Source organism: Rhinoraja longicauda, chromosome 5 (genome assembly GCF_053455715.1).
Source record: "Rhinoraja longicauda isolate Sanriku21f chromosome 5, sRhiLon1.1, whole genome shotgun sequence".
In the NCBI taxonomy this organism is placed as follows: Eukaryota; Metazoa; Chordata; class Chondrichthyes; order Rajiformes; family Arhynchobatidae; genus Rhinoraja; species Rhinoraja longicauda.
The window spans coordinates 30,486,082-30,607,977 of record NC_135957.1 but is presented as its reverse complement, the minus strand read 5'-3'; the positions used below and the strand labels follow the sequence as shown (position 1 = coordinate 30,607,977).

Below are 121,896 nucleotides of genomic sequence, written 5' to 3'. Positions count from 1 at the left end.
TTTACAGCACATACACAGACACAAACATATTGATACAAATGTTAAACCACAGAAGTAATTCATCCATCAGAAACAATTTCAGGCTTTCCTCTGCACTTTTTATGTTCGTCAATTTCTTATCTAAGACATTTCTGCTTCAGAGTAAAATCATAAATCAGAACTGTTTTTTGAGTAAGACATAATTTATTTTCTTTCTAAATTAGTTCTGGCAATGCAGTCTCAGACACGCAGAATCCTGAGTGACTATTGTTGCTGTGAGGATTATGGAACTTCTTTCATTCCAGGAGATGTCCTTATTTAACCTGCGCTTGGGGCTCGTGTTGTCGACCTCCCCGTGGTGAACCCTGTCAACTGACCTCAGTCAGGCGAACGACAACAAACAGAGACAGCAGAAGCAGAAGCAGCTTCATAACTTCTGCTGCCTCAAACGTAAGAAGAAGAAGACCTGTGCTTGATGAATGGTGCAAAACATCCTCAGGATTTTCTGAGCTTCTGTTTCTCAGGGATGTTTTCAAAGGAGAGCACATTTTTTATTCAAAGTACATTGCTAAGAGTTAGGCTTATCAAAATATGGTTTCAAGATTTTCAGCTAAAATGTAAATGTTGTTATCCCACTGGGAATGGCATGAGATTAGATTCTCAGCCCTGTTTGATTACTTTGCATTAAGCCCAATATGCTCCACTGAACCTCTGTCAATTGTAACGTGGCAGGGATTTGGAGAGCTGATCTGAAGTCAAGGGAGCCCAGTAAACATCGTCCATTGGTTGCACGAGTGATATTAGTGGCTGTTGAGAGTTTTTATGCAGTGGCATGGTGGCGCAGCGGTAGAGCTGCTGCCTTATAACACCAGAGACCCAGGTTCGATCCTGACGACAAGTGCTATCAGTAAGGAGTTTGTATGTTCTCCCCAGTGTTAGTGGGTGGGGATCGTTGGTCAGTGTGGACTCGGTGGGCCGAAAAGCCTTTTTCCGAGCTATATCTCTAAATTAAACTAAACTAAACTAGACTTGCCTATGGGTAGTTAATATGTAGTCCCACTCACAGACCAGGGTGGCCACAAATAATAATGGTAAACACACAAAGTGCAGGAGTAACGCAGACTCTATCACTGGAGGGTGTAGGAAGGAACTGCAGATGCTGGTTTATTTTTATGAAGGAAGTATTTGCTGTACAGTCTTAAAAGCAAATTAGCAAAACTTAACTGCAAAAAAACTGCCGAAGCTGGACGTCTGAAACACAAATAAAAATGCTGGAAATTCTTAGAGCATCTGCCAGCAACTGTGGAAGAATTGATGTTTCAGATAAATTAACCTTCATTTAACCAGGACAAAGAGTGAGAGGATGTTAAGTATACAAGGTGTGGCGCCATCTGGGCGATAGAACCATAGAAGCCTGGATAGAGTGGATGTGGAGAGGATGTTTCCACTAGTGAGAGAGTCTAGGATCAGATGCCATAGCCTCAGAACAAAAGGCTGTACCATTAGGAAAGAGATGTGGAGGAATTTCTTTAAGATAGACACAAAATGCTGGAGAAACACAGCAGGACAGGCGGCATCTCTGGAGAGAAGGAATGGGTGATGTTTCGGGTTGAGACCCTTGAATTTCTTTAGTCACAGGGTGGTGAATCTGTGGAATTCATTGGCACAGAAGGCTGTGGAGGCCAATTGACATTTTTAAGGTGGAGATTGATAGATGCTTGATTAGTACGGGAGTTAGGGGTTATGGGAGAAGGTAGGAGAATGGGTTGAGAGGGAAAGAAAGATCTACCATGACTGAATGGCAGAGTAGACTTGATGGGCCGAATGGCCTAATTCTACTCCTATAATTTATGAACTTATGAACATGAATTTTCATGGGAAGAAGAAGTGGGGAGAGTAGTTGAGGGTCAGAATAAAGTGTATATGGTCAGAGCAAGGCATTATGGGGAACATTGAACGGTTATGAGGGGATGCAAGGAAGAGGAAATGGAATAAATGGTAAAGGGCAATAAGTTATAAATGACCACATTTAGTCCCAGGCCCAAATAAAACAATCAAACTTAGAGAGAAAAAAAAGAATATTTTGATTCTAAAAATTAGCTGACATGAAATGGAAGTTGAATTTTGGCCACTGGGAGGTGCTTTCCATTGGCTGGATAGAGTTGGCATGTTGAAGTATTCTATTTCAACAAATCTCTCAAAGCTGTTAAATTATTCCGTGTAAAATTTCCAGGAAGCAAAACTCAGCAAATATGTTCCTAATCACCGAACCAAATCCAACAATACTCTAAAATGCCGGCCTAATGTTACACCTTTAGCTAAATCATGTAACAGATTCATGGTCCAAAGCAGCACGGGGTGATAGTGCTGAGCAGGCATTTCAACATTTCTACTTATTCTTACCCATGGATGTTTCATTTCAAAATATAAGGCATGTAAGTGAAGATAGCTGGGATGAAAGGGAAGGGTCCACTGTGCAGCTTGGTGTGGAAGCTCTCAATTTATTGTGCTGTTGTCAGTGTTAAAAGCATTTTTGTTTTTTCTGTAGTCTCTCCCTACTTTCTATTCATCATACTGTGACAGCATGATGAGAGTAAGTTAGAGTTCACTTGATCAACATTCCATCCACTAACCTAAACATCCACCGCTTTGCAGTTGATATACTGCGGCTGTGGCTTGCATTAACCATGGCGTGCCCACCATTAACTCACCAAACCTCTTCTACAGCAACCTTCACCAGCTCCACCAGGATGGATCAGGGCAGACCGTGTGGCAGGTGAAGGTCACATCACCCAACATGATTGGGATGTTTAACATTTTTCCTTTAGTTTAGTGCAGTTTATTGTCATGTGTACCGAGGTACAGTGAAAAGCTTTATTAGGTTTTTTGTTTTGTTTTTAAAGATACAAAGAGGAAACAGGCCATTCTGCCCACCGAATCTTGCTGACCAGTGATCCCCGTACACGAGCACTATCCTACACACTAGGGACAATTTACAATTTTTGCCAAAGTCAATTAACCTACAAACCTGTACGTCTTTGGAGTGTGGGAGGAAACCGGAGATCCCGGGGAAAACCCACGCGGTTACGGGGAGAAAGTGCACACTCTGTACAGATAGCATCTGTAGTCAGGATTGAACTCGGGTCTCTGGTCCTGTAAGGCAGCAACTCTACCGCTGCACCACTGTGCCACCCTTTTGATGCGTGTTGTCCTGTCTGCGGAAAGACCATACATGAGGCAGGAGGATGGCGTAAAGAGGGAAAGATAGATCAGCCATGATTGCATGGTGGAGTAGACTTGATGGGCCAAATGGCCTAATTCTGCTACTATCACTCATGAACTTATTGCAATTGAGCTGTCCACACTGTACAGATACAAAATAAAGGTAATAAAGTATAGTGCAAGATAAATTCCAGTAAAGTCCAATTAAAGATAGTCCAAGGGTCTCCAATTAATTATTATTATTGTGACAGAATAATACACAAGTGCTTGGGTTGATCCTGACCTAAAAAGATGAAGCCAATTATGAATTTAACGGGTGATACCCACTTAATTAAGCAAAATACTAAATATCCCGTTGAAATACTTGCCTTCTAATTATGACTTTGGTGACTTATGGGTTATTCTGATCTGCTTTTCTTTCCCGTTGTTACATGGCTAATTGCAGCAGTGCTAAATGACGTTAGCAAAGACTTAGAGGTGTGTAGGGAGGAATTGCAGATGCTGGTTTAAACCGAAGGCAGACACAAAAAGCTGGAATAACTCAGCGGGTCAGGCAGCATCTCTGGAGAACTGGAAGTCTGTCCTTAAATGTTTCTGCCTCATTTCTTATCCGTCCAATATTCAAAGTGAAAGGAATGAGAGCACGTTCTTCTCTATAGCTGCTCCAACTCAGTGTGGTCACTGAATTAGCCACTCAATTGCCTGCAAAGATATATTGCAAAGAAAGACCTTAGTGACAAATATGGATAAATGCTTTAAAGGTCAACGCAAAAGCCAACAGACAATAAAATGGATATTTCTTTCTAAACATTTGTCAGTGTTATACTAATTCATGTTCCTTGAGAACGACCTGGCGTGGATACTTTGTAACTTTGTCAGCGACCTTTATGTTTGACTATTTGCATACCTTGGGTATGCAAGCAAAGAATTTCACTCTGACTTGTCACAGGTGACAATAAAATATTAATTCTTTCATTCATTCATTCATTCATTCATTCATTCATTCATTCATTCATTCATTCATTCAAATAATCTGACCAGTGTGAAAATCTTCAACTGCAACAATCAGCTAAGTTTTTTCCTTTGAATTTGTAAAGATGGCCTTTGTCAGAAGAACTCTGCGTCCAGGGTCATCAACTCTACTTCAGCTACTTCAGCAAGACCCTTGATGCGACCATGACATTCGGCCAAACACGCCACTTTTACCATGAATGTCTCTTGTGTAGGAAAGAACTGCAGATGCTGGTTTAAATCGTAAGTAGATACAAATTGCTGGAGTAACTCAGCGGGACAGGCAGCATCTCTGGAGAGAAGGAATGGGTGATGTTTTGGGGCGAGACCCTGAACATCTCTTGTGTTTTGCAAGGGTTTTAAGGATGGAGTCTATACTCAATCATCAGACTGTGGCGGTACCCGGGGATTAGGCCACTCCCTGGATCATCTCCCTCGGCACGGGTTGGACAGGGCTGGGGAAGGGACTAGTGCTACGGGGTTTGCCTGAAGGGGCTAGAGAGATAACTCGTGCTTGAGACTGAAGAGATTGTGGATGTTCTGTTGCTGGATTAAATTACTGTTAATACCTACCTGGCATCTTGCCTGATTCCTACTGCGTCCAGACCCACGACAAGCCTATTATTACCCAACTGACTATTAAACAGGCAATGCCTGACAGCCCCACACCCCAGCTAATTCCATGACAGTAGCTCACTGATTGTGGAACCATATACTGAGGCATTGAGATAGAAAGAAACTAAGGTGCATCAATTGGTATCATGATGGGAATAATCTCAGCAGAACCTAAAGTGGAGCATATCTGTCCAAAAAATATAGGCATTCACAAAATGAGAGAATTTGTGTCATTTCTCCTGTTTATTACTTTCCTACTTAATATATCTGCATTGAAAATTCAGAGTGTTATCTTTACATTATGGGGTACTTTTCACATTTTATTTTTTTGCGTGTCAAAATTTGCCATCACTGTTGTAACAATGATCTTTGGTGTAGGTTTATTTTCTATCAGCATGAGTTTGTACCCTCTCTCTATGACTGCATGGGTTTTCTCCAGGTGCACCGGTTTCCTCTCACACTCCAAAGACGTACAAGTTTGTAGATTTATTGGCTTTGTTAATAAATTGTAAATTGTCCGAAGCATGTTGGATAGTGCTAGTGTATGGGGTGATTGATGGTCGACACGGACTCGGTGGGCCGAAGGGCCCCTTTCCCCACTGTCTAAAGTTAAAGCCTGACCCTCCGTTCCACAAACTATCAATGGTTTTTTTTTTTTGGTTTCCAAATCGGAAAAGACCGGATAAGAGAATAAAGCTGCAGAATGCCAACAATGATTCTTTTGCTTTGTATTATCTTGTCCGTTGGTGCAATCAGCCTGAAGAAACACTTAATAGTCACAACCAACTTTGCTTACGGTGAATGCCAAGCTTTAAAGGCATCAGGAATTCAATACGAAATAAACACAACTGCTCTACACATTGAACTGAGAATGACGCAAGTGACATTACGGGATTACAGGGATGTTTTGAAGCATAACAAATTGCAGGATAAGGACCAAGAAAGGGGGATTATGCCCTAATTTACGGACTGCAGGCTACTGAGTCCAGGCTTTCATTCTAAGTAAGAATAATGGGAGGGCATGGGGGCCCGGGCTAGGAAAATCTTCCATTTGTCTCCCTATTCTTGCTGGCTGCCAAAGGACAATTTCTCAAGCACTCAGCGATTGGCCCAGATGGTTCCTACCCACAGCCTCGCGATTTAGAATGAACACATCTGTTCATACTCCAAGAATGAGGGTTTAACGTTGACTGCCAGGCAGTCCAGGTGGAATTCATTGCAACTAAATCTATCTGGCAGCAGTATACCTGGGAGCCCTGGTGTTCTAACACACTATAAAACAATACAGCTGCGTAAAATATTTAACAAGTCGGTAATGTGATGTCTTGAAGCTATTTTCTTAATGCATAGTCTTGTTATTCTTGCCATGCTAAATCTTCTGGCGAGTAAATCATCCCGGAAGCATTTGTTTTATTTCTTACTTACTTAAGGTTTTAATAATTTGAAGCCTAAAATGGGCGAATAATTCTATGTTGCTTTTTTTTTTTGGCCAGAAGTTGAACGCAATTAACTTTCTGCTGCAGGTGCAGCACAATTGGTGCAACGTCATTACCAGCCAGAGATGCACAACCATTACAATAGCAATTCTCATCCAAAGACACCGGTTTCAAACTTGTTTTCATGGAAACAAGTATTTGTTTTCATTGTATAAGACGTTGGTGAGACCGCATTTAGAATATTGTGTTCAGTTCTGGGATCCATGTTATAGAATGTGCTTGTCACACTGTTTGGGTCCATCAGTGTTTCTGCATGGGCTGGAAACATGTACGGTGTCCTCCTTGTCCATCTGCTATGGCAGTGCATTCTGACCAGCAGTGCTCTCTCTATCAGTATCCTTTAATACCTTAATCATTTTGAATTTTCACAAAATATTGAGAGGGTTTACAGGAGGGCTACCTTTGGGTAGCGAAGTTACCATGTCAGCTTCATTCCCAATGCCAAGTAATTTAGTTTAGTTTAGTTTAGAGATACAGCATGGAAACAGGCCTTTCGGCCTTCATGAAGATTTTATGAAAGGCCATTTTTATACATTTTGGTTTCACCACGTAGAAATTACAGGTGTGTTTATAGATAGTCCCCCCATTTCAGGGGGGCACCATAATGTTTGGAACACATGGCTTCATAGGCATTTGTAATTGCTCAGGTGTGTTTAATTTCCTCCTTAATGCAGGTGTAAGAGAGCTCTCAGCACCTAGTCTTTCCTCCAGTCTTTCCATCACCTTTGGAAACTATTATCACTGTTTATCAACATGAGGACCAAAGTTATGCCAATGAAAGTCAAAGAAGCCATGGTGAGACTGAGAAACAACAATAAAATTGTTAGAGACTTCAGTCAAACATTAGGCTTACCAAAATCAACTGTTTGGAACATCATTAAGAAGAAAGAGAGCACTGGTGAGCTTACTAATCGCAAAGGGCCTGACAGGCCAAGGAAGACCACAGCTGATGACAGAAGAATTCTCTCTATAATAAAGAAAAATCCCCAAGCACCTGTCCGACAGATCAGAAACACTCTTCAGGAGTCAGATGTGGATTTGTCAATGACCACTGTCTGCAGAAGACTTCATGAACAGAAATACAGAGGCTACACTGCAAGATGCAAACCATTGGTTAGCCACAAAAATAGGATGGCCAGGTTACAGTTTGTCAAGAAGTACTTATAAGAGCAATCACAGTTCTGGAAAAAAAGGTCTTGTGGACAGGTGAGATGAAGATTAACATATCAGAGTGATGGCAAGAGCAAAGTGTGGAGGAGGGAAGGAACTGCCCAAGATCCAAAGCATACCACCTCATCTGTGAAACACGGTGGTGGGGGTGTTAATGACCTGGGCATGCATGGCTGCTGAAGGTACTGGCTCACTTATCGTCATTGATGATACTACTGATACTACTGATGGTAGTAGCATAATGAATTCTGAAGTTTATAGATACATCCTATCTGCTCAAGTTCAAACAAATGCCTCAAAACACATTGGCCGGCGATTCATTCTACGGTAAGACAATGATCCCAAACATACTGCTGAAGCAACAAAGAAGTTTTTCAAAGCTAAAAAATTGTCAATTCTTGAGTGGCCAAATCAATCACCCAATCTGAACCCGATCTGAGCATGCCTTTTATATGCTGAAGAGAAAACTGAAGGGGAATAGCCCCCAAAACAAGCATAAGCTAAAGATGGCTGCAATACAGGCCTGGTAGAGCATCACCAGAGAAGACACCCAGCAACTAGTGATGTCTATGAATTGCAGACTTCAAGCAGTCATTGCATGCAAAGGATAGGCAACAAAATACCAAACATGACTCCTTTCATTTACATGACATTGCTGTGTCCCAAACATTATGGTGCCCTGAAATGGGGGGACTATGTATAAACACTGCTGTAATTTCTACATGGTGAAACCAAAATGTTTAAAAATGGCCTTTATTAAAATCTGGCAATGTGCACTTTAACCACATGTGATTTTTTCTATTACAAAACTCAAATTGTGGAGTACAGAGGCAAATAAATAAATAATGGATCTTTGTCCCAAACATTAGATGCTGTAGAAAGCAATGTGAACTACTTTCTACCTCTTTGGTGACCCTCGGACTTTCCCTGATTGGACCTTGCACTAAACGTTATTTCCTTATCATGTATCTATACACTTTAAATGGCTGGATTGTAATCATGTATTGTCTTTCAGCTGACTGGATACCACGCAACAAAAGCTTTTCACTGCACCTTGTTACATGTAACAATAAACTAAACTGAACTGAGATATTCCAGATTTGCTCATCTGAAAGAGAGTGGTCTCAAATGGTAATAATAGAGTTATTGTACGGAGTACATTTAAAGTATACATGTCCTTCTGTAATCCATTCCTCTTTCTGCTTTGCTTCTATGTTCAACCCATCATCATTTCTTTTATTTCAATCTTTATGATTGTGCTTTGCATTTGGATCATTCATTTGCATTTTGTTTTGCACTCTGTTAAAGTTTTCTTTGGATTTGAGTTATGTCATATTTACCTCACACCTTCTTGATCGTGTTTTCAACATCTATCTTGTTTCACAACAATGGAGAAATAAAGATGGTTTCGGTTTAATCACAGCACCACCAGATTTTACAGAAGATTCATGTGTTGCCAAACCTACAGTTCAGTTATACGAGATAAATGTTTGGAATTTCACCTGAGACAAATGGTACTGTCTTACGATTTATGGTGCTGTCCATTCCTCTCAGTTTGTTGTGCTCCATACATTGACAGAGCCATCTATTGATACAGTTTCACTCACTGAGACACATGCATGCACACCCACCCACCCACACATGCACACGCACATATACACATACTGGTAGAGATGCTGCCTTTCAGCGCCAGGGACCCGGGTTCGATCCTAACTGTACGGAGTTTGGATGTTCTCCCGGTGACCGCCTGGGTTTTATCCAGGTGCTCCAGTTTCCTCCCACACTCCAAAGACGTGCAGGTTTGAAGGTTAATTGGCTTTGGTAACATTGTAAATTGTCCCTCGTGTGCAGGATAGTGCCGGTATGTGGGAATTGCTGGTCGGCGTGGATGGTGGGCCCAAGGGGTTGTTTCCACGCTGTATCTCTAAACTAATCTAAACTAAACTAAACTAAATGGGCACATAGTATCAATATTTGGAGAACACCAGATAAAACGAGCATCAACGTCAACATATTCTGCTGATTGATGGATTGAAAGATACAGGCGGAAAACATGTCCATCTGCCCACCGAGTCCATGTCGAGCATCGATGACCCATCCATGCTAATTCCACGCTATCGCACTTTTGCATTCACTCTTTACAGGGGCAGTTTACAGAGGGCAATTAAACCTGAAACCCGGACGATGTAGTTTTCCATTGATGCTCTAATGCGATGTTTAAACATAGGTAAGGTGATATTCTTGCTTACTCCACGGTGACTGATTCTTAATTACAGGAACTGAAATGAAGCTGAGAGCAGCAAACTGAAGTTGAACACTGAATTGATAAAACAGCAAGAAGCATTAAACATTTCACTGTCCCTAAAGGTTGATTGCATCATGCAAGATGAAAGGATTTTTCTCCCACTGGGCAAGTAATTATGTTACTAATAAATCTAAAATTGTAGTTTGAAGAGTTTAACAGCAGCCTTGTTCTCAGCTTTCAACACCATGACTCGCCCATCAAATACCAAGGTGTTGAGAAGAGCTCCAAAATACCCATCACTCGTTTCAGAGTTTCATCTGTATTTAAACATTTCAAGTATTTTAGAATACCACAATTTGAATTACATTGCAAGTCTGAGCAATCAATAAACCTGAGAAACCTTTGGGATATTTCAACCTAAAGCAAATGGGTTAGGAAAGGTTATGGTAGGAAAGGTTCAGGTGGACATGGGCCAAATGTGGGCAAATGGGACTAGCTCAGAAGGGGGCATCTTGGTCAGCATGGAAGAGTTGGGCCAAAGGGCCTTTTCCATGCTGTATGATTCTGTGACTTTACGACTCTAAATGGCACGAAATATGGATCAGAAGATCCATTGCTTTATAATGCTGTTTGTGCCATGGAGCATCAGTATGGTGACTATGGAATACACATGGTGATGAATCAAGCCAGGTGCCGGACTGACAATGCTGTTGATGGTGTGGACTGAACACCCACTGGAAACTAGTAGGGGTGTCAGGGGTTATGGGGAGAAGGCAGGAGAATGGAGTTAGGACGGAGAGATAGATCAGCCCTGATTGAATGACGGAGTAGACGATGGGCCAAATTGCCTAATTCTGCTTCTATCACTTACGAACATGAAATGCAAAAGCAGGCAGACCATGATGTGAATCAGAGTATGGTGCAAATAATTCCAGTCCTGGTTCTTTTCAGCTCAACGTTCTACCTAACATGCTTGATTGAACATATTCATCAGCAGGAAGCACTCACCTCTCCCAATTGCATTGGTGCTAACCAGAACTATTAGACTGAAGAAGGGTCTCGACCCGAAACGTCACCCATTCCTTCTCTCCTGAGATGCTGCCTGACCTGCTGAGTTACTCCAGCATTTTGTGAAATAAATACCTTCGATTTGTACCAGCATCTGCAGTTATTTTCTTACAGAACTATTAATCGTGATCTTTACCAAGCTGCAGTTTAAATGCTGGCTGATTTGGTCATGTTCTTCCTGAGATTTTCTAAGCATATAATCATATCATATCATATCATATATATACAGTGCGGAAACAGGCCTTTTCGGCCCACCAAGTCCGCGCCGCCCAGCGATCCCCGTACCTTAACACTATCCTACACCCACTAGGGACAATTTTTACATTTACCCAGCCAATTAACCTACAAACCTGTACGTCTTTGGAGTGTGGGAGGAAACCGAAGATCTCGGAGAAAACCCACGCAGGTCACGGGGAGAACGTACAAACTCCTTACAGTGCAGCACCCGTAGTCAGGATCGAACCTGAGTTCGATCGAACATTATAACCTGAATGCTTATAATGTTATAAGCGATGGCTTCAGGTCTCCAGGGAAGTTGTGGCAAGCGCTGAAGGACTTCATGCAGATTTCAGTACTTCTGGATTCCTAGATCAGGTTGCATCAGGGATATTCTCTTTAGAAAACAACGTGACTGGGAAATTGAGCAAGAGGTAGTAGGAGACACAAGATGCTGCAGATGATGGAGTCTTCAGCAAAAAGCAAACTCGCATTGACTCACAATGATTGTGCCAAATATGATGCCAAATAAACTAGTCTATTTAGCCTGCATGTGATCCATATCACTTCATTACCTGCATATCTAGGTGCCTATCCAAAGGCCTCTGAATGTCACAATTATATCTGTTTCCACTTCCACTCCTGCTACCGGGCATCTACCACTCACTGTGAAGACAAAAACCGGCCTTTAAACCTTGCCCCTCTCACCTTATAGCTATGCCACCTAGCATTAGATATTTCCACCCTTGGAAAAAGACTTAGACCTTGACCCTGTCTATGTCTCTCATAATTTTAGTAACTTCAATCAGGTTGCCCCACAGCCTCCGACGCTCCCGAGAAAATAACTCAGGTGTGTCCAGTCTGTCCAGACAGCTAATTCCATCTAATCCAGGCAGCATTCTAGTAAACCATTTATGTACCCTCTCCAAAGCCTTCACATCCTTCCTGTAATGGGGTGACCGGAATTGCATGCAATGCTCCAAATGGAGACTAACCGATTTTATCTGAAGCTGCAACATGGTTTCCTGACTGCTATACTCAGTGCCCCAACTGATGAAGGCGAACTTACCATATGCCTTCTTTCGCCCTCTATCTATTTGTGTTGCTACTTTCAGGGAGCTATGGACTTGGACCACAAGATCCCTCAGTACTCAATGCTGTTAGGAATCCTGCCATTAACAGTATACTTACTCTTTATATTTGACCTCCCAAAGTGCAACACCTCATACTTGACTGAATGAAACTTTATCTGCCATTCTCTGCACATATCTGTAACTGATCTATATACTGCTGTATCCTTTGTCAACCTTCTTCATTGTTTACAACTCCACCAATTTCTGCAAACTTACTAACCAGCCCACATATATGTTCATCCAAATAATTTTATTACACCACAAAGAAGGGATGGTTCCAGTATGGATCCCTGTGGAACACCACTGATCATAGACCTCCAGCTAGAATAACACCCTTCCACCACTAACCCCTGTCTTTATGGGTAAGTCAGTTCTGAATCCAAACTACCAAGTGGTTTTTAACCTGAAATGTTAATTCTGTTTCTCTTTCCACAGATGCTGGCTGACCTGATGAGTGATTCCAGCATTTTCGGCTTCCATGTGAGATTTCCAGCATCTTCAAGGAAGTGCAGAGCTGATGATTCACCCGGAGGCCGATGCATCAAGGTCACGACACAAGGTCACAGTCTCAAAATAGGGAATTTCTTCATTCAAGACATCCTAGGTTGGCTTTTTAAAAAAATCCTGAGGCTGTGGAGGCAAAATCACTGAGTATATTTGTGACAAGAGGTAAATAGATATTTTGGTATTAAAGGAATTGAGGATCAGTGTAGGAGACTGGCATTGAGGAAAAAGATCAGCCGGGATTTTATTGAATAGTGATGCTGGTGTGAGGGCTGAATGGCCTCCCCTGCTTCCATTTTGCAGATGACACAAAGCTGGGTGGCAGTGTGAGCTGCGATGAGGATGCTATGAGGCTGCAGGGTGACTTGGATAGGTTGGGTGAGTGGGCAGATGCATGGCAGATGCAGTATAATGTGTATAAATGTGAGGTTATCCACTTTGGTGCAAGAACAGGAAGGCAGATTATTACCTGAATGATGTCAGATTAGGAAAAGGGGAGGTGCAACAACGAGACCTGGGTTTGCTTGAGCATCAGTCACTGAAAGTACAGCAGGCAGTGAAAAAAGCTAATGGTGTGTTGGCCTTCATTGCAAGAGGATTTGAGTTTGGGAGCAAGGAGGTCCCACTGCAGTTGTACAGGGCCCCGGTGAGACTGCACCGGGAGTATTGTGTGCAATTTTGGTCTCCTAATTTGAGGAAGGACATTAATGCTATTGAGGGAGTGCAGTGTAGGTTCACCAGATTAATTCTCGGGATGGCGAGACTGACATATGATGAAATAATGGGTTGACTGGGCTTGTTGGCTGGAATTTAGAAGGATCAGCGGGGATCTTACCGAAACATATAAAATTCTTAAAGGGTTGGACAGGCTAGATGCAGGAAAAATGTTCCCGATGTTGGGGGCGTCCAGAACCAGGGGTCACAGTTTAAGAATAAAGGGTAGGCCATTTAGGACTGAGATGAGAAAAACGTATTCACCCAGAGAGTTGTGAATCTGTGGAATTCTCTACCACAGAAGGCAGTGGAGGTCAATTCACTGGATGTTTTCAAAAGAGAGTTAGATTTAGCTCGGTAGACACAAAATGCTGGAGTAACTCAGCCGGTCAGGCAGCATCTCTGGAGAGAAGGAATGGGTGATGTTTCGGGTTGAGACCCTTCTTCAGACTGATGTCAGGGGAGGGGGCGGAACAAAGATAGGATGTAGTCAGAGACAGGAAGATTGGTGGGAGAACTGGGAAGGGGGAGGGGCAATTTAGCTCTTTGGTCTAAAGGAATCAAGGGATATGGGGAAAAAGCAGGAATGGGTTATTGTATGATCAGCCAAGATCATATTGAATGGTGGTGCTGGCTCGAAAGGCCAAATAGCCTATTCCTGCACCTATTTTTCTATGTTTCTATGTTTCTACTTCTTATGTCAGCATGACGGAATGCATTTGATGTGCCATTAATTGAGACATCAAGATTCAGTGTAACCTCGAGCATGATTTCCAGTGAAGAGTGAGGTAACTTGATTTTCAGAAGTTTGACACTTAGATATGAGGTAAAACTGGTTGCAACTTGAACAGTCTGTGTAATTCACACCCAAATGGAGAACAGAAGCACCAAATTGAAAATTAAATCTTAAATAATCTCTGCAACCATTGACAGACAAGTTTCTAATTACCTTAGCTTTGTGCTCGTAAGAAGTATTGTCCAATTTTATATAAAATATTTCAAAAGTAAGACATTGAATTTCTTTGTTGGAAGGGTTTATTGTTTAATTAAGATTGTAGAATCTTCGAGGGAACTGCGTAAATGTTATTGAAGACATTTTACTGAGGTTTCTGCAAATCTTCAGTTAAGGCAGATGTTTGGGAAAACCCCAGCAGAATTCAAAATTGGAAAGGTTTCGGAATAATTTGGAATAATGAGACATGCTTAATTTAATAGTCAGGGATTATCATGTCAAAGTGACAATCATAATCAAAAATCAAGGCAAGTCAAGTCACGTTGAGTTTATTGTACGTATAGGTACAGTGAGGTACAGGCACAAAGAAAATCTTAATTGCCGCAGCATCGTAGGGACATAAACTCGAAAGACACACAAAACATGTTATGCATAAATTGTGTCTATCTTTGGCTTAAACCAGCATCTGCAGTTGCTTCTTACACATAAACTGTACAAGATAGCTTAGGTTAGTTTAGTTCGTTATTGCTACGTGTACAGAGGTACAGTGAAAAGCTTTTTTGTTGCGTGCTATCCAGTCAGCGAAAAGACTATACATGATTACAATCAAGCCGTCCACAGTGTACAGATACAGAATAAAGAGTAAACCATTTGGTGTATGATCTCGCCAGGACTGCCATGTCTGAGGATCATGAGCTATTGATTAGGTGAAAGAAAAACTGTGCAAATCAAGACTTTAGTGGGAAAACACAATTAGCAATAAGCCCGTGTTTGTACAAAATGGTTGGGCATGTCGGTTCAAGAGCCTGATGATTGCAGATGAACGATGCATGTAGGACACAAGCTATTCTAACTCTTGCTGAATGGTATGAGTGGGTTAAGGGCGTGGCTCGGATGATGAGCATTCTTGATGCTAGATGTCATCTTCTTGCAGCAATGCCTCATAGAGTCATAGAGAGTGATACAATGTGGAAACCGGCTCTTCGACCCAACTTGCCCATACTGGCCAACATGTCCCAGCTACACTAGTCCTATCTGCCTACGCTTGGTAAATATCCCTCCAAACCTGTGCTATCCATGTAATGGACAGCCTCATGCATGAATGAATGAATGAATGAATGAATGAATGAATGAATGAATGAATGAATAAGTAAGTTTATTGGCCAAGTATGTACATATACAAGGAACGTGCCTTGGTGTTCCGCTCACAAATGACTACATAAACATACAGTTAACAATTAAGAATAAAGCATAAACACATCAAAACAATAAGGATATAACATTACGGTCTAAACATGTGGGTGAAAATAAACTAGAACAAAAAAGAAGCTACAGACTTTGGTTATTGAGTAGAATTACCACTCGTGGAAAAAAGCTATTTTTATGTCTGGCTGTGGCTGCTTTGACGATAGATGCTTTCGATGGTATGGTGGGCTGTGGCCTTGATGGACCAAGCTGACCACCATTCTCTATGGCCTCTTGCCATCTTGTTCATTGGAATTGCCAAAGCAGGCTTTGATACAACCCATCAGGATACAGTGCATCTGTAGAGGTTTGCTGAGTATTTGGTGACATGCCAAATATCTGCCCAGCGCCATCCTGTAAAACAAAGGTTGATCAATTAAAGGTTTTGACCAGATAACAAAAAAAAGGAACATGTCAGATAAAATAGAAAGAAAATCTGGAATTAAAACAAATACTGTGGCGCCATACGATGGCAGCCTCGCCAACAGTCGGTCTCATCCTTATCTTCTTTTGTTGTTTTTAGTCTGTTGTTAAATGTATGTTTTAGTGTATCTTTAGTTTTGTATTATGTGGGAGGTGCAGGAAACTTTTTATAATCTCTTTCCTCGACGGAGATGCGACTTTTTCCGTATCGTATCTGCGTCCGCACTGCGCCCTAACATCGTGGAGCTGGCGGTCCCTTTGCTGGGGATCGGCTTCGGGAGCTCCAACCGCGGGAGCCTACGGACTTAACATCGTGGTGTTTTATGTCCCGTGGTTCGGGATCGATTTCGTGAGCTCCAACGGCAGGAGCTTTGACCGCCCCAATCGCCCCCACGCGGGAGCTTCGATCGCCGGCTACAGGAGCTTCGATCGCCCCGACTGCGGATGGTTCGACTGCTCCGAGCGCAGGTGAAAAGGAGGGAAGAAGATAATATGTTATTGCCTTCCATCACAGTGCGCTTATGTTAATTTTTATGTCGTTGTGTGTCTTGTTGCTTTTTTGTTATGACTGTATGGCAAATCAAATTCTTTGTATGTTTTTACATACTTGGCTAATAAATGAATTATAGTACAATACAATACAAGCACTGCCACAGACCAATCATGTTCAAATGGCACATTCAATATAATCAACCATCCCTTGATTCCTCATGCAAACTAATCAGACACTATCCATGAGTTAAAGAGATTGACTTTAGAACCAATGATCAAAAGCTTAGTTAAAAAAGATGGATCATCTCCACAACCTTCTCTTTTCAAGAGAAAGGAGACCAGTATGTTTATCCTTACCTAAATAATGCATTTTTATAGCACCACCTTGTTTCAGGTAGGCTGTTTAATCTTTTAATATTATCGCGTACAGAATTGTTCACAACAGTTTTATAAACCAATGTTTAATGCAAATTAGCATAACTTCCAGACTTTTCCATTCTATCCTTGAGAAATAAACTTAGTTTGCTCTCAATTATTGCCTTTTCACCTGCACATCTGCTTTTAAAGATCTGTGAATTTACATTGCACGTGTTCTTTCTTCCTCTGCTCTATTTTAGCTCTGATATTATATGTACTTTTTAATGTATTTATTCATGGAATGTGTATGCCATTGGCAAGGCTAGTGTTTATTTGCTAGTCTTAATTGCCCTTCAAACTGGGAGGTTTCCGAGTTTAAAAGAGTAGTGAGTCAGCGACATTGCTGTGGGTCTAGAATCAGGAATGGAGGCCAGACCACGTGGAGATGGCAGCTTTGCTTCTCAAAAAGACCATTAGTGAACCAGATATGCATTTTGTGACAATCTAGTATTTCATGGTCACCAAAATGAAAGTATATTTTTATTTACTAACTTAAATGTAAATGTAAACATATGAGAATAAACTCAATGCGACTTGCCTTACACATACACTTACACATAATAAGCCCTGACTATTAAATTACGCATGTTTCATTATTCCAAAGTATTCCAAAACCTTTCCAATATTGAATTCTGCTGAGGTTTTCCCCAAATGTGATGGTGGGATTTGAACTCATAAGCAGTTCTTGGATACTAGTCAATGACTTATTTGTTATTTTACTGTATTTGTGACTTCCCGTTTCCCCTATAAACCAGTTATACCTCCCACATATGTATGGTCTAATTAATATATCATTTATTTTGATTCTGCGATCTTATCTACGTGTTCTAATGATTTGCTTTATTATTCCTCAGTTTTGCCTTCATTTTGGGATCAGAAGCACATTTTGAAGATGTGTAATTGAGTCTAAATTGACAAGGTAAATTGTGAACAATGGTGGTAGCACCTATGATCTTTATGCAACCACATTCCATTATCTTCCATCTCCAGATATAACATGGTAGATGACCAAAGCCCAGAGCAGAAGAAGTGAATAGACATAACTAAGTCTCGAAAACCTCCCAACTTCATCCTTTCTCCATTCCTTCAAAGAAAGGTTCCGACCTGAAACGTGACCCATCCTTTTCCTCCAGAGATGCTGCCTGACCCGCTGGGTTACTCCAGCACTTTGTGTCTATCTTCCAATCCTTTCAATTTTTCTTTAGCACAATGTTTCTGCGGTATACTGATCCCTCATTCTAAATACATTTTTACATCCGATTTGTCACTATCATCTTTATGCAATGTGCATACATTATTCACAGGCAAATTAGATTTAGCTCTTAGGGCTCAAGGAATCAAGGGATATGGGGAGAAAGCCAGAACGGGGTACTGATTTTGGACGATCGGCCATGATCATATTAAATGGCGGTGCTGGCTCGAAGGGCCGAATGGCCTACTCCTGCACCTATATTCTTTGTTTCTATGTTTCAAACACACAAAAACATAAAGTATACATAAATTATAAACAAATGACACGTTAATTCTGCAGGACAGTTATAAGAAAAAGACAACACAAAAAAAAAGACATTAGTGCAAAATATAATTCGAACATAAGTCCATGGTAGTGCAACAAGTAGATTAAGCATGGCAAAGTAGACAGAAATTGAGAAGCATGACACTGGAATCAATCACAGCCTTTCGCCCCATGGATGTTTTTAGCTTGCCCACTCCCCTGACATCTGAAGAAGGGTCTCGACCTGAAACATCGCCCATTCCTTCTCTCCAGAAATGCTGCCTGAGTTACTCCAGCATTTTGTGTCTACCTTCAGGTATATTAGGAATGTGCGGGTCGGTTCAAGAACCTGATGGTTGCAGGAAAGTAGCTGATACTGAGCCTGGTAATGTGGGACTACAGGATTGTGTACCACCCACCCATCTGTCATTACGCAGCGAGATGAAGACCTTCGTTGGATGGTAGGGATCCCTTGATGATACCTTCTTGAGGCTGTGCGTCATGTAGATGCTTCCAATGGTGGGGAGGGCTGTTGCCCATGATGGACCGAACAGTGTGCACTTCTCTCTGCAGCCTCTTGTGTTACTATGTGTTGGAATTGCCTTACTAGGCCAGGATGCAACCAGTCAAGATACATTCTACAGTCAATTTGTAGAAGTTTATTGCAGTCTTTGGTGACGTGCCGAATCTCATTTTAAAAAGACGGCGCCAGAGAGAGATGACATTTTGCAGGCAGCATGCAGTCAAACAAGTCCTCAGGAAAGTCTGTGTGCTCTCACCTAAGTGAATTAGACCAGCTTGATGCAGGTTGTTCACATGAAAGATTAAAAGAGCCATCAGTGTTTCATGCCGAAATAGTGTATGAGAACCAATCTTCTTCAAAATGACCCTAGATTGAATATACTTCTCTACCCAGCCTCAAGCTGTTTGAGGAATCTTAATCCCCTGCGAGCCACATTTAACCTAAGAGCCGTATTTGAATATATATAATTCTATAATCCTTCCATGGCAAAGTAGACAGAAATTAAGAGTCATGACACCCAAATCAATCACAACGTTTTGCCCCGTGGATGTTTTTAGGGTGGATACTTTGAAGTATGATGTCCTTTGAGAGGTGATGCCTTTGAAGTGTTACATCCCACGAAAAAGTGCTCGATTCAAGGGGATGAAATCAGCCTTTACAAATTGTGCAAAACTCCCTGATAAGAGCCAATGGCCCATTCTTTCACACAGTGCCTGATTCATGTTTCCATTTCGCTGCACGGGGATGGGTCGGGGATTCACTGTGCACGCATTTTGGGCTGCCGTTGAATTCTACCTTCGTTCCCGAGGATTCTAATAAGCTGAAAAGATTCAACATCACTACATTACCGGTGCCTTGGTAATGCCCGTTTTTAAACGTGGAGGTGGAAGTTCTAGGTATTGTAAGGGGTTTCTGCGCCGAGCTTTCGCCCGACCTAAGGTCCCCGTGCCTTGCTCTGATCCCTTGACCAGGCCGCGCACACTGGTTCCCCGTGAGTGGTTCGACCCACTCACCCCCTACGGTTCTAGACACTGGACTTAGATGCAGGAGCGTTTATAGTGCAGAAAAATTCAACCAGACCAGATTTGAAGACCAGGGTTTAAATGGAAAAGGCTTTTATTGAGCGCTTGGGACTATTGTCCATGAATACATACAGTTCTATAAGACATATCTATAAGACACATACCGAATTACATGAATACTTTTGACTATGAATCATAAAACACACAGTTCTACAAGACATATACATGAATACCTTTTTCTCTGAATTCTCAAACGCACAGTTCTACAGGACATATACACGACTGTAAGATGGGGAACGTACGACACATCGCAAAATTGACCAACACATATTCCTTTACACACCCACGTTTATTCAAACCACCCTCCCATCTACACTAAACTATGTCCAGGATATGCAGGATTGGGGTACATGCTCACCATGGGGCTATTACTGGGGTTACTGGCTGTTCGTGTTGCTTCTCCGCTGCTTTCCGTGAGGGTCGTGCTTGTCCCCTGAGTTTCTTCCTTCCGTTTCTTGCGTTCCTTACAGGTTTTCTTGCAGTATTTCTTCTCGAGTTGCGTGCCGGTTCCTCTCTCTTGCACTTCACTTCTTCTTGCCTGTCTTTTCTTCCTCCTGCATCCGTTTGACTTCTTTTAAAAAAAAAAAAATGTTTAAAAAAATTATATCAAAAAATACTTTATTCAAATAATAAATATCATTCACAAAACATATTCTTAAACAAGCCCATCCAACATTTCCGGAGGTTACATTTGGTACAGACATTCACTTAGACATTTACTTACGTTTAGACATTTACCCAGTATCACTCATTTGGAGGGGCGTCTCTCTCCACCACCCCCTGCCCCCCATGTCCAGCAGCGGAAGGACCCTAGACTGTGCTCCTCCCCCACAGGGCCTTAGCGTTGGCTGCACCGAGCTTCAGTGCATCCCTCAGCACGTACTCCTGCAGTCTGCAGTGGGCCAGTCGGCAACATTCCTTGACGGACAGCTCGCTCCACTGGGAGGTCAACAAGGATCGGGCAGACCAAAGAGCGTCTTTCACCGAGTTGATGACCTTCCAGCAGCACTCGATGTCAGTCTCGGAATGCGTCCCTGGGAACAGTCCGTAGAGCACAGAGTCCTCTGTGACGGAGCTGCTCGGAATGAATCGTGACAGGGACCCCTGCAGACCTCTCCAGACTCTCTTGGCAAATCCACACTCTTTGAAGAGGTGGGCCACCGTCTCCTCTCCGTAGCAGCCGTCCCGAGGGCAGCGTGCGTTTGACTTCTGCCTTGCATCAGTTTGACTTGAGTTTCTTGCATGAGTTTAAAACCCAAAAGTCGTGGCCAGTTATACTAATTCTGGCCCGTCCTATCTCCCGCCAGATCTTGGGATCTCTTTGTTTAAAAGATATGTATGAGTTTTCTCTCTGATCTGCGCTTATGTCCGGGGGTACCGGGGATGGCCAGATGGTGTTAATTGGTATTTCGTTGCGAGGTGATGGGTTTAACTGGTTTCCCATCACCTACCAGGTAGTTTTCTATGGGTTATTGTGCCCCCTTAACGAGATTAACTGTGTAGGTCGGCTTGGGGCATTGTGAGTATGCTGATGTCTGCGCCCCAGTGTCTGGACCTCGACCTGGTTTCGCAGGTTTCTGCATGGCCAATACCCATCCATTGTTCTGGCCGTGGCTTTGCAGAAACCTAGAGACTGGGCTGTAAGGTTTTTACTTTTGTGGCTGGTCACGAGGTCCTGCAGCCATCTTAGGACCCACGGATTGTGACATCCCTTGGTAAACTGACCGCAGCCCCAGTCTCCCGTTTAAAATGTCCAACTGCAGCTCTTTGGTATGGTGTTGCTTTCAGAATAACAATGAGGGAAAACTTCTCAAATCTGTGCACCGGTGTTTGCAGTCAGTACAAAGATCAGGGGAGCTTGCAGAAAAAGTCATCTGCCACGATTGAATGGTGGAGAAAGCACGATGGGCCAAATGGTCTAATTCTGCTCCTATGAGTTATGAGTATGAATACATCTGATCCACTCCTCCCAAGCTGCTGAACAATGCTCCTGACTAACATGGAGAAACACTGAAGAGATGGCTGAGCGATTAAAATGACAACGTGTTGCTTTCCTACCTGCAGTGTCATGGCACCACTGATGCCACAGTACCTATTGCCCACTGTTGCCTGTGAACCCTCCACACCTCCCCTCCTCCTCATACCAATGCCAGCAGTTTCTCGCTGGCCATTGGAATCCCCATACTCCCACCGCTCTGACTTCTAGATGTCCTTTAGACCTGACATCTCTCAGCGAATTCATCCCCACATAACATGGTGAGTTCAGCTCACCTCTGTGTAAGCTTGTGCAACACCTGAACAAGCGCTACTCTCCTCATCCAGAGGGTCATTGACCCGAAATGCTGACTTTGCTTCACATCCCTTGCGTGCTATTTGATCAGTTGAGAGTTTCTGTTAGATTCTGCTTCATAGAAACATAGAAACATAGAAAATAGGTGCAGGAGTAGGCCATTTGGCCCTTCGAGCCAGCACCACCATTCAATATGATTAAGGCTGATCGTCCAGCTCAGTAACCTGTACCTGCCTTCTCTCCATACCCCCTGATCCCTTTAGCCACAAGGGCCACATCTAACTCCCTCTTAAATATAGCCAATGAACTGGCCTCAACTACCTTCTGTGGGAGAGAATTCCACAGACTCACCACTCTCTGTGTGAAGAAATGTTTTCTCATCTCGGTCCTAAAAGACTTCCCCCTTATCCTTAAGCTGTGACCCCTGGTTCTGGACTTCCCCAACATCGGGAACAATCTTCCCGCATCTAGCCTCTCCAACCCCTTAAGAATTTTATAAGTTTCTATAAGATCCCCCCTCAGTCTTCTAAATTCCAGCGAGTATGAGCCTAGTCTATCCAGTCAGATGTCATTAACTGCTTAACATCTGCAAGCCTGTGTGCATTACTAAACAGAGTTGATGATAGCTTGGAGGTGTGGTATATATACACTGTCCATTTAACCGACATTGCTCTGTGATCACGTTTATAGCATTAATTAACCTCTGATGTCCTGAAAGGATACAGATTGTGCCCACTTACTTTTTTTGAGGTGTGCAGTGAGGGGAAGTGTAAAAGTGATGCTGAGGATAATCTGCAACATTAGCAAGTCACATGCTTGGTACTTCAAGTAAGTGCCATCAGCAGTCATGTAAGCTCCTGCACATATTGAAGGTTGTTGCTATGCTGCAGTAACAGGCACGGGCCTAGCACAGAGCCTCAAGGCATCCTGACTAGAACATGTTGGGGAACAGATATAAGGCACATTTCCAATTATAACCTTCCACCGCCAGTCTCCCAGGTGAGATTTCAACCATGTCCCTGCTGCAGGCGACAAGCCAAGTGCTCTGCACTGAATACTTATTGAAAAGTGCAATGCTTTATTTTTTAATGTAAACTTTATAATGGTCAGGATGTGTGTGCCATTTGTTTCCTTGGTCGTTCATTCGTTCTGTAAATGTTTGCAATCTATGCAGGCATCATTCTTGAATTGGATTGTAGAATATACAATAGTGCAGCACAAGAACAGGCCCTTCGGCCCATAATGTCTGTGCCGAACATGATGCCGAGACCATCACTTAACTACTTGCACATAACCCATATCCCTCCATTCCCTGCAGATCAATATGCCTATCCTAAAGTCTTTTAATTGCCACTAATGTATCTGCTTCAACCATCATCCTCTGCAGTGCGTTCCAGGCACTCACCGCCCTCGGTGTTAAAAACTTGCCCCGCACTTCTCCTTTAAACTTTGCCCCTATCACCTTAGAGCTATGTCATTTTCTTGTAATTCCCAGCCTTCCTTAAGTAGATCCTATGATCCGGAATCAAATCAAGCCAGAGCAACTTTACTCTGTGGGGACACAAGGAACTGCAGATGCTGGGAATCTTGAGCAAAGCACAAAGTGCTGGAGTAACTCAGTGGGTCAGGCAGGATCTGTGGAGGGAACAGTGTCTGATAGAGAGTCCTAACCCAAAACATAATGGAGGATTCATTCCCTCCACAGATGCAACCCGACCAGCTGAGTTACTCTGGCACGATCCAATTGGCTTTGAAATATTATCGTACCTGCCTCAACTACTTCCTCTGGCAACTCGTTCCATCTATCCACCACCCACCACCCTTGTCAGTCTTCTTGGTTACTTCTTCAAAAAAACTCAATCAAATCGGTTGAGACATGGTCTCCCACATACAAATCCTTGCTGACTATCCCTAATCAACTCTTGTCTATCCAAATGCATGTATATCTTATCTCTCAGCATCCTCTCCAGTAACTTTCCCTCCACAGATGTTAGAGTTACTGGTCTATATTTCTCAGGTTTCCCTTTGCACCCTTCTTAAAAAGAGGCACAACATAAGCCACCCTCTGGCATCTCATTCATGTCCAAAGATGATTCATATATCTCAGCTTGTGGAATTTCTTCTCTTGTTTTCAAGTGTCTTCGGATATATATGATCAGACTCAGGAGATTTATCTACCTTCATACATCTCAGTACGTCCAGCCATGTTTTACATGATTGCTACCTACTGCATTATTTACTGATAGTCTAGCCATTAGTTTGAGGGTGGCACGGTGCTGTAGCGGTAGAGCTACTGCCTTACAGCGCCAGAGACCCGGGTTCGATCCTGACAACGGGTGCTGTATGTACAGAGTTTGTACGTTCATCCCGTGACCTGCGTGGGTTTTTGTCCGAGATCTTCAATTTCATCCCACACACCAAAGATGTGCAGGTTTGTAGGTTAATTAGTATAACTGTATAAATGCAAAATTGTCCCTAGTATGTGTAGGATCGTGTTAATGTATGGGGATCGCTGGTCGGTGCGGACTCGGTGGGCCGAAGGGCCTGTTTCCATGCTGTATTTCTAAACTAAAATAAACTATGGGTATTCTGCATCATGTATAAAATCACAGCAATCCAATCAGAGGCACCAGGATCCCATCATAAAGGGTACCATTGAGCAACCATTAGAAACATCAAACAGCTTATGTTTGTAACTCCAGACTACATCAAGTATATGCATACTTGGCCAATAAACTTATTCATTCATTCATTCATTCATTCATTCATTCATTCATTCATTCATTCATTCATTCATTCATTTATTCATTCATTCATCTGCCTCCTTAAACCACAAGAAAACGTCTGCAGATGCTGGAGGTATGAAATAAAACCTGAAAAATAGGTGGAAATGATCCACTGGTCAGGCTGCTCCTGTGAAGAGTGAACTTATTTTATCTTGAACTTTTCCCAAATCTCACGGAACTGTTCACTCTGCTTCCCACCATTATCTAACCTATTGAGTACTCCCAGCATTTTCTGTTTTATTTCTGTCATTTTAGAGTTGTTTCCTCACTCCACTCACACTCGTTAGCAACTTGCTTCCACATTTTTGGCAAGAGAGGACTTTCCTAACATTGGGAAAAATCCTTGCCAACCCAGGAAAATTTATAAACAAGGTTTTGGAGTAACCAAACATGTCTGTGTTTTCCACATGCTGAGTTAGTTTAAAGTCACATTCACATATAAATTCAGCCAGCTTGTGTTACATGAAGGACATGGAAGTAGTTAACTAATATGTGTGCGCTGTTGACCATTCTAAAATGATTATGGAGCTCATACATTATGTTAGATAAATATTTTGATTATATACTGCCCTGACCTAAGCAGTAGAAAAAAACATAATTTCAAATTCTTGCAAGTAAACTTCTATTACTTTTGCCCTATTTACTTGTGCAGTCAGAAGGCTCCGTTCAGGTTTCAAATACATCGATGGAACAGCATATTAACTCAAACCAGAATATAACTGGGGTTACAGCTGTTAAGAGGGATAATGTGATAGAAAGTTCAACAACTGTGCAACCGAACAGCTCAAAGTGTTATAAAGACCCACAATTAATCAGAATTCTCCAGAAGAGCAAAATATAAAGGCACACTTCAGAGAAATGCATTAACAATAGGAAAGTGATTTCAGCAGCGACAACACTCTTACAGATAATCAGGCTGATGAATTCAGGTCTTTTAGTATGAATTCGTAAAAAGAGGAGCTGGTTAAGGAATAAGGCTGAGCAGATGGAAGGCTGTCAATGGGAAAGACATGTCGGTATCTGTGACATAAGACAATCCAATTTTGCTTTATTATATCAAATTAAATGTGGACCAAGAACGAAATTTGAGAAAGGCTAATTTTCTTACAAAGCTAGGATGTCATTCAGCAGAAGCAAAGTGGTTGCTGAAGTGAACTGCTATCTACCTCTTTGGCGACCCTCGGACTATCCTAGATCGAACTTTGCTGGCTTTACCTTGCACTAAACGTTATTCCCTTATCACGTATCTAAACGCTGTAAATGGTTTGATTGTAATCATGAGTTATCTTTCTGCGGACTAGGTAGCACGCAACAAAAACTTTTCACTGTACATCGGTGCACGTGACAATAAACTAAACTGAAATGGAAACTACTTGAAGAATGATCACTGTAGAATCATTGTATGGCAGTGGAAGGGATGAAGGGTGGACAGTTCCACATCTAGAATCCCTGGAGGACAGTGAACATGCTGTGCAAGAAAGGCAGGGAAAGTTTATTTTGGGTGTTAATATCTCAATGTTGTTGAAAGCTTAGGTGCATTCAATAAGTGCAAAGAAGAATTGTAAAGGACATTAGGGTAATGAAGAAAGAATGTGGAAAAATACAGCCAAGTAAAATCATGGGAATCCCAAAGGTACATAAAGAACAAGAGGATTATAAAGGGAAGAAATTGGCTTTTGGAGAAAGAGGGGTACAAAGTGTACAGACGAAGAAGAACTGATGCTACTTCCAAATAATAGTTAGTCTTTCTTTAAGTAATGTTATAATCCAGAGATGTATTTCTGAAGGAAATGTCTAAAATATTGGCTGGAATAAATGTGGTGAAAGAAAAATCATTAAGGTCTGTGGCGTAGTAAGTTGCCAAGACTAGATAAAATGTATTGCAGGCTATTAAGAGAAACAATGGAAGAAAAAGTGGGGCCTCTGCCCATGATTTTCCAATTAGTTCTAACTACAGCTGTAGTCCCAGAAGACTGGGGGCTGGCAGTTGTACTATTGTTTAAAAAAAGGAAGAAAGTGTAGAACAAGAAATAAATAATAGACAATAGGTGCAGGAGTAGGCCATTCGGCCCTTCGAGCCAGCACCACCATTCAATGTGATCATGGCTGATCATTGTCAATCAGTACCCCGTTCCTGCCTTGTCCCCATACCCTCTGACTCCGCTATCCTTAAGAGCTCGATCTAGCTCTCTCTTGAATGCAAATGAAAGACTTTGATGATTGTAAAAAATATTAGAAGCATTTCTGAGGGACCTTAGCAATCATCATTCAGATGAGCACCGATTAATCAAAGAGTAAACATGGATTTGTTAAAGGAAAGTCAGGTCCAAGTATTTATCAAGGGTGATCAATGAGGGGAGGGGGGGGGGGGGGGGGGGGCACATTTGATGCAGCTTCCATGAGGTTTAGCAAGGATTGAAAAAGTTTCACATTGCAGACTGATGGCATCCAAAGAGAGTGACCAAATGGATCAAACCTTTGCCCAGTAGAAGAAAGCAAATGGTTAACATGAGTTTTAGTGAGTGGACTGCTGTTTATTGTGGAGTCCTGTAGGGATAATTGCTAGGTTCTTTGCTTCTTGTGGTGAGGATTTGGGGGATTTTTACTTAAATGTAAAGAGCGTGATCAAGTAGTTTGCATAGAAATCAAAAATTAGCAATGCCATGGATTGTGAAAAAGAAAGCTGAAGAGTCCAGGAAAAAAATCAAGTGGGCAGATAAATGGCTAGTCCTACAGTACTTTCACCATTGGACAAGAAGTATGTGATGGTACTACATGTCCCATCTACACCAGCCCCATTTGCCTGGGTTTGGGTCATATTCATCTAACCCTGTCCTATCCATCTACCTGTCTAAATGTTTCTTAAATGTCGTACCAATCATACCAACACCCCACTGTGTGTAATAGAAACATAGAAAATAGGTGCAGGAGTAGGCCATTCGGCCCTATGAGCCAGCATCGCCATTCAATATGATCATGGCTGATCATCCAAAATCAGTACCCCGTTCCAGCTTTTTCCCTATATTCCTTGATTCCGTTAGCCCTAAGAGCTAAATCTAACTAGCCCTAAGAGCTAAATGAAAACAATACTTCCATGTGCTCTCTGTCCCACCCATTCATTCCACATTTGCTTTACTACAAGCGCTGTTGTCTTGTGGGATTTTGCTGACTGTGTCAATCGAGGTGGCTGTGAGAGGAAGGGGAGGAGAGTGGTCGCTAGGTGGGTCGCTGTGTCTCTCTCTGACAGCTGGTCAACGGATTGAACTGAGGTTCAGACATTGCTCTGAGCTGGACAGGGTTAATGAGCGGCCTGGTCCACCAATCTGCTGAGGTACTGCCCTTCTCCATGGTGAGACTGGAGAAGCAGAAATGTCCGCTTGATCAACTGCAGATAAAGCCCAGGGAGAGGCAAGCCCCCAGCCTCCATCTCAGCCTGGAGCACGACTGCTGTATAAACGTGCTGTCCATTAAGTGCCATTTAGGGGATCAAAAAAGAATGAAGTGCATGCAAAACATGAGAAACCATCTTTCTAACCTCTTTGTAAATGACAGTAATAAAGTATGCGGACTAGGATCCTTGGTCAAATGCAAAGCACTAGGCACGCTACTATTGTTTTGTTCGATTCATTTATACTCTTATCATTTTTTTCTGTAGATTGTATATTAAAATCAAAATTTGCTTAAATCACCCCAGTCACTTGAAGCTCCTGACATGATATTGTACTCGAAGATAGCCACAAAATGCTGGAGTAACTCAGTCTGAAGAAGGGTCTCGATCCGAAATGTCACCCATTCCTTCTCTCCAGAGATGCTGCCTGTCCCGATGAGTTACTCCAGCATTTTGTGTCTACCTTTGATTTAAACCAGCGTCTGCAGTTCTTTCCTACACATGATATTGTACTCACTAGGTGACTCTTGCATTCTCCTGAAAATGGCAAGGGCCATCGTAATATTGAAATGTGCAACATTTCAATATGCCAAATAAATTACACTTATTTTCTAACTGAAAAGAAAGTTATTTAAATAGATTTCCATGCATTGCTGTTTCCTTAATCATTTTTTTTAACAGTTTGTCAAAACTGGAATGCCTAAATATAATGGGCAGACAAGGCAAAAGAATAACAGGAATGGAAAGCTGCTGAGCCTGAATTTCAAACTTTCATAAATTGTGTAGATGGAAAATGAAAGCTACAAAGAATGCAAGTGGGCTTTAGTGGCTGAGAGGATATAAGTAGCAAGTTTGAGAAAGGCAGTTGGGATATTTCCTTAAATTGCAACTAAAGAGGGCACCATATGTGAGGATGGATGTACTGGCCCTCAAGAGGGTCCAGAGGAGGTTTACAAGAATGATCCCAGGAATGAGCGGGTTAACATATGATGAGCATTTGACGGCACTGGGCCTATGCTCGCTGGAGTTTAGAAGAATGAGGGGGGATCTCATTGAAACTTACAGAATAGTGAAAGGCTTGGATAGAATGGATGTGGAGAGGATGTTTTCACTAGTGGGAGAGTCTGGGACTAGAGGTCATAGCCTCAGAATGAAAGGATGTTCTTTTAGGAAAGAGATGAGGAGTAATTTCTTTAGTCAGAGGGTGGTGAATCTGTGGAATTCATTGCCACAATAGGCTGTGGAGGCCAAGTCAATGGATATTTTTAAGGCAGAGATAGATATAGTCTTGATTATTATGGGTGTCAGGGCTTATAGGGAGAAGGCAGGAGAATGCGGTTGGGAGAGATAGATCAGCCATGATTGAATGGTGGAATAGACATGATGGACCGGGTAAAATGGGTAATATTGTAGTTAATTACTGGTGTATCACTTGATACAATATCTGAGAGAATGGTGTTCCTTTGGATTTTTCTTCTAAGAGGCTTCCTTTCCCCACCCGTTTGAAACCAATTTCTCTTAATTTTGCCTCATTTGCAGATGCTAGTTCCAGAAACACAAGCGATGACGATTCATGCTACGAATCTAATCAACATGAAGCAATACTAATGGGTGAAGTGAATGAGTGGGGTGAGGTTGGGGGAAGAGGCGATGCATATGAAACTGATGTGTTTAATCTTCTGCCTCTGTAGCATCTCTGCACTTGCATATTCCAGCAGATGTCACTGAAGTAGTGTGACAGAAGTGTCCACTGCATCTGCTGCAGTTAGAGCGTGGGAATCCTGGTTGATTATTTTTCTACAGCTTAGTTCAGGGACACTGGAGAACCCTTATCAATGCTCCAGTTGGAAAGCTTGCTTCAGATCAGAAATCAAACAGGAGTTCGCAGTGTGACCTCGTGCCAAAGCCCAGACCACAAACCATGTTTGTGACGGGCAGCACGGTGGCGCAGCTGTAGAGTTGCTGCCCTACAGCACCAGCGATCTGGATTCGATCCCGACTAAGGGTTCTGTCAGTATGGAGTTTGTACTTTCTCTCCATAACCTGTGTGGGTTTTCTCCGGGTGCTCCGGTTTCCTCCAGCACTCCAAAGATGTGCAGGTTTATAGACTAATTGGCTTGGTAGAAATTGTACATTGTTTCTAGTGTGCTTGTCAGCACGGACTTGTTGGGCCAAAGGGCTTGTTTCCATGCTGTATCTCTAAACAAAACTAAACTAAACTAAACTAAACTAAATATTGCCGAATGTTAAATAATATTCGAATTTTCAATGGAAGATATAAATGTTATGAGGATCTGACCACAGTCCAATGAAGATGAACAGATTATCTAACATCTGGCCTGATTTGAACCCTGTTCATCTTCATTGGACTGTGGTCAGATCCTCATAACATTTATATCTTCCATTGAAAATTCGAATATTATTTAACATTCGGCAATATTTAGTTTAGTTTAGTTTAGTTTACAGCTGAAATGGGTTTTTGTTAGAGTAAATATTAGAGTAAATATTAGAGACTGAATCCATTGGTAGGTTGGTGACCAGAGGCCATGGGGTTAGGATGAATGTAAACAAAAACGTGTAGGGAAATGAAAATGTGATTTTATTGGCACGGTGAGATGGTGTGAACTGGATTGCATTGGTTAAAATATATTGGGAGCAAAGTTACCTTCAACAGGGGTATATATATAGGAGTAGGCTTTTCAAGTTCCCCCCCAGTCAGTTCATTCATATCACAGTTCTAAGTGCTTCACATCAGAGTTATCAAACAGAATTTACCACAATGGCACAGAAAGGAAATGTTAGGACAGGCAATAAAATATTTTTTCAGAAATGTCAGTTTTACAGACACTGTAGTCTAGAATAAGAGAGGCATGGACGAAGATTTCAGCAGGAGATGAATAGTGTCTTGGGTGGAGTCAACTGAGCCTTTGGAGGTGGAAGGTTTTGGTGTTAGTAATGGAGATGGGTCTGAATCTGATTTCAGATTCATATGGCTGCAGACTGGCTGGCTTAGTTTAGGCTTAATCTAGAGAGAGAGAGAGACAGCTTTGATGACCAGCAGGCAAAGTTTTGGTGGGAACTCAAGGCAATGACTTTGGTCTTCCAAAAATAGAATTGGGACAAATCTCTGCTCATCCAACACTGGATGTCAGGCAAGGAGAATAAACCACAAGTTACAGAAAGGGTGAGAGAAGTACTTGGGGGTAGAGTCATCAGCATATGTTATGTTGTCAGATGATGACTCCGAAGGTCAGCATAAAGATGAGAAGCAGAAGAGGGAGAAATAATAACAAGCTCCAAGCTGTGGTGCAGTGACAGATTCGCTACCTTGCAGCGTCAGACACCCGGGCGCAATCCTGACCACGGGTGCTGTCTGTATGGAGTTGGTACGTTCTCCCTCTGACCAGCGTTGGTTTTCTCCGGGATCTCTGGTTTCCTCACAATACACTCAAAATACGCACAGGTTTGTCAGTTAATTGCCTTGGTATAATTGTAAATTGTCCCTCGTGCACGGGGACTGCTGGTTGGCATGGATTCGGTGGGCCAAAGGGCTGTTTCCTCACTGTATCTCTACACTAAACTAAACTAAATCAAAAAATAAACTGAACAGTATTTTTTAGACCTGATTTTGAATTTTCTATGGCCTTTCGTGTGAGGGGGTGTTTCCTGTTATCACTCCTGAATGGTCTGGATCTAATTTTAAGCCGATATTCCTCAGCTGCAATTACCCTAACAAAATAGTTTTGCTGCATACACTATATTGAATCTTTTATCATTTAATACACTTCAGCTAGATTACCTCTCATAGTTCCAGACTCAATGCAATACAAGCCAAACTGAAGCAACTTGTTCTCATAAGTTAACCCATTACGTCTGCTATCACCATGGTGAATCTGTGTTGCACCACTTCTAAGCTAATATAGCAGTGACGGCCACTTATTAGTCTGCAAAGTGATTTCGGGCATCCTGTGTTTATGAAAGATTTTATATATCATCCTTTAAATAACCTGATACAGAATTATAGGAAAAACAATTTTATGCTTCGTTGGTAAAGTATTTATATTGCATAGCTTCCAACACTGCATTACTGGCAGCAGCTTTTCATCTTCCTAAAACATACAGTTATTGCAAAAATTCCACCTTTATTGCACTGGCTCAGTACAATTGGCTGTCTGCAGGCAGGAAAACGCCTGCAATTTGACAATCCCTTAATCACAGAGCTACTGAGGAATATGCTGAACCCTCACATGAACTGAAGGACAGTTCAATAATAAGAAAAGATCAATCTGAAGAAGGGTTCTGACCCGAAACATCACCTATTCCTTTTCTCCAGAGATGCTGAGTTAATCCAGCATTTTGCGCCTTTGTTCATTATAAACCAGCATCTGCAGTGCCTTCCTACATCAATGTGAAATTCTTCTTCTTAACTTTGTTCCAGTGACCAATGTAAATTAGACATGGTTCAATATTCTACTTTCTTATCAACATCAAGCGAATCCGCAAAGAATTGCAGCAAATTGTGGATCACAAACCAACCTCCCTTCTATTGTCTCCATTTACACCTCACGCTGCTTCGGAAAGTCCAGCATCATAGTCAAGGATGAGTCGCACTCTAGCCACTACCTCTTCTCCTCTCTCCCATCCGGCAAAAGGTATAGAAATGTGAAAATGCGCACCTCCAGATTCGGGGACTGTTTCTTCCCAGCTGTTATCAGGCAACTGAATCATCCAACAACAACCAGAGAGCAGTGCTGAACTACTATCTACCTCTTTGGTGACTCTCGGACTATCCTTGATTGGACTTTGCTGGCTTCACCTTGCACTAAACGTTATTCCCTTATCATGTATGAATACACTGTAAATGGCTTGATTGTAATCATGTTTTGTCTTTCTGCTGACTGGTTAGCACACAACAAACGCTTTTCACTGTACCTTGGTACAGGTGACAATAAACTAAACTGAAATGAACTGGACTGAAGGCTGGTGCAGGATATGACTTGATTGTGGTCCTGAACCCCAGGTCAAAGCTAACGATGGGGGGAAGGTGGAACAACCATTTGCAGTGGGAAGTTGAGATAGAAACCTGTGTTGTTCTGATTGCCTCCTTTCAGGAACTGTTTCAACCAGGAGCAACTTCTGTCCCCACCAGACCCGATTTCAATTTCAAGAAAGTGTAACAAGGAGAAATCTCAGTGGTGGTTAAGTTCCAGGACTAAATCTTGATGTCTGGTCTACTTATCCAAAGAGGTTAGTTCAAATTCAGCCCGGGGAATTTAAATTTAGGCAATTAATAAAATCGGAAACTAAAAGCTAATATCAGTAATAGTGTGTAAAAAACTTACAGCTGTTGTAAATCCCCATCCTTCCATCTGGCTTTACATTTCTTTTCGCTTTTATTCCTCTCCTTATCTGACACACTTTTATCTCCTTTTTGTTTCCTTTTGCCCTCTTTTATCACCCTTTTGTCTCCTTTACATCTCTAGCTGTGTGCCAATAAAACCCCCCTCACTTGTGTCCACCAATCACTTGCCAGGCTTTGTCCCACTACCACCTCTTTTCCAGCTTCCCCCCTCCCCTAGTACAATCACTCTGACCCGTAACGTTGCCTATCCATGTCCTCCAGAGTAAAGTAGGCCAATCGAGACGCAGAGGACATAGGTTTAAGGTGGGGAGGGAAGGATTTAATAGGAACCTGAGGGGTAACTTTTTCACACAAAGAGTGGTGGGTGTATGGAACGAGCTGCTGGAGGAGACCATTGAGGCAGGGATTATTGCAACATTTAAGAAACGTTTAGACAGGTACATGGATAGGACGTTTAGGGGGATATGGGTTAAATGCAGGCAGGTGGGGTTCGTGTAGATGGGACATGTTGGCCAGTGTGGGCAAGTTGGGTCGAAGGGCCTGTTTCCACACTGTACGACTCGATGATTCTCTAAAGACAACTGTGTGTGGCTTGTGTGTGTTGCATGTCGCATTTGATTGCTATTTTTGTTTTTGCTTGCACTATCCTTCTCATCAACTGGAGATGACTGGAGGTTACATCACCATTGGCAGGTATCAAAGACGATTTCAATCATCTGACAAGACAAAGAATGCCATGTGGAGATTGGGCAGGGGCTGTTTCCATGCCGTAAGACTCAATGACTGTGACTCCAGAGATGTTGCCTGATCCGTTGAGTTACTCTAGCACTTTGTGTTCTATCCAGGCTTTATTTCTGATACTATTACTACATTCGAGCACATGCTTCATTTTTAAGATTTTGCCGTTTTAGTACGAGTTTGCTAAAACTGTTTGCTGTTTCATTTTATAACCACACTTTGGCTTACTCCTGCAGCGTAAATATGTAAGTATATCCCAGAATGTGCACTTTACTAATGAATTGGTGAAAAGTTTTTGATCAGAACGCAGCCAATGCTTTAGTTGTTGTAAGGCTTAATGTATTTCTGTGACTCATTGGCAAGTGATGGATTTGTCTGTCCAGCTACAGTTTTTGCAACTCTTTAAGTAAATGTTTACCAAAGTAACTAATTCAATGCTAAATTTAAAATTTGACTTAGTCATTTGAAGATCAAAGGGTCATGTAACGTTTTTAAATGGACGACTTCTGCCATCACACGATTTTTCTACATGCTCATTGCAGCTTAAATCACTTTCTTTATCCTCACAGTAGTTCTATAATGGAGCAATTATCGGATAAAATATCCAACATAATGTTAATTATCATCTTAAAAAAAAGATTTGTGTGAGAAATCACCAAGTTTAGGGCTATAACTTTATAATGTAAATGCAAATGAGTCCAGTCAAATGCTGAGCAAAACATGTATTGAGTTACTGAAGACCGACACAAAAAGCTGGAGTAACTCAGCGGGTCAGACAGCATCTCTGGAGAAAAGGAATGGGTGACGTTTCGGGCCGGAACCCTCCTTCAGAGTCTGAACTTATCAGCTTTAAACTAAACTCTGGTCAATGTCAGCACCAAGTTGGCAACCTGACAACATATTCAAAAACAAGAGCAACACCCGGGGAAAATGAGGATTTAGGTAAAGGATGGGACAGTGGGCAAGGCTCAGAAATAACCATGAACAATAAATGGTAGGGAAAGATCAAGGGATTGGATGGCCTTCTGCGGATTCTAATGTCCTTAAGTCAAAGTTTGCTGTTAGCAAATTGATCAGAGACCACACTTCAAAAGTAATCCATTTGCTGTAAACACTGAGGGGTATTCTGAGAATATAAACAGCTGAATGTAACTATCTTATTCACAAAGGGAGAAGTGGTAAACCATGTTTACAATTAAAGTTTACATGAGACACCAATGCTAATGATTCATTAGCACCGAATACTCAAAGGATCAATTTTTATTAGTGTCGAGCTTAGCACTGCTGCTTCCAATCAATGATTGTTGATTGTAAATGCAAGATATAGGAACAATATGCCAGTTCTTAAGAAAATGCATTCCCCATTTGAGTAGTTATGTTAAAACGCGGTGACACGGTGGCGCAGCGGTAGAGTTGCTGCCTTACAGCGAATGCAGCGCCAGAGACTCAGGTTCAATCCTGACTATGGGCGCCGTCTGTACGGAGTTTGTACGTTCTCCCCGTGACCTGCGTGGGTTGTCTCCGAGATCTTTGGTTTCCTCCCACACTCCAAAGACGTACATGTATGTAGGTTAATTGACTGGGTAAATGTAAAAATTGTCCCTAGTGTGTGTAGGATAGTGTTAATGTGCGGGCTGGGCGGCGCGGACTCGGTGGGCCGAAGGGTCTGTTTCCGTGCTGTATCTCTAAATCTAAAATTTAAAATAGTTAAACAGACCTCCATTACAAATAGTTAATGTAGGCAAAAATGCTGGAATCTTGAGTAATAAACAAAATGGTGGAGGAACCCAGCAGGTCAGGCAACATCTGTGATTAATATTGGATTAATTGAAGCATTTGAAGAAGGAACCAAATATTTAGCAAAAATAGTTTAAACTTTCAATTCAACTAACTTGTTTTCCCTTCCATTCCAGAGACTTCTTCGAAAAAAAATGGAATGCTCCGAATTGAGACTGCTGAAAATATATTCTTTAAATTTATTTAGGGAATAGTTTGTGGTAGCGCAGTTTACAAATCGTTTGTTGTGAGGACCTGTTCAATGGGAAGAACAGTCAGAAACGTTGTCGTTTCTGGTCCACTCAATACAAATTGGTCAGAATAAATCATGATCATATCATCATATCATATCATCATATCATATCATCATATCATATCATCATATCATATCATCATATCATATCATCATATCATATCATCATATCATATCATCATATCATATCATCATATCATATCATCATATCATATCATCATATCATATCATCATATCATATCATCATATCATATCATCATATCATATCATCATATCATATCATCATATCATATCATCATATCATATCATCATATCATATCATCATATCATATCATCATATCATATCATCATATCATATCATCATATCATATATCTACAGCCGGAAACAGGCCTTTTCGGCCCTCCAAGTCCGTGCCGCCCAGCGATCCCCGTACATTAACACTATCCTACACCCACTAGGGACAATTTTTACATTTACCCAGCCAATTAACCTACATACCTGTACGTCTTTGGAGTGTGGGAGGAAACCGAAGATCTCGGAGAAAACCCACGCAGGTCACGGGGAGAACGTACAAACTCCTTACAGTGCAGCACCCGTAGTCAGGATCGAACCTGAGTCTCCGGCGCTGCATTCGCTGTAAAGCAGCAACTCTACCACTGTGCTACCGTGCCGCCCTGACCTCCTTTAGTTTTTCATGTAAGTGTGGAGGTAAAACGCTGGTTCTTCCTTCATTCACCACGATGACCTTTTAAGGCAACTTTTGATGCACTTTTAAGGCAAAAATAAACCTAAACTAACCGACATGGCCAAAAGTCGTACTAATGGAATACCTTGCTCCAGGAAAATATGGCACAATGTTTCCAAATCATGTGGGAAGCAGACTTCTAAAAGAAAACAACAGTGATCAATAGAATTTCCTTGCCACTAGAAATGGGTATTTTTTGAAAGACTGTGAATTAAAAATTCTTTTAACACAACATAAGCAAGTTGGCTGGAGATGATTGATTATTGCATAAACAGGAATTTAATTGTCATTAATTATTGCAAATGATAAGTAGATAGTAGATAAAAAAGAAGAAAATGTAGTTGAAAAAATGATATCTAACGTCATTCATGCCCAATTTAAAATAAGCTACAAACATGGCAGCCAAGTTTTTCAGAGCTCTAGTATATTTTACCCATTGTCTGCATTAATCATTCTTTGTATGCGAAGGGAATTAATGACCTTAGTCCTAAAATTCCCTTGGTGTCTTTTGAACTTGTGCCTTATACTCATAATTTGAATTCTACTCTGTCCATATCCAATTTCCATTCCTTTCTTTTGCACCTCTAAAGAGATGTTCTTTTTCAGCTGAAAAGTCCCAAAGTTTGAGTTTCCCAGTCTTGAGCTTTCAGCATAATGCTGAAGGAGTGTTGTCTGGAAAAGATGGGGCTGCATTGCCCGCACTGATTTTATAATAGTATCTGACGAGAAGGGGAGTTCTCTCCAATGTTTGGCTAATAATTGTCTAACAAACATAAAGAAAGTCAAGGCCTTTCCTGCAATCACTGACGTTAGTTGCTGAAAGCTTAGCTTAGATACAGTACCATGCTTAGCATCAATAATAGTTGATTATTGGGCAGTGTGACCAGGTGCTGTCTATGTCCTCTCTATAAAACCAACTATGCCTATTATCCCTTGGTGATCTCCCATTCAAGTACAGTAGATAGATCAGAACTGGCTTTGTTCCTGAGATCTCACGGGATCAGGTATTTCCAGACCAGACAAATACATCACTAAAAGTCATCTTCTTGTTCTTATCATAGTGCTGTTTCTGGGACCTGAATCTGTGAAAATTGGCTGGTGTGTTTTCTACATCACAATTGTGGCACGTCTCGAATGTATTCATTTTCTGTAAAAATCTCTTAGGCACGAAACACACCATAGAAATTCAAGGCTTTTTTATTTCTTCCTCTTTCTTAAGTTCAGGCAGTTGGCACTGGAGATTTAGTTTTTTTTAAAGTTTATTATTGCCCTGTGTACCGAGCGAGGTACAATGAAAAGTTTTGAGTTGCATGTTATCCAATCAAATCATGTAATACATAAATACACTCAAGCCAAACTCAAGTACAATGGGTAGAACAAAGGTAAAGATAGAGTGTAGAATATAGCCCTCAGCAATATTGTTGGGGTCATTCTTGACATGGCCTTTTGAAATTATTTTGTTGCATCTCACAATGTTCAACTTGTGGTTTGAACAGAGAACTGAACAATATGAGCCTGACTTGCCCTAATTTGTCTTCTGATATTTTGGCTATTTAGAATGCATTTAGGGCCTTGCACTCCAGCTAAGTACCTTCCACCTCCAGAAATTCTTCCATTTGTCTCTTGTTAACCTATCTAGGAGAATATAAATAATGGAACAGAATAAATAATTAGGGGAATTGCACGATGAACATTACAAGTATAGGCATGTTTTAATATAGTGACCGTACTGAACAGGGTGATTAATTAAGTACAACTTTACACCAGTGTTTATTCACAAAATGCTGGAGTAACTCAGCAGGTCAGGCAGCATCTCGGGAAAGAAGGAATGGGCGACGTTTCGGGTCGAGACCCTTCTTCAAACGTCGCCCATTCCTTCTCTCCCGAGATGCTGCCTGACCTGCTGAGTTACTCCAGCATTTTGTGAATAAATACCTTCGATTTGTACCAGCATCTGCAGTTATTTTCTTATATTACTTTACACCAGTGGATTCATTACATAATCAGAGGATAGCAACATTTGGTAACTTGGCTCCATTAGCCATATGGGGCAAATGGGGTGATCTAGTTTTACAAGAATAAGCGACATTTGTAGGAGTTTTTGAGTGTGATTATTAATTTTATTGAATACATTAAAATCATATACCTATGGTATAGATAATCATTCATTCTGCGACAGAAGGTTTTATTTTCTCTCAAAGCATCATAAAATTCTTCCCATCCAGATGGGCATTTAAGGAGGCGGTTCACCGCCTGAGTTGAGGGAAAGTGAGTTTTAATTCCATATTATTCTTGTTATTCTTGCAATTCTACCAGCAAGGTATAGTGGCGCAGCGGTAGAGTTGCTGCTTTACAGTGCTAGAGACCAGGGTTCGATCCTGACTATGGCTCCTGTCTATGCAGAGTTTGTACGTTCTCCCTGTGACCGTGTGGGTTTTCTCCAGGCGCTCTCAGGTTTCCTCCCACACTCCAAAGATGTACAGGTTTGTAGGTTAATTGGCTTTGTTAAAACATTGTAAATTGTTCTTAGTGTGTAAATTGTTGTTAGTGCGCTAGTGTTTGGGCTGATCGCTTGGTCGATGTGGACTTGGTGGCCCCAAGAACCTGTTTCCCCGCTCTATCTCCAAAGTCTAAATACTAAAGTCTAAAGTCATGAATCCAATCTAATACAATACAATACAATACAATATATCTTTATTGTCATTGTACCCAGGGGTACAACGAGATTGGGAATGCGCCTCCCATACGATGCAATAATTTAAGTAATTTAGACAGCAGCAACCCAACGAAACGAAACAGTAGTAACAGTTTTGGACAGGGTAAAGTGCAAGTTGATCTATGCGTTGTGGCCATCCGGCTCAGCAGGACCGGTTCATAGCAGCTATGGCCCTGGGGATGAAGCTGTTCCTGAGTCTGGAGGTGCGGGCGTAGAAGGCCTTGTATCGTCTGCCCGATGGAAGGAGTTCGAACAGACTGTTGCAGGGGTGTGAAGAGTCTTTGTGGATGCTGGTGGCTTTTTTGAGGCATCGTGTGTTGTAGATGCCCTCTAAGTCTGGTAGCTGTGTTCCGATGGCCCTCTGAGCTCTATGGACTACCCGCTGTAGAGCTTTCCTTTCTGCCTTCGTGCAGCTGAGGTACCACACAGGGATGCCATGCGTTAGGATGCTCTTGATGGTGCAGCGGTAGAAGGTCGTCAGCAGCTGTTGGGGTAGACCAGACTTTTTCAGTGTTCTTAAGTAGAACAGTCTTTGTTGTGCCTTCTTGACCAGCGCAGCAGTGTTATTGGACCATGTTAGGTCCTCCGAAATGTGAGTGCCCAGAAACTTGAAGCTGGACACTCTCTCCACACTGTCCCCGTTGATAGAGATCGGGGCATATTCCCCGTTATGTGACCTACGGAAGTTGATGATCAGCTCCTTGGTCTTGGTGGTATTTAGGGACAGGTTGTTATCCGAGCACCAATCCGCCAGGTTCTGCACCTCCGCTCTATAGTTTGTTTCATCCCCGTTGGTGATCAGCCCGATCACCATTGTGTCATCTGAAAACTTGACAATGGTGTTGGTGTCGAATGCAGGAACACAGTCGTGTGTGAAGAGGGAGTAGAGCATGGGGCTCAGAACACAGCCCTGTGGTGTGCCGGTACTCAGGGTGATAGTGGAGGACAGGTGCGGGCCCATTCTCACTGCCTGCGGTCGTTCCAGCAGGAAGTCCAGGATCCAGTCACATAATGACGAGCTGAGGCCTAGCTGGTGGAGTTTGGTGATGAGCTTGGTGGGGATGACCGTGTTGAAGGCAGAGCTATAGTCTATGAATAGCATCCTCACGTACGTGCCTTGTCTCTCTAGGTGAGTCAGGACAGTGTGAAGAGCCAGAGAGATGGCGTCCTCTGTGGATCTATTTGCCCTGTATGCAAATTGATGTGGGTCCAGTGAGTCAGGGATGCTGGATTTGATGTGTGAGAGGACCAGCCTCTCAAAGCACTTCATGACTATCGGCGTTAGGGCAACCGGGCGGTAGTCGTTCAGGTTGGAGATCTTTGCTTTTTTCGGCACCGGAACTATGATAGCTGACTTCAGGCACTTGGGGACCGTAGCCAGAGATAATGACAGGTTAAAGATCCTGGTGAATACCTCAGCCAGCTGTTCAGCACAGTCCTTCAGTACCCTTCCTTGAACTCCATCCGGTCCTGCAGCCTTGCGTGGGTTGACCCTTTGCAGAGCGCGTTGTATCTCCTGTGTGCTCAGTTGCAAGACCTGAGACCTATTGGAACAAAATGTTACCTTATGTGCAGAATAATAAGAAGTGCAGGCTGCACAGTAAGCAAAGAGCAGTCACTGATGACAGACAGACTGGAACTATTGAAATTATAGCTGGCACCTGGTTATTCTAAATGATGGCTTAAAACATACTTTTTACAGACTATATGTCTTGGGCCTTAAACTGTGAATTTCACTGTGATAAATCTATTCCTTCTCTTACGAAAGCAAGAGAGGGAATAGATTTTTTTGCTTTCAGATGACATTCATGTTGCAGAGTTTGGATATGAAGATGAACCTGGCCAATTCCTTTATTAACCGCATTTATTGTCTTGGCATATGAGCAAAGGGTTTTACAAACTCGGTGAGGGTTGCTACATTTATCTGCCATTCTATTTCAGACTGCAGACGGTGGCATAGGGAGCCCAGCATCTCAACGTACTGGAGTGAGATAGAACTCTTTGTTGAGTGGTGCAGCAACAACAATCTCTTGCTCAATGACCATAAAACCAAGGAACAGTGGTGCAGCGGTAGAGTGGGTGATTGCTGGCTGGTCGGCCTGGACTCAATGGGCCGAAGGGCCTGTTTCCACACTTTATCTCTAAGCTAAACTAAACTAAATTAAATTAAACTAAATCAAACTACACTAATCATGAAGGAAGGAACTGCAGATGCAGATTTACACAGACGATAGACACAAAATGTTTTAATAACTCAGCGGGACAGGCAGCATCTCTGGAAAGAAGGAGGGGTCTCGACCCGAAACGTCTCCCATTTCTTCTCTCCAGCAATGCTGCCTGTCCCACTGAGTTACCCCAGCATTTTGTGTCTGTCTATAAACTAAACTAATTGTTGACTTCAGTAAATGGAAGTCAGGAGACCGCATGCCAGTTTTCATTAATTGATCAGTGGTGGAGAAAGTCAGCAGCTTCAGATCCCTGGGTACTAACCTCTCAGAGAACCTATGGGGTTATCACATAGATATAATCATGAAGAAGGTCGCAGGTATCTCTAAGTTATGAAAAGTTTAAAGAGATTTGGTATGTTTCTGAATACTCCAGCAAATATTTAATTTTAAGATTCTGTCTTTGATCGTTTGAAATATATGTAATTATTTTGCAGATCCAAAATATATTTTGCCAATATATTTTTACTTGCAGCACATTTGTGTAAAGTGTAGCACAGTGGTGCAGCTAGGAGAGTTGCTGCTGCCTCACAGCGCCAGCGACCCGACTTCCATCCTGACCTCGGGTTCTGTCTTTGTGGAGTTTGCACGTTCTCCCTGTGACCACGTGGGTTTCCTGGGGCTGCTCCACTTTCCTCCCTCATTCCAAAGACATGTGGGTCTGTACGTTAATTTCTCCTCTGTAAATTGCCCTTAGCGTGTCGGGAAAAGATGCAAAAGTGGGAAAAGGCCTGTTTCCGGCTGTATATATATGATATGATATGATATGATATTACATTTCCGCTTTCACCTCAGAGAATTAACCTGCAAACTGCCATCAATGGGCACATGATTACCAGCAGTGATTATTACTGTTACCAAGTCACTTTTGATGAGTTCAGCCAAAGGTCAGCTGCATAATGCTCCTTTCCATTAATTGGCAAATTAGCCCATGTAGAAACAAAGGGTACGAGAAAGTATGATTAAACGAAAAGCTGCAGTTTGCTGGCATCCCTTTATCTTCAAAAAAGTGCATACTATCGATTAGTGTGGGATGCAGAAGTTGTACTTCAATGTTTAGTTTAGTGTAGCGGTACAGTGCGGAAACTGGGCCTTTGGCCCACCGAGTCCGCGCCGACTAGCGATCCCCCCACACTGACACTATCCTACACACACCAGGGACGATTCACCATTTTTTACCAAGCCAATTAGCCTATGAACCTGTATGTCTTTGGAGTGTGGGAGGAAACCGGAGCACCCGGAGAAAACCCACACAGTTCACGGGGAGAACGTACAAACTCCCTACAGACAAGACACTGTAGTCAGGATCGAACTCGGATATCAGGCACTGTAAGGCTCTACCACTGCGCAACCATCTTCAGTTTGAACCCTTCTTCAGAAATCTTGGTGTCCAGCCCTACAGGAAGCGAGCTTCCAGAGTCCTCACTGGTGACTCCTTGAAGTGTTAGCCAACAAGGAATTTAAACATTTTAGGTGTTTGGGGTGAGGGGCAAATATTTACTGATTTTATTGAGTAATTACTGTTACCTGTAGATTTACATGTGCACATTCATGCGTGGGTGTGATGGAGAGTAAATGAAATATTGCATTTTCATTTTGGTGATAAAATTTTGTTTTCCTTTTGCAGCATGAGCTTACTCTCTTTATTTTACGAATACTGATGCATCTATGAGAAATATAACCAGCATTTTGGATAGGTTCCACTCTTACACTGGTACATGCCAGAGTGAACATCGGTGACTGTGGAGAAGTTGGATTGTTATGGTCAGTTAATAAGTGTCCTGGCAAAGTAATGTCACTGAAGACTGTGGCTAGTTTTGTTCAACGAATGGATATGGTCACAAGGTCATAAGCGATAGGAGTAGAATTAGGCCATTCGGCCCATCACGTCTACTCCGCCATTCAATCATGGCTGATCTATCTCTCCCTCCTAAACCCATTCTCCTGCCTTCTCCCCATAACTTCTGACACCTGTACTAATCAAGAATCTATCTATCTCTGCCTTATAAATATCCACTGAAGGCCACCACAGCCTTCTGTGGCAAAGAATTCCACAGATTCACCACCATCTGACTAAAGAAATGTTTCTTCATCTCCTTCCTAAAAGAATGTCCTTTAATTCTGAGGCTATGACCTCTGGTCCTTGACTCCCCCACTAGTGGAAACATCCTCTCCACAGCCACAATATCCAAGCCTTTCACTATTCTGTATGTTTCAGAGGGCCCCCCTCATTCTTCTAAACCAGCAAGTTGAGGCCCAGTGCCGACAGACTCTCATCATAGGTTAACCTACTCATTCCTGGGATCATTCTTGTGAACCTCTCCAGATTCAGCACATCCTTCCTCAGATATGGTGCCCAAAATTGCTCACAATATTCCAAATGCGGCCTTACCAGTGCCTTCTAGCTCCTCAGCATTACATTCCTGTTTTTGGATACAAGCCCTCGTGAAATAAATTCTAACATTTATTAGTGCTTCTGAATGTCTGAGAGATTTGCAGCAATCCAGGTCTCCATCTTGTAAATGGTAATGACAGCAAGTCAGGGAAGCATATCGATATCAGGGGAGCATTCACGTGCAATCTTTGTTGCCCCAGTGATTTAATGAATTCAAAATAATGGATAAAATCCTGTCTGGCCTGTGTCTTTTTCACTTGAGCCATTCTCACATCATATGCATTATTTACAACCTATGTCCATAATTACCCAAAACCATTACATATCATGTCTTATTATATCATTGCTTATTTATGTACATTCATATTCTGATTCTGTTACATTTATTTTCTGTGAACTTAATTAAATATTATTAATGTAGCTGATAAGAAATCCCTAATCTACTATTAAATGGAAAATTACAAATGTTTTCTGGCTCATAAATTGATTTATTTCCACATATTATTCAACCTGGCATGTGATTAATAGTTTAGTTAATCTCATCCTGGACTCTATCAAGCTTCCTTTGAAGTAAAAGCTCTGAGTTAAGATTTGTTTCCTGCGAAAACCACATCGTGTTGTTCAGTAAATTATCGCTTAAGCGGTCAATGTATTAATACAAGTTCATTTGACACCAGAACTCTGAAAACCATTCAGATTAAACAAACAGACAAAATCTTTTAATGAATTTGTGTAGTGTTGCAGACTAAGTCATTTAAAATAAATTGAAAACAAAAGATTGTTGAATCGCTTGCAAAGGCATGAAGAGTTCGTCTACTATTCCTGCTCAAAGGATTTTCATTAGGCTTCAGGTACATATTAAGAAGCGTCTAGAGTCATAGATTCACATGGGTGCTCAGCACAGAAATGGGCCATTCGTCCCTCCATGATCATGCCAACCTTTCTTCTGTCTATCTCACAAATCCCATTTTGCCTCTTTGGCACATAATCATAAATTCAAACATTCTAGGAGCAGAATTAGACCATTCGGCCCATCGAGATCCATCTACGCCTTCCCTGTTTATCCAAATGCCTCTGAAATATAGCAATTGGCTCCAGTTCCATCATGGAAGAAAAGCTTTAAGAATGATCTCATCGATTGAACTCACAAAGGGAACAAAAATTTCAACCAAACATTTGGCCCGTGTGACCAACCAGTTCAATGGAGAATGACATGGTAAAGTGCACCAGGCAAATGCTTTCTTTTGCTCAAAGTGAGATAACTATTTATTTAAATAGGCAGCTTATATCAAGTAAAATTACTGAGGATGTGGATCGATGGTGAAAGTCAATAATAAGCCAATCCCCTGTGTGTGCATTTGTGTGTGTGTGCGTATGCATGTGTATGTGTGTGTATGTGTGTGTGTGTGTATGTGTGCGTGTGTGTTTGTGTCTGTATGTGTGTATTTGTGTGTGTGTGTGCATTTGTGTGTGTGTGTTTGCATGTGCGTGTGTGTGTTTATGTATGTATACATGTGGAAACTTGATTTTACTGATTTTAAAAAATGCAGAAAAAGGTGAAAAAAGGCAAAGTGCACTTTTATTAATAATTCCACTCAGCAGTTATTCTAGGGATGCCTGTAAATGGGCAGCTTCTTGAGCAAAATTATGGATGCACTATATTCACAAGGTTGTGCCAACTGATGATCAAAATGTACAAACAAAGATCCTGGTTTATACCAAAGATAGACATAAAGTGCTGGAGTAACACAGCGGGTCAGGCAGCACCTCTGAAGAAAAAGGATACGTGACGTTTCGGGTCGGGACCCTTTCTCAGAAGAAGGGTTCTGATCCAAAGTGTCACCATGCCTTTTCCTCCGGAGATGTTGCCTGACCCGCTGAGTTACTTCAATACTTTGTGTCTCTCTTACCAATTATCACTCAGGCTATATCTGGCCCATGTTTTATCTCCATTAGCTCTTAACATTAAGACAAAGCTGGCTGAAAAGCGAATTAGCAGGAGCAGCTCCCTGAATTGATGGTGCAATTCATTTATCACCTTGAGGAAAGCTTGAGGAAAATAACACAGATGCAGGCAGGGTCAAAAATCCAGGCTCTGCGTTTCAGCGTGCAAATAACCACCGCTTTTCTTCACCAGGCTAGAAAGCTGTAACCCCCCTGCAGAAGTCAGCGTTGGTGAGCTGTTATGACAATGTAAGTGTTGGTGACAGATGCAGGAGCTGAATGCCGCAACAGTCACTGAGTGGCTTGGTCCTGTTCCTCTCATGGGATGGAGCCACATGCTTGCACGTATTGTGGAATAGCGTGCAGCAGCACATACACTCAACGACTGACACTTCAGAGGCCCAGATCAATAGAGGATCCCAGCAGGCCACCTGCAAGGTGCCTCAAAAAAAATCATACGAGTGAAAAAGCACGTACGAATGTTGCACAGAGAGATCAAAATGAATGGGTTTCCTGCAGTGGTGATGCATTGGAATTCTGCGCTTCCTTTATGGATCACAACATATCTTTCACAGATATTTGCCCCATTAAAGCCTAGGATCTTTGCAAAATTTCTAGCTGTGGAAAAGGGTACAGATCGCTCCAGAGTTAAATCAGCTAATTGGATCAGGGCCAACTTTACTGCCAGGAGATCGGGGTAAATTGAAACCAGAGGGGTTATTGAATAATGGGTGGTCTTTAACATAGAAACATAGAAACATAGAAAATAGGTGCAGGAGTAGGCCATTCGGCCCTTCAAGCTTGCACCGCCATTCAATATGATCATGGCTGATCATCCAACTCAGTATCCCGTACCTGCCTTCTCTCCATACCCCCTGATCCCTTTAGCCACAAGGGCCACATCTAACTCCCTCTTAAATATAACCAATTAAAGGGAAGATATTTCAACTGACATCTCGGCACCTCCTTAAGTTGGATATATGCGGGGAAATTAAAAGCAAGACTCCACAGATAACCAAACAAGATACATTGGAGGAGAAATGGAAGCATGTGACAGATGCTAGCTATCAGCAAGTTCAGAGGAAAAGTTAAAAAGGGAACGGAATAATTAAGGAAGGCTTTGGATCAGACTGATGGCAAACATAAAGGGGAAACCAAAAATACTCAACGGATGCAGTATGTGAACGGTAAAAGGATTGTCAGGTTCCGATCAAATTCCTGAAAAGAAGTTTACACTGAAGAAGTGTTACTGAAATAATAGCATACATTCGCGTTCACAAATGTGAGATGCAGCAAAGGACAATGTAATTGACACTTAGGGTGAGCTAATGATTGGTGAAGAGGAGGTACGAGAAAGGCTAGCTGCATTTAAAGTGGACATGTCACCTGATCCAGATCGGATGCATCTGAGTTTGTGGGAAAGAACAGAAAGGTTTGATCGTAATTTTCGCAAACACCTATAGATTCAGAGATGGAGCCTGAAGACTATAAAGTTGTAAAGTATACACCCTTGTTAAAAATAAGGGTGCATGGGGAAAATGATCAAATATAGTCCAGTCAGTTTCACTATGTTGGGGAGAAAGTTTTAGAATCATTAATTACAGATAGAGCTTGCAGTCTTTAACAAAAGTGTGGATAGATTACAGAGAGGCAGAATGAATTTATCAAAGGCAAATCACGTCTAACAAACTTGGTACTTGTAAAGAAAAAATACCAGAGAAGGTCAATGAATGACATGTGTTTAATGATGAATTTCTGAACTTATGAAAGTAAATTGCTATTTGATAGGGTGCCACAATAGACAATAGACAATAGGTGCAGGAGGAGGCCATTCGGCCCTTCGAGCCAGCACCGCCATTCAATGTGATCATGGCTGATCATTCTCAATCTGTACCCCGTTCCTGCCTTCTCCCCATACCCCCTGACTCCGCTATCCTTAAGAAAGGAGTAGGCTTGGCATCAAGATTGAACCCCTCGGAATAAAGGGAGCCATTGTGGATGGGTGGAGAGAATATCGGCTAAGTAACCTGGAATCTGAACCTGAACTCTAACCTGAAGATCAAGAATGAAAGGTTGTTTCTCAGAAGCAAAGTGTCCCAAAGTCCAAGAACCATTGTGTTTTAAAAATCTATATCTATGATTTGTTTAGGTGTACAAGGCCCAATTTCCAGATTTGCGGATGGCCTCAAAATTGAAAGGTGGAGAACTATGGAAAGAATACTTTCCATAGATGCAGAAAGACTGGTAGAATGGGTGCTCAGTGGTTCTGTGGATAGGGCTACCTCCTCACAGCTCCAGTGGTCTGTGTTTGAGTTTGCCCTCTGTTCCTATCTGTACGGAGTTTGCACGTTCTTCCTGTGACCGCATGGGTTTCCTTGAGGAGCTCCAGTTTCCTCCCACATCTCAAAGCTACGCTGCTTCATTGGTGAACTGATGACTGTATATGATTGAATGAATGAATGAATACATTATTATCACATGTGACAAATCACAGTGAAATTCTTTGCTTGCATACCGAAGGTATACAAATAGTTGCCACATAAATGGCGCTGACAAAGTTACAAAGCATATTACCCCTGGTGTGTGTGAGTGGTGGAAGAATCAGGATGGAATTTATAGCGTCAAATGTATAGAGAATAATTGGGATTGTTCTGAGAACTAGCATAGAAACAAAGGGCCGAATGGATTCTTTCCGTGGCAAGGGAAAAGTAAGAAATCGGAAGGAGATAAAATTTAACGGTGCAGAAGGTGAAGTATTATGTTACACTTTGGAAGAAAGAATAAGTAGAGGCAATATAAAGTAGAGGAAGCAATTCTAAAAGGGCTGAAGGAACAAAGAGATCTCTGGAGGTGGCTGGGCATGAAATTGGAAAGAAATGGGAAAGAAGTAAAAATGCTTTTAGTATCGTCTTAATAAAGTTCCTTAGTGTACAACAGCAAGGACATCATGATGAATGTGTCACGTCACTTTAGAGGGGACAAAATAAATTTAACTCCATGGATTACTGGGATGAGAAATTTCACTTTTAAGGTTTGGGGAAATTGGGGTTGTTTTCTTTCAACTTTACATGAGATGTGAGGAAAGTGACATGTTATACTTTGGTAGGAAGAAAGGGGAAAAGCTATATAAAATAAAGGTATTTTAAACCATGAAGTGAATAGGTAGAAAGAAATCAGGAGAAGCAGTCCCATTGGCAGAGGGGTCAAGAACCAAGAAATATAGGATGTTGTTATTTGGCAAAAGAAGTCAAAGTAGCATGAGCAAAAGTGTTTTAGTCAGTGAAAGACAAAATATGCTGGAGTAACTCAGTGGGTCAGGCAGCAGCTCTGCAGAACATGGATAGGTAATGTTTTGGGACAGGACCCTTCTGTTGTCAGTTATTGGTTGGGAGCTGGAATGCATTGCCGGGGACAATAGTAAAGACAGATTGAATTATAGTGTTCAAAAGGGGAGCTGGATTAGCATCATTTGCAAGGCTTTGGGGAGAAGCCGGCGGAGAGCGGAGTTGCAACATTGCTCTGACATCGATATGAATTTAGGCTCCAGGAGCCAAATAGACCTTTTATTGCTGGAATTCATCTGTGATTCTGTGATACAATTACCCTCTCATCTTTCCCCCTATCACCACCCCCACTTCCATAAACCACCTGGGTCTGGATCTTTGGTGATACTTTATGACTGAATGCCAGAGAGTGAAAGCACGAGGGAGGCTGCATACGTTTCTGTTTGTAACTTTTTCATTAAAAAATGTTCTGAAAATCTTGCTCGGGATGTGAAAACTTCACAATCTGCTTTGCATTCCTCGCATTTCATGGAGGCTTAGCATTCTCATGTACATTCACTGTTATCAATTTGTTTTACCATGCTGTTCCATTTACTTGCAGAGACTTTGCGCTGTTTCATCTCCCATTATCAGCTGGAGGGATTCTTACATGGGGTTTTACTCGCATGTTACTTTGCATGGGGAGGAGCTGGCTCCTACCAGTCCTAAGATATAGTCACAAGAAAGGCAATACCAGTACACACAGAAAGGTGAACGAACACCGTGTAGACTTCTGCTTCACAGAATAGTGTCCATGACCTGACAGCAGGCCAGGCAGAGCCACGTCTTTTATTAGTGTAGGAAGGAACTACAGATGCTGGTTTAAATCGAAGATCGACACAAAAGGCTGGAGCATCTCTGGAGAGAAGGAATGGGTCACGTTTCGGGTCGAGACCCTTCAGACTGGTTAGGGATAAGGGGAATGAGAGATATAGGCGTAGAGAGATAACGAACCATGAATGAAAGATATGCAAAAAAGTAACGATGATAAAGGAAACGGGCATTGTTAGCTGTTTGTTAGGTGAAAACGAGAAGCTAGAGTGACTTGTGGGGGAGGGATAGAGGGAGAGAGAATGTCAGGGCTTTTATTAGTACTGGTCCACCACTGAATATCTGGCAAGGGTGGTTTGGTATCTCCTTTAATCCGTACCAAATGATGAGAGCGTACTTGAAATTCCCCTGGAAGTCCCCCCGAAAACGTTGTGCGGCGGATGATCTTGACCACATCGGCACTTCAGTGCCGATCAGCGAGTCGAATTTGACCCCTGCGGCGGGGACTCTGGAACTCATGCCTGGCCGGAGCCGGCAGATCTGTTCCTGTAGCCAACTTCCGAGGCTGGCTCTGCGAGCCGATATCTAGGCTCCTCGGCTGCCTAGACAGTCTGTTCCGGCACCATTGGACTCCACTCCGTTAGAACAGCAAAACGAATAACCCAGAAAGGCTCTGGAATCAAGGATGTTGGAAAATCGGAGGCTAAATTGTATAAAATGCACCAGAAAGTGATTAGTACAGGTGTCAGAGGTTATGGGCAGAAGGTAGGAGAATGGGGTTGAGAGGGAAAGATAGATCAGCCATAGGCTCCAGAGATGCTGCCTGTCACCCATTACTTCTCTCCAGAGATGCTGCCTGTCACCCATTCCTTCCCTCCAGAGATGCTGCTTGTCCCGCTGAGTTACTCCAGCATTTTATGTCTACCTTCGATTTAAACCAGCATCTGCAGTTCTTTCCTACCGATAGATCAGCCATGATTGAATGGTGGAGTAGACTTGATGGGTCGAATGGCCTAATTCAGCACCTATAGCTTATGAATTTATTAAAGGTTGGGGGACCAATGCGGTCAGAAACTGGACTGACCTTTATATTTCCAATTCAATGCTCCTTGCACTTTTTGAACCTGAAAGCATCTTCAGCACAAATCAACCTGAGGACGGGTCCCATCCTGAAACATCATCTGTCCAATCCCTTTGCAGATGTTGCCGGAGCCGCTGAGTTCCTGCAGCACCTTGTGTTCTGCTCCAGCACAGATTAATTGCCATAACACTGAATCAAACAGCTGCACTGACCAAACAGCAGGTGGAATTGTCCATTTGCCTGAGTGTGCCCTGAGCGATATTCATAACTTGCCATCTTTACAGATGTTCTGGTCAAAAATAACTGTGTGCATGACTGTGTGCTTCTTCAGAAGATTAATTTCTGATATGTTATTCAAAAAGAATGATGATGACAAGTATCACAGTGAACTGGAACACAATACACATAAAACAAGTTGTGGCAAAATTACAGACAAAGAAGTGGAATTTTGAAAACATGTTCCTGTTTTAGCATATGGCTGAGTGACTTCCTCCTATCAATTGTAACAAAGTTCTGATGAAATTATGCACACTCATGTGTTTGTAACACATTAAAAAGCATATTTGACTCTTTTGATTAGTGTACTTCTACTCGTCTGCTCCAAGTTGTACCTCCCTACACCTAGCATTCCTTTGGAGTATGACACACAATGCTGGAGTAACTCAGCGGGACAGGCAGCATCCCTGGATAGAAGGAATGAATGATAGACAATAGACAATAGACAATAGGTGCAGGAGTAGGCCATTCGGCCCTTCGAGCCAGCACTGCCATTCAATGTGATCATGGCTGATCATTCTCAATCAGTACCCCGTTCCTGCTTTCTCCCCATACCCCCTGACTCCGCTATCCTTAAGAGCTCTATCTAGCTCTCTCTTGAATGTATTCAGAGAATTGGCCTCCACTGCCCTCTGAGGCAGAGAATTCCACAGATTCACAACTCTCTGACTAAAAAAGTTTTTCATCATCTCTGTTCTAAATGGCCTACCCCTTATTCTTAAACTGTGGCCCCTGGTTCTGGACTCCCCCAACATTGGGAACATGTTTCCTGCCTCTAACATGTCCAACCCCTTAATAATCTTATACGTTTCGATAAGATCCCCTCTCATCCTTCTAAATTCCAGTGTATACAAACCTAGTCGCTCCAGTCTTTCAACATATGACAGTCCCGCCATTCCGGGAATTAACCTAGTAAACCTACGCTGCACGCCCTCAATAGCAAGAATACCCTTCCTCAAATTTGGAGACCAAAACTGCACACAGTACTCCAGGTCGAGTACTCGGGTTTCGGGTCGAGGCCCTTCTTCAGACTGAGCATATGTCAAAAGATCCAAGGAACCCTATGTCCTTCTCCGGATGATGTGACCAATATGAATTCTTGCTTCAGTGTCAAGCAAAAGGAAATGTTGTAGTGAGGCAAGCAACCACATACGCTTTCAATGTAAAATATAAACATAAAGATACATAGAGATAAAAATCCTCAGCAAGTTGGCATCAATTGTGTTGGAAAGGCTTTGGAGAGGGTGCAGAGCAGATTCACAGGATGATATCAGGGCACGAAAGATTAACCAAAAAGATAAAATGATCTGAACACAGGGTACATACAGAGAAGCAATTCCGCCATGGAATCTAGAATAAATCCAGAAACATTACCGCAAACATAAAGCTAGGATGGACATTAGGAAGCATTTCTGAATTGGGAACATGATTGAAAGCTGTAATGTGCTCTGTTAAAAGACCAGATGGGAGATGGGTCAATTATCATTTTAAGACCGAGACCAATAAGTTTGTGTTGGGTAAGAGTATTAGGCAAAATGAACAAAGCTAGATAAATGTTGAAATACAGATCAGTGTTTGACCTAATTGAATGGTGAACGGTAGCGCAGCGGTAGAGTTGCTGCTTTACAGCGAATGCAGCGCCGGAGACTCAGGTTCGATCCTGACTACGGGTGCTGCACTGTAAGGAGTTTGTACGTTCTCCCCGTGACCTGCGTGGGTTTTCTCCGAGATCTTCGGTTTCCTCCCACACTCCAAAGACGTACAGGTATGTAGGTTAATTGGCTGGGTAAATGTAAAAATTGTCCCTAGTGGGTGTAGGATAGTGTTAATGTACGGGGATCGCTGGGCGGCACGGACTTGGAGGGCCGAAAAGGCCTGTTTCCGGCTGTATATATATGATATGATATGATATGAAGGAGGTACAAGGGCTGAATGGCTTACTCAATGTTAAAATTCCTGAGTTACGATTTATGAGGAAGATCTGGAATCATTTATTGTCTTGAGAAGTGTTGCTTAAAATGTATCACAGCATATCATATACTATGAACAGCAAAAATGTCCTCCTATTAAATAATGACAAGTCTTCTGTATCACATGGAAACTTTATTCCCTCGCTACCAAGCCTGGTTCCTTCTTCCTTCCAACTATCTAAGCTAAACTGGGCAATACTTGAGCTTGGTGTTGGATCTGATCTTGCCGTGTCAACACAACTACTCCATCGCAAGCCGTACTTCTACATCTAAACCATCGTGAGCTCATCTACCACTGAAACATTGCCTTTCGGTTCCACCAGACTGATCTCTTCCAGTTTTGTTCTGGTTAGTCTTATCATACACACATATAAGGCTTATTATATATCACCCCAACACCAAATATTGTTAACCTACCAGTCCTGAGCTTGCTAAACTATAGTGACTTGTGGTCTGGCAACACTTTGGTTTTAATGCTATTTCAAAATTCTCTCTGGACTTACTCCTTCCAATCTCCATAAATACATTCCACTCTTACACTGGATCAAAAACTTCCCAGCTCTGGCCACTTGTCCTTACCTTATTTTAAATGAGCCGCTGTTAGTGGCCATGCCTTTACTTACTGAAGAGCAAAGCTTTGTAATTTCACTCTACAGCTCTTTGCCTTGTAACCATTTTAGTTCCTTGTTTTCAGATGTTCCTTTATATTTATTTATCTCTTCTATCAAGCTTTTGCTCTTCTTTTTTAATATCCCATTTTTGGGTCAAATTTTACTGATTGTGCTGCTGTGGAACAACTTTGGATAAAATACTATTTTATAGGTACTATATGAATATAGATATGTTCATTAGACAATTAGCCCTGATTGAAAGTCTTGAGGAAACAAGCGATGTTTCGGGTCAGGACCCTTATTCTTGTGTGTGTGTGTGTGTGTGTGTGTGTGTGTGTGTGTGTGTGTGTGTGTGTGTGTGTGTGGGTCTGTGTGTGTGTGTGTGTGTGTATGTGTATGTGTATGTGTATGTGTGTGTGTGTGTGTGTGTGTGTGTGTGTGTGTGTGTGTGTGTGTGGATCTGTGTGTGTGTGTGTGTGTGTGTGTGTATGTGTATGTGTGTGTGTGTGTGTGTGTGTATGTGTATGTGTGTGTGTGTGTGTGTGTGTGTGTGTGTGTGTGTGTGTGTATGTGTGTGTGTGTGTGTGTGTGTGTGTGTGTGTGTGTGTGTGTGTGTGTGTGTGTGCGTGGGGGTGGGAGGGTGAAGAAAGCTGGAGGCGAGGAGGGGCTGGATAAAGCCTAGCAAATAACAGGTGGATGGTGTGGTGGGTGTTTTTATAGGCAGATGGTTGGACAAAGGCCAGAGATGAATCGACAGAAGGTGTAGGACAAAAGGACTGAAGAGTTGTGAATTATGAAGCTTGAAGAAGGAATGTAGGTGGAAGAGGAGATATAGGTACATCTGGGTGGGGTACAGGGGAGAGAGGGGGTGGGGTGGAGGGGTGGAAGGGGGGGGAGGGAGAATGGGGAGAGGGGTTGGTTACCTAAAATTGGAGAATTCAATATTCATACCATGGGGTTGGAAGCTACCCAAGTGGAATATGAGGCGCTGCTCCTCAAGTTTGCATTTGGCTTCACTTTGGCAATGGAGGAGTCCCAGGAGGGAAAGAGACTGCTCCCATTGCAACTCCTTGGTTTAGAAATACAGCGCGGAAACAGGCCATTCGGCCAACTGAGTTCGCGCCGACCAGCGATCCCCGTACATTAACACTATCCTGCACACACTAGGGACAATTTACACTTATATCAAGCTACTTAACCTACAAACCTGTATGTTTTTGGAGTATGGAAGGAAACCGATCTTGGAGAAATGCCACGCAGTCACGGTGAGAACGTACAAACTCCATACAGACAGCATCCGTAGTTGGCATCGAACCTGGCTCGCTGGCGCTGCAAGCGCTGTAAAGCAACAACTCGACCACTGCACTACCCTGCCGCCCACCGTAGTTCAATCATCCATTCCCACCCAAACTGCTCCCTCCCCAGGTACTTAACCTTACCCTGCATTCACAGAAGATGTTACACCTGTCCCAGTACCTCCTCCCTCAACTCCATCCAGGGACACCAGCCAGGTGAGACTGTCAGCGGTTCACATGCACCTCCTCTAGCCTCATCTACTGCATCTGGTGTTATCAATGTGGCCTCCTGTACATTGGCGAGACCAAGCGTCGACCCAGCAATCATTTTGCCAAACACTTGCTCTTGCTCCACCAAGGCCGGCTGTACTTCCCAGTTTCCAACTATTTTAACTACTTTTCCCATTCATATACTGATCTTTCTGTCCTGGGCTTTCTCCATTGACAGAGTGGGGCCACACGCAAACTGGAAGAACAGCACCTCTTATTCCGCATGGAATTGTGTCTTATGAAATGGCCAAGCATTGATTTGTTTGTGTCCCTTTGGTAAAGTGAGCACCATTATGTCTGTCTCAGATGTGAATTTTAGAAATATGACTGATACCTTCAGTTCATACTCTGCATCGCCTTAGGGAAATAGCAAAACTGTTAATGAGGGGGAAAGGAAAATGAAGAACGGTCTGGACTTGAAATGTCACCTTTTCCTTTTCTCCAGCCTGACCCACTGATGTTACTCCAGCTTATTGTGTCTAAAATGATTTAAATGTTGTAATCACCATTCATTCAATTATGCAATAAGTGAGTTTCCAGTCCCAAAACTAGCAGGGATAAATATGTATGAACCATGTCTGAAGTTCCTTTTTATTGCATGAGGGATAAGTGTGTTTTATGGGTGCTGTTGGGGTTGTTGGCACTCATACTGCCTTAAGGGTATTCCTGGCATCATTTATTACCTGAACATTTGCAATTCCCAGCAGTTCCTGAGCTTTTAGTTCAGTGGGTGCACAGATGGCTTGGCTTGGCACAGAAGGTGGAACCCAAGACTGTAAACTTAGCAGTGGGAAGGAATATCTCTCTAGTGTGTAGGAAAGAACTGTAGATGCTGGTTTAAATCGAAAGTGGACACAAAATGCTGGAGTAACTCAGCGGCACAGGCAGCATTTCTGGAGAGAAGGAATGGGTGATGTTTCGGGTCGTGACCCTTCTTCAGACTGATGTCAGGGGAGTGGGTGGGACAGAGATAGAATGTAGTCAGAGATAGGAAAACTAGAGGGAGAACTGGCAAGGGGGAGGGGATGGAGAGAGAGGGAAAGCAAGGGCTATTTGAAGTTACAGAAGTCAATGATCATACCGCTGGGGTGTAAGCTGCCCAAGCGAAATATGAGGTGCTGTTTCTCCAATTTGTGCTGGGCCTCACTCTGACAATGGAGAAGGCCCAGGACAGAAAGGTCAGATTGGGAATGGGAGGGGGAGTTAAAGTGCTGAGCAACCGAAAGATCAGGTAGGTTTAGGCGGACTGAGCGGAGGTGTTCAGCGAAATGATCGCCAAACCTGCACTTGGTCTCGCCAATGTACAGGAGTTGTCACCTGGAACAGCGGATACAGTAGATGAGGTTGGAGGAGGTGCAAGTGAACCTCTGCCTCACATGGAAAGACTGTCGGGGTCCTTGGATGGAGTTGAGGGGGGAGGCAAAGGGACAGGTGCTGCATCTCCTGCGGTTGCAGGGGAAGGTACCTGGGGAGGGGGTGGTTTGGGTGGGAAGGGACGAGTGGACCAGGGAGTTGTGGAGGGAACGGTATCTGCGGAAAGCAGAAAGGGGTGGAGATGGGAAGATGTGGCCAGTAGTGGGATCCCGTTGGAGGTGGCGAAAATGTTGGAGGATTATATGCTGTTATCTCTCGGGTATTCTGTTGCTCCTCCGGGAACATCGAGAAGCTGGTGCAACATCGTGTTCTCCGGAGCTAAGAGCAGAAAACACTTGAAACATAAGTGACTGATGCTTGCAGCTGCCGCGGTGGAGTCTGAAAAGAACGGGCATCAAATTGTGTGAAGGCAGCAATTACCGCTGGCACTGGGATGGTGTAATTTAGTCTCCAAATCCTCTCTTCAACTTGTCACACATGTCGTATAGCATTTGGTCACAAAAAATCTAATTCTCTGAAACAGTGGGTTGTCAGAGCAGCCAGTTAGATGAACGCTACGGTCTGTGAGTGTAAACAGGTGCATCTTTTCTCTGTGGGCGATAGCCTGTTCTTGCTTCCACGAGTCATCAGCTACACTGAATTAGGGATGAAGTTGAACCAGATCATTATTACCTCTCCGCGGGAGTAGTGTAAAGTGGTAAGAAACGCAGGAAATTAAGAACCATTGAACCAATTTGAGATCTGCTTTGAAATCTCGCACTGAAATAGACTGAAACACAAATGTACTGATGTGCAAGCTTCACTAACAATAGCAATCATCATAAAGAGCCTCAGAATTCGGCACCGGACACCAAATAAATAAGACAATAAGATATGCGTTTGTCCTTAGCTTCAGCAATGCAGCCTCTGTAAACGCAAAATAAAATAGCTGTGATTCTACATTTTTTTTATTGTTATGTCAAGAAGACACCCTGCATGCAATCAAAAGGCAATGGTATGTGAGGAGGACTTTTTAATTCATTCAAGGGATATAGGCTTGACAGGCTGAGCCAACATGTTATTGAGTTGTGCTCTGGATGCGCTGCAGTCCTTGAGGAAAGGGCATGTCAGCAATGCTGCCATGGAAAGAATTCCAGAATTTTACTTTAGTATAGTTGAGTTTAGTTTATTGTCACGTGAAATAGGTACGGTTGCGTGCTAACCAGCCAGCATGATTACAATCGAGCCATTCGCAGTGTACAGATACAGGGTAAGGTAATTGCATTTAGTGTAAGGTAAAGCCAGTATCGTCTTTAAAGTAAGGAATGTTGCTGTGGGACTAGAGATTTAAAAGTGTGGAGTGATTGTGATATGTGATTGTAGATCTGCTTCTGTGGCTAGCACGCAAATAGTGACCCAGTGACCCACCCAGTCCCATGTTGACCCAGTGACGGTGAAGGAACAATGATATATTTCCAAGTCAGGATGGCGTGTGGCTTAAAGGGTAACTCTCAGGGGATTGTGTTTCCTGGCTTTTCTGGTCCTTGTCGCTCTAGCTGGTAGAGGTTGTGGGTAGGGAAGGTACTGTTTGAGGAGATAAACTCCAGAAATGTATTTGTTGTTTAATGCTCTAGCTCCTGTTCAGACTGTGGAAGGTGCAAAGTTTAATAATGAGTTAGCATTCCAGGGTTAGGCATTATTTGTGATTGAGTAGTGCATTGGTAAATGCATTAGTTATAGTCCCCTATTATAGGGCTAACATTGTTAGGTCTCTGCTTGTATAGTGAGTCTGTGTAATTTCAGCAATCACCATCCTTGCTTTGAAATTCACTATTGTTCTGTCATTGTTGCTGGGTACAAAACCTTGAAATCCTACACGTCCCCACCGAACACTGCTGCAGAATTACTTTTAGGAAGTGGCTCACTTGGGGTGTTCACCATAACATTGAGGCCAACTAGAGATGGACAATGAATGCTGACCTCGCCAGTGATATCTTATGTGCCGTCATAAATAAAATAAAAATATTCCTGTCCTTTACGGGTCAGAGAGAAAGTCCAACAACCAAAATTAAAAGATATTGTCGTATAACTGTTTCTACTTTATTGAAAGTGGGCTGGAGTGTGCTCGATTTTGTAGAGTCATAGAGAGTCGTAGAGTGATACAGTGTGGAAACAGGCCCTTCAGCCCAACTTGCCCACACCGGCCACCATGTCCCAGCTACACTAGTCCCACCTGCCTGCGTTTGGTCCATATCCCTCCAAACTTGTCCTATCCATGTACCTGTCTGACTGTTTCTTAAATGTTGGGATAGTCCCAGCCTCAACTACCTCCTCTGGCAGCTTGTTCCATACACCCATCACCCTTTGTGTGGAAAAAAAAGGTGTAGAAAAAGCAGATTCCACTATCATGTGAGCCAAAGATATGAGGCGATCCTAGTTATCAGAAACAGCTGTGTAATGTGAGAGGGGCATCAGCCACCTTAAGGCACCTGCTGCATGGATGCCCTTGGTCCATGTGAAACAGGGCCTATTGATCACAGCTGGTTTCAAATGGGCACTAGGAGCGTTAGAGATCTTATTCTGAACTGAATAAAGAGGAAAGGACTGGCATGTTTAATGCAAACCAGCTGCAGCCCTGCGCAAATGGCAATTTGCAGCTGTGATCGAAGGAAAGAGCTTTAGGGCTTGATTTTTGAAAATGTTCCACCAAGATTATTTTGATATTTTTTTCAGTGCGTTCTCTGATTCTTACCCAGTTCTCGTTTGAAGTCTCATCTTTGAAGTTTCTTTGACGTTACAGCAGTCGACTTAGACAGCTTTTTTTGAGGATGTGAGAGTGTACACAGATGCAGAGTTGCACACAGGAGATAAAATAATCACAGCCATAGGAACCAAAATACTCAGAGTTCGATCTTGACTTTGAGAGGTGGTGCACAAAGAGTGATAGCTGCGCTTTTCACACATCTTGCATTTGTTCATTTGCATTGACGTCACTGGAAATGAAAATCAGCAGAGATGCAAAATGGGTTACTGATACACTATCACTCTTTTTCAATCAAGTCAAAAGCTACTGAAGATAGACACAAAATGCTGGAGCAACTCAGCGGGTCAGGCAGCATCTATGGAAAAAAGGAATAGGTGATGTTTCGGGTCGAGACCCTTCATCAGATTGAGAGTCAGGGAGCATAAGTCAGGGAGAAAAAAGTCAGGCAAGTCAAAAGCTACCACTAATTGTGAATGGGATAGTATAAAGGTGGGATGCAACAATCTGTTTGTTTTTTGAGAGGCATTCACCATAATACAATGAAAAATTTCAAGGCTTGCTTTATTTTGAAGTTTAAACACAAAAGTGGAAAGCATGTAATTCTCCGCTTTCTTCAGAGAAATATCCTCAATCATGTAAGCACCCTTTTAGCGCAGGGGCTATTTAGTGCCTTGCATCTGTCCACCATTTAATGAGATCATGGTTTATCTGTAACCTAATTCCATATGACTGGCCTTAGTTAACAGAAATCTATCAGTCTTGCATTTTTAATTAACAATAGGACCAGCAACAATTTCCATTTGTAGAAGATACACACAAAAAGCTGGAGTAATTCAACGGGTCAGGCAGCATCTCTGGAGAAAAGGAATAGGTGACGTTTTGGATCGAAACCCTTCTTCAGACTGAATCATAGAAATATTCAGGAGGATAAAGTGGATTAACGTGTAGCTGGAGAAATAGGGCAGGTGGGAATGATACAGTTCTGGGGAAGTGGGACCTATACAGTCTGCATGGGTTGCACCTCAACATAGTAAGGATCAACATTCTTACTGGAAGGTTTGTTCAGGTTGGTTGGAGGAGTGATGGTTTGGGGGTGGTGAGGGTATTGCTTAAAACCTATTGGGCAGTGAAAGGCACCAGGATGTCGCAATGAAAAAAAAGGATCGGTAAAACCAGAGCAGAAAATTGTATTGTCTTACATAGGACCATATTAAAAAAGAGTGTAAGTAGGTCTAAAATAGATCTAAAGTAGGTTTAAGATCATGTATCTAAATGCATGAAGCAAAAATAAGAGTATTGCAGATTCAGCTAACCCAAACCATAACGATGATGTTCTGAGAATAACAAAGACCTGCTAAAAACTGATAAGAGGGATTGGTCACAGTCAAATATAAGCAGGTAATGCTGGAAATACTCAGCAGGCTGGACAACATTAGCAAAGGCAGAAACCAAGTTAATGTTTCAGTAGGACTGAGAAAAGGTAGAAATGAAACATTTTTAAAATTTGCGGAGAGAGGGGGGGAAGGTGGGTAGAATAGCAGAAATGTTTTGGATCCTTGGATGTCGGACACTCAGCAATGATGGCAAGGCTGTTGGTCGGGTGTGTGAGTAGCTGTGGTGTGTGATGGAGGGTGCCAGAACTGATTCAGAACTTTGGAGTGCAGGAGGGAGAGGTGCTGGAGCAGTCAAGGGCAGAATGTATTTAACTGGCATTAGGAAACCATGGGTGGCAACTGGGATGCTGCCAAACAGAGGGAAGATAATAGCAAAACAAATTTACAGGGAAGTTACGGAGTGTGCAAAGGAAAAGGAGTATTGATCATAGCTAACTCAAACTATCCTCATGTGGACTGCGATAGTAATAAAATAAGAGACTCAGAGGAGGAGAAATTTTAATATGTTCAGGAAATCTTTCTTGACCAGTGTGCTACTTGCTCTGCAAGGAGAGAGGTATTGCCTGACTTTGTTCTGAAAATGAGGCATGCCCGATGGAGCAAAGTATCAATGGGGAAAATACAGGGAAGAGCAATCATAGTATAATAAGATTTGGAATTGTTATGTAAAGGGTTGTGGATCAATTTAAGGTTAAGATAGTCAATTGAGGAAGGACCAGTTTCCTGGGATGAAGGTGGACTATGGGAGAACGATGGACAAGCTGGGCTTCTCTTACATGGAGCTGGCAATGGCCTTTCAGGTCGAATAGCCTTTTTCCTCGTTGCGGGTTTTCTGTGATTCTATAATCACCAATGTTGTCATATACCTCCTGCAGGCAATCTGGCATTATGTGTTTATCATTCTTCAATGTCAATAATAACTTTGTTAGTTATTTTTGGTGAATTGGTTTTCTGATACAGTATTACTTTCACAGGCGATATCAGACACGTTATTCTCTTCTTCTGCTTAAAATCTGGCTTATATATATTCCTGTTTTCTTAAGGTTTGCAAATCTAATTCCAGTCCATATGGTTGAGTATAGTAGAATTTCATCCTCTGATTTTAAAAGTTGGATTTCATGCCACCAACAGTTCTTGTTAGCATAATGAAAAGCAAAATGGATATTGACAGACTTCACATGGACATGGACAGGCCAGTGGAATAGGTGAACTTATGTCAGATGGACTTTAAAGCAGAAGCGTAGCATGGTGTGTTTTGGAGAAGCTTGAGAGGAGATGTGATGGAAGCATTCAAAACAATGGAGTGATGGAGAGAAATTGTTCCTGTAAGAAGAAATGTTGGGAAGCTGAGGATACAAATGTGAGGAGCTAGTCAAAACAACTACAAGTAGCATATAACTGGCCTTTTAATGCACCAGGTGGTTAGCATCCCAAATATGTTGCCTGATGGGATGGTGGGGCAGATGGAATAATAGTTTGCAGATTTAGTCGATGTTGGAAAGAAAATAATTGCAGAGATCTGGAGAGAGAGAGGACAGCTGTGTTATTCTCACAGGCTCTGTTACAGTAGCCGCCTTCTGTGGCGTTCCCATTCTATGATTCCATTCTACAATCTATGTTTGATGATAAATCTTATGTTGATCTTACAGAGGTGTGCATAATCATGAGAGGAATAGATTGGGTAGACAGACAGAGTATCTTGCCCAGAGTAGGGGAATTGAGAACCTGGGGACATAGGTTTATGGTCAAGGGGAAAAGATTTTTTAAAGGAATCTGAGGGGTAACCTTTTTCACACAAACGGTGGTGGGTGTATGGAACAAGTTGCTGGAGGAGGTAGTTGACGCAGATACTATTGCAATGTTTAAGAAACATTTAGACAGGTACATGGATCAGACAGGTTTAGAGGGATATGGGCCAAATGCAGGCAGGTGGGACCAGTGTAGATGGGGTATGTTAGTTGGTGTGGGCAAGTTGGGCCAAAGGGCTGTTTCCACATTGTATGACTCTTGAAAGACAACTCTGTGTGGCTTATGTGTGTTGCATGTGGCATTTGATTTCTATTTCCATTTTTGCTTGCTCAGTCCTTCTCATCAACTGGAGATGACTGGAGGTTACATCACCATTGGCAGGTATCAAAGACGATTCCAATCATCTGACTTAAGACAAAGAATGTCATGGGGAGATTCTAATAAATATTAATATTTCCATTACATTTGCAATAATATTCAAAGTAATTACTTTAGGTAGTCACTTTAGCTAATTCAGTATAAGGCACAACTTTTTTATTGATCTGGAATTCATTTTTATTATGAGCTGTTGTGAAATTTATAGTTTTCAGCTCCTTATATATGGTTTCTTCAATTCACTCTGGCAGAAGAGAACTAAATAATGCAAAGCATTTAAAATAATAGTTTGCACCTGAAGGATGAGTATTACATTCATCAATTATTATTATAATGTTTTAAATATATAACAGGCTTATGGTCAATGGCAGCAGGGAGACAGCGATGTAGATATTAATATTAAACGTTGAGATCTGTATAATAGTAGATACTGCAGCATAGGGGGACAATGTATCTCAAACGTTCTGGATGACTGCACGGTTGCACAGCAGTAGAGTTGCTGCCTTACAGCGCTGTAAGGGGTTTCTGCGCCGAGCTTTCGCCCGACCTAAGGTCCCCGTGCCTTGCTCTGATCCCTTGACCAGGCCGCGCACACTGGTTCCCCATGAGTGGTTCGACCCACTCACCCCCTACGGTTCTAGACACTGGACTTAGATGCAGGAGCGTTCATAGTGCAGAAAAATTCAACCATACCAGATTTGAAGACCAGGGTTTAAATGGAAAAGGCTTTTATTGAGCGCTTGGGACTATTGTCCATGAATATTTATACAGTTCTATAAGACATATCTATAAGACACATACCGAATTACATGAATACTTTTGACTATGAATTCTAAAACGCACAGTTCTACGAGACATATACACGACTGTAAGATGGGGAACGTACGACATATCGCAAAATTGACCAACACATATTCCTTTACACACCCACGTTTATTCAAACCACCCTCCCCTCTACACTAAACTATGTCCAGGATATGCAGGATCGGGGTACATGCTCACCATGGGGCTATTACTGGGGTTACTGGCTGTTCGTGCTGCTTCTCCGCTGCTTTCCGTGAGGGTCGTGCTTGTCCCCTGAGTTTCTTCCTTCCGTTTCTTGCGTTCCTTGCAGGTTTTCTTGCAGTATTTCTTCTCGAGTTGCGTGCCGGTTCCTCTCTCTTGCACTTCGCTTCTTCTTGCCTGTCTTTTCTTCCTCCTGCATCCGTTTGACTTGAGTTTAAAACCCAAAAGTCGTGGCCAGTTATACTATTCTGACCCGTCCTATCTCCCGCCAGATCTTGGGATCTCTTTGTTTAAAAGATATGTATGAGTTTTCTCTCTGATCTGCGCTTATGTCCGGGGGTACCGGGGATGGCCAGACGGTGTTAATTGGTATTTCGTTGCGAGGTGATGGGTTTAACTGGTTTCCCATCACCTACCAGGTAGGTTTCTATAGGCTATTGTGCCCCCTTAACGAGATTAACTGTGTAGGTCGGCTTGGGGCATTGTGAGTATGCTGATGTCAGCACCCCAGTGTCTGGACTTCGACCTGGTTTCGCAGGTTTCTGCATGGCCAATACCCATCCATTGTTCTGGCCGTGGCTTTGCAGAAACCTAGAGATTGGGCTGTAAGGTTTTTGCTCTTGTGGCTGGTCACGTGGTCCTGCGGCCATTTTAGGACCCACAGTTTGTGACATCCCTTGGTAAACTGACCGCAGCCTTTCTCCGCTATCAGCCCCAGTCTCCCGTTTAAAATGTCCAAACTGCAGCTCTTTGGTTTGGTGTTGCTTTCAAAATATGGGAAAACTTCTCAAATCTTACAGCTCTTACAGTGCCAGAGGCCCGGGTTCGATCCCGACTAGGGGTGCTGTCTGTACAGAGTTTGTACATTCGCCCTGTGGCCTGTGTGGGTTTTCTCCGAGATCTTTGGTTTCCACCCATTAGCCAAAGACAGGTTTGTAAATTAATTGGCTTGATATAAATGTAAATAATTGTCCCTAGTGTGTATTAATTTGTGAAGATCGCTGGTCGGTGTGGACATGGTGGGCTGAAGAGTCTGTTTCCGTGCTGTATCTCTCAACTAAACTAAAGCAACACAAGAGTATAATCAAGAGAACAAGCTCCTTTATGATTGCAACAAGTATCGCCTACACCACCATTTCCCCCATCAACTACAAGTGTGGATATAATGCATTTGTTGTCCCTTGCTGAGGCTGATGTTAGTCCACTGTGACTTACACCATCCAACACCCAGGCAAGAACTAAAAGTAAGCTTTCCCCATTGCGGCAGATGAGCTTAGGGGTACTCTGGGATTTGATCCCACGGCCATCTGGTTGAGAGGCAGACGTACTCCAGAATGTCCCAGCACGATGCCTCGAATCATATTTATTCAAATGACAAAATGTTGCCATCTGCCTTTTTAAAAAATATTAAGTGTTTACGGTTGGTCTCTTAACCCTTTCACAGCGTTAATTTAGATTTAACAAAGTGGGTTCAGCAACACCATGTCCCGACTTTCTGTTATCTCTGCAATTTATGTCTGTTTAATTCTTTGCAAGGAGAAACTATGAATGTGTTGACTACCTTAAAAAAAATAATCAAAATGAAGTATATTATTACTAGAAATGCCTGACTGTATAAATTGATTAATTAACTGCTGCTAGCTGTACTTCATTTCACTCTGGGAGCTCCCGTGAAGCACCCACTCCACTAAAAGCATCAGTAAAGAATCTTATAAGTGCTTTAAGTGATTAGTTAAAGAGAGAAGTTTGGTTGGTTTTCAAACAATCAGCAGGGTTCCTTTGGAAGGCAGGTGCACTATAATGGATGTAGGTTAATTGTGAATTGTTAATAAATCCTTCTGATTTCTTCCATTATTTTGGCATCATTATTAGTATCTCTCCTCGTAAATCACCAAGTGACAATGCCAAAGTCTCATCCTTTGGCAATGGTATTACTAGAAAGACCTTGAGAGTGTACCTGTTGTTTCTTATTTTCTGTGAGACGTCATCGTGCCTGCTGGGAGTGCCTCTTCCTCAGTTGGTTGGGGGTGGGGAAGCGGCAGTAAAGAGATTCAAAGTGCACGCAAAATGAAGTACGAGTTAACACTTCGTTTTTGGCCGTTACTCTCGTGAAGGAAGGCTTTGACTGTGTGCACGTGGTGGTGTGAAAATGAATTCCAATATTCTGTTTAGTGATCAATGTGTAGTCTGCAGAAGGAATCTTGGCAATTTCATGGAGATCTTCAAAAGGTTCACAATTAATCAAGTGATACAATTGCCATTGAAGCTTTGAAACCTCGCCCTAGGATCTATTCTTCCTGGGGACCACTGGGAGCCATCCATGCAGACGGGCAGTGAAGATTGAAGCTTCATTTGCAATAATAAAGTGACAGCACTCAGACACCATGAATTTCAATTTGAGTCTGAATTTAGTTTATTGTCACGTGCATCGAGGTACAGTGCAAAGCTTTTGTTGCGTGCTAATCAATCGGCAGAAGGACAATACATGATTACATTGGGACATTCACAGTGTACAGATACATGATAAAGGGAATAACATGAATAACGTTCAGCGATCATTGTTAATGTAAGAAATGTTGCTGTAGGTGGAGAGATTTACAAGAGTGGAGCAATTGGAATGCGTGATTGCAGATCCACTTCTGTGACTAGCACTGGGTTGGGCGCCATCTTGGACTGCTGACTCTGCAGCAGTCTGCAGATAAGGGAAGTCTGGGATCATGGTGGGATGGGGTAAAGGCAGCCTTGCACTGCCTGCATGTTACCCTTCTGTGTTTCCTGTGGTGAGATGCCCAGTTTGTTCCGTACATCAATAATTTACACCCCACGTTTAAACGATATTCGATTTTTCTTCCTACCAAAGTGCATAACCTTACAATAATGCCAGGCTGTTTGCAGCTCTACTGGTGTTAATGAAAATAAGGGAGCTTAGACATCCGACACCAGTCAACGGGGAACAGTCGAGAGCGGGAATTCTCTTGGCCTGGGATATTGAAACAGAATGCAGTCATCCCACTTTCCTGACAGCTAATTCTTTGGCAACTGCTGGTAAAATTTATGAACCTTCCTGGTCTATGTGGGTGAAGAGTACTTCCATTGCTGGCTCCACAAGCAGTTTCATTGGAGAGCTGTCCTTAGACTGGAGAGGATTGGCAGGCGCCATGCTGAAATGAATTGCTGACATTCTTCAACATTTTAATTGCACATATGTGTAAAAGCAGGCAGTGAGGTTATGGATTTTGTGCCTAATCTTTCCAGCAATTTCTTCTTTCTACACTCTCAAGAACGTTTAAGAAAAGAGCTTCCAACCCCATCACGCCAAATCTGCTGCCATGATTTTCCTTAAGATGCCGATATACTCTAAATTATTATTTTTAATGTCTGAGGTAAGTGGTATTCTTTACAAGTGAGCCAGCAAACTTTGTGTTGGATTGCCCTCGCTATTGTGGCTGGCATTAGTATCTGAAACAGATTCTACAAGTACCTACTGCAAAAGCACTAGGCTGCCCTGAGGTACTAGAAGTCAGTGCATAAAAAGCAAGTGGGATCAAGGAATCATGACTGACCCCTTTCAATTAATTTCTCAATTTCTCATATTCCACAGCATATAATTTCCATCTCTGGAGTGGTGACCACGCTGAGGAGACAATTCTTTCATTTCATTGAAGGCTGGTATTAATTTACCTGCATCCGAATCCCTATAGTACCTGATGTAGAAAGGAACTGTTGATGTTGGTTTATATCGAAGATAGACACAAAGTGCTGGAGTAACTCAGCGGGTCAGGCAGCATCCCTGGAGAAAAAGGATGGATGATGTTTTGGGTCGGGACCCTTTTGGGTGTCTAATGCTTTTGTAGCTTGATGGTTGAGTTAAAGCATTTGCTGCTTTCTTTATCACAACAGTGAATGGCCCGGTCAGTGCTGGTTAGGTTACTCGTCTAGAGACCCAATTAATAATCTGGAATTAAAAATGCAAACTGGTCTCTAGTAAGGATGTTCACACAAAAAATACTATTTATTATAAAAACCCATCTAATTCAATCTCAAGAGAAAATTATAGGATAACACAGTGGCGTAACGATAGAGCTACTGCCTTACAGCACTGGAGACCCGGGTTCCTGACTATGGGTGCTGTCTTTACGGAGCTTGTACGTTCTCCCCATGACCTGCATGTGTTTTCTCCGAGATCTTTGGTTTCCGCACACGCTCCAAAGAAGTACAGATTTGTAGGTTAATTGGCTTGGTATGAATGTAAAATTGTCCCCATTGTGTGTAGGGTAGTGTTAATGTGTGGGGATTGCTGGTTGGTGCGGACTTGGTGGGCCAAAGGGCCTGTTTCTACATTGTATCTCTAAAAATACAACTAAAAACTAAAGGAAAGGAAATCTTTCATCCGTGCTCACTTGGCCTGTATGTGAACCCAGAGCCACCAATAGCCTTGGCTACCAGGCAGTGGTTATTACGACGGACAATAGATGTTGCTCTTGCTAGCAACACCCAGATCCTGATAAATATTTAAAACAATAAGTATTTTGTTGCCTCTAAACTGCTTTAGGACAACATAAGCCCATGAATGGCAATATGGATGGAAAACACAGGATGAGGCTCAGGCATAGGGTACAGAAGGTTCGTATCACTACTTATAAATATTTCTACCAGGAATTGGAAAATGTCCAAACTGCAGCTCTTTGGTTTGGCTCTTTGGCACAAGAGAGTCAATAGTCAATAGTCAATAGTCGTTTATTTGTCACATACACATAAATGTGTAGTGAAATGAGAGATACACAATCCCACCCACAGCATCTGCTGGATGGTCACTGCCATCAATAACCTTGGAATCATTTCTTATTTCCTTGCTGCCTAAGTAATCTTCCTGTTTTCATGGTGCTCTCTAGGTGTTCCAATTAGACCTATTCCACTTATCTCAATCTTATCCATGAAAATATGTCTACTGCTTTGCCCTTATCATCAACATTGGATTGTGAATAACAATCTCCTCAGCAGAATCGTCATCTATCCCTTTCCTTTGTTTTACCCTGTGCTCAGTGGGTTAGTAGTGATCACATGAAGATGGTAGTGGCATGATTGACTGTAGCCCTACCTAGCCACTAACTCAGGGAATTCAGCCAAGACTTTTAGTTTACTTTGGTTTCAAGATACAGCGTGGAACCAGGTTCTTCAGCCCACTAAATCCGCGCCGACCAACGATCACCCATACACTAGTTCTATCCTGCACACTAGAGACATTTTACTGAAGCCACTTCACGTACAAACCTGTATGTCTTTGGAATATCAGAGGAAACCGATGCGGACACAGGGAGAATGTACAAACTCCGTACAGGCAGCACCCAGAGTCAGGATTGAACCCGGGTCCCTGGTGCAGTAAGGCAGCAGCTGTTGCCTGTCCCACTGAGTTACTCCAACATTTTGTGTCTATCTTCGGTTTAAACCAGCAACTGCAGTTCCTTCCTACAATTCTATTGCTGCGCCACTGTGCCGTTCAGTTATCTGGCTGTTGAAATCTGATCATGGCCCAGCCTAGTTCTCATCTCACCTAATGTTCTGCACACCACTTTAACAGGAGGCATATACTGGATCAGGGTCATTTCTCCCATCTGGGCTGCTGAACCTGATATTACTCTTGAAGCAGCAGGTTCGGCACACAGCAGAAAGTGCATGGAAGAACATAAGAAATAGATGCAGTAGTACGTCACTGGGCCTGCTCTGCCATCCAGTATGATGATTAATCCTTTACCTCAGCACCACTTTCCCTGAGCAACTCCATATCCTTTGTTGCCATTAATTTCTAGAAACAAAATGTATTGACTCCTGTCCTGCACATATTCGGTGTCTGAGCATCCATAAGGATCTTGGTCGCGAATTCAAACGTTTCACTACCCTCTGGGTGAACAACTTTCTTCTCAGATCAGTCCTGAATAGCTGAGCTCTTATTTTAAGACTGGGAGTCCTGGTTCTAGATACTACTGCCAGGAGAAACCTGGTGTAAACCTTGCTGGAAAGCTCCTTTTGAATTTTATAGATTTAATGAGATCATCTCACATTTTATTAGGCTCTAGAGAGTATAGCCGTAGAATGTTTAATCTCTCCTTGTTCAGTGTATTTTCCAACACAGGAGTCAATCAGGTGAATTTTCACTGTGCTTTCTATTGTATTGGTATTGTTTTATTATTGTCACGAGGTATAGTGGAAAATATTGTTTTGTGTGTAGGTAGGTAGACCAGATAAGTGCATCATATATCAGATGTGGTCTCACCGGGGATCAAATCAGGGGTGGCACAGTGCGGCAGCTGATAATGCTGTTGCCTTCTGGCACCAGAGACCCAGATTCGATCCCGACCTTGGGTATTGTTGTCTGTGGAGTTTGCATGTTCTCCCTGCATGGGCTTTCTCCTGGTGCTCCGGTTTCCTCCCACATCCCAAAGATGTGCGATTTGTAGGTTAATTGGCCACTGCAAATTGCCCCTGACGTGCAAGGAGTGAATGCAATAGTGGGATAACATTGAATTAGTCTGAATCGGTGATCGATGGACAGCATGGACTCAGTGGGAAAAAAGGCCTGTTTTCATGCCGTATCTCCAAACTAAACTAAATTTCAATGGAGCAATACACATCTGCTCATATTCCTGAACGCTCTTGTAATGGAGAATAACATGCCATTTGTCTTCCTAATGGATGATGCATTAATGCATGCATTAATTGCATTAATTTTCAGAGATCCATGTATAACGCCACCTTTGAACATCAACACCTTTCAATCTTTCACCAGTTTAAAAAAAATGCTGACTTTCTATTTTCTTCTCCCAAATTGAATGAACTCACATTTTCCACCTTATATTCCATCTCTTCCTTTCCCATTCACGTAGCCTGCCTATAATTCCGTGAATCCTCTCTGCATCCTCTTTACAGGTCACACTATCAATTCCTTTCGTATCAGCAGCAAACAGGATAGCACGCCGCCAAAGCTTTTCACTGTACCTCGGTACACATGACAATAAACTAAACGGAACTGAACTGACAATGACACGGTGAATGGAGGCCTACATTGAATTCCACACTCAACACTGCGTTGTGTACTTGGCTATCGGAACTACTTCAAATCACGTAGTTTTTCAACAAAACATAGTTGCAACGTTTTTGCCATTTTTGTTAAATTACTGTTGCATTAATGATGTTCTGCTTGTACAGCTCTGTTTGAACAAATGCTTGTAACCTTGCCCCCACATCTGTAAAGAGGTCAGGCGCATTCAGTACATAAACTCCATGTCACTGAAGCATAGTCTGTAAACCACCTTGCATTTAATCATCTGAATGATTGTGTTTAGAATGAGTGCTGTAAACCAAACACAGAAGGGTAGGAATTGCTGCTGGTGATAGTAATGGGAAAAATGTTTAGTGCATTCATCTACCTTTCTTTTTGGTACTTCAATGGAGTTGATAACCTGCTTAAAATAAAGAGATTAGGTCGATGCTAAAATGGTAGAGATACTTTAGCATTATTTCCCAATAGGAGTATATTCTGTTGGCAGAAATTGTATTCTAAGCCACTTGCATCATTTCATATATGCCAGCGGTTTTCTGATTTTTACTGGCTGTACAAGGTTCCACCTGTAGTTTAGGATCTCATAAAATCCAGCCTGGAGCAGCAGCAGTACTCTGTGGGCCTAGGAGTCACTTCTTGTTCTGGCTCTCTGCTTTTGTGTGACTCGATATAGTCTGTGATGAACTTTCACCAGCAACGCAGCGGCATGGCGGTGCAACGGTAGAGTTACTGCCCTACAGCGATTGCAGTGCCGGAGAAACGGGTTCCAACCCAACTACGTGTGGTGTCTGTACAAGGTTTGTACGTTCACCCCGTGACCTGCGTGGGTTTTCACCAAGATCTTCGGTTTCCTCCCACACTTCAAAGGCATACAGGTTTGTAGGTTCATTGGCTTGGTATAAATATGCGGGGATCACTTGTCAGTGTGGACTCGGTGGGCCGAAGGGCCTGTTTCCACACTGTATCTCTATACTAAACTAAACTAAACTAACAAAGTGAGAATCGACACTCGAGTTCATTGTCACAGTGACTGCCTGGCCCATATCCTAAAGACGGCAGCCCCGTTTAGAAAGGCACAGACCAGACCCCAGAACAAATGCTTCCAGTGGGATCAACCTTGATAGCAAACAGCAGCCAGTGAACTGATGGTTCAGCTCTAAATTGCCTCTTCAGAATAAACAGCAATGAAATATTGTAGGTTGTGTGGCTTCACTGCTGAGCTGTAATGAAAAGACCAGCGGCTAGAAATTTGTCTTGAATTGCTTTGGTAAATATGTAAGTCACAGCTGCACTTTGTACTTCACCTCCATGGGACCGAGTTTCAGAAGTGAAGTATGGCATATGAGTTACCTGCTCTTTTAGTGCAGGCATCTGAGGATGAATTTCAATTGCCGATGCACCATATGAAACCAAGAAGCTATAATGTTCATAGTTTTGCAGTCATAAAGCTCCGAAACAGCACTGTGCCTCATAGAATTAGCACCACCCATCAGGTACCCATTTATTCAAGATACGGTGAAAAACTTTGTGTGGTGTCCAAGTAAATCATGCCATACATGAGAAGGGTGTTGATCTGAAACACAGTCTGTTTAGGAGCAGGGAGGTTCTGCTGCAGTTGTACAGGGCCTTGGTGAGACCGCACCTGGAGTATTGTGTGCAGTTTTGGTCTCCTAACCTGAGGAAAGACGTTCTTGCCTTAGAGGGAGTACAGAGAAGGTTCACCAGATTGATCCCTGGAATGGCGGGACTTTCATATGAGGAAAGACTGGATAGACTGGGCTTGTACTCGCTGGAATTTAGAAGACTGAGGGGGGATCTTATAGAAACATATAAAATTCTTAAGGGGTTGGAGAGGCTAGATGCGGGAAGATTGTTCCCGATGTTGGGGGAGTCCAGAACCAGGGGTCACAGCTTAAGGATAAGGGGGAAGTCTTTTAGGACCGAGATGAGAAAACATTTCTTCACACAGAGAGTGGTGAGTCTGTGGAATTCTCTGCCACAGAAGGTAGTTGAGGCCAGTTCATTGGCTATATTTAAGAGGGAGTTAGATGTGGCCCTTTTTGCTAAAGGGATCAGGGGGTATGGAGAGAAGGCAGGTACAGGCTACTGAGCTGGATGATCAGCCATGATCATATTGAATGGCGGTGCAGGCTCAAAGGGCCGAATGGCCTACTCCTGCACCTATTTTCTATGTTTCTATGTCCATTCCTTCCTCAGATGCTATCTGACCCATTGAGTTTAGAAATGCAGCGTATAAACGGGCTCTTTGGCCCACCGAGTCCAGGCTGACCATCAATCACCCGTACACGCCAGTTCTATGTTATCCCACTTACACTACTACCTACGCACTGGAGACAATTTACAGAGGGCAATTAACCTACAAACCCGCACATCTTTGGGATGTGGGAGGAAACTGGAGCATCCATAGGAGACCCATGTGGTCACAGGGAGAAGGTCCAAACCCCACACAGACAGCACCCAAGGTCAGGATCGAACCCAGGTCTCTGGAGTTGTGAGGCAGCAACTCTACCAGATGCACCACTGTCAAATTCCTCCAACACGATATTTTGCTTAGGATTCCAGTATCTACAGTTTCTTGTCTCCTTTTGCTATGCCTGGACTAATGTAGAACAAGGTGTTTTTTCAGTTCCATTTGGTCGGGAGTATTGAAGAAATTAAGAGGACCACCTGGTATTGGACTTTGTTTATTATTGTCACATGTACCAAGAAACAGAGAACATCTTTGTTCACATGCTGCCAAGTCAAATCATACCATACACGCGTACATTTAAGCCGTACACAGCAGGTAGTGCACAGAGAAAAGTCACAGACTGCTGATATACAATGCTACGGCATTACAGTGTGTCAACTGTAGAGAAAGTGCAGATGTAAAAAGTGCAAAGGCCATTATGAAGTAGTTTTGTACTTTTATACTTAATACTAAAAAACTTTTGTACTTAATATAATTGTATTTATTTGTTTTTGCATTTATTGCATATATGTTTTTACGCACCGTCAGGATTGGCTATTTTTTAATTTCGTTGTACTCGTTGCAATGACAATAAATGAATATTATTATTATTATTATTATTTGGGAAATCAGAACCACACCCTTAGCTTATGAGAGGTCCATTCAGTAGTTTGATAACATCAGGGAAGTGCCTATAAAAATGTTCCTTTGAGGTAGATGTATGAAGGGCTTAAATATTAGCTGTTTTTCCTTCTCTAAATATTGTCTGACCTGCTGAGAATCTCGAGCATTCTTTGTTTTAATTTAAACTTCTCGTTCCCTCCATTACTGTTTTTGGAATGTGTTTCCTTCTCCCCCGACTACACCCCCCCCCCCCCTCCCACCCTCCCACCATTCCAACATCACACTCCACTCCCCAATACCAGTGAGACGCTGATGGGCCATTATCCGAGTTTGGTGCTTAACTTTGATGAAAGGATATGTATCACAAGGTTGGGAGAATGAACTTTAAGTGGGAGAGACTGTGTCTGTGCACTGGTGAATACATTGAGGTGGCTGATCAATCAAAATAAACAGTGTAGGAATAAAAACTGCAGATGCTGGTTTAAATCGAAGGTAGACGCAAAATGCTCGCGTAATTCAGCGGGACAGGCAGCATCTCGGGAGAGAAGGAATGGGTGACGTTTCTGAAGAAGAAGGGTCTCGACCCGAAACGTCACCCATTCTTTCTCTCCCGAGATGCTGCCTGAGTTACTCCAACATTTTGGGTCTACCTGCAAAAATAAACAACTTGCCTTGTACATCCGCTTTAACCTACTTCCTCTGCTATGCATGTTAGTCTTTGTCCTTTCTATCCTGGGAGAAAGGCTCTGACTATCCACTCTATCTATGCCTCTCACAATTTTATGTACTTCTATCAGGTCTCTCCCCAACGTCTGCTCTCCAGAGAAACCAAACCATGCTTGTCCAACTTCTGCATCTTCCCCAAAGCCTCCATGTCCTTCCTGTAATATGGCGTCCAACACTTGCATATGTCCTCCTGGGAGGCTGAGTTACAACTCATCGTTGATTCATTCATTGACAATAAAAGAGATGGAGGCTAATCACCCACCACCTCTGATCAAGCAACTCCTTCTCCACTTGTGACAGTCCACGGCTCGCACCTCTTCACAGAATCAGAGTAGAAGCAAGTCACCCTCGATCAAAAGTGATGCCCTACAAAGAAGACCACCTTTCATAAATAAATGGTCTTTTGATGTCTATACCTTTATTTATTTACGTACAAAAGTAGTGATGTGAGGAGACCAACAGACACAACACCTACGAATGAAAGCTGAGAGAGGTGCTGGGAATGGTCAGAATGAAACTCTGGCCATGTCCTCTGCTCATACCCTCAAATATTTAGACGTGCCATTCATTTATAGTACAAGTCTGTCCTTCTCCACTCCATATCATCACTGTACAGTTTGCACAGTTCCACTCGATTTCTTATTTTATAAAATAAAAGCAAATTCACTCGCTCTCTTTCAGGTTTTCCTTCCTTGATTGGCAGCGACAAACAAATGATTAAATCAGAGTGAATTTGTGCTAATGAAAAAGACCTAAGGTTCAACTTGCACATTGAGCGATATCCAACATCTGTTTGCCAGTTTCTTGCATTTATATTGTGGTGGCTAGCTTCCTAAAGCAGACAGCAGGACCCATGAAAATGTGCCCTTGGGGCTGGGAGCTTGCTGCACCACTATAAACATGGTGTTGCTGGAGAAGGAATTTCAAGACTTGGATCCTGTGACCACAATGGCACAGCAATATCTTTCCAGGTCAGGATGGTGTGTGACTCGAGAGGGGAACCAGCAGGTGGTGGTGCTCTCATGTGCCTGGAACCCTTCTCGATGGGAGGGGTTGTGAGCTTGGGGGGTACATTGTGACTGCCAGGATCTTGAATTAGTAATCGTAGAACACTGCCATTTCAGGGAGTCCAAAAAAAACCTTTTAAAATCACTATGTGAGAAACTGCTGGACATTTTTCCGCTGGACACACTATAGCCAGGATGCACTATAGTGGTGGAGGGAATTACAACGAGGTCGAGAGATTATCTTTCATGGAGAATGGCCTGTCCTGCTTGGTGTCACGTTTCCTGTAAACGTATTGAAACTGCATGGAACGCCACAGGAGATCCTTTTTCCCTGTGGCGATCAAACTGTACAATTCCTTGCACTTCTGTCGTGAGGTAGACAGACTCCCCTCCCACTTTGTACATCCCTCATCCTGGAGTTGGCCACTCGATAATTTAATTTCATTTTTATGCAATAACACATATGTGCAATATTACATATGTGCTGTGCAATAAATGGTCACTTCAATTTCATTATTATTCATACTCACAATCATAATTGTAATTTATTAGCCAAGTATGGTTTGCAACATACGAGGAATTTGGTTTGCCATACAGTCATACCAAAAAAGCAACAAGAAAAAACAACTACATAAAAATTTGACAAAAACGTCCACCACAGTGGTTCCTCCCATTTCCCCACTGTGATGGAAGGCAATAAAGTCTCATCTTCTTTCCTCCTTTTCTCCCGCGGTCGGGGGAGTCGAACCATCCGCAGTCAGAGCGATTGAAGCTCCTGCAGCTCCCGTGTTGGGGTGATCGAAGCTCCCGTGTCATATCATATCATATATATACAGACGGAAACAGGCCTTTTCGGCCACCAAGTCCGTGCCGCCCAGTGATCCCCGTACATTAACACTATCCTACACCCACTAGGGACAATTTTTACATTTACCCAGCCAATTAACCTACATACCTGTACGTCTTTGGAGTGTGGGAGGAAACCGAAGATCTCGGAGAAAACCCACGCAGGTCACGGGGAGAACGTACAAACTCCTTACAGTGCAGCACCCGTAGTCAGGATCGAACCTGAGTCTCCGGCGCTGCATTCGCTGTAAAGCAGCAACTCTTCCGCTGCGCTACCGTGCCGCCCGTACCGTGTCGGGGCGATCGAAGCTCCAGCGATCGGGATGGTCGAAGCGCCCGTGCCTTGGAGCTCCCGAAGACGGTCTCTAACCAGGGACCGCGTGCTCCACGTTGTTAAAGTCCGCAGGCGCCCGCGGTTGGAGCTCCAAAGTCGATCCCTGACAAAGGGACAGCCAGCTCACGATGTTAAAGTCCGCAGGCTCCCGCGGTTGGAGCTCCGAGGTCACAGCAAGAGGCCGCCAGCTCCACGATGTTAGGCCACAACGCGGACGGAGATACGACACGGAAAAATTCCAAATCTCCGTCGAGGAAAGAGATAAAAAAGGTTTCCCCACCACCCCCCACATAATACAAAAGTAAAGATAAACTAAAACATCCATTTTACAACAAACTAAAAACACAAAGAAGGAGAAAGACGAGACACACCGTTGGCGAGGCCGCCATCGTAGGCGAGGCAGCCATCGTTGGCGAGGCAGCCATCGTTGGCGAGGCAGCCATCATACGACGGCCCCTTATTATATTGCACCTGGCAATAACAATGCCTTGTAACTGAATCTTTTGACTGGTGGCAGACCAATTTTCCTCTGGGATAAAGTTGTATCGTATTGTATTGTTTCATATCATATCGCATTCGCACAGATATGCAGAATGTATCCTGGCTTGAGTTGTGCAGGTGTGCATGGCAGGAGAGGAATCGCGTATATAGAGATTCTGTATGGAAACAGAAGTCAACTGAGTCAGTGCTGGCCATCAACCACCCATTTACATTAATCCCGCACTAATCTAGTCTAATTTAATTCTCTTCATATTAACATCAGCTCCACCTGGATTCTACCACTTACCTACACAATAGGGACAATTTACAGCGGTCAATTTTGATGTAGGGGGAAACTGGAGCACCCGGAGGAAGCCTACATTGTCACGGGGAGATCATGCAAACTGCACCCAGATAGCACCTGTGGTCAGGTTTAAACCCAGGTATCTGGCACTGTGAGGCACAGTCTCTACCATCTGCACTACTGTGCCTGCCAAAAAATACACTGCGATACTACCTGACAGTACGCTTTCTATGGTGCATCTGTAGTGGTTTGCAAGAGTCTTAAGGGATTGGATAGGCTAGATACAGGAAAAATGTTCCCGATGTTGGGGGAGTCCAGAACCAGGGGTTTAAGAATAAGAGGTAGGCCATTTAGGACTGAGATGAGGAAAAGCTTTTTCACCAAGAGAGTTGTGAATCTATGGAATTCTCTGCCACAGAAAGCAGTGGAGGCCAATTCATTGGATGTTTTCAAGAGAGAGTTAGATATAGCTCTTGGGGCCAATGCAATCAAGGAACTTGAAGCTCTCAACCATTTCCACTTTGGCACCATTGGTGCTAATTGGGTCATGTACTCCAATGCACTTTCTGAAGACTATAAACTAACTCCTTCATCTTGCTAACATCGAGAGAGAGCTTGTCCCGACACCATGTTAGCAAGTGCTTTAATCTCCTTCCTGTACTCCGTCTCATCATTGTTTGTGATCCAGCCCACCATGGTGATATCACCTGCCAAATTGTAGATGGAGTTAGAGCAGAATTTAGCTGCACAATTGTGAGTGTTTAGGGAGTACAACTCCTCCCTCTTCTGTCGTGGGGTAGACTGAGACTGAGACTGACTCCCCCCCGCCCCAGTCTTTGCACATCCTCAATCCTTTCCACTCGTCACTTTAATTTCATGTCTCATGTATTTTGTGTTTTTTTGTTTTTATGACTGTTGGCAGATCAATTTCCCTCCAGTGTCGTATAGTAGGAGACTGTGAAGGCATTCTTGCAGAGTACCGATGTTAAGAATTCTTGTGGAGGTGGTGTTATCGCCTATCTGCACTGATCGTGGTGTGGGAGTCAGAAGGTCAAGGATGCGATAACAAGAGCTCTGTGCTGACTCCTATGTCCAGGAGTTTGGTGATGAGTTTGGATTGTATAATGGTAATGGATACTCGTTGGCAGGGTCCAGGCACCCAACATTTTCTGAGTAAAACAAAACTTGCCTCACACATCTCTTTTAAACTTCCCTCTCCCACCTTAAAACGATGTCCTCTAGTATTTGACATTTACACCCTGGGTAAAATACTGGCAACTACACCAGTATATTCCTCGAGAACAGAGCCTCGGCAGCTCTTGCTCTTTGAGTGTAGGAAGTTGGAAATCTTACTGACCACTTCACCACTATAACTATTTGCAAGCATTTGACAAACTGCCTAAAGTTGACTTTATAGTTGCTAATAAAAACTCTCTCTTAATTCCAGTATACTTCGTTGAAATGACTAATCTATCATTTGGTAAATCTACATCGAAGTGAAAAATCTATTATGTGCCCTAGAATTAAACTACATCCATCCAATTACATGCACTGCCACTAACACTACGATAAACTGAATGAAATTTGTCCAGTGTTTTGACCAGAGCTGTTTTATATTGTTCTGGTGCAAGTGAAGCTAATATAAACAGTCGTCAATTCTCTCCCTGACCTGAAACTCATCTCTGGAACACCTAGACAACAAGGACACCTACGTCAGACTCTTGTTTAGTGACGAAAGCTCCACCTGAGTATCCAATACCATTATACAATCCAAATTCATCACCAAAATCCTCGGCATAGGCCAATTCCTTGAAGGGGCATTACTGTCATATGGTTGTGACACCAAGTCACGGATATATAGGCAAAACAGTTGGGATTAGCTTTGGCATATTGGGCAAATAGCTTACAAAGCCAGTACAATAACATTATTTTGGCAAATATGATGTTTTTCTTTGGATGGTCTCAGCCTGAGAAGTTACCTTGTCTACTTTTACTGCTCAATAATATTAAATAGTCCCACGCCAATAAATGATCAAAAAGCTGCAGAACTGGAAATCTGAAGCAATACCAGAAAATGTTGGAAACGCCCGGTCGGACAGGCAGCATCAATGGAAAGAGAAACAGAGTTAACGTTTCAATTCAAAGAACCTGCTTCAGAAATGTCAACTCTGTTTTTCTTTCCATGACCAAAACATTGCTGGCTTAGGCTAACTCCTGGATCAACATTGCGAATTCCACATTGCATCCATTGACTTGCCTCTCCTTATCTCTGCACAATATTTCACCCTTTTAAGATCCCTGCACACTTGGGATTGAGGAAATAAAACAAACATCAATTTCCTGGAAAAAAAATCATATTTCAATTTCACCTCATAATCTCGGGTCTTTACAACCAATGAGGTATTTTTGAAGAATACACTGATAATGTGGGCTATGTTTCAAGCCCCAAAGACAAAGAAACATAGAAAGTATGAGGAAAAGGTCATTTGACCCTGCAAGCCAGCTCTGCCCTTGCAATACGAACATGGCTGTTCATCCACCTGGATAACATAATGCTGCTCTCTTCCTTTAAACCTTGATGCTTTTTCGATTCAGAAGTTTATCAATTTCCTTCTTGATTATATTCAGTAACCTTGTCCCCATTGTGTTTTGCAGTAATGAGTTCTTCAGGTTCACCATCTTTTGTGAAGAAATATCTCATCTCAGTCTGAAACTCTTCCCCTGTAACCTGAGAATGTGACTCCTCATTCTCAACATCCCATCCAGGGGAAACATGTTCTCACATCTAAACTGTCTAGGCCTGTCATAATTTTGCAAATTTCAATTAGATCTCCACTCATTTTTCTTATCTGTAGTGAATACCAACATGATCTCTTGTACCACCAACCAAAGAATTAATCTCATAAATCCTCATGGAGTTTCTTCCAAAGCAGGTATATCCTTTCTTTGGTAAGGAGACTTAAAGTGCAAACGATACTCCAAGTGCAGTCTCAGTAAGCCCTGTATAATTGTAACAAGACATTCTTCTTCTGGTACTTAAAAACTTTCTCTATGAAAACCAAGATGCCAGTTGCTGCCTTAAGTTATTGCAGAACATATATATTTTCACTGAGGAATGATCAAGAACATCCAAGTCTTCCTGTACATCAACATTTATTCATTTAACACCATTTAAATTATTTTGTTTTTTGTACCAAAATGGATGACATTGCATTAGTCTCCACCTTATAATTCATCAACCATGTTTTTTTTTTCTATTTTCTATACTTGTCTAAGTTGCATTGTCTTTTTGGCGCCCAACCCAGGCAGCTGTTTGTGTACTAGTCTCAGAAGCAAATCTTTAATCACACATTACAATCGCTTCACACTTTTAAATCTCTATTCCTACATACATTGTGAATGGCTCAATTGTAATCATGTATTGTCTTTCTCCTGACTGGTTAGCACACAACAAATGATTTTCACTGCATCTTGGTAAACTAACTAACTAACTGGCCGAATAACTAACCAACTAACTAACTAACTAACTAACTAACTAACTAACTAACTAACTAACTAACTAACTAACTAACTAACTAACTAACGAACTAACTAACTAACTAACTAACTAACTAACTAACTAACTAACTAACTAACCAACCAACCAACCAACCAACCAACCAACCAACCAACCAACCAACCAACCAACCAACCAACCAACTAACTAACTAACTAACTAACTAACTAACTAACTAACTAACTAACTAATGGACTGACTCACTGACTGACTAACGAACGAACTAACTAACTAACCAACTAACCAACCAACTAAGCACTCACAATTCACTGTCACACCAAATTTGGTGTGATTAAGAAACTTTAAGACACTACATTCTGTTCCCTTATCAAAATCATTGATATACATTATGAATGGCAAATGCTTAAGCATTGATCCCTACCATACCTCACAAGTTATCAATTACCACTCCAATAATGCTCTTTTTCCGTTTCCCGTTTGTTAACCAATTTTCAGTCCATGCCAATCCATTACCCCAATACTTTGCATTTCAATTTTACCGACCAACCCTATATATTCATGACAAACCAAACCAGATGAGGACATAAATATCAAGGGAAGAAACAGTTGGAGAACAGGACTATAGAGATTGGCTACAGATGATACAAGAGGAACTGTTAATAAAGGAAGTTCAACCACCCGTATAGCTGTGCACATGATGTCCATAAAAGAACAGAGCTGATAATATACAATATGTTGCAAATTAGCAAATATTGAAGGTATTGTGGAGACATAGTTACAGGAAGTTCGGAACTGAGAATTGAACATTATATAGAGTACATTCACAAAAGTTGAAGAAGAAAGAAAGAGGGTCATTAACAACATATCAACGACAACATCAGTTGAAATAAAATTCTAAATTGCATCAGGTTTGGTTTTAGCTTTGGATGATTGTAAAAATAGTTTTATCACGTCTAACACCTGCTGATTGTTCATTTATTTTGACCTGCATTTCGTACAATCAATCAAAATCAAAATTATCTATTGTATGTTGGGTGCATTGCTATATTTATGTAATATCTATGATTTATTACTTTTTTGTTATTTTTAGGTTATAGGCTTCCAATCCAATGAAAAAAAACCCTCAGTGTGTCTGCAGACTATTAGGAGCATTTCACACATATGAAATAGTGATCCTGTGGCCAGCAAATTTACCAACCACTCCCACCAAATAAATCATTGTAATTAGAATGATGAAACCGGCAGGAATACGGCTGCAAAACTGTGGCAGATCAATGACCCCATGCTGTGGCGAATCACTGAACAACAGACTTAACAGCACAAGTAAAAACAGATTAAAGATTATTTAAAAAAAATATGCAGGAAATGCTTTGCAGTTAGCTCAGCCCTCCATCTTTCTATCTAATTTAGCCTAATGAGCAGCAAAGCAGGACGAGCAAGATTCAGCCAAACATCATTTTGCTTTTAGTTTTAGAGACACAGCTCGGAAACAGGCCCTTCGACCCACCGAGCCCGCACCCACCAGTGATCCCCGCATATTAACACTATCCTACAATTTTACATTTTACATTTTACATTTTACATTTATACCAAGAGACAATTTTACATTTTACATTTATACCAAGCCAATCAAGCTGCAAACCTGTACATCTCTGGAGCGTGGGAGGAAAGTGAAGTGGGCGGCACGGTGGCGCAGCGGTAGAGTTGCTGCCTTACAGCGAATGCAGTGCCGGAGACACAGGTTCGATCCTGACTACGGGTGCTGTACTGTACGGAGTTTGTACGTTCTCCCCGTGACCTGCGTGGGTTTTCTCCGAGATCTTCGGTTTCCTCCCACACTCCAAAGACGTACAGGTTTGTAGGTTAATTGGCTGGGCAATTGTAAAAAATTGTCCCTAGTAGGATCGTGTTAATGTGCGGGGATCGCTAGGCGGCATGGACCCGGTGGGCCGAAGGGCCTGTTTCAGCGCTGTATCTCTAATTCTAAAAAAAATAAAAAATCTTGGAGAAAACCCATGCAGGTCACGGGGAGAATGTACAAACTCTGTACAGACAGCACCCGTAGTCAGGATCGAACCCGGGTGTCTGGCGCTGTAATGCAGTAGCTCTACCGCTGCGCCACTGTGCTGCCCCTGCCCCCTAAGTATGCCCGCAGTCTCCCAAACATATTCAGTTCCTCATACCTTAACAATGTGGCTTTTGCTGTTGTCGCCAGCTGTTGTCGCTGGTTTATTCCACGCCTCTGCTTAAAGCTGCATTGTTTGAAATTCATTTAGTATTTGATTCTTCTTTGCATTGTGCTGAATTATAGTGTGCTTGAAATTATGAGGAGTTTTGATACAATAGACAATAGACAATAGGTGCAGGAGTAGGCCATTCGGCCCTTTGAGCCAGCACCACCAATTCAATGTGATCATGGCTGATCATTCTCAATCAGTACCCCGTTCCTGCCTTCTCCCCATACCCCCTGACTCTGCTATCCTTAAGAGCTCTATCTAGCTCTCTCTTGAATGCCTTCAGAGAATTGGCCTCCACTGCCTTCTGAGGCAGAGAATTCCACAGATTTACAACTCTCTGACTGAAAACGTTTTTCCTCATCTTCGTTCTAAATGGCCTACCCCTTATTCTTAAACTGTGGCCCCTGGTTCTGGGGCATTCACCTCGTACACTAGCAATATTCTACACACTGGGGACAATTTACATTTTTTACAGAAACCAATTAACCTACAAACCTATACGTCTTTGGAGTGTGGGAGGACACTGGAGGATTTGGAGAAAACCCTGGTACAGATAAGACCCGTAGTCAGGATCGAACCAGGTCTGGCGCTTTCAGGCAGCAACTCTACCGCTGCGCCACGGTGCAGCCTTAAGTTGTAAAAAAATCAGCAATAATATCATTGAATGGCAGAACAGGCCTAAGAAGCTAAATGCTTACTTCATTTCTCGTATTAATATCATTCTTTTATTTTGTGTTTGAAGTACGTTGATACACTCCATTCAATCAATACTTTATTACTGACTCAAGGTCCAGATAAAAGCCAAGACATTACATATAATAAACATACAGAAGCACAATAAGTTACATACAAAAGCATAGTATTGAACTGGGTAATGTTCAGATAGGATAGGATAAATTAAGAAAAAGATGAGATAAAACAGGTCTGTTAATGAGATTTTTTACACCAATGAAAGCTTCATCCTTATTGCAAAGAGAAAATTAGGGACCAGTATGTGTCCCACCATCCTACCTACTACAGTGACCCAAGACCTCCTCCGTTCAGCATTACTGGGTCTGCACATTGGTGGAAGGAAGAGGGAAATGGGATTTAACCTTCGGAGTTTCCAGATGGAATAGCACCTGAGAAAGCCTGGCAAATGGACTGGATCTGGATCTGGATCTAAGCGTGATCTTACAGATCACAGAAGGAAGAAAATGATTGATAATTTTTAATCACTGGTATTGTGTGTGAGCTAATGCATGGAGCAACCGTTTTCATACAGCCTGATTGTGGGGTGGACCGTGGCAGACAAAGTCTGGCAGGATGGAATTCTTACACTGCCAGTGTAGGAATTTCTACCTTCCTACCTTCCCAATTTATGCCAATTCCTACCTTCCCTGCGGCTCGGGGAAGAGCAGCATCTGCAGAATGTCCTCCAAGTCACACACTGAGCCTACTTGGTAAGACATCACTGTTCCTTCATTGCCACTGCATCTCAATTTTGCAACTCTCACCCCACTCGAAGGATTGGAGTGGTTTAAAGCAGTGGCTCACTGCCAACTTCTCAAAGGAATTAAAGACGGGCAGAAAAAGCTCAGCTTGCCAGTTGCCTGCATCTCAAGTAGTCAGTGAAAAAAACTGGTGTCAAGCCATACAATATGTGTTTTCCATGCACGATGAAAGTTCACTAGTGATCTGTGCAGAAGAATAAGTACGAATAGTCAATTCACAACAGTGTAGTTCCATTTCATTTTTGTAACAACATAACATAAATGTTTTACATAAATAACCTGGATCTAAATTGAAGTTAATTGAAGACGTTATCATTTCTGTATGCGAACAAATTTTTTGGTGAATCTGAATCATACATGGTAGGAATGTTAAGATATTAATTTGGGCCCCCTGAAATGATCTTCCTGATTCTTATGCTGTAGGATGACAGCTGAACTGATCTTCCTGATTCTTATGCTGTAGGATGACAGCTGAAATGATATTCCTGATTCTTATGCTGTAGGATGACAGCTTCTTTTCACAGGCCTCTTTGAAGCACGCCGCTCATGTTTTAACACGCTAGACTGTATCTCTTGAATGATTCCGTACAAAATTTGAAGAATGTTAGAAGTCGAAAATAAGAATAGGAAAATAAGAATAGGAAAACCTTTGAAATCTTGACTCTCATTCAATTCTCAGATCTCTCGAGATTCCAATTGCTCATCATTTCCAGCATCATCAGGTGTTTTTTTTAACCAAAAAAACGATTTAAAAAAAAGAATAGTAATGTGCTTGATTGCTGTAAGCCTTGAGTGCCAGCTGCTTATATTGGATAAAGCTGCCTGTGACTCCCCCCTCTGTTAATCTTAATTAGCTGCCCCGTGGGTTGGGGAAAGATTCATATCCTAGAGCAAAGTCTTGCAAAAAAATCCACGTCTGAGGTGTTTTGATTGTGTTGGCACCGAACGTTTTGTCAATTTTGTTAAAATAGAGTAAAACAAAACTGTTAATAAAAGTTCATCATTTCAACATCTTATCGCTGGAAAACAACCGAGAGAGCAATGCCAGACCATATTACTTGTGAACACCGTGGTGTGGTGAGGTGGTGTATAATGCTGATGAGTGGGCTGAAGGGACTTCAGTTCATTTTTCTTCATCTCAAACAGACTTCCTTCCACCTGAATGCACTCTATAGTGTTTCCAGCTGGACACTGTGCAATATCAGTAAACCTTCCTCCCCAGCTGGCGGGTAATAAAGCTCTGTTTAGTTGGGTCATTCATTAAAGGTGGTTTGGAAAATGCACCCGCTTGGGACTCATGAACTGGAATACTTCAACATAAAACACGCAAAAGGGATTCCGATTTATGGATGAAGTGTTAATGCAATATCAACTGCAAAAGCCTAGGATATCAAAGAATGCAGGCAACCCGACTACCATGCACTTAAAATGGAAAAAAATGAGCCTTGGGTGGATGGAAAAAGGAGTAATAGAGGACAGATGGAGTCAGGTATTTCTAGTGTGCAGTTTCTCGTCGGCAACTGCACAAGCTACCATCCAACCGCACTATTTTGCGGATTAGCCGCGGCAGTCGTGTTCCAGGCTGGGTTGAGCTTTATAAAGGGCAGCTCCTGCCTGTTAGATTGTCCCCTTCCCCCCCACTCCAGATTGCTTCCCATCCCCCCCCTGCCCCTCACCCCTACAGAATCCCATTTACTACAAGCTGTTCTTTAGTATCTGATGCAGCCATCTGAATACATAGACCAGCTGCAGGGCTCTGATTTGACAACTGGCGTGCAGCAGAATGCCTGTCAGAAGCTAATAAAACGTCAAGCCGACTGATAAAGTCTGATAAGTCGGGATTTTGCTTTCAACAACAGCTTGACAAATACACCAGCCTGAGCTGTGCTTCCAGAAATGAAAGAAGCATCACAGAACAAAAAGCCCTCGCCAGCTTTCTTTGATATTGAAAAGAAAAATGGAAATCAAAAGACATCTGCGGAATGGAAATTTGTTGCATAATCTCAGCTACATGGTGTCGATGCAAATCCAACGCTGGAGAAAAACAATTGTGTTTGTGACCTTGCAAAAAACCATAGTCTGTGGCTACACATTCCCCACCAGGAAAAACCATAGTCTGTGGCTACACATTCCCCACCAGGAAAAACCATAGTCTGTGGCTACACATTCCTCACCAGGAAAAGCATCACAAAGAGGCCACTGTGGTTTGTCACTTTCTAGTTACGATTAAACAGAACTCATTAGAAATAAACCAAGTGACTCAAAATTTGCTCAGCGGCTACCAAGTGCTGATGTTTTTGATTTTTGTTTCTAACTAAAGGCACGGTGGTGCAGCGGTAGAGTTGCTGCTTTCCAGCACCAGAGACCCGGGTTGGATCCTGACTACGGGTGCTGTCTGTACGGAGTTTGTACGTTCTCCCCGTGACCTGCGTGGGTTTCCTCCAGGTGCTTCGGTTTCCTCCCACACTCCATAGACGAACAGATTTGTAAGTTAATTGGCATCAGTAAAAATTGTTCCTTGTGTGTGTGTGTAGGATAATGTTAGCGTATGGGGTGATTCCTAGCGTATGGGCTGATTCCAGACTTGGTGGGCCGAAAGGCCTGTTTCCATGCTGTATCTTTAAGCTAAACTAAAGTGTTTATGGCCCGAAATTACCTCACCTATCGGCATAATCATTCCACAGGATGAAGGCTAAATCGCTCTTCGATGCTGGCACACGTAGAAGAAATGTGCAAGAACTGGAAGAGGTCCAACTGAATCATCCTACCACATCCAGAGAGCAATGCTGAACTATCTCCCTCTTTGATGTCTCTCGGACTGTCATTTGCAAAAATCGAACTTTGCTGGCTTTACGTAAACATTATTCCCTTATCATGCATCTATACATTGTAAATGGATTGGTTGTAATCATGTATTATCTTTCTGCTGACTGGTTAGCACACAACAAAAGGCTTTTCACTGTACCTCGGGACACGTGACAATAAAGTGAACTGTATTGCTGCGACCTTATAGGCAATATTGTTGATGGGACAATCTAGGGGGGCACTTCATTTCCATGCCGTATCTCTAAAATCTAAAGTCTAACGGAGACAGTGGGGTAATCTTATTGAGGTGTATATGACTATGAGGGGATTAGATAGGCTGTATGCACAGAATCTTTTTCCCAGAGCAGGGGAATCAAAATGGTTAGTGCTGCTGCTTCCCAGCTCCAGAAATCAAGGATTGATTTCTTGCCTGGGATGCTGCCGATGGACAATTTGCCTATTCTTCTGGCTGTCCCCCGGGTGCTCTAGTTTGGCTTGTGAATGGTATAAACTGCCCTTTATGTAAGATGGAATCTGGGATTAGGGTACTGGGTAGATGGGAGCTTGATAGTTCACAGGGTGTGTAAGGCCAAAGGGCATCTTTCCATGCTGCTTTGGAGCTGTTGAAGTGGGAAGCCAGAATTGTCGGAGATTCTACTCACTTCACAATGAATGGCAGGGCCCTGAGGGGTGTTGCAGAGCAGAGGGATCTAGGCTGGGCAGACTAGGACTTAATTCCTTGGAGTGCAGGAGGCAGCACAGCGGCGCAATGGTAGAGCTGCTGGCTTGTAGCTCCAGAGACCCGGCTTTGATCCTGACTATGGGTGCTGTTTGTATGTTCTCCCTACGACCACGTGGGTTTTATCCAAGTGCTCTGGTTTCCTCCCACTTTCCAAAGATGTACAGATTTGTAGGTTAGTTGGCTTCTGTAAAGTGTAAATCATCACTAGTATGTAGGATACTGCTGGAGAACGGGGTGATCACTGGTCAATGTGGACTTGGTGGGCTGAGGTGGATGCAATGGAGTGATCTTATAAAGGTGTACATGATCACGAGGAGATTAGATAGAGTGAATGCACAGACTCTTTTGCCCAGAGCAGGGGAATCAAACACCTGAGAACATAGGTTTAAAGTGAGAGGGGAAAAATTTAATGTAAATTTGAGGGGCAACTTTTTCAGAGGATGGTAGGTATATGGAACGAGCTGCCACAGGAAGTAGTTGAGGCAGGTACTATAACAACATTTGAAATAAATTTCAGCAGGTACATGGATAGGAAAGGTTTAGAAGGATATGGGCCAAACGTAAAGGAAGGAACTGACTGCAGATCCTGGAGTAACTCAGCGGGCCAGACAGCATCTCTGGAGAAATGGAATAGGTGACATTTCAGGTTGAGGCCCTTCTTCAGACTGAGTCAGGGGAAGGGGAAAGGAGAGACATAGACAGTGACGTAGAGAGATATAGAACAAATGAATGAAAGATATGCAAAAAAGGTAACATTGATAAAAGAACCAGGACATTGTTAGCTGCTTGTTAGGTGAGAACGGGTACAGACAATGACCAAACATAGACTGGGCGATTGTTTCGCTGAACATCTTTGATCAGTCTGCCTGGGCCTACCTGATCTCCTGGTAGCCAAACACTTTAATTCCCCTTCCCATTCCCACACTGACCTTTCTGTCCGAGGCCTCCTCCATTGTCAGAGTGAGGCCAAATGCAAATTGGAAAAACAGCATCTCATAGTTTGCATGGGCATCTTACAACCCAGTGGTATGAATTTTGATTTCTCTAACTTCAAGTAACCCCTGCATTCCCTCTCTCCTCCCCACCCTCCCCCCCCCAAGTCGTACCAGCTTCAAAGTCGTCTTGTTGTGTCTCATTGCTGTACTTGTTCTCTCCTAACAAACAGCTAACAATGGCCTGCTTCCTTCATCATCGTTGCTTTTTTGCACATCTTTCATTCATTTGCTCTATATCTCTCTACATCACTATCTATATTTCTCATTTCCCTTTCCCCTGCCTCTTGGGCCAAACGTATGCAGGTTGGCCTGGTATAGATGGGGCATCTTGGTAGACATGGGCAAGTTGGGCTGAAGACCCTGTTTGCATTTTGTATGACTCTATTCTCTTTATGTTTAGCTCTCTTGTACTCCCTGCATGACTAATTAGAGCTGCATCATGTTGCCTTTCATTCCTCTCACCGCATGCAGATAATACAGAGCTGGGTGGCAGTGTGAACTGTGAGGAAGATGCTATGAGGTTGCAGGGTGACTTGGACAGGTTGTGTGAGTGGGCGGATGCATGGCAGATGCAGTTTAATGTGGATAAGTGTGAGGTTATCCACTTTGGTGGTAAGAATAGGAAGGCAGATTATTATCTGAATGGTGTCAAGTTAGGAACAGGGGACGTACAACGAGATCTGGGTGTCCTAGTGCATCAGTCACTGAAAGGAAGCATGCAGGTACAGCAGGCAGTGAAGAAAGCCAATGGAATGTTGGCCTTCATAACAAGAGGGGTTGAGTATAGGAGCAAAGAGGTCCTTCTGCAGTTGTACAGAGCCCTAGTGAGACCGCACCTGGAGTACTGTGTGCAGTTTTGGTCTCCAAATTTGAGGAAGGATATTCTTGGTATTGAGGGCGTGCAGAATAGGTTTACTAGGTTAATTCCCGGAATGGCGGGACTATCATATGTTGAAAGACTGGAGCGACTAGGCTTGTATACACGGGAATTTAGAAGGATGAGAGGAGATCTTATCGAAACGTATAAGATTATTAAGGGGTTGGACACGTTAGAGGCAGGAAACATGTTCCCAATGTTGGGGGAGTCCAGAACAAGGGGCCACAGTTTAAGAGTAAGGGGTAGGCCATTTAGAACTGAGATGAAGAAAAACTTTTTCAGTCAGAGAGTTGTGAATCTGTGGAATTCTCTGCCTCAGAAGGCAGTGGAGGCCAATTCTCTGAATGCATTCAAGAGAGAGCTGGATAGAGCTCTTAAGGATAATGGAGTCAGGGGGTATGGGGAGAAGGCAGGAATGGGGTACTGATTGAGAATGATCAGCCATGATCACATTGAATGGCGGTGCTGGCTCGAAGGGCCGAATGGCCTCCTCCTGCACCTATTGTCTATTGTATATTGTCTATTGTCTATTGCCCTCCTCTTACCTTTTTTTGGTACTTTAAGCAATTCTGACGGGGTGGAATATGGCAGAGTGTAAGGGAACAATTCATCCAAGCATGATTTATCTCCTTTTTAGTTTAGTTTAGAGATACAGCATGGAACAGGCTACCGAATCCACACTGACCAATGATCCCCACACACTAACACTATCCGACACACAGCAGGGATGATATACAATTATACCAAGCCAATTAACTTACAAACCTGTACATCTTTGGAATGTGGGGGAAAGCGGAGTTCCTGGAGAAAACCCACGGAGGTCACGGGGAGAACGTATTAACCTGATACAGACAAAAACTCATAGTCAGGATCGAACCCGGGTCTCTGGCACTGGAAGGCAGCAACTCTACTGCTGCTCCACCGAGCCGCCCTCCTAAGCTTCAGCATTGAAAACAATACAATGTAGAGAGGGTGGACTGGAGTCATGGGCATTGGTTCATTGACTTTACCAGGCAAGTAGGAGGACAGCATGTAGTGTTACAGGGTAGACCGGCTTCAGCAAGCATCTGGCTTAGCAGATGTCCCTGCCTTCCTCATGGCGAGCTGCCCATAAGCAGCATGGTGAATGCTGGCAGCTCATCATTCACAGCCAAATGAGACCCAACAATTGGCACCTGCTCCCTAAATGACACTCCGCTTGAAGATGACCCTCAGCGTTATCAGCTTGGGATGGGAGGTCACCCTAATGGGGCTGTATGCAACAGCAGTTTTCTAACTTTCTCCTTGGCTAAACTGTTCCTTTCGGCGTTTTGTTCTGATGCAATTCATGGCGGTCCTAATGTTCTGCAGATTTTAGAAAGTGGTAACGCACCTCAGTTCAATCATGTCTGTCATTCAGCTGCGACTTGTCACAAATCTTACAGCGCCTATTTTCTTGATCAACCCTGATCTTCAGTAATCTCTGCTTTGAATCCTTGTAATTCCATCGGTGGCGCTGCCAAATGCAGTTTATATTGAAAAGATGTAACATTCATTGTCCTTCTCCCCGGAGACAATTATTCAGTCAGGACCCCAGCCAAACTGCCTGGCATGACTTTAATTTCCCCCCATCAACATTTATCCTGCCCTTAGTTTCTGTTGCCTCGTGTATTATGGTGAAAAAATACATCCATTCTGGGTTAAATTCGTCTTCGATACCTAATCCTGCAAAGATTACTTGGGATGTAGAGTGATATACTATATTACTGGATATCCTGAGTATAGGGATGTATAGGGATGTTGATCATAACAGCATTCCTTTGATGGCTGTTGGGCCTGTCCTATTTTTGCAACTTTCAGCCGGCACACTCTCTTGAACAAAAATGGTAATGATAACATTTTGAGTGTTTGTGGGCTAACCAGTCACCTGCTACTGCAACAATAGTTTTAATCATATAAAATGCTTAAACTATCATTCTGCCTTTCCAATCTGATTGGTCCTCATTCCAGGAGCAAGGAATGTGGGGTAGCACTTTCGGCCCCATCTGTGTGGGTTTTAGGTCATAAGGTCATAAGGAATAGGAGTAGAATTAGGCCATTCGGCCCATCACATCTACACAGCCGTTCAGTCATGGCTGATTTATCTCTTCGAACCTCATTCTCCTGCCTTCTCCCCATAACCTCTCACACCTGTACTTATCAAGAATCTATCTATCTCTGCCTTAAAAATATCCACTGACTTGGCGTCCACAGCCCTCCGTGGCAAAGAATTCCACAGATTCACCACCCTCTGACTAAAGAAATTTTTCCTCATCTCTTTCCTAAAAGAATGGCCTTTAATTCTGAGCCTATGACCTTTAGTCCTAGATACTCCCACTGATGGAAACATCCTCTCCACATTCACTCTATCCAAGCCTTTCATTATTCTGTATGTTTCAATGAGGTCCCCCTTCATTTCTCTAAACTCCAGTGAGCACAGGCCCAGTGCTGACAAGTGCTCATCATAGGTTAACCCACTCATTCCTGGGATCATTCTTGTAAACTTCCTCTGGACCCTCTCCAGAGCCAGCACATCCCATTCTGGGAGAATTGCTCGCATGTAGACACCACTGAAAGAAACGAGTCAGGCAAGCTGAACTTGCCAGTGGGGGGATTCCTCTAGGTTTAGTTTACTTTAGAGATACAGCACAGAACAGGTCCTTCAGCCCACCGAGTCCACACCGACCAGCGATCCCTGCACATTAACACGAGCCTACACACACTAGGGCCAATTTACACTTATACCAAGCCAATTAACCTACAAACCTGTACATCTTTGGAGGTTGGGAGGAAACCGATCTCGGAGAAAACCCATGCGGTCACAGGGAGAATGTACAAACCCCATACAGACAGCCCCCTTAGTCAGGATGGAACCCGGCTCTCCGGGGCTGTAAGGCAGCAACTCTTGCGCTGCGCCACCGTGCCCCCCCAATTGTGCTCTTCATTGTGCTCCAGTGTCTTAACTACCATGCATAATACTGTCTTAAAGAAGAGCCCAAACCCAAAACACCGCCTGTTTATTTCTCTCCACAGATGCTGCCTGACCCATGAGTTCCTCCAGCACTTTGTTTTTTTTGCGCAGGTCATCAATGCAGGCTCTGCTTTGTTCTGTACCTTCCCAGACCTCTAGTTTCCCCTCCCTGATGGAGTCTCGACCCAAATTGTCACCTATTCCTTTTCTCCAGAGATGCTGCCTGACCCCCTGAGCTACTCCAGCGTTTTGTGTCGAACTTTGTTTTTTGGTCCAGGTTCCAGCACTTGCAGTCTCTTCTGTTCCCAATCAATGCTAACAGGCTGGCTGCTGTCACAGGTATCGATGCAGGTAGAGTTCATCACAAAGACTTGACAAAGGCAAAGCAGCATATTCAAAACTGGCTATGTCTGTCGTTTAAAAAATAAAATCTTGGCCCGTTTAATATCCCTCAATAATCCATGCTTTCCCCAGTGGCACAGTTTGTGGGGAACTACAGTGTTAATGTTGTCGACAGATGTTGCAATGTATCAAATTCTCTTAAGCAGCAGTAGTAAGATTCAACTAACATTGATGAAGCATGACCCAAACTGGTGCCAGTGTACAATAGAAGTGCAGTTCTGCTTTGCTGCTTTATAGCTGCACTACTTTGGTCAACTTTTAAGTTGGTTCAGTGCAGTGCCCTTCCCAGGACTTATTAGGAAATAAAACATTTATCTGCAAAATTTCTCATGGTTTTAGTTTTACAATGATAGTTTGTCAAAACTATCTTTAGTTTTGCAATCATAGTTTATAAAAACTAACTGATAACTGGCTACATCTTTAAAACAACCCATTTCATTAATTCATCAGATTCATTCAATCTAATTCATTTACTCTGTCTGATGAAGGGTCTCGGCCCAAAACATGACTTGTTCCTTTTCTCTAGAGATGCTGCCTGACCTGCTGAGCTACTCCAGCAGTTTGTGTCTGTTTTCTAATTAATTTGATGCCAAATTTACTGTTTGTCCAAATACAATAACTTTCTTTTAAAGTTAGAGTAGAGAATTATAAAGCAGATCGCTGTTTCCCTTCTACTCCTCTGGGACTTGCAATGTCGGAATTCCACCCTGCCAGACTTTGTCCTCAACTACGTTCTGCCCACAACCAGGCTGTAAGGAAACGGTTGCTATAATGTGGACATGTTAAACCATGGTCGAATTTTCCATGTGGTTATACTCCACAACATCCAATTAGAAAGGAGGAATGAAAAACAGGCAATATGACTACATACTGTGTTACAAAAAGATCTGAGAATATTAGTAGATGAGACAAAAAATTACCAAAAAACAGGAAGTGCTGCAGTAACTCCATAGGGCAGGCAGCATCTCTGGAGAACATGGATGGGCAGTGTAGCGAGTTGGAACCCTTCTTCAGACTCAACCTGGAATGTCACCTTCCATGTTCTCCAGAGATGTTGGCTGGAGTAGACACAAAATGCTGGAGTAACTCAGCGGGCCAGGCAACATCTTTGGGGAAAAGAAATAGGTGGCATTTCAGGTCGATACCCTTCATCATCAGACTGTTGTCTGGAGTAATAGGCTGAGTTACTCCAGCACTTTATGTCTTTTGCTCAGGATTCCAGTATCTGTAATCCTTGTGTCTACAAAATAATAACCGAGAAGCAAGTAATTAGGAAGGCTGATGAATGTTGCCTTTACTTGCAAGAAGCTGGTAGGAAAAGCTTGACGCAACTTTATAGGTGCTGGGGAGACCACATCTGGATTACTTTGTGCAGTTTTGGTTTCCATTTTTAAAATAAGTATCCGCTTGCAATGGAGGCAACACGTAGAAGATTCACGAGGATGATTCCTGGGATGAACGTTATGAAGAAAGTAAGTTGAGGCGATACTTGATGAAGTGGAGAGTTAGTGAGAGGTGATCTTCATGAAGTATGAAGATGTTGAAATGTTGCCCCAAGTGGGGATAGCGCTAGAAGATCTGTACAAGCTGCACATGGCAGAAGGTCCATGGAAAGAATTGGAGATGGCGGCGGATGCTGGATAAAGGGCTGGTAAGAAGAACCAGGGGTCTCACCTTCCAAACCTTCAAGGTCGGCTGTGGTAGGCGCCCCTGGGGCACAAAGGTTGAAGATAGCCGGGCGAGGACAGGGACGGTGGTTCATGGGACAACGAGATGGAGACGATGGCTAGAACGGACCTTTTAAGGGCAGCTGCAGTTGGGACTTGAAGATGGCGCCAAAACCTGGTGACTCTTGCATATAATAATAATAATAATAATAATGCATTACATTTATATAGCGCTTTTCATACACTCAAAGACGCTTTACAGGGATTTAAAGAACATAGGGAAGTGAATAAATAGATAAATAAGTAAATGAACAGAGAAAGGAGGCAGAAGGTGAGGTGACCTTCAGTGGTTGAAGGCAGTACTGAACAGGTGAGACTTCAGTGATGTTTTGAATGTGGTGAGTGAGGAGGAGTCTCTGACGATTTGGGGTAGTGAGTTCCATAGGGTGGGAGCAGCGATGGAGAAGGCCCTGTCCCCCCAGGATCTGAATTTGGTCCGGATGGGGGGGGATAGGAGATTGGCAGCAGCAGAGCGGAGGGTGCAGGTGGGAGTGTGCCTGTGGAGGAGGTCAGTCAGGTAGGATGGGGCCAGGTTATGGAGGGCTTTGTAGGTCATGAGGAGGATTTTGTACTGGATTCTCTGGGGGATGGGGAGCCAGTGGAGTTTGTAAAGGACGGGGGCGATATGGTCACGGATCGGGGTGTGGGTGAGTAGACGGGCAGCGGAGTTTTGAATGTATTGAAGTTTACTGATATGGACTCAGTGGGCAATTTCCGTACTTAATTGGGGGAGTGTACATATGTATGGCAATAACTTTACTGATCTGTATGCAAAAGAAAGAATTCCACTGTACCTTGGTACACGTGATAATAAAACAACATTGAACCATTGAACCATTGATACCTGAAATTAGGGGGCAGAGTTTCAGAATAAAGGGCCACCCATTTCAGATGGAGAGGAGTAATTTTTACTCTCGATAGGCCACACACCTTTAGGATTCTCCATCCCAAAGAGCTGAGATGGCAAAGTCATTCAATATATGATTTTTTCGGTTTCACACCTCACTCTTCCATATCTCTGCGTCTCTCTCTCTCCTGTGACTCTCAGTCTGAAGAAGGGTCTCCACCCGAAACATCACCCATTCCTTCTATCCGGAGATGCTGCCTGACCCACTGAATTACTGCAGCATTTTGTGTCTATCGCCAGTGTAAACCAGCATCTGCAAATTCTTCCCACACAATATATTCAGGGTGCAGATTATCAGACAAAGGACGCAGTGGAGAGAGAGAGAGAGAGCGGGAAAAATGTTAAGGTCAAGATTAGATCAACCATGATTTTTTCCAAATGATGAAGCAGGCTCGAGGTGCTAACTGGCCTCTTCCTGTTTCTTTTGTTTCTTAAGTTCATGAACTGATACAAGGTTTTGGGAAAAAAACAATTTTTTCTTCACATTCCTGCAAATATGGTATTCCCATTGAGGAATGGATACAGATGAAACTGTTTCAGCAAACTGCAGTTCCTTGGGCAGCAAATCTGTTCCAAAATCAAAGGATTGAAGGTGCCATGCCTCCTTCATTTTCCTGACCATTGTCTCAATTTCTCTTGTCATCAAAGCTGTTTCACTCCCATCTGCCTTGCTCTTCACTCTAATATGAACATGCATGCCTCAACCCTTGCCATCACACTTTTAAAAGCATCCCACTCTCCGGACGTTCTTTTGCCTGCAAGCAACCTACTGTAGATAGGCACAAAATGTTGGAGTAACTCAGTGATACAGGCAGCATCTCTGGAGAGAAGGAATTGGTGACGTTTCAGGTCGAGTCCTTCTTCAGGTAATACTCCAGCATTTTGTTTCTATCTTCAGCTTAAACCAGCATCTGCTGTTTCTTCCCCATTCCTTCTTTCCAGAGATGCTGCCTGTCCCGCTGAGTTACTCCAGCATTTTGTATCCATCTTTGGTATAAAGGCATCTGCAGTTCCTTCCGAAACAAACAACCTACTCTAATCAACTTTAGTAAGTTCCTGTCCAGTACCATCAAAGATGTTGTTGCCCCAATTCAGAATTTTAACACCTGACCCCTCCCTGTCTTTATCCATAACTATGTTCATCTGTTCAGTGCTACCCCGAGTATACTCGGGTCATGGCCAATAGTGAAATAATAAAAACTTGGCAGTGAACAGGTTTTAGCTAATAGAACAATGGTTGCTGGTCCCAAAAGGCTCCTCCTTTAGTGAAGCATTGTAAGGCTTTCAACACTGTTCATTACTTTTAGCAGTGGAGCAAAGGCGAAGAGCAAGATCACTCCTGTTGGTGTATCCAGTCCATTGAGCATCAGGAAACAGAAACAGTCTGGTTTACATGCTGTGGGAAGCACTACTTTCGACTGTCGGAATGTTGTTGAGGATAAGGACCAGCTCTGCTAGGTGGAGGAAGGGTCTCAGCCCGAAACGTCACCCATTGCTTCTCTCCAGAGATGCGGCCTGTCCCGCTGAGTTACTCCAGCATTTTGTGACTACTTTCGACTCATTGATGTCAACCTCTAGTTCTTCAAAATTGTGCTGTAGAACATTAAAAATCCTAACCAATAGGGTAGATGCACAGTCTTTTACCCAGAATAGGGGAATCAAGAACCAGAGGACATAGGTTTAAGGTGAGAGGGGAAAGATTTAATAGGAACCTGAGGAGCAACTTATTCACACAGATGAGTATATGGAATGAGCTGCCGGAAGAGGTAGTTTGAGGCCGAAACTATAGCAACATTTAAAAATATTAGGACATGGATAGAAAAGGTTTAGCGGGATATGGACCAAACGTGGGAAATGGGACTAATCTTGATGAGGCACGTTGGTCGGTATGGGCAAGCTGGGCCGAAGGGCCTATTTCCGTGCTCTATGACGTCAGTCTGTGTGTGGCCTCATTCTGGCCACCCATCTGCCTATGAAAAAACCCACCTCACTTGTATCAACCTATTACCTGACAGACTTTGTCTTGCTCCTTCTTTCTTTCAGCCTTATTTTCCCTCCCCACTCCCCCACAATCAGTGTGAAGAAGGTCCCGACCCGAAATGTCACCTATCCATGTCCTCCAGAGATGCTGCCTGACCTGATGAGTATTCCAGCACTTAGTATCTGATCCAAACTGTGTTCCTGATGCAATGACCTGAAGATGGGTAGTGCACTTTAATATGGAGAACCTCCGGAAACTCCTCCTTCTGATTATGTTTAACTGGAGAAGCTTTATTTAGTTGATTAATGTGTTTACAGCAGTTATTTCCATGTTACTTAAGCTCATTATTATCCCACATGACTCAGGAATTTTGTTTATGGTGCACATTTCAATACTTTTGGAGGAAAATGGTAATTATCAGCAGCATTAGAATACAAAAGTTATTCACAAAATATATTGAAAGGCAATGCAATTATCTTTACACACTTTGGGGCCGAATAGTCATTGCAATCACGAGCAAGCCGAGAGTTCAATTTATTCTGGACCTTGAATGCAAAAACATTAAGAGAAACAGGATGAGCTGAGTCATGATATTTACATTGAAATAAATGTTTGCTAAAATTTTCTCTTCTGTAATAGGGGTACTTGTCCTTTTTTGTTTTTGAGTAATCCAGCCAACTGATGTTTAAATTTAATACATTCCAGCTTATTTTAAGTTTTTGTTTGGAAATGGAGGATTAACTCTTTGCAGGACAGGAGTAAACATACAGAATAGAACCATTGTGGACCTGTTGTTCAGGATCACAGCTGACAAGCCATGGTGAAGCATGCATAAGGAATCAAACTATCGCAGGCAGCCAAATTTCCATCCTACATTCAGGAATATATTGCAATACAATTAAACATCAGAAAAGCTTATGTTCTATTTATTTGTAGTAAGGAACTGCAGATGCTGGTTTATAGACGCAAAGTGCTGGAGTAACTCAGTGGGTCAGGCAGCATCTCTGGAGAAAGAGGATGGGTAATGTTTCGGGTCAGGACCCTTCTTCAGACTATTGACTGGGCTGTACATGGATTTTATTTTACATTTTCAACATACTGTATGCCAATAAAATTTGGCAGGAACTTGCATTATCACCTGACTCTTGTAATCTCAAGCACAATTTTTTGATTATGTTTATGATTATGAGAATGTTATACTCCACCAGATCTTTGTGATTTGATTGTTTAGAATTTGCTCTTGCAGATTTTACAGTGCAATCTCTTCCTATTAACTCAGATTTGAAAATCACTGCTATAAATTTATACCACTTGTGCTGGCAAGTGAAAACAAAACAAAACAAAACAAAACAAAATCATTATTGACCAAGCTCACGTCCCGTTACAAATAGTTTTCAGGCACTGCCATTTGGTGTATTGGGGAAGGCACGTGAAGGGAAATCAGGAGGACAGCAAAGCAAAGCCAGTAAAACAATACAAGAGGAAGTCATGATTAGGCCAATGTTAGCTTTTTGAACGCTAAAAGGTAGTAATAGGAAGAGAAGAGTGGAAGGGTTTCTACGGTTTTTAGATAAACTGACAATTGGCAGACGACATTCTCCGCAGTGATATAACATAAAAGCTGCATCAGGTTATTTTTATCCTCAGTGGCTCCAGACAATGACACAATAGGAAATAACCCCTCTGGGGAACTTGCCTTTGAGGCACTCTCTCTCTCTCTCCGATGGCTTTTGCTTCTTTGCTTTGTCGCTTTAGACCATGAGGAAGTGATAAACAAAACTTCTGTGATTTACAGCAGGAACTTGTAGTGACAGTCAGAACCCAGGCAGGAAAAATTAATCAAGGCCAGCATTTTCATGGTCTCAGTGCTGTCAATTGACAGGGAAAATATAAGTTATTGTTCAGTTCATTTGCTAATGAATTATCTATTTTTTTTGTTAAAATTCATTCATTTGTGGATCATGTCAGGGGGAGCTTTGAGCGTAGCCGCTGCTCAGTAGCGAGAGCTCCAATGAGCACAATGGACGCATACCCAAAGGTTGACTGTATGACTGGGTGTCAGACTTCAAAAGCTGGGCGACAAAGCTCGAGCGCTGTCACAAGTTAACAAAACACACCAACATAGAACAGTACAGCACAGTTGCAAGTCTTTCGACCACAAGGTCTGTGCCAAACATAATGCCAAGCTAAACTAATCTTATTTGCCTGCACATGATCCATGTCCTTCCATTCCCTGCATATCCATGTACCTATGCAAAAGCCTCTTAAACGCAACTATCGCATCTGCCTCCATCACCAACTGCATCTGCCTCCATCACCAAGCTTGGCAGCGAGTTCCATGCACTCACCATTCTCTGTTAAAAACTGGCCCTGCACAAGTCCTCTGAACTTTGCCTCTTTCACCTTAAAGCTGTGGCCTCTAGACTTTGACATTTCCAGCCTGGGAAAAAGGTTCTGACTGTCTACCCTATCGATTAGGCCTCTCACCATTTACACTTTGCAAGTGTCTTTCAGTATTTTGGAACAGTTGTAATGGGCTGAACAGACTGAATGGCTCTAACAATCTGATATTTCTGTTCATGTCGTTATATTTGTACAAAGCCTCACACAGGAAATAATATGCTCCCTTTACTGCACACTTGTCACGTGCAAGATATACTACGCTGACACAAGGGATGAAAGGCTTCTGCCGTGACAAGAGATCAGTGAAGCCACTTAATGTCAATAGAACGGAGAAGATTAAAGAGAGAGTTGATGTGAACTGTTCAAAATTAATGAAGAATTTTTACAAGGCAAATTGAGAAAACCCAAGTGCCTGTTTTCAGTGAAGCAGTAATCACAAGCCATGAGTTGAAGATCAATGCGAAAAATTATTTTATGTACAGGGATTTTAGGATGTGGAGCATTGATCAGGAACAATGATAAACCACAACCTATAATAAGATTCTGTATTTTTTTGGGGGGAATGCGGATAAATATCTTGAAGAAAAATAGGAAAATGTTTTAGGAAAACATGTTAGATATGGTTGATAAGAGTTGATGTTTTTGCATGCGTTAAAAATGCGCATTTGAATACATGATACTGAATGAAAAACATCAATGCACCCCACTTAGTTCCACTCTATCCACAAATGATGAACTGTCCACTTTAGACATTACTTTAAACTCTAGTGACACAGCAGGGAAACAGGCCCTTCGGCCCACTGGGTCCGTGCCGACCAGCGAATACCCCATCCATTAGCATTATCTACACAATAGCAGCAATTTACAATTTTACTAAAGCCAATTAACCTGCAAACCTGTACATCTTTGGAGTGTGAGAGAAAACCAGAGCACCTGGAGAAGGCCCACGCAGTCACAGGGGGAGCATACAAACTCCGTAAGAAATATAAATTTCTCATGCCGCAGTTCATAGATTCAATGATACAATGATACGTTATTGTCACGTCCCAAGAAACAGTGAAATTCTTTGCCTTTTGCATACAATCCAGTAAAATTGTACAGCAGATCTCACCTAGGCAGGACACAAACACGCGCCACGTTTCTGGCACCAACAAAGTTAGAAAACTTAATCGAACAGTCTTATCTTCTTGCAGTGGCGAACCAGGCCTGCCGCTGCACGTTGTTGCAGACAGCCCCCACGCATGGTCTCACTTCGATCTCGGCGGCCCCCCTGCCGGGTCCTCCTGTGTTCTCGGCCGACCACCATCATGTCCCCCTACATTCTCGGCGGCTCCCTGCTAGGTCCCTGTTGTTCACGGTGGCTCCCCGCTGGGTCTAGGCAGCCCCACCTTGGATTGCACTTGGTGGTGCAGGACCCTCCTTGCTCTCAGTGGCGCGGGCCCCTCCTCACTCTCGGCGGCCCTCCCGCAGAGTTGTTGGGCTCTCGAGTGCATCTCGGGCCACTTTGAGAATTTCACTTGAGCATTAACAATAATATATACAGCCATGAGAACAGTAAATGGCTTGTGTGCGATGGGCTATAAAACTTTAAACCCCAACTCTGTTTCCCTTAAGGAAGTGAGTTAAAATGAAGGATCTCTGCCTCTTTTAAATCTATAGAAAAATAAACTTTAGAAGAGCTCCAAAAACACTCAATATAATTCGTGTGCTTGATCATATAATTGTAGAGCATAGGAGAGGTCATTTGGCCCATCCTGTCTGTGTCAGTACTGAAGGAATGAAAGCATTAGTCTCTGTCTTAGCTCGGAACACATTTACTTTCTTATATAATCAAGTATAATATAATTTCCTTTTAAAAGTTCATATTACTTCTATAACTAACAACCCTTTCAGAAATTGTACCAATCATAATTAATTCTTGTGTATTAAAAACAAAACCTCCTCCTCTCCCAGCCAGACTCAAAATGCTGGAGTAACTCAGCGGGACTGGCAGCATCTCTGGACAGAAGGAACTGGTGGCATTTCGGGTCTCTCCAGAGATGCTGCCTGTCCCGCTGAGTTACTCCAGCATTTTGAGTCTATCTTCGGTTTGAACCAGCACCTGCAGCATCTGCAGTTCCTCTCCCAGCTGGTGTTTTCACCAATGTTTAAGTCACCGCTGAAATTCGGATTTCAATATTTAATGGTAAACGGGTCTGCCAGTCAGTTTTATTACATTCAGCAGTGAATTGAGGTGAAAATATACATTTTTAAAAATAAATATTCAATAATTAATTGAGATGCAAAGTAAACAAGTGTGATGTAATTTTTGAAATGCAGTTAATAACAGGAACAATGCAAAAGTATATAAGAAATGTCTCTGCTTTTTTTTAACAAAGGTACTACCTGCTTCAAAGAATGCTTCTGTTAAAGCCTAAAACTATAGAATATTTCATTTTAGCATATTAATTTGTTTGTTATGAATATCATTCGGCAACATTTTAATCCAGATGTTTGGGTGAAACTCATTTCATTCTCCAACATCTAACACAAATCCACTTCTTCATTTCTTTTTGGAACAGAATGTCGTGACCTTTATCAGCAGTTTCAGACACAAGTTTATATTATTAAGATTGTCTTTACAAGTGGGAGCCTTGGGCATCCTGCTTTTCATATTTTTCATCCACGAATAATTATTTATTGATGGAGCTTATGTAAACCAGATAAAACATGAGTGCTGGGGAGATTTTAGAGTGCAGATTACTGGGGCCCACAATCTTTGTTGTCTTCTTCAATCAATGGTCGTGAATGTTCACTTGCAGCCTTGTTCTACGCCGGCCCTGTAGCTTGACTGTTTGCTTTCTTTAGTCATACTGCTTGACATCTTTTTCCTGTTTTTTAGTGGTTTCTGTGTATTTTTGTTTGCATTCTGACATACCTTTAATTACCCTTGGATCAACAAGATGAAATCTGATATGAATAGGGATATGGCAGATAAACCTGTGAGAGAGGGGATGGTCCTAGTTGTAAAACTTCCTTAAATGCTAGTGTGGAGTAGATGGGCCAAATGGCATCCTTCTCTGATCTATGATCATAACATTAAACTGAAAGCTAACTATGTTGGGGAGAATTGTACCTTTCCTTCTGCTCTCCCTTCACTATAACCTGATCAGGACAAACAGGAAGGGGTGTAGTGAAAGAGATCATCGCTCTGAAACCCAGAAAGAACAAAAAAAACACTTGCGCTCAGCCCACCAAGTTCTGCTGGATCTCCCGGTTGTCAACCATTTTAACTCCTCTTCCCATTCCCACACTGACCCTTCTGTCCTGCACCTCCTCCATCGCAAGAGTGAGACCACATGCAAATTGGAGGAACATCTCATGTTCCACTTGGGTAACTTACAACTCAATGGTGTGAACAATGAATTCTCCAATTTTAGATAATTACATAACCCTCCCCTTCTCTCCCCTTCTCCCACATAACCCCCCTTCTTCCCCATCTCTTTCTCCTCCTCCTCCCCTGTGCCCCACCTGCACTTGCACCTATTTCTTCCCAGATCCCCTCCCCTTCTACCTACATTCCTTTGTCTAGCTTCACAATACACAACTCTTCAGTCCTTTTGTCTTACACCTTCTACCTTTTCATCTCTGGCCTTTGTCCAACCATCTGCCTATAACAAAGCCCTCCGCACCCGTAATCAACCTGCTCCATGCCAGGCTTTGTCCTGCCTGTCCTCTCTTACAGCTTTCTTTCCCCCCATCACAATCAGTCTGAAGGAAGATCCCGACCCAAAACGTTACCTATCCATGTTTTGCAGAGATGCCGCCTAACCCGCTGAGTTACTGCAGCACTTTGTGTCTTTTAATTGATCTGAAGCAAAACTTCTTCTCACTTCACATACACTACCAGACCAACTTGGTATCGCCAACATCTTCCGTTTGTTGTTATATAAGGGAATATATTTATTTTACCCTTCAAAATGTGAAGTCATAATCCCACGAACAATTGGAGTGATACTTTGTGATCAAAAACAAGTTTTAGGTTAAATTTGATGTTAAAGATACAGCATGGAAACAGGCCGTTCAGCCCATTGAGTTCAGGCCAACCATCAATCACCCATTCACAGTAATTTCACGTCATCCACTCCCTACATGTTAGGGGCAATTTACAGAGGCCAATTCAGTTACAAACCCACAAGTCTTTGGGTTATAGGAGGAGAACAGAGCATCTGGAGGAAATTCATGCGGTCACAGGCAGAACGTGAAAACTCCACACAGACAGCACCAAGGTCAGAATTGAACCCAGTCTCTAACTCCATGAGGCAACAGCTCTATCAGCTGTGCCACTGTACCAGCCTATTGCATTGTATTAGAACCACAAGCTACCTGGTTTGAAGGTGGAGAAAATGCACCCAATCAATCTGGTTCATGAATCTAACTGATACAGCAAGATCTATGCGAGGTTGTGCAATGTAAGAATACGCAAATCCTGAAGAAAGACTCAAAAATCTTAAACTGCCATCTGCTTATTTAATGATCTGTTCAGAGAGCAGGATGTTCTCTACAAGACACATACTTCTCCTATCACAATAACTCTCACACTGACAGAAATACATAAACATTAGCCACTTAGAGACGGTGTTAATTATACAAGAAGGGAATCTGAATGTTTACTTTCCTTAAGGTTTTGATCTCATGATACCTCGTTTCAACAGAAGCAAGATGAAGATTGCCTGTCGCTGAATATTGAACACCATATAGCTAGTGCGTTTGTAACTTTCCATCTGGATTCCTGATAGAATTAAAAACACTGAAAATATATATATTTCAGTCTGCAGCAAACAGATAATTCTTAAATGTTGGATTAATATTTACTAAACATCATGTGCGGCAAGGTGGCGCAGTGAGAGAGTTGCTGCCTTACAGCGCCATAGACCCAGGTTCAATCCTGACTACGGGTGCTTGTCTGTGCAGAGTTTGTACGTTCTCCCCGGGAGCCGCGTGATTTTTCTCCGGGTGCTCCGGTTTCCTCCAATACTCCAAAGACGTAGAAGTTTGTAGGTTGATTTGCTTCAGTAAATGGTCAATTGTCCCAAGTGCGTGTAGGATAGCATTAGTGTGTGGGGTTCGCTAGTAGGCGCGGACTCGTTGGGCTGAAGGGCCTGTTTCCATGCTGTATCTCTAAACCAAACTAAACTAAATTTTAGAATTACATGAAGATAGACACAAAGAGCTGGAGTAACTCAGCGGGTCAGGCAGCATCTCTGGAGAGAAGGAATGGGTGATGTTTCGGGTCGAGACCCTTCTTCAGATTTTAGAATTACATTAAATGAATTGAACTGATGAATATTCATAGTAGCGTACACTAGCATTTCTAATTTCTGAATTTACTGGCACATTTAGTTCCACATCGTATTTTTGAATAGATAATAACCCAGTGTTGTATTTCAGAGGGTGAATCATTAAGACATTTGCCTTGCTCGACATTGCATCAGAATGATGTAATACACCGAGGATGGGATTAGATGTCAGGTGCAGCTGGTGGCACAGACTTCATTAAAACCGAGAGACAGCATTATTTAATAGAGCTCCTTGGTGAGAGACTTTTGACATTTATTAATTATTACATGGTACCAGGTTAGCAATATTCATGACATTAATGCAGACCATCTAAGGTAAATATGAGTTATGTTGAAACAACACCCCTAATTGGGAATCGGGTGATGGCTGGTGTATTTTTGGGACCAACAGCAGGTTCGTGCAACTTTGCACTCTGGATGCAGAAACCTGCTTCTGGTCTCGGGCATGGAAGAGTGGAAGAGACTTGCTCACTGGATGTGCTCACTTGTCGCCACTCAGTCTCACTGAAGTCAGTTATACCCTTTGAAGCTGGTCACCAGAGACAAATTTCTCCCCGTTGTGTTCTTGGTGCCTCGGGTGTGTTCAGGTGTGCTGAAGGAACAGCCATTCCAAAAGGACTCGCAATTAAATAGAAGAGATGATTAAAATGGCAGACACAAAAATAGAAAAAAAGATGGGAAACACTCAACAGGTCAGGCTGCAGCATCAGGGAGGTAAAGGAATACAGAGAGCCAAAGACATACAGGAATGTCGGTAAATTGGCTTGGTAAATGTAAAAATTGTCCCTGGTGTGTGTAGGATAGTATTAATGTGCGGGGATCGCTGGTCGGCGTGGACCCGGTGGGCTGAACGTAACTCAAATTTCACTGTACCTAATTGATACATGTGACAATAAATTGAATCTTGAATCTTGAATATTGAGAAGCATCGCTGACCTGAAGTATTAACTTGTTTCTCTTTCCACACCTGCCGCTTAACTGAGTTCTTCCAGCATATTATGTTTATATTTCAAATTCCAGCATCTGCAGTTTTATTTGTTTTCCATTGGGAGAATCATACTTTGCTTGGAATTAATACTATCCTACACACACCAGGGACGTACACGCCACTGGAGATAAATGGGTCTATTGTGGATAGGGTGAGCAGTTTCAAATACTTGGGAGTCCGCATCGCAGAGGATCTGACGTGGGCAACGCACATTGCCGCACTGGTGGGTAAGGCTAAGCAGCGCCTTTACCACCTTAGACAACTGAGGAAATTCAGAGTGTCGCTGAGGATCCTTCATTGCTTCTACTCTGGGGCTGTAGAGAGCATCCTGTCCGGCAACATTACAGTCTGGTTTGGGAACAGCTCTGCCCAGGACAGGATGGCCCTGCAGAGAGTAGTGCGTTCGGCAGAACGCACCATGGGAACTACACTCGTCCCCCTGCAGGACCTATACATCAGGAGGTGCAGATCCAGAGCAAGCAAGATCATGAGGGACCCCTGCCACCCCAGTAACGGACTGTTCCAGATGCTACGATCAGGCAAACGCCTCCGCTGTCACGCTGTGAAAACGGAGAGGATGAGACGGAGCTTCTTACCACAGGCCATCAGGACTGTCAACTTTTATAACCCCAGAGACTAAATTTTTGTCGACACTTTTTGTGCTATGTTTAGTAACTTATTAACTTTATTTATATGCTGTAACTGTAATTCTTTTTGTGCACAACCCGCAGGCATTGCCACTTTCATTTCACTGCACATCGAGTATGTGTATGTGACAAATAAATTTGACTTGACTTGACTCGACTTGAATTACAAAAGTATTCCTCGAAGTAATTTTCTGACGTACACCAAGCAATCTCAGGCACAGGGGCAAGTATGAGAAACATGGGTGCATGTGTAATCATGATTTGCTGATCACATGGTTTAATAAATGCTTCCATCAGGCCAAGATATCCATCAGAACACAAGTTTGAAACATTACTTAATTTAAACCGTTTGTTTTCTTTTTCACAGGTTCTTGGCGTATCTTCCACATTTTCTGTTTTTGTTCCAAACTTCCATTTACTTGATTTATTATCCCGTCACCCCACTTACCATCCCATAACTTTAGGATTTGTTCCCTTTTACCGTGCCCAGTTGTAACTTTAAGTATCATTAATTTAACCAATTCCGTTGCACCAGGAGTTTACAGTGGTATAAAAGGGGTATCAGTCTGAAGTTTCTATTGGCTTCATCCAAAGCCATTATCCTTGATGCAAATTGAATGATTTGTACCTATTTATAATACTTTCAAGTAATGTAGGAAAATAACTGCAGATGCTGGTGCAAATCGAAGGTATCACAAAATGCTGGAGTAACTCAGCAGGTCAGGCAGCATCTAGGAGAGAAGGAATGGGCGACGTTTCGGGTCGAGACCCTTCTTCAGACTGAAGAAGAGGTTGAATAAAAGTTTCCCCCAATCCCCACCCCCCATATAAAACAAACCAAGAAACACTAAAACATGCTTTTAACACATACTTAAAATAACAAAAACAGAAGAAAGGACAGGCAGACTGTTGGCGAGGCAGCCGGTGCTGGTGGGCTACCCGCCACCCAGAGCTGGGGGAAGAGCAGAGGACATAGAGTCTTCAACACAGAGCTGGGGGGATGAGTGATGTGAGACAAAATATTCAGGAGATAGGTTCAGACAATTCAGGTGATACGAAGCAATAATATTAATAATACTAGTAGGGAGGCATTTAATAGAAATGTGCTAAGAAAGGGATATTATCATGATAAGATGTGATAACGCAACAAAAGCTTTTCACTGTACCTCGGTACACATGTCAATAAACTAAACTGAAACTAATGGGAAGCAAGATAGAGAGCATTTTACCAGAAGTCTAAAATTCAGTATTCATTCCAGAAAATTACAAAGAACACAATGTGTAAGAGTAATTCAGTGGGTCAGGCAGCATTCCTGGAAGACATGGATGGGTGATAGTTCAGGTCAGGACCCTTCTTCAGACTGTTGTAATATTGGGGAGAAAGCTGGAACAGAGTTGGGGGAGGGTTAAAGCCTAGCGAGTGATAGGTGATATAATGGTGTTCCTCTCGTTTACGTTGGACCTCACTATGGCTGGGGAGTTAGTCACAGCCAAATAGGTTGGAATAGGAATGTGAGTGAGATTTAAAGTGACTCACAACACAACACAACACAAAGCTCAGGATCAGCCCTGCAGATTAAGTGCAGGTGCTCCACCATGTAATTCCCTCATCTGGGTTTAGTTACTCCAGTGTACAGGAGGACACAATGTGTGAACACCAAATCCAGTAGAGTACATTGGAGGAATTTTTTTTTGCTCGTGTGTCAGACGACGTTCGGCCATCGCTTTGCCACAGTCAGTGCCACATCTGTGCCTCTGCGGAGATCGTCCGCAGTGCGTGCCTCTCCGCTGCAAGTCAGGAGGTGGGCCATTGTCTGTACCTCTCCACAGTTGCATCTTTCAGAGTCCGAGAAGCCCCACTTCTTCAAGTTGAGTCTGCAACGTCCCACTCCAGTGCGGAGGCGGTTCAGGGCTTTCCAGGTAGTATAAGGCAGGTGGTGTCCTGGTGCCATTGGAGGAAGTGTAAGTGAATCACTGCTGCACGAGGACAGTAGAGAAGGGAGGAGGTGAATGGGCAGGTGCTGCCCTTCCTCTGGTTAATCTAGCTATTCTCATTTCTGATGTAGATGATCTTCCTGCATCTCCAACATTTTGCTTCCTCTTATTGATTTCCATCAGTGGCAGTGTTTCCTTTCTTCTCTGGGTTTTGTGTCCTGTTATGCACAGGCACAAAGCCATTTATTCTGATGACTCTTCCTGACCACTTCCATCACTTCCCAGCTCATCCGTTCAACCTCACCGCTCATCCTCACTCCATGCTTTATTAAAAGGACACAAAGTGCTGGAGTAATTCAGTGGGTCAAATAGCATCTCTGGAGAATTGGAGAGCATTCATGTTTTTCAGAGGTGCTGCTTGACTCGCTGAGTTACCCCAACACTTTGTGTCCCTTTTGAGTAAGCTAGCATCTGCAGATCCTTATTTCTCCACACTTTCTCAACTTGTTCAATAACTGCCCTCAAATGATACATAATTTCCTCCAGTGTAGGAAGGAACTGCAGATGCTGATTTATACCAAAGACAGACACAAAATGCTGGAGCAACCCAGCAGGTCAGGCAGCATCTCTGGAGAGAAGCAATAGGTGATGTTTTGAATCAGAACCTATGCCTGAGGAAGGGTTCCGACCGAAACATCACCTATTCCTTTTCTCCAGAGATGCTGCCTGACCTGCTGAATTGCTTCATAATTTCTTCCTGCCCATTTATGTCTAAGTAACGCTGCTCGTGTTAGTCCCGCCAACACTAGCACTATTTTTTCCCAGGATTGATGATTTAAACTCACCTCAATAGACTGCGAAAGGAAACGCAGTGGTAATTGGTTGCGGCCTATACCTTACAATAATGATCTAAGACCAAAAAAAGGGACAGAAATATAAAATTGTTTTTGAATTATTTATCAGTGTGTGTTCTAGTCCCAGACCCTTCCTCAATGTGTGATCAAAAGTGAATAATACCCTCAGACAATGGCCTTAATATCTCAGTGAGACCCTCAGCTGCCCAGCTGATGGTTTTAAGCACATGGTGAAGTTCGATAGTGTTGAATCAGTGAGCAGGCCCATCAACTTCTTGAGCCTGTTCTTCAACTCAATTAGATACAGGGTGGTCTGTATCCTAACGCCATCTATCTGCTTTGCGTCTAGAACTCTTAATAGCTTTGCCTGATCTCGGTCTCGACAATTCAATTTATATGGAATCAAGATTTTTTGGTGTAATTAATTCAAGGCTTTACTTCCCATTTTTGCACAAGAGGTACTCCCTGGCATCTCTTCTCAATGGTTGGTAGTTTAATATTTCACAGTAAATTAATCATAATGTGAATGGGAGTGATAGAATTTGGAGGGATTTGATGGGAAAGTGGGGGGAATAAAGGGAGATTGGTGTAGTGTTGTGTGCATGGGTTCCTGATTCTGCACGTGATTCAAAAAGCTGCTCAATATTATTTTAGTCCCCTTCCATCAAAGGAAATGGTTTTCCTCTTATTGAAATATCAAAAGACTCCAGATCCTGGAAATCTGAAATAAAAGCAGAAAATGCAGGTTGGGCAGTGCGTTGCATTGTTTTCTAATCCTGTTTGCATGGCTTTGTTGAACAATTGAGTTAAACAATGGACCTCGTGAAAATGAGAATGTGATTGCATTTTCACACTACTTCCGCAGTCAATGATCAACCCCTGGCTAACAGCAGCTTTGAGGTACCTCAGGAAGTACTTCAACATGATCATGATTTATTCCTATACTGCCTGATCTATTGCATATTTCCAACATGGTCTGCTTTTATTTTGCCATAGTTTTTTCCCTCCTATCAACAATATCAGTTCTATTGGTCATATTTAATACTTTCCCCAATTCTAGACAGCCCCTTAATTAATTCATTGTCTCTCTCTGTCTCTCTCTGTCTCTGTTTCTCTCTCTCGTCAACACTTTTTAATAACCATAAATCTAGGATGTAACGTGGGCCATATTAAGGCGGCCCATAATGGAAAGATCAACCATGTATCAAAGCCATGGAATATTTTTCAATGCTTGAATGTTTCACATCAACTGAAGGCCGAGGTGGGAATAGTGGGTGGGGGATATGGGTTTAAGATCAAGATTCTGACGGCTGTGGTTTCTAAACTTGATAATTGCAAATTATCTTCTTTTGTATATTTCATATTTGTAAATGTACTTGTTCTTATTACCAGCAATTCTGTTTACTTTTAAACCCTTTACTGATGCACTTTCAATTATTAGAAACAGCAGCCATCTGGCAGAAGTAAGTGGGTTTGTCACAGAACTGGTCCATCACTTGTTACTGATTTGGTGTGGAACTTCAAAATAATAATAATACATTTTTTAAAATTAATTAATTAATTAATATTTTTTTGTTGTCATATGTAGGTTGGCACAGGGTCAACGGTACAATGAAATGTATTTGACAAGACAACAGGTCACCTCAGCAGTAATATTCCAAGGATAAATAAGATTAAAAAATGACATTAGTAAGGTAAAAAGACAATATTAAAAATAGTTAAAAAGACAATATTTTTTAAAAAATCAACATATATGATTTGAAATGTGTTTATGAGTTCAGAAGCCTGATGGCCTGATGGTAGAAACTGTTCTTAAGTCTGGTGGTACGCGCAGCCATACTCCTGTATCGTCTGCCTGACGGTAACGAGAACAGCCTGGGTGCTGGGTGGCTGTGGTCCTTGATGATGCTACATGCCTTCCGCAGGCACCGCCGGTGGAAACTGATATGAAACTGACCACAATGATGACCCTTGAAATACTATCTATTATTGATCGAGGTTGAGGACTGACCTTCAACCAACTGCATTACATGCATCTGTAAGTAAGCAATCCTGCACTCAGGAAATTAATATGAACCCGTTTCAAATTCACAAAGGGTTCCAGCCTGGAGCTACTGTGCAGACACGTGTAAAAACTTTGTTACCAGGTGGTGCTGATGTGGCATAGTTTTCTATTCCTGTTTGCAGGAATTTAAACATTATTATATAAATGTTGATTTGGTTAAATTAAAGCAGTGATTGTGTTACCACAGCAGGTTTAGTTTAGTTTAGTTTAGAGATACAGCGTCCACGGCCCACCGAGTCTGCCCCAACCAGTGATCCTCACACACTAACATTATCCTACACACATCAGGGACAATATGCAATTATACCAAGCCAATTAACCTACAAACCTATACGTCTTTGGAGTGTGGGAGGAAACCGAAGATTCCAGAGGAAGTCCACGCTGGTCATGGGGAGAGCGTACAAACTCAGTACAGCCAGCACCCGGGGTCAGGATCGAACCTGGTCTCTGGCGCTGTAAGGCAACAATTCTACTGCTGCGCCATGGTGCCGCCCCATCAGCCTGATGGCTCACAATAGTCTTGTATCTCTGTTGACAAATTTTGACATGTGGCTGATTTGAAATGTGTTTATGAGTTCAGAAGCCTGATGGCCTGATGGTAGAAACTGTTCTTAAGATGCTCCCCTCCAGTTACCTCACCCCTCCCCAGTCACCACTTTGCTCCATTTCGACTACTTTTTCTCATTAGTTTTTTTGTTTCATCTACTTGGTCTATTTGGTTTTTTTTTTTAATTTGTTTTTTTTCAGCCTGTAATTATCCAGCTCCAACATAACCTGAGGTAAATGACATCAGTGCTCATTTTCATCCACATCTGCACTGATTACAACATTGGCCAGGCACTCCTGGTAATGCTCATCACCTCTGCAATTTGATGCTTTCCCAGCTTCGTACATGCACCTCATGGCCATCAATTGTCAGGCAACGCACGTTTGCAGCATTCTTGACATAAAGTGGATCTCCCACATCCACAAAATGACTGTCAAGAGAAGGTGCCATTAAGGGCAACAGAGGCAACCTGTGTGTGGAGCTGAACATATGGATGAGATCCTAAATGGACATTTGTTATTGGTAGTCACAATGAAAATGGATTTTGCAGTTGGGCGATTCAGTAAAAAGGACATTCTATTGTAAGTCTCCATAAATAAAGATAAGGTACACTAGTTCGATCCTACACACTACGGATAATTTACTCAAGACAATTAACCTGTAAACCTGCAAATCTTTGGAGTGTGGGAGGAAACCGGAGCACCTGGAGAAAACCCACGCGGTCACAGGGAGAACATACAAACTCTGTACCGACAGCACCCGTAGTCAGGATCGAACCGGGGTCTCTGGTGCTCTAAGGCAGGAACTCTATCGCTGTGCCACCGTGCCGCCCCAAAATGGTGCTGCTGTAAGCAGAGTTGCTGATAGCATTTCAGAGGTTTTGAGATGAGCACCTGAATCACATAGGCGGAGAGGGCTACAGGCCATGTATAGGAGGATGGGATGAATGCGAATGAGTGCCTCATGGTAATGGTGGCTGTGGTAGGCCCAATGGCCTGCTCCTTGCTTCACGCTTCTGTGACTCAAAGACTGTGACACATCAAAGAACACACACATTCTTTTGCCAATGTTGAAGTCTTTTGTGGCGAATTTGATTTGATGTCAGTGATACGCACAATATCCTAATTCACAAGAAACATAAAATCCAGTTTCTAGACTTCTATACATTAATATAGCTTTATGAATGTAGATTGATGTTGCTACAGTTACTGCTGCATGGCGGGTACTGTCTACTCAGCACAGGAATAGTTACTGACTGATCATAGCGATCCAATTATATGAAAAAGTTACACATATAGAATGTGTCGTAAAATATATGAAAGTTTTTGCATTAATCCACTTCAGACTAAAAGAAAATACAGGTGAAGGAAGCTTGACGAACCAGATGTCCAAGGCCATCTGATCCTTTCAAGTCAGTTACATTTTCCATATGCTTCAAATTATGTAAATCCCATGTCCCACAATGATCCCATGGTTACCAGAACAATTTGATATTAACTGTGCGTGTGCTCTCTCTTGAAAGCTGTTGGTTGTTTTCTCCCAGCATCCAGGGAACTCCAGGGAGTTGCAAATCAATGACCTCCATAGATAGTTGAGCTGCGTGCCTGTCCATGGTCAGAGAATCTAAGTGATGGTGTCTGTAACAGCAATGTTTTTTTATTGCAGTTGTAGACATTGCTGTAATCAGAGGCTGCACCAAGAGTATGTCCCTCCCGTTCGCTCTATTTTGAATTGTCCCCAGAGCCCTGTGGAAGGTTGCAAAGAAGGAGTAACGTGTTCATTGGGGTGAATTATGAATGTAAGCAAGTATGAAAATTTGATGTAAAAGCAAAAATACCATTGAAGATTGCAGCAAGTCAGGCAGCATCAGGTGAAAGATAACAAAATTAACGTGTTTAGTTTCAGTTTAGAGATACAGCGTGGAAACCGGTCCTTCGGCCCACTGCGTCTGCACCAACCGCACACTAGGGACAATTTTCTGAAACATTTATACCAAGCCAATTAACATACAAACCTGTACGTCTTTGGAGTGCTGGAGGAAACCGAAGATCTTGGAGAAAACCCACGCAGGTCACGGGGGGAACGTATAAATCCGTACAGACAAGCACCCATGGTCAGGATCAAACCCGGGTCTCTGGCACTGTAAAGCAGTAGTCTATGCCAATGTACTGCCCTGTGTAGGAAGGAACTGCAGATGCTGGTTTGAACTGAAGATAGACACAAAATGCTAGAGTAACTCAATGGGTCAGGCAGCATCTCTGGATTTGGTTAACAGAGTAAAACACGTGATATTGGTTCTTCCACTCATATCCATCTCACCTAATCTTTAGTTCCATTGGCCTCATTTGCCAGACATGTATTGGGTGACTTTTTAACAAATGGGCAGAATCCAAAGACAAAGTTCTCCACCCAAACCCTTCTACATTATCTGCCAAGGTTCAGATTTTTTTTTGAGATAAATTTTTTATTGGAGATAGGTACATCTTTACAGTCATACATTTTTAAATTGATAATATTGTCAATTATTATTATATTGTCTCCAATACCTTTTGCCCCCTTTTTTTTTTTAAACTAGATAGAACTAAAGAAATAGATGAAGTAAAGAAAGAAAAGAGAGAGAAGCAAAATAAAAACAAAAACAAAAACAAATTATAAAGATAAGGAAAAAGTTAGTTAAAGAAGAATGGAAAAATTTATTAAAATAACAAAAACTTCATTCGAGATATATACGTACATTTCAAAGTATAGCATTTCATCCATTCTTTAGTCCGAGTGCTAGTCAGGTTCCTGTGCTGAACCATTCTGACCCTTTAAGTAATCAATAAAAGGAGACCATATTCCAATGAATAATTCCTGTTTGTCCAACAGGGAAAATCTGATTCTTTCCACGTTTAAGGTCTCCGTCATTTCTATAATCCACATTTTGATTGTGGGGACCGTAGGGCCTTTCCAAAATTTTAGAATTAATTTTTTTCCCGTTATTAAACTATAATCCATAAAGTTTCTTTGTATTGTTCTAAATGTTTGATTTAATTCTAATATTCCGAGTATAATTAATTTTGGATCTGGGTCCAATTGTGTGCTGGTTACTTTAGATATTATGCTAAAAATATTTACCCAGAATTTTTTAATTTTTATACAGTTTGCGAACATATGAAATAATGTAGCTTCTAAATGTTGACATTTATCACATTTAGGTGAGATAAGTTGGAAAATTTTATGTAGTTTTGTTTTTGAATAGTGTAACCTATGTATTACTTTAAATTGTATTAGAGAATGTCTGGCGTTTAGTGAACACTGATGTATATGTTGCAAACTTTCTTCCCAAGTATCTTTCGTAATTACTTGGTTTAATTCTTTTTCCCATTTTTGTCTGTATAAGTCCGTGGAGGGAATGTCACTGTCTAATAAGATATTATATATATAAGATATTAATTTTTCTGTATTAGGATGTTTGTTCCAACATTCATCAAGAATTTCTGAATTTCTAATTCGAAAATTTTGGGAGTTCGATTTTACATAATCTCTAAGTTGAAGATATCTGAAATAATCATTTCCACGAAGACCATAAGTCTGTTGCAACTCCTGAAATGTCAGAAAGGTGCCTTCCTTATAAAGTTGTCCCATATTTTTAATTCCATAATCCTTCCATTGTGTAAAACCCCTGTCTACCCATGAAGGCTTAAACAAAGGATTATTCACAATTGGAAGAAAAAGTGATAAATTATCTAATTTTAATGTCTTTTTTAATTGTTTCCAAATTCGTGTAGCACTAAATATTATAGGGTTTTCCCTATAAATTTTTTTGTTTAATTTAGACGTAGCAAATAATATCGAACCAATATCAAAAGGTAAACAATCTTCCTTTTCCATTTTTAACCAGTCTGGTTGATGATCTATTTCTTCCAACCAGAAATTCATATTTTTAATATTAACTGCCCAGAAATAAAACAAAAAATTGGGTAAAGCCAGGCCTCCATTTATTTTTGATTTACACAAGTGTCTTTTGTTTATCCTATGATTCTTATAATCCCAGATAAAATCATTAACAATAGAGTCCAATTTTTTAAAAAAGTTTTTTGTCAGATATATCGGAATTGTCTGAAAAAGGTATAATATTTGCGGTAAAAAAATCATTTTTATGGCATTAATTTTGCCAACCATTGAGATAGGGAGTGTTTTCCAATATTGAATATTCTTATGTAGTTTGTTCAATAATGGGGGGAAATTTGCTTTAAATAATGATGTATATATCTTAGTTACATAGATACCTAGATATTTAAATTTTTCATTTACTATTTTAAATGGAAATTGTTGTATTATCTGTTTATTATGTTCCCTTATTGGCATAATTTCGCTTTTATTCCAATTTATTCTGTATCCTGAAAATGAACCAAATTGGGTTATTAACTTTAATAGGTTTGGAATACTAATTTCTGGTTTTGTGATGTAAATTAATACGTCATCTGCGTATAGAGAAATTTTATTCACTGTATCCTTTGTGTTATATCCATGTATTTCCGGATGCCCCCTAACTCTTTCTGCCAGTGGCTCAATAGCAAGCGCAAATAATAATGGGGATAACGGGCATCCTTGTCTACAACCTCTAGATAGGCTAAATTTCGATGACAACCTTTGGTTTGTAAATATTCTGGCCGTGGGATTTGTATATAACAGTTTTATCCATGTACAGAATTTCTCCCCTAGCTGCATATTTTCCATCACCGAAAATAAATAAGACCATTCAACCTGATCAAATGCTTTTTCAGCATCAAGTGAGATTATTGCTAGATCTTCATTAATAATTCTCTTGGAATATATAATATTAAATAATCTTCTTAGATTATAGTATGAGTATCGTTTCTGAATGAAGCCTGTTTGGTCAGGGTGTATTAATTTATTCATCACTGTACTTAATCTATACGCTAGTATTTTAGTTAAAATTTTTTGATCTGTATTTAAAAGTGCAATTGCTCTGTATGATCCCGGTTCAGATTTTTGTCTTCCTCATAGAGTTATGGAGTGATACAGTGTGGAAACAGGCCCTTCAGCTCAACTTGCCCACACCAGCAAAAATGTACTGGCTACATTAGTCTCACCTGCCTGCATTTGGTCCATATCACTCCAAACCTGTCCTACCCATGTATCTGTCTAACTTTTTTTTTAAATGTTTGGATAGTCCCCACCTCCTCTGGCAGCTTATTCCATACCCCCACCAACTTTTGAGTGAAAAAGTTACCCCTCAGATTCCTATTGAATCTTTACCCTTTCACCTTAAACCTGTGTCAAGACAGGGATTGTACATTTTATTCTCTTCAATAAACAGGCACAATGTACCCAAAGGAAACCCACACGGTCACGGGGAGAACGTACAAACCCAACACTGACAGCACACAAGGTCAGGATCAAACCTGTTAGGATCTGGTGCTGTGAGGCAGCAGTTCTACCAGCAACGCTGCAGGTAGTGATGTCTTTCACCAGTTACATACTGCATCTGACATTTATCTAGATACATCAGTGCCCAGACATAACAGCAGGATGTATAATCTGTACTCTTTCCTGCTGGCCACTGAACAAAAAGTTCAGGTATCATAATCATTAATCGGTCAGTAAACATGCCATCATACAACAGTCACCGGTTGCCACTGAATCTCTGCGATATTCACCAAGAACAGAAAACAGAAATATGTATCAGCAGAGCAGAATAAACTAGCAATTGCACCATTTATTCTTTATAATCCTTTGGGATGTACAGTTTCTGATGCCATCTGAAGATGTGGTTTTGCCCTGTTTTCTAGGTATCTGCTATTCATTATATGATCGTATTAATCAGGGCAATTAGAACTGATCCTGCTCCATTGGATTTTGTGGATTCCTGTCAGTTTGTTTTTGTTTCCAATGTGTACATCTTACCAATATGTTCATAATACTTATGGTGAAGCAGTTCCAAAGAAAGTCCTGTCAAAATAATGAGTAATGGTCGTGAGCTGAAAATCTAAAACCTTATCAGATAGTATGAATGTCAGAGTGAGAAAAGATTTTGCTTAAAGGAATAAAGAGAGCCCATGTATGAAGAGCAAATAAACAGTGTGGTATCAGCCTGAAGGCAGGAGCTTCCAACTCCACCTTGTAGTGGTCTCCAAAAATGATGTGGATGTGGAGAGGATATTTTCACTCGTGGGAGAGTCCAGGGCCAGAACCATAGCCTCGGAGAGAGCTAGATAGAGCTCCTAATGATAGCGGAGTCAGGGGGTATGGGGAGAAGGCAGGAACGGGGTACTGATTGTGGATGATCAGCCATGATCGCATTGAATGGCGGTGCTGGCTCGAAGGGCTGAATGGCCTACTCCTGCACCTATTGTCTATTGTCTATTGAATAAAAGGACGTATCTTTAGAAAGGAGATAAGGAGGGATTTCTTTAGTCAGAGGGTGGTGAATCTGGCGGAGAATGACAGATTCTTGATTAGTACGTCACATCAGGGGTTATGGGGAGAATGGGGTTGAGAGGGAAAGATAGATCAGCTATGATTGAACGGTGAAGTAATCTTGATGGGCTGAATGGCCTAATTCTGCTCCTAGAACTTACGAACTTATGACATAAGAAGGATTTCACAGCAAAAACAACAACTTTGTTGGGAGCTATGGACTGTTTAATGTATCCAGTAAAACGTTTATAACCTACAATTAGTTATTGGAGCTCTGATTTGAAAAAAAAAATAGCTTGATTGTACAAATGCCACAAAGGCAATAAAGGTTTGATGAACAGAAAGCATTGGGAGGGCACACTTTGTTTGATAAAGCTTGGATCACTTGGGAACATGAGGAATTGATGCTATTTAATATAAGAGGGAAAGACCACCAGAGGGTCTGCCGGGACTTTGAAAGCTTCTCCGGAATCGTTCAAGAAATGGATATCTTGAGCAAACAGTACTTTCCATGCCCTCCAAGCAGCGAGAGAAATCAATGCCCCAAACACAGAGAGCTTCCAGACCGTAACAGAAACAAAGGACCCAGGTAACCTGTTCCTGAGACTCTAATGAAAACAAGCAGTCTCCGGAACAGGCCTCCGCCTATGCAAAGATCCATAAGATAGGTAGGAAAAAGGCAGCTTGCGCAGATCACACTAACCTCAGACTACAAGGAAAGCAAACAAAAATCCCACAAGGCAAGTGGCCATAACAAAGAAAGGATACATTGGATGAATGCCCACAAGTCAGAACGTATGTTGAAAGACTGGAGCGACTAGGCTTGTATACACTGGAATTTAGAAGGATGAGAGGGGGATCTTATCGAAACGTATAAGATTATTAAGGGGTTGGACACGTTGGCGGCAGGAAACATGTTCCCAATGTTGGGGGAGTCCTGAACCAGGGGCCACAGTTTAAGAATAAGGGGTAGGCCATTTAGAACTGAGATGAGGAAAAACTTTTTCAGTCAGAGAGTTGTAAATCTGTGGAATTCACTGCCTCAGAAGGCAGTGGAGGCCAGTTCTTTGAATGCATTCAAGAGAGAGCTAGATAGAGCTCTTAAGGATAGCGGAGTCAGGGGGTATGGGGAGAAGGCAGGAACGGGGTACTGATTGAGAATGATCAGCCATGATCACATTGAATGGTGGTGCTGGCTCGAAGGGCCGAATGGCCTACTCCTGCACCCATTGTCTATTGTCTACTATAAATGAACATAAAATGACAAATGGAGGCATGTATTTTTCTTTTCTTTTCAGAAGTAGAATTATTCTC

General features: G+C 42.4%; 1 protein-coding gene across 1 annotated transcript; it reads right to left on the bottom strand.

Annotated features, from left to right (window-relative positions):
• Window positions 1–15,816: 15,816 nt before the first annotated feature.
• On the bottom strand, window positions 15,817–78,365 carry LOC144593907 (uncharacterized). Its single transcript, XM_078400039.1, has 3 exons — window positions 78,294–78,365; window positions 20,361–20,573; window positions 15,817–15,924 (listed from the first exon to the last, which is right to left on the bottom strand). Exons 1-3 carry the CDS (start codon window positions 78,363–78,365, stop codon window positions 15,817–15,819), a joined length of 393 nt encoding a protein of 130 aa, XP_078256165.1.
• Between the last annotated feature and the right edge of the window lie 43,531 nt (window positions 78,366–121,896).

What these genes read in the sequence shown, in the direction of transcription:
- LOC144593907 (XM_078400039.1), bottom strand. Translation starts at nt 78,365, where the DNA reads ATGGCTGCCTCGCCAACGATGGCTGCCTCGCCAACGATGGCTGCCTCG. An exon ending in CGATGGCGGCCTCGCCAACG is followed by an intron (nt 20,574 to 78,293) that starts GTGTGTCTCGTC and finishes TTTTTTTAAAAG; the next exon opens with AAGTCAAACGGATGCAGGAG. An exon ending in ACCCCAGTAATAGCCCCATG is followed by an intron (nt 15,925 to 20,360) that starts GTGAGCATGTAC and finishes TTTGTTTTACAG; the next exon opens with GATGGCGCTGGGCAGATATT.